The sequence below is a fragment of the Semicossyphus pulcher genome, unplaced genomic scaffold (genome assembly GCF_022749685.1).
Source record: "Semicossyphus pulcher isolate SPU_LCO1_2020_fin unplaced genomic scaffold, fSemPul1.0.p SCAF_2, whole genome shotgun sequence".
In the NCBI taxonomy this organism is placed as follows: Eukaryota; Metazoa; Chordata; class Actinopteri; order Labriformes; family Labridae; genus Semicossyphus; species Semicossyphus pulcher.
Window position 1 is genome coordinate 18845673 of NW_027211693.1, and position 126827 is coordinate 18972499.

Genomic DNA, 126827 nt, shown 5'->3' on the forward strand with positions numbered 1-126827 from the left:
ATGTTTTGTGAAGGGAGTGGGAGGTGTTATTAGTGTAGTGTGTCAAATATTCTTAATGATTAATATTACTCTTCTCAAGTGAAATCTTCTAAATTCTTGTTACTAGAATTAGTTAAAATGTGAACTATATCCAGCCCATCTACAGAATGGAGCTGTTTGCTATTATTGTTTTAGTGTTGTATGTATCGACTGTTGTGCTACATCTAACTGACAAAGAAGCACAATTTATGCACACTTAACTAGCAGCTACCTTTTAGTAAAATTATTCAAACATGCTGGTGAGCAGCCCCCATTAAGGGACACTGAGAATCATTGGTTGCATCAAATGTTGTCAGGGATGTTTTGTTTCCTAAAAGCCTTGTCTTTGCTGTCCCATCATGTCTTCCATAATAACAATATTCAACATGTCTAAATGATACTAAGGGTAGTAAAACTGCAGGGTAGCTGAACAGACAACAGGCCAAAATTAAAAACATGACATTGGCTAAATGACTGAGCTGAAAACAGCAGCTAATGTTAGCTTGATAGCAACATTTGTGGGCCCCTCTCTGCCTTGTTTATTCCACGACTGTCGGCTGTTTGGGTTGCTGTGAACTGCAAATGCAGAAACAAGACTTGTTGATTATGTAAAACAAACTGTACAACAAATACTTGCAACATTCAACATAGAGAAAACATGTACAAAAGAAAGGAAGACACGTTGACTGAACAATGATGAGAATTGAGTGTCACACACACACACTGTCTGAGTAGAGGGGGTGGGGGTTATTGAGGGTATCTTATCTAACACTTGAGCAGCTTTATGGCTTCTAATAGGCACCCTGTCAGATTGAATTGTAAATATGGAGCACCATTGTGCATCCAGAGGTGTGTACATCCTCTGCTTCATTTACCAGATGCTAAGTCATGACCAACCCGTTTATTACACCGCGCAATCCACAATTAAAATGGAGAGGCTGAAAAAGAAAAGCCATTTGCCTTAGCCCGAGCCGCACTTACACACCAGGCACAAATTTCACTGTTACTTGAAAACTTCCCAAGCATGAAGCACATTATCATTTGATTTCCATCCAGAGTTCTCAATTAAAATTATACAGAGGTTGCATTTCATTACCTGAGCTCGGGGCAATTTGCAGGCCATTAAGCTTCAACCTGTATCAGTGGAGATGTTTTCCAGGTGAACATCTGGGGGTGAGGAGGCAGAGCATGAAATGAAATGCCCCTGGCTCTCGGCTCTGCCTTTTGTCCAAAAAGGGCCAAGGGTATTAGAACGCCATGCATAGTAAAAAGCGTGTTTCTACGGGCGGTAACAAATTGGTCTGGGATCTGAATTGAAATAGAAAATCGACCACGAACGTTGGATACCAAGTCGGTTGTACAGCCACAAAAACGCCACAAAATAAGTATTTTGATATCAGCTACTGGATGGAGTTTCAGTGGTTGGATACAGGATTTAAACTGTTGGTTTTCATTATTACCTGAATTAATATTATTATTGTTATTATAGGTCTTGTACAGGAATGCATTCGGCTTTGAAATGCCCTGAACATGTCAGAAGTGTACATTTTCCTTTGCTGTCTAAATCCGGAGGAACTGTAAAATGCAAAGTGTTCCTTGATGAATTCCCCATAAGGGATGAAGAGTCCCTATAAAAGTGTAATTGATTTCTGTACCAAGCAATAATAAAGACCCGCCATGAAGAAACTACTCTTACGAGACCTTTAAAGAATCAGTCCTCATTACACCTCTGATCTAATGTTTTTCTCTAAATCTTGATTTAAAATAACAAACTGCGATTATGTTGTTTAATGGCATAATGTAATTTTGTTGATAATGTTAAAATAACTGTGGCTTACGACGGCTATTCTCTGGATTCCTCTAATTGAGATCTGATAAGTATTCCTTGTGCATATTAAGCTCAGTGTGAAATGAGACTGAAATATGTCCGCAGACTGCAGCGGAAGATAAAATATAATCTTATCAGATTTCCATTTCAAGTGATTTAAATGCCACAGTGACGTGGGCTGCATGAACTTCTGGGAACAAAATCTTATTCTTGTAACAGCTCAGCAATGTATCACAAAAGTCGTTAAGCTGATGTGGACGTTCAGCTTTATATTAAAGAAAAGGAATACACTAATTAAGTCGTACATTTCATTAGTGCTTCAACTGACAATCATTTATGGTTGATTACTTTTTCAATTGATCGATAGGTTGTTTAGTCTGAATCTAATCAGTGTTTCCCAAAGCGCAAGATGACGTCCTAAAATGCCTTGTTTTGTCCACAACCAAAGTTCTTCAGTTTCCTGTCATAAAGACACCAGACACCAGAAAATATTCACATTAAAGAAGCTGGAAAAATAAAATTGTTACTTTTTGGTTACTAACTCTAAATCAGTTAGTGATTAATTGAAGAGTTAACAAAAACTTGATTGATACATTTTACAGGTTGCTACATTTAAAGGTGGTGACACGTATCAACTTTTACATCAATGTCAACAGACAACGAGACTGTACACTTTTATATTGAAAAAGGTCAACCTCCTCTGATCAGTAAATGTCAGATCAGCAGTGACCTCTTGTGGTCAACATACACAATTACATCACAAATGCTCCAATCAGAGCCAAGATTTGGGGTCATGTGATCTCTCTGGCTTTAATTTTTAACAATGGCGGCCATCCAAGCGCGGACCGAGGAACTTAAATGATAAAACTCTAGCGATTGAATGTGTGGAGAACATCTGTCAGGTAAAAACAATTGAATATAAACTAAAAATAAATTTGAGATGCTTTATTGCGCAGATTTGTATTAGATCGTTTGAGCTAGCGTAAAGTGCGGTCGTACTTGGAGTTGCTATGGTAACGCCGTAGTTGTGCCTGGAAATAAGGAGTACAGAGAGCCTTGTTGCCCATAGACCTGTTGCCTTGTGTCTCATCATGTTGCTTGTTGCTGTTTACCTTGTCTGTTGATGTTGATAAGCGTATCACCACCTTTACCGTTTTCCCCAAGAAGCTGACTTTGAAACACTGTTGTATTGATGTGAAGAAGTGAGTAATCAGACTAATCAGAACTGCATGGTGAGGTTTGAAATTTACATTTCTGAAAGAGAAAATATGAATGGATTAGAAAAACTGAGTAATAATTTCATTGCATCTGATTAAGCATTTCTCATTACATTTGACAGCATGCTGTCTCATGCAGAATAACATTGACTGGCTTCCCTTACGTAAGAAGCAATATCTATGCAAAGAGCTGTTTTATCAAGAGGTACTGTGCTTGCTATAGAGTAGCACCCTTTAATCCTGTGTACTTAAAAGAAGGGAAAAGAATAAAAAGCCGGTCTAATATCTTTTATGAAAAAACTGAAATAAAAAATATGAAAACCCCGTAGCAAAAACCCACAGTTAGTGCAGGGCAGCTTTGGTGCATCTCTTTTCACACTGTTGTGAATAATAACATTTCTTTGTTGGGGATTATAGGTCCTTGCTACAGGGTGTTCCAAATAATTTTGCTTGTGACAGCCTGAAATGGCTTTCAGTTTGTCAAATAACTGCAGAGTCGCTGTCTAAGTCATGCAGTGAACATTCGAAGATCACTTTCCTCAACACTGCGAGGCGGCAGCATTAAGAGAGCCCAAACACAAACTAGCTTTTCATTTCTGTTATCATCCTCCAACAGTATGGGGATCTCACTGGAGATTTGTGTGGTACAAGTTGTATTCTCGATGATATGCAGTAATCAGGCCCTTTGAGTCTCCTTCTGTCTCTCTCCCTCTCGCTCCAGTCTGTCTCTCCCTCTTTCCCCTGCCCTCACTAAAGCTGGTGAGCACTCAAGTTTTGCAGTGTTTTAGCATTACATCATTCCACATGGCACACTATTAAGCTTTTGGGAACTGGGAAGACAGCCTGTGCCTTCTGATTTGTCATTGCATTGAGCTCCATTGTTGCACTGAACAGATGAATCACATGCTGACCAAACGGCACTAAGCTGGGGGAAATAATTTATGCACCGTGCTCTTTTTCTCTCTAATTCAGCCCATGGACAAGTGGTGACACTGCGGCTAGTTGTCAGATTTTGTCCCTTTTGTGTCAACATTGGGGACACATATTTATTCTGCAAGGGGCATGGCCTCCATCCACCTATCGCTCCATCTGCCCATATGATATTCCATCCAGGTAGGATGTCATGGTGACGCTAAGTTATGCAGTTGAATTTATTGTCTGCACTGCGGCAGATTACCATTGCTTAACATGCCACACAGGAGACTTAAAGAGGCAGCACCTTTCGCAGTGTTGCATCCTGCTGGCAACTATGTTGGAAAGCCTGAGGCATGCTGGGAAGCCTGGTCTTTATGCATGGATTCCTATGCTGTGAAGGACACAAGGCATACAGTACAGTGCAGGAGAAGAGAAGAGACAAAAAACCTCAGTTAACAGTTTTGTTTAATTTGTTGGGTTTTTTCTCCTTCCTTTATTTCTCTGTGGGTTTTTTTCATTATTGAAAGGCTGGATACAATGCTACAAAGATGTTTTGACAGAAGCTTATTTGCATTGAAAATCTGGAAAATGCTCACAGTTAAATATAGATTATAAAGAGCCAGCTCACATGCAGTACTTAGTAGAGGTTTTTTGTCTTGAGAACACAGTCTTTTGCTAAATTGTGATGAGCTTAGGGGCAGTAAGGGTGAACATTTTGTTATGTAATGATCAGGGTTACAAACCCACTGTTTACAAGGTCAATATCTTGTATTTAATTCACCCGAAGCTGCCTTTCCATATTGCTGTTAACATGATACAGTTTAGTATTCCTTCCAACTCCATTCTGTAACAAAATACAGATTCGGCCTAAATTATTTAGCACCTCTGCACGTCAGGCAGTGGAATCAGGCTTGAGCCACAGGATGAATTTGAAGGGAAAGTTTTTTACCAAGCTAAAGGCTATGTTACAAAAGACCCAGGCTACTCCGAGTACAAGAGATTTTCCGGCAAAAAAAAAAGTGTAGTAAGCTGGGAATTAATCTTTTCAAGTTATTATCTGCATGCGTATGCTATCAGATTCAGACACAGGGCTATAGGAGGATAAGAAAGGTTCAGTTTTTGTCCACCGTGGGCAATCCTCCTGGCAATATGGCTGCCGTGTGGGTTTTGCCTTTGTGATGCTGATTGCCTGGGGTTAAGCAAGAAACAAAATGTTCTAAAAATTGATTATATCAACCTTGGTGCATCTCTGTTCTGATCCTATCTGTAGGTAGTTATAGACTATTGCCTACAGCTGAAACAGTGTAGCAGAGGTATTTGGTTTTTAAGTATAGCTTCATTATACTTGCAAAAAATGTTACTTTTATTTTCTTGTTGCGTTTATATACTGCCATTTCCACCCTGTGTATGTGTACTGATTACAGTCATCAGTTTTAAAATGAATTTCCTTGTATCACTATAATCACAAAAAACACAACAGGCTTGTACCGAAGATGATATTAGGGGGGGAAAAAAAGATACAAAACATTTTATGACTAAAGAAGTATTTTACTGTTTAGTTTTCTGTCTCAATAAGAATGGCATAAGGTTATAGTATTATTCTCTTATCTTAGTATCTTTGTCTCTTTTTGTAAACAATCAATCAATTACAAGGCATTTCATTAAGGTTGCATTAATATTGACCAATTTGTTATGGTGTTCAGAACTCTTCTGTTGATATTAGGAGAGTAAAAATCTCACAATAGCGAAGACTCAATATAAGTATAATATCTTCTTTATCTGTTTTGGTAGTGGATCTATCTGTGTGCCTTAAAGCAGTCGTCCAAATTTCAGAGGGAATTCTACAGACAGAATAAACAAGTAGAAAGCAACATACAAAAAATGAGGCAAAAGCAATTGTCTCTTATTAGTCTTACAATAACACATTGGGGATAAAATGTGGTAAATACAAAAGATTTGTGTGTTAGATTTGTTTAGTTCTCCCTCGTTTTATCCATATATCCAACTGAAGAAAGCGCAAATTAAGAAACATGTTTACCAAATTGCCAACACACGCACAACATAAAGAGGTCTGCTGCATCCACAGAATGCACAAGGAAGTAAAGGAATGATGCATGCAGAATACGTTAACAAAACTACCATAGTCAAGATACCTGAAAATAGAAATTAGTTACTTACTTGAAACTTTGAATGTGTAAGCCAAGCTCTGTCAAAGCTGCCTTTAAACAACCGCAAAGGCTCCACACCCGAACATCACACCTTCTGTATAAAATCCTAGTAGAAATACAAAATGTTACATTATAGTTTAACAAGCTGCAAGCCAACTGTTAATAGGTACTTACTGAGCATCAACAGCCAGCTTAACAGCCCTCTAGAAATCACATTCTCCCAGTGAAGCTGCAGGGTTCAAACACCTTCCAAATATGAGCCAGGTGACTCCTAAATCTAGGTTTACCAGCAGCTAGAGTTACCAGGCCAGGCAGGTGGACACAACATGTAGCAATAATAAGAACAATTCTGGGGTCATCAAGAGTCACATTTCTCCTCTTTGGTTGAAGCAAGTTGCTTCCCCACAGCTCCATTATCTCTTTGTTTAATGTGTTTACAGTAAAGATAATTTACACTGCACCTAATCTAACATTTTCTAAACAAAAGTAAAATAAACACATTTCACAAATACAAAACCTAATATTCTTACACATCTGTCAACAGGCTACACAGGTAATTACATTTCTTGGCTTGACTTAGCCCTGTTGCCTGCAGCTTTCCTGATTGATAATCATGTGTTTTCTACAGGCTAGCTCACTGCCTCTCTATCAGCCATACCTTAACTTAGACACACTCAAAAATACAAAAAATACAGTTTATAGGTCACAATTTAAACTAAAACAACACTGAACAAACTTCTGGGGATAGTCCACACTAACTACACTATTGCCCGACTTCAATGACTCCAGTAGCCAATTATGCTAACTGTTAACACCGTAAATTGTTTATGCTAATCGCTAACGCTTGTCAAAGATGCTAATCGCTAACGCTAATGGCTAACGCTAATCACGTATGCGTCACGTAAACCACAAAAACCCCACCCAAGCATGGTAAATAAAATTCACAGCATTTTGTACAACCGTCGTGCATTAATTATGTTTACTGGGGTTGATATGACCATTAAATGTACTCTTACCTGCGCAAACACTGTTCACGTCACATCCAGGTGACCACTCAACCTGTATTTACCTCGATATGGCTCTTGACCGTTAATTGGGCCGTAAATATTCTAAGGCAAGGCGCACTAACCTGGCTAAAATAGAACGCCCCCTGTTGTTTTGCTTGTTTGTTTTTACCGTATGACCACATAAACCTATACCAATGAGTGTATAGACACATTACTTTTATACTATTTATAATACTATAAATATTATATTATATAATAAATATAATGAAAAATGTATAATACTTACAGTCAATACAGTCTATGGCCTATACACAGAGTCTAGGGTGAAATATAAAATACAATAAATAAAATAAATATATAATAAATATAAATTTAAATATAATAAAAATGTATAATCTATGGCCTATACACAGAGTCAAGGGGGCCACCAATTGTACACAAAATACGGTAAATCTATAAATATTTCAACACAGAAATTGAGACATAAATCCTAGGTATCTATAATAAGACAACATTGTTATCAGTTAAGGTGATCTGATTTTTATTTGTTGGACAATGCAATATTTGTGCATGCTTGTGTTTTGAATTAGGCTACATTTCTCTTACTTAGTTTCACTACGTTTCCGTAGTATTGTCATGCTCCCTCTTCAGACCTCCAGACCCAATGTGTGCAGAGCGATGGACATTTGGCTCTTCATCCGTTCCAAGGCTCTCCATTATGGCTCTGGTCTGGATGACAGATGTAGACAGCGGGGTTCACCCTCAGGCTGTAAAGCATGAGGCCTAACCTTCCTTCCAACAGAAGTAATGGTCCACACCTTTAATTGTCGTGGGCTGTTCATCTTCACTAACAATAGCAGTAAGCAGTGGCTCTGGGAAAGAAAGGCAGTCGTGTCTGACAAAAGAAGTGATTTAGTTCTGGAGGCAATCCGTAAGCGGGCTTTGCGGGGCCACTAGTAATGTGCTGAGAGAAAGATCATGTGGGGTAAGAGGTGTAACAGACACAATAGTGGCACACAATAATCGCTAGATGTTTTTTCCTTTTATTGCAAAGATTTATCTGGAAAAATGAGGCAGTAAAATATATATTGTGTGTGTCCTTCATGGAGCGAGAGCTTGTGTTATTGAAGTGGACATGATGTTCTCTGAATTATCGATGCTGTGAGCAAGTTGGACAAGAGCGACTTTTGTCATCATGGCTGTATCAGTCAGAAACAAACAACAGATCTCATTTAAAGAATTCGGCTGTTTGCGTAGGTGATGTTTTTCAGGTTTTGATGCCTCCTCATTATTCCATTTAATGTCAAAACATCATTTGATGCTTTCCAAAGTTTGTGTTGTGTGTCTTTGTTCTGCCCTGCCTTCACAAAGAGGCAAAGCTGCTGTGAAAAATTGCACCATTGATGGGTCACTAGTTTCCTGTCTGAATTTGACACGTAAAATAAGGAACAGACAAGTGTAGTTACCAAATTAAAGCATGTTGCCTGGGAAAGTTGAGGCCCATTAAAATGATAGATTGCATGGGTGTATGCAAAGGGAGGCTGTGCACCCGCAAAACAGTCTAATTGCATTCATTCCTGTAAGAAGTCCACAAATGTTGAATCTAGATTCTCGGGCGTATTGGCAGCAAGCTGCTCGACAGCAGACGACTAGCTTCAAACGAGTAGCGAGGGGGAGGGATGTAAAATCTTGACAAACAGTGAGAGCCAGTGTCCACATCATCTCTCGCCCCTGACAGGCTTCCCCCATGCATGAATTCAAAGCTGGTAAAAACCATGGCTGGATTCATTTTGATCTGACATCCATCATGTAGATCAGTGTTGTGGTCTCACTGTACTGTGTCCACGATAAGATGTGTTGGCAATCAGCCCATGACATCTGTTAAATCCGGTCAAGAGAAAACTTGGACCAAATTGCCATTTCTGTCACAATTTATTGTATGCTTTTGACTCTGAGCACAAAAGGAACAGTCACGCGAGTGCTAAAATTATCCTTGAATTTAATTATACTATATAAAAGGATATTTAAGCCACTGTATATGAGGCTAATCATATTCCTTCAGGTTGCAATCTGTAGTGCTGTTGCATCAGACTGTGTGATTCAGTAATGTGTTCTGATTTCTCTCTCTGTCTGTGTCGTTTCTTTACCCCAGAGAGGCTTTGCAAAGTGGAAAATTGGGAGGGACTGCAGATTTTTGTTCTGTTTTCATTCGTCGGAAGGACTCGGAAAAGCCTTGCAGCCAGTTGCCGGGGGGTAAATGGGTTCTGTGTACCAGTTTAAAACCATTAAGAAATAAACTACATGTTATGCTGCAATATTAATGATGGGAAGAGTTGCAGACGAGACGCATGTCTGAGAGGAAAACAGCCCTGCAAAAGAAATTCTGTACTTGCTTCATTGTGACAGTGTTTTAGTCGATAAGAGAGTCCAAACCTGCTCAGAGGAATACCAGTCTCAAAGCAGGGATGTACAGATAAACCTCTCGCTGTATTTTTCTGCACCAGCTTGTGCGGCTGAGGCATAGCGGCATGTGTGCGGAAGGCGTTAGGCAGATGGGATGTGTCTGATATCTCTCACTCAACGTAATGAGACGAGAATGCGCTTCACCAATCTTAGGGCCCGTCTGATGGCAAGAGACACAGTGCCCACTCATACGGGAGGGATCTTTCCCCTCTTCAAAGATAATGAGATGACAATGTATTCAACTATCATTAGATAGAGACAGGGGTTTGAGGGGGGGAGGGACGGGGGGAGAAACATTCTACAGCACTTGTCTGCTGCCTTTGATCAGACTGACTGTCATTCTTTGTATCAGCGCTGGACTCGAGAAAGCTCGGCCAACTACTTCATCACTGTCAGTGCCACTTAAAGGCCTGTAGTTTGTGCTGTAGTTCCTCAAGCAGGTGTTTTTCTTTAAGTTCACCTGAACAGAAACACACACACACATGCACACCTGTGTGTTTTGATGCTGTCCTGCTACCTGTGTGATATGTTAAACCTCTCTCAAGTCAGCCGCTTGACAAAAAATTGTTGCAGTGTAAAATCAATTCGCCGTCACCTGGGAAGAGAAGACACAACATTTTGCCTGACACGGCGCTCCATTGCTGGATGTCAACAGTGCCATGTTAACAGGCTTATTTAAGCAGGCTTGACGGGACAATCTTATTCTAAGTTGACAGTTTGTTGTGGCACTTGTGGAGGGATCCATCTTGTCTTTTGTCCCCGTGGTGAAGATGATCCCTCGCATGCTGTTTTTTTATTCTTTCTTATTCGCAGTCTTTCTTAGAACACTGTGTTTTGACAAATAAACCATCCAAATCCCTTCTTTCTGCCATTCTTCAGTGAGCATGAGGCCAACTGATCCGTTCTGAAGTTATGACGGTGTTTTGACAGCAAACAATTATGCAGCGTTTATTTATCTGGCAGAAGAAAATGTGTGAAATCTAAAATTCTGTGACTGTAACATGTTATTTTTGTAATGCAATGATTTGTTATTTGTGGAAAAAACTTTTATTCCCCCTAAATCTAAAAATATTTATCATATAAGAAAGCAACCTGGCACACAAACCGTATGTCTTCACAACCGACAATCAATATAGAACGATGTTTGCAACTCACGCTGTGCTGTTGCATCTCTCTCTCATCACTTTCCATCTCTGTTCACTGTCATGAAAAAAAAGGAATAAAAAATGAGGGAGAGCTGCTCCATCACTGCTAAAGAAAAAATATCAGAAAAAGGCAAGGAGCAGGGCTCAAAATAGAAGAATCTGTCTGCATTTGTCACACAATTACGAGAGATTGTTCAAAGTTTTGGGATGCCGAAATCCCTTTAAAACCTGACAAATCACCTCTCAAGTCAGAACTCGTCTCCCTCGTCTTCATGCTCCTCTTAAAAACTCAGCAAGATGCTCATTTGGAAGTAGGAGAAGCAGACGCCTTAACATCCAATTTCCCAACATTTCATCATCGTGTCTCAATAATTATGCAGGGTTATTAGCTCAAGTATTTGTCCTTGGCATTCTTAATGCCGGTTGACATTTATTATGAACAGTAATGGTATTGGAGATCTATGATTTGCAGTGGTAAGCATGGTTCGGTATTTTCTCTGCAGTGCAACAGCACCCTCTATTGATCACTTTAGGAATGATTACATCATCAGGAATAAAGCATACAGTGTGAACACTTACTCACCAAACCAAAATGCATTGATGCATATTTTCAAACTTAGTTTACGCACTTTTTTTAAGATAATCTTTTGGCCTTTTATTCCTTTATTAAAAGAGAGTACAGTGGATAGTGTCAGAGGCAGGGGAAGAGAGGGCAGGGATGGGAGTTGAGCCCTGGGCCGCCACATCAAGGACTACAGCCTCTGTGCATGGGCCGCACGATTAACCACTGAGCTAAACTGGCGCCCGTTTGCACACATTTTTAAAAACAGAACCTGAATGAGGATTAAACTCTTGTTTTGACCTCTGGCCTTATAAAGGATGGATCAAATGCACACTCTCAGTAATGGTGTTGTTGTTTTAACACTGAAAATCCTTATCCCATCTTATTTTTCCATCTCCTCCTTTGTAATGCTTCTGGGTTCAAAAAAAGGCAATCAGTAAGTGTGGGAACCATGAAAAGAAATCTTTGAAGATGTTTTTATGAATTTGGCTTAATGACCTGAAATGCCAATTTTGAGAGTAGGCCTGTTGTGTGGTGTGAATTTATATATTTAACAATAGAATAAACAGTTTTGTCATATATTGCGATAAAGCACATGTTGGGGCTTAATTAGAGGAGGGATAATCTTAATGAGTCACTAAAGGTGATTTAAGGAGGTAATATTTAGTCATAAGGTTAAGACCTGGGATTGACTTTAAAAAGGAACTGCTGATCCCGGCGTGTGTTTTATTTCAGGTGATTAAGGTCATGTTAAAGTCTAAAAGGGTTCATAACAGAATTAATAGGATTTGATCATAATAGGATTTCTATATAAGGGTTATCCAACTTTAGCTACAACAAGGCAGCTTGACTTAACCCATCAGTGCTGAACCACCTTACTATTTAATAATCAATTCATTTCCATGTTAAAGTTTTGGATGTTTTCCAGCTGCTCTGTTGAAATGTACTGTAATATCAGAATCAGACTTGGAAATCTGACAACTTTGAGGAGGTGTATTACATCATACTCTGATCATGTGATGCAGACTTTCTCTGTGTTTAGATCATTGTATTATAAACTGTAATTTCTAACATATAGAGGGAAGCTAGACTTTCTCTTACAGATGAGGTATTTCAGGACGGGCAGTCTGAGATAACACTCAGGCGGAGAATATAACAGACATGAACAGATAAGAGAGAAATGTTGCACATTTGCAACAATCATATCCAATGCAGGCACAAATTAAATGAAGCTATTTTCATCATTATGTTCTCAGGTTTCCACAGCTATAACATTATGCTTCTGAATTAGCTGGATGGAGTTTTATTTAGAGAAGTATTATGCGCATTGGAGCTTTCAATAATATTCTGAAGAGGTGAACTTAGGTGAAAGCCATTATCCTTTATTGATTTCCATTATAAGATCTGACAGCAGGAGATGCAGATAAACAGAAATAGAAAGTTAGAAAAGGAGGTTTATCTCTACATCAGCTGAGAAATGGATTTGCAAAAAAGGGCTACACCTTAAAATCGAAAAGATAAAGCTGTGCCAAAAAAGACTTAGAAGTTTCTGAGTTAAACTCTGCACGGACACATAAGCCTGTTATGTGTTTTGTATGCAAAAAACATAAAAAATTCCATCCAAACAAGCACAAGGAGGGTGGCGGGGAGGGACTTTGAAACTATTTGGAGGGTAAACAATGAGAAAAAACAAAGGCAAGCACGAGCAGTTGGTCCTCAGTCTGGTGATGAGAGAGCGATATCAGCAAACATGCTTGCTCGATTTAAAAAGCTGGTGCTGCAACAAGAATAAAGCCGAGGTTAATGCCGACATCAAAGTAGCTTCCAAGTCTGTTTAGTCAGAATCAGTTGAGTTTACTTAAAGCAGAACAACAGGAGAAATGAAAACCAGCCCGCCGAGGGGCCACATTCAGCTCCAAACAGGGATTTGAACATGCAGAGAAGACTGGAGTCGTTTTATTTATAGGTTTGCATGCTGTACAAAATCATGAGAAAAGCATAAAAAGTAACATTTGGCCCCAAAAACATGTCGTAATTACAGATACAAATTGTGATAAAGTTAGTTGTTTTTTAAATCTATGAGCAGAACCAGCTAGAAATCTAAAAATTCTAATTAAAGTCACATTATTGAGGAGAAACTCTCACATAGACTCGGGCGGCTGGTTTGGTGCACCTGGTGACACTTCTGGGTAAATCAATGGTTGTGTATAATAATGATAAGATCATCTACATGACCCCAAAGGCATCATCTCATTACAAATACAGAGCAGACAATGATTTTGATATGAAATCAAATCAGCTAGCATGCCCAGAAATAAAGACAGGACAATAATAATAATAATAATAATAATAATAATAAGTGTGGTCACCAGAGTGCACTGGTTTAGGCATGATGTCATCAACACAAATGTTCAGAAAGTTCACAAAAATCTGTACAGCAATGTGAAATATCAATATGATATATTTTCTGTAATTCACAATTTTGTAAACTTTTAATTGAACGCGTAACGAGACGTCTAAGACAAGCAATGACTTTGGTGTTCTGTAGCTACAGGCTCAATAAAAAAGAACTCAAAGAAACGCCCGAATATATTAGTCAGCAAAAGTTTCATTCCTGTTCTTCAAGCCGGCCTGGACACGCTCGCCCTCAGTGTTCACAGTGGTCTTCCTAAGAATCTGTTGAGACCACGCACTAAGGAAAGACACTGGTACATGGTTACATTTATGTTTATAACAATTCTTCATTTGAGAGGCTAAAAAGTGAAATATAAAGCCCAAAATAGACTGTATGTGATGGCAGCGATAAGAAAAGTCTCTGTAAAGATGTAAAATAACCTAAAGGCTTATTTTCTCCAAACTTCTACATTTAATGTCACAGACAGACACAGAACTTCTCATAAAACTAGTTGAACAAACCAGAACAACAGAGGCTCGGCTCTCTGCTACAGCTTAGCCAAGTCCATGGAAATTCTTGATCGGTTGAGAATGTGGAGAATGTGCAGTCCTCCCCCGTGGGCAGACATGTCCACTAATGATAGAAACAATGGTTTATGGGCAAGGCTCTGTCTGCGTTTCCCTCTGAAAAATCTGGAGAGCTGAGTTAAGGGAGGAAAAAAATGAAAACATAACTCTCGAAGGATGCGTCCTTGATCTGTTGTTTTGTTTAGTCCCCTCTTCTTCGCCGCTCTCTCATTTGTTTCCCGCGCTGTCGTGAGACAAAACGCTCAAGGCAATTTCACCACCACCACGCAGGCGCCTGCCCTGCCAATGTTGAGAGGGACCTCCTGCAGGAAGACGGAGGGGTTAACACGCAGCCTCTCATCTGAGGCTTGCTTCTAAAAATCCCACTTTACTTCATGCAGATAAGAGGGTGACAGAGGCAAAGTGGAAAAACATGTTGCAAAATAACATAAGAAAACTCTGAAATATTGATAGTATTCAGTGACTCCAGCAGATTTTTGCTCGTGAAAGGTGCTTACTAAAACCCTGATGGTACATTTAGCAAGTTCTGGCAAACACAAGCTACAGTTCTGTTTAAAGTTTTAACCTGTACAAATGTTAAGAGTTTCCTTAATATGAAATTGCATCTTGATATTGATAAAGAATAAGAATATAATTGTAAAGCTTTGTTGTGTAACTGTGATAAATGAGTTCTGTTTGATGCGATTACCTCAGTCCACTCGTTGTTTTGCGCATCATAGGACTCGACAGTGCTCAGGTAGGACTGGCCATCATATCCACCCACAGCATAAAGCCTGTCACCCAGCAGGCAAACCCCCACCGCATCCCGGGGAACACTGAGGGAGGACACGGTGGTCCACGTGTCCGTCTTTGGGTCATACCTGGAATTACAGGATTTGCTTAAAAACTGTTTTTGCATTATGTAAATATTCATTTAACCAATCAGCCTGGGTCTGAGGAGGTTTTCCATCCCCACCAACTGAGACTTCCTTTTGTGCGGCCTCTTCCACACAGATGTCAGAGTGGTCACTAGTGGTAAATACTTTCAGCCCAGACAGAGAAACAATTGAAACCTACAAGCTAAATGTCCTCAGTGGAACAGCCTTCAGTGAACTCATTTAACTGTTTAAAGCTCCTGTGAGGATCTTAAGGTTTGTGTTGATTTTGCCGCCCCCTGTGGACAGAGCCATACCTCTTATCTCTTTGATGATTTTGTCCTGTACATGCTTAAAGTGATTATCTCGAAGATTTTCATGTAAATAAATGTCTGTTAAGTCACTGTGTATCGCCGAATGAGGTAAGACAATGATGTGAGTGATTGAGCCTTTGGCCCACTGATAAAAGCCTTTGCATTTGCAGTATATAGTATTATTACAGACTGGGAGTCTGTGGCGAAATCTGTGAAAAATCACAAGCGGCGCCCAGTTAGGGACGCGTTTTCATTCACCCAGCAGTGGTTGGTCTGCCAGAGAGGGTAGGCGGAGCTAAGCGGCTGCTTTCGCGGTCTCTGCAAGTGTTTCAAGTAAACAGTAATCTACTATGGCTGAACAAACAAAGAAAAGATTGATGACTACAGATACAACTTCAAAAATAAGTGAAAATCCAAAGAAAAAGAAACAAATTGGACGCTCAGATGAAGGCAAACAGTCCAAAAAGGCAAATCAAGAGTTACAACCGTAACAAAGCGAGCCAACCGTGGATGTCTGGTTAAATTGGGACATATGTGCCCGCAATTCCTTTTTATTGCCACTAGGTGCCGCCAAATAGAACAAAACAGAGAACTTGGAGTTTATGTCGATTATGTCTTAAAGTGGTGGTTTTTAACAAAAAAGTCCTGCTTTCTTTAAAAGTCACTTTGTCTAACACCCCCCTGCCAGCAGTTTCAGGCATTAAAAATAACTATATAGAAATAATCAATGTTGTCGCTGATGGTCTAGTTTGCTTTAGTAGCTCATATAGAGGCATCAGAATTAATTTCTGTCTGTTTCATAACCAGTGACTTTAAAGGGTCACTCATGTCTTGCTGACACTAATAACAGACTTAGAAGCTGCCTCGTGCAGTTTGGTGTCACATTTCGGCAAAATAAGTGAAGACTACTTATAAGAGAATGTGATCTGCAAAAATAGGAATAAGTATGTATAGAAAGCATGGGTGCTTACACATCCAATAAAATAAATTATGCCTTTAAAGGTTAAAATGGGAACATTTGCATATTCCCAGGGTCCTATGTTTACTATCTCAATATTCTATCTAAATGGAAAGGGTTTTATGCTCTAAGCAATGTTGTGCTATGTAATACATGCGCCCAACCAATTGCAGTGCAGGGACATTGATATGTTCATGTTAGCAAAACATTGCATTCAAAATCTCCCTTTGTTCCTTTGTAATATGAGCTGAGCCCTGACCAGTGTCTGACTATAGGGATGGCCCTGTTAAAACACTCAGCTTTTAAAACTTCATCACTGCTACATTACCATAAAATTTTAATTGACAATAAAAAGCTTAAAATAAATTATTTAAAATGCTTTTCAGTGGGTAAAATGACTGTTTTAAAGATCACTGGACGGCTGTCACATTTACTAAACTTAGAAAACATGTAGAAATCAGAGAGCGCTGCAGGGACTGTGTGTTTACATTAACCATCTGTTAGCTGAGAAAGTTTGGGACAGTAAATGGATGTTCAAATAAAACACTATGAGGTGGAAAATAAAGAGTGGAGCAAAAAAAAGTTACATAAATAGTTATGTGATAAGGTTTTTCTTAGCAGTGACATTCAGCTGAAGGTGCTCATTTGTGAGTTACATCAGGTTCAGATTCAGGAGGATATTACGACCACCAGATGGAGCCAGATACTGTCAAATAGAAGCACATGTGGAAACTATGATCTCCTTCTTTGGGTATCACAGAGTGTAATACAGACATGTCTCAAAATGCAGGAACAGGGAGTGGATCGATCCCTTTTGTTCTTATGAGAAGTTAAAAGCCTCGTCTCCACCCTTGACTGAATTCCATCAGCTGCAAAACATAGCAGGTTACGCAACATCGTACTGTTTGTGTATTTTCTCCAGAGAAGGAGCTTTTACTGACCTCTCAACACAATCAGAGAGTCTGGAACAGTGGTTGGACGCGGGGGCGTCGTGTCCGCCTACAGCATACAGGAAGTTGTTGTACGTTGCCACACCCACTCCTCCTCTCCTCTTGGCCATGGGGGCGCACATGCTCCACTTGTTGGTATGCGGATCGAAGCACTCCATTGACCTCAGGCATGAGCTGCCGTCTCGACCCCCTACTGCAAACAATCTGAGCAATAAAACAAAATTGCTTCAGAGTCTTCATCGCACATGTCCCAACAGCACTACTGGATGTGGCAGGATGAGCTCACATCAGCTGTCTGGTGTTTGTAGGGATATTGACAGAGGAGTGATAATGTGACAGATTTGTTTAGAAGCCATAGCAGTGAGCAATGAATAGCACTTTTCAAAGGCCCTTTCCTTGAGAGCGTTCTCTCCCAGAAAGATCACATCAGTGTTTTAAGTGCTTGTAGCTCGCAGGCCCAACAGCAGGAAAGTAGAGGCGAGGGAAACAGTTTCCTTGTTGTCTATTTTTGACCTAGTTGCAGAAATAACTCAGCATCGACTCTGAATACTGTATGTAGCCGAGCAGCAGCTTTCCTTCCCTCCTTCGGCACACAAACAAATTCAAATAAGGCTAAGAGCTGGTCTGTTTTTAGCCTAATTTATTCTCTAATAGTGTTGTCGGGCTTTTAATACACACAAATACATAAAATGTTGCTTTTATGGACTCTAGATTACACTGTATAAATTATCACAGTAATCAGAGCAGCTTTGGCTGTGAGCTGAGTGCTGCACAGCCACACTGTAGTTTATCACACGCAGACCACGAAAGGTCCACTCTGCATTTATGGAGTAAAACTGCTCGAACACTGCTCTTCAGCTTTTCCTGGACCAGTGCACCGTGAGTTACATAACCAAGCCTGTGTTTTAACATGCTCTATTTCAAGTATTACATTACTGCTTACCGTTCCCAAAGCAAACACGCTGCCGTGTTAGTTATTTATTCCAGCACAGTCTGCAATTTAATGGCCGACATTAACACAATATCTAATGTCACTTTCTTTCCGCATGAAAACAGCACATATTTCGCAGGAATAAAAGCAGACAAAGTGTGAATAGTTACATCTCAAGTCTATAAACCAGATTATTATGTAATATATGGGCCATATATAACATGACCAGTACACCTTGAAAGTAGCTCACAGGATCATAGCAGACCCACTGCACCCCCTGTGGTCTGAATATGAATTTCTATCTTCAGGTCAGAGGTACAGACTCCTCAGGACTAAAAGAGGCATCACTTCCTTTGTTCCACGCAGCATTCAGCTGCCTCACAAGCCCTGAAGGTCACAGGTCACCACACGATGCTTTTATGAAGTATTTGATATTTTATATGTACATTATGTGCTGTCCTGTATATTTGTTGATGTCTTTTGTTCTGTATTCTTAATGCTCTTGGTGCAAAACAAATTACCCTATAGGGGCAATAAAGGTTTCATTCATTCAAACTTAAACTTAAGGCAGAGAGGCCCTTTCAAAATCCTGTCATGCACTAACACTGGCATCCCGCTTTGTACTGTGCTGGAACTTTATACAACAATATACTTTACCTCAAAGTGTAAGCATTAAAGAAAGTTTGGATGGTCTGTAGGTTTTACTAAAGCCACTTACTTTCCGTTGAGCGCTGTGACTCCCATGGTGCTCCTCGGTGTCGACATGCTGGCCACGTAGTTCCACTGTCTGGCCTGTGGGTCCCATCGTTCCACTGTGTTAAGATAGCTCCAGCCATCGTGACCTCCTACTGCATACATGGGGCCCTCCAGCACTGCGATACCTATAAGAATAGAAGCAAGAAGTTACCTTTAAAGACTAAGTGTTAGGGTAGCATCAGGTAACATCTTTTAGCCTCAACTATTGGTGTACCGTGAGATGCTTTCACAGAAACACCACAGCTGCAACCACAGTCTAATCAATACCTCCTTGCGGCTAATCAATCCAACATTACTTTCTGTTTCAAATTCTCACCTCATAAAGCTCAGAGTTATCACGAGGTTTGTGGATAATCAATAAAAGAACTGAAATGACATTTCCACATGAACTTTCTTAAACAGTTCTTGGATAGCGCTGAGGCGGAGGTACGCTTCTCATTTTAGAGCCCAGCAGAGCAGAGTGACTCACACAGCCAACAAAATCTCCAGAAAACAGGAAACCATAAAACTGTATTGTTGTTCCACATTCCCAACTCACAGAGGAAAGCGGTTTTTCTCCAGCTACATTGAAGAGGATGTTTAAGGACAATGGATTTTTACAATACCACCCTTAGTTCCGTTGGTGAGAGTTCAATTATTTTACGGGAAAATAAGGGCAAGCCTGCACTCAGAGCGACGGCTGACACAAACACTTTCAGACAGCAACAATTCTGCTAGTCAAACTCACTTTTATTACTGCCTGGTGGGTTTGGAATAAAAATACATACTTTTCTTGTCCTTGTTTTTACCCATAATGCACACAGCAGGAAATGACCAGGCGGGGATGTTTGTAGACACTAAGCTCAAATATATTCAGACTGAAAATATGCACGCCACAAGCAAAGCAGCAAGAGATATTTGCTCGGAGAAAGATGAAAGTCGACACAGGTAATCTGTACAGTGTGATCTCCCGGGCTCGCTGATACCTCCGACCACACCGGGTGAGGGAGCTGAATGCTTTGACAAGATCTCCCTGTTCTGTTACCCAGACTCGTTTCAACTGTGAATCAAAACGCTTCTGATATGAGATTTATTGGCCAGGGAGGGGTAAAGGAAGAGCAGGGCCAGAGCAGCCTGCCAGGCTTTGATACGGGAATGGGAAAATATCAAAGGTCTATCTCAAAAAAGAAATGTGTGAATTTTTCAGCACGCCAGCTGTGACCCTCCTGAGCACGCATCCCGCAATCTCTGCTGTTTCTTAACACCGGGTCTGACCGAGCTTAATCTTATACTTTGAAGTTGTTGAAAGAATTGTTTTTCTATTGTCTACATCCCCTGAATACATAGCTATAAAGTTAGGAGGAATTTAACTTAGTATACACAATAAACTATTATGCACACATCATCATATGTGGATCTTTTTCAATAGTAACAAATAGGGATGCACGATATTGGATTTTTTGCCGATATCCGATATGCCGATATTTTACAACTCATTTAGCCGATTACCGATACCAATATTTTTTCCCCGCACACCTAATTGCAGAGATCATCAACTCTCTTCTGTATTGGAATTAGTATACAGTATAATGGTGATACTCTTATCACATTTGTTACAACGGTCGGGGTGACGGGTCTTGAGATGGTTAATCAAGTTTGTAGTGTTGAAAGACTTTGCCTTGGCTCCTCCTCGCATCACCGAAGCTGAGCAGTCATTGCAAATAGCAGTTTCTATTTCGGACGCTTTGACAAACTTCCACACCACGGACATTTTGGCATCTAACTCTCTCATGCTGCAGGTAGACACACGTGACGTCATCACGCTGCGCCGCGCAGATCTTCTTCGCACCGGGGACATTGCGCCGAGGTCAGGCATTTAATCAAGTATGCAGCAGCCCATTATTTTAATTTTTGTTAATTATATTGGCGGATATCGGCATGTTGGCCGATATTGATAGTTCATTTTTAAGCCAATATCAGCCGATACCGATAACGTGCCGATAATATCGTGCATCCCTAGTAACAAATAATTTTCTTTATGACATACGGAGATGAAAAAAGCTGCAGATTATTAAATTAACTGGTAGTTATGTGCTTGTTTTAGATGATTCTCTTTGAGTTATATAAGAATATAATTAATAGCTTGTGTTTGGTAGTAGCACGGATTAAACAGGCAGTTTGAATCCATCATTTTAGGCTAGAGGAAATGTTTACCTGTATTTCAGTCAGACAACTCACACTGTGATACTTTTATTATACGTTTATTGCAGCAGCAGAACATAGCTCGTCATAGACCTCATCACTCCTCACACATTTGTTTTAAACACAGGAATGTAAGGAGTGATGAGATCATATCTAAAACTCCCCTAGTGGGAGCCTGCAGACGGATGCTGGGGTGGAGACCGGCAGTTTTTCAGCTTAAATAGACGCCAAATTAGGAGGAAGTAGGAGAATGACGCATGTCAAGTGTGTAATCAGTGCAGCTTGAATTGCCTGCGTGAACTAGCTAGCAGGCGTCTCCTTAGTTAACTGAGTTAACTGAGAAAGTAATAGGCAGACTAACAAAATGTGATAATAATTGTTAGTTGCAATTCTACATATTGGCTGTTCAAGAGTATGTTGTTTTAAACATTTTTATGAGTTTACACCTTAGACTGTTTATAAAGATGGACGACATGACAGCTCCCTAAAAGTGAAGCCAAAACATCTCTATCTCCCCCTGCTGACTGGCTGCAGTATAGGTCATAAAGCCCGCCTCCTCCATGTTAACAGATGGGACATGAGTCAAACTAAAAAATCAAAATACACGCCAGATACATGTTTCTCAAACATGGTTTCTGTCATTATAGTTAGTTCTTATCATGCTGATTTATGTCCAAGTGTTCATTTTTCTGAGGAGTTTAGTTTTCATTAGTTATTTGATGCTGTCAAAAGGATGATTGACAGCTCTGTTGACAAATACAGCTCCTGCAGCCGATCTGTTCCAGATTAGCAGAGTATAGGAGGAATGGTGAGAGGAGACGTAACTAAAACAATCACTACAGTCATTGAAGTTTCCATATCTCTGAACGTTAACCTCAGACCAACACGAAGGAGCTGTTCTGCTGTTAAATACACCAACGTGCGGGATCCTTGCTGTTTTTTGGGGGTAATTTATGTACGTGTTTGGGTTAGGGGAAGTGGCTACGGCGGCTCCACCCACGGATCTCTACGGCGCAGCTCTGGCTCCAAAATACATCATCCGCGCAAGAGAGGGGTTATTTTGGCTTCAGTTTTGTACAATGAGTTGCAGAGGGGGACGTGTCGTCCCTCTTTATATACAGTCATTGGTTTAAACTGTGAGTATATAATTTGAAATGGCAGCATGGTCATCATGTCATTAAGTGGACTTTATTGTTTTGTTTACACTATGTTTAGATTATCTAGCTGTGTATTCTTATAAATGAAATCAGTGGAGCTACATTTGCCAAACAAGACCTACTCACCAAGTCCGTGTCTGTGTGTAGACATGGGGGGCATGGTGGACCACACCTTATTGATTGGATTGTAACACTCCACCATGTTTGACGTCTTGAGTCCGTCCCTCCCTCCGACCACATACAGCTTGTTGTCTATGACCGCCACGCCAAACTGCAGCCGCCGTCCGTTCATGACTCCAACCTGGACCCACGTGTTAGTCCGCAGGTCGTACTTCTCTATAGTGGTGGAGCCTTAAATCACACACACAGCATGTATTATGGTTTCATATAAAGCGTTGCTGTGTGTTGATAACTACTGCACATGGGCCGTACCTTTGGTAGCATCCATCCCTCCCACAGCGTAAAGTGCACCCACAGTGGACTTTCTAGGTTTGGTTCTCGGGCTTTGAAACATGGGCCGTCTCTCAGGCAGAAGATGATACTTCATGGCCTCCATCAGCAGCTTTTGGCATTCCAGATCATCAGAGAACATCTTGTTGTTCTCCAGATCTGCAAGGAGCTACATTACAAGGAATCACATCACACAGCTACATCATAGGAAAGAACTGATTCAATTTGAAGAGTTTTAATCACATTAGAAGGGATGCAATAAAATGCTTGTGTATGTTTGATCATAATAATGTCATGTAGAATTCTATTGAGTGCTATAAAATAGAGGTTTACATGTGACAGACAGCAGAAAAAAGAGCAGCTTTAACAGATGAGCCACAGTGAAATAAACAACCGTGTATAAACACGATTGTCTTTAGATGTGGCAAACGCACTTCTTCAATCAAAATTACATCATATAGTTGATGTTTAATGCAGTAAGTCAACGATATTATAAAACCAGTAGTAGCCAGAGTCGTCATAATAAAAAAATACAATGATTCATTTCTGTTTGTTTGCCTCACAGCGAACATTATCTCCCCAGCCAATGAATTATATAACTTGTGTATTACATCAAGTTTTCAACATATTTGTCTTTGATAGAACATTTACTTTATTGTTGTCGGCTGTTTTTCCCTGCATCTATTCACCCTATAGGCAAGGCAGGTTTATTTATATAGCACAACACAAAGGCAACTCCATTCGACATCCAAGGGAAGATAAAAACATGCTTAAACAAATAGAATATTAGAATATTAAAATACAGTTGAAATACTGAGTATATAAAAGTATACTATAAGATAAGATCATTTTAAAATAAATTACTTCCAGTGGTAAAAGCAAATTAAAACTACAGTACAGTAAGAATAAAGTGCAGGTTGTAGAGTTCATTCAAAGGTACATGAAAACAGAAATGTTTTTAACCTTGATTTAAAAATGTCAACATCTTGAGCACATCGAATCTCTCGCTGCAGTTTGTTCCAGTTACAAGCAGCGTAGTGGCTAAATGCTGCTTCACCATGTTTAGTTTGGACTCTAGGCTGTACGAGCTTACCCGAGTCAGCAGATCTAAAGTTCCTGTTTGGTTCATACATTTTTAACATGTCAGAAATATAGTCTGGGCCTAAACCGTTCAGTGACTTAACAAGTAAAAACATATTTTTCGGCTGACCGCCGGGCTTAGCCCTACACATGGGTCTGTATGTGACTGACTGAGTGAGTGACGGTACTTTCACAGCTGTAGAGAGAGAAAGTTGCGACATCGCAATGGCGGATAATGGAGCATATTGAACCTCCACTGACGCAACTCTCTGCCCATACGGCTCTGGATACTTTGTTCGGGGTGTAAGTTGGGCTGCTCCTCCGCTGTCCTCACCTACGTCCGCAGCGCACACCTGCTTTCAAACACGTTGTCATCGGCCTCATAAGGACAGTCCTTGTAACACATAAAGTGCACATTGACCTAATGCGGTCAGCCACATACTAGGTTTTGACCTAGTCTTATTTAGTCCTGGTCAGAGTTCTCACAGCAGCGTTCTGAATAAGCTGCAGCTGTTTCATGGTCTTTTTACGAAGTCCGGTTAAAAGACCATTACAGTAATCGTCCCAACTGGAGATAAAGGCATGGACACGCCTCTTCCCTGTTTGGGACACAAACCTACTAATTCTGGCAATATTATTTAATTGATCAAATGCTGTTTTGGAGATTGCTTTGAATACAAAGGTGAGATCAGAGTCTATGAGCTTGCCAAGATTACAGATTTTTCTCTTTGTTGCTGAAATCTCTGTTTTGTCTCTATTTAACTGGAGGAAGTTTTGGTTCAACCAATATATCATGACATGAAAAAATGTCCATAATTATTTGGTGAAGTCATGTGGTAGGATGGGTAAATTTAAGAAGGGACACATTTTTTATACTTCAGATCTGCCAATAAAGCCTGAAGTTGTTCTACACAGAAATACAGCATATGTAAAACATGAGTTTATGTGCTTATAACAATAATAATTCAAACATTAGTAAGCTATTTCAATGATTGCAGTGCATCTAAAAACTCATGTATAGCTGTCATACTGTCAGTTTGATTCATCACTGAGGGGGAGAGTGTATTTACTGAAGCTACGAACATAAACTAAGTGATTATTGACGATGCAGTACTTCATTGCCTTTCAGTGGTCAGTTCAAAGATCGAGTGCGTGCCAGGTGGTTCTTTGGCAGTGAATGTATGGGACTTCAAGCTGAAGTACAGTACATAGTTCATTGATTGATGGACAGAAAATTAAGTGGCAGCACGTTTCAAAATAAAATGCTTAATGCTCCTTTTTTCCAGAAGCTCAACTTTGAGGGTTTGGTGCTTTCTTTTTTGTCTTATCTGAAAGTCCCCTAAATATATTTGTATTTTAGACTCTGGGAAATTATTATGGCCATTTTTCAACATACAGACAAAATAGCTGAAATCCTGAATAATTAAGAAGAAAATATTTATTAAAACGTTTGTTGTAAATCTGTCAAATTGCATCCTGGGCATCTCACAGAAGCGATGGTCTTACTCTGATGTAATGTCAGGTTAGTTCTTAGATAAAAGATGAAGGAAAAGCAGATTATGTGATCATAATCAATCACAATTTCCATCCTTTTATCTGCTTTCTCACCTGTGGAGGGAGCAGAGGCAGGCGGATGAAGGCGAGGAGCACCCCGAGGTCCTGTTGTCGATGCTGGACGTCGTACCGCACCCACATCATCAAAGCCTGGAAGATGGTTTCCTCGTCGGGGACGTTGATGTCATCGCTGGAGAGCAGCTTAACAATCTCCGCCGTGGGGAGGAGCAGGAACTCCTGGTTCTGAATGACCTCCAGGAAGTGTTCCTGGAACACAGAGGAGACGCGGAGGAGGCAGATAATCATCAGTCATTAGCCGAGGGGTTAGCGTGGTGCAGCACGGTGTGTTTTAGGTTTTTTTTTACCCATGGGGACTAAAAGTCACAAGAACAGAGAGGTGAAGACAAATGAACACAAGTAGCTAATGCCGATTTACCAGTTTCTATTAACAATATCTAACATAACATCTGCAGGGAAATACTTTCATTTCTTTCATCTTCTGTTTCGCTTTATAATAAAATGATCAACAGCAGGCTCCAAATCAATCTGGCGAATAATATGTCCAAAAAAAAAAAGCCTCTTCATAAGCTTATAAGACTTTGTGCTTCTACATGACACATTGAGCCTTCAAGAGCCTTGTAACCATCACACCAATGCAGTGTCCAGCTCGAAGTTTTGCTGAAGCTGCTCTCTATTGCCTTCCTAAAGATTGATCTCCCATTTACTGGCCAGAAGCCCAGGCTGTATTACAGCACTGCATGGCTACCCCTTCAAGGACATTGTCTCTGGGAAGTTCCATTAGAGATAATGGTATATAAAACACCGTCCCTCCTCTGCAGCATGATATATTCAACACATGAAAGACATGCTGTGCCAAACTTGGCCATAATTACGCCCTGTTTCCTTCTGGAACGAGGCTGCTGAGCCTTAATTATTAAGCTGCCAGAATAACTTTGACAAATCAAGCGCTCACTGCGCAACAATTACGAAAAACAAGCACGCTATTGATCATCAACTCGCAGCAAATTACAGCGTCTTGGTCCGATCTATTATGGGAGCAGGTTTTAAGAGCTTAACGCAGACAGTCTTAATGAAATGAGGGACATCTATTGATCTTCTGTGGTAACACTAAGAGAGAAACTCCATCCAGCACTTTGACATTGCTGGAGACCAATTATTTGTAATTACCAGTCCTGAACAGCTGACAACAAAATTGAAAGCTTGACCAAGTTTGTTTCATAACCGTTTGAAAGGATGTGTTTTCAGACGCTGGCAAACTCATTGGTGAGTAAATGGCTTGGAAAACAAGATCAGCGGGAGAGGATACTAATTGATTTAACTACTGCAAAAGAGTAATCGTGTAATAATGGTGTTTTCTGAGGAGGCAGACGCTGATGTTTAATTGGAGCGAGGCTGGGAGAATTACCTCCAAGAACTTTTTTATTATCATGTAATTTGCAGAGGCTGGCAGTGACAGACTGATAGATTTATTTATAAAGTCCAATTTCTGTGGTATTTATCGTGATCTGTAACTGAAATATTGTTAACTGTCAAAAAGAAATACAGCCATCCCAAACAATAAAACATTTTTATCTAGTGCAACATAAAACGGCCATCTCTTTCAGAGAGGAAAGGGATGTCAGGGGCGGATCTGCGCTGCCATTCTCAACCAGGAAAAACAAGCTTATCAAAACACAACTCGCTCCGCTCACAACCCAGAGGATGGACTTCCAGGAAGCCCGCAGCTCTCGCTGCTCATTACTGGAGTGATTGAACAGGAAGTTGGCCCTCTTGTGCAGTTTGATGATTAGATTAACCTCCTGGTCCTGGATGAGGCCTATGTAAACAGGCTGAGCAGATGTCCTTTAGGAGATAACACTCCCCCTCCCGCTGTCACTTCTGCACGGCCAGCGAGACGTTATCAGACAAATATGAGCATGAATCTTAATCCAATGCAAATATTCCTCGCAGATATATATAGAAGTCGCATTTCCACGTGTCGGGCAGTGCACTAATCAGTGTGCAACAACGTGGCACAGTTTTTCTTACTGACAGACGCATAACCAATTTAGATAAAGTGAAAGCATGAAACTATTCAATATCTATTCAAATGTGCAGGATGCTCTGCTGGAATTAGATGACGGAGGCAGCAGCCCATCCCGTTGCAGGTTATGACAGGTTATTTAAATTACCTACCCGGAGAGACAGAGCACGGTCACGTATATTTCAATGTGTTATGAAGAGTCTATCATGCTGCGACGTTATCGTATCGCATTTACCGACTGAATTCACAGAACAGAGGTTATAATCCGACGCGAGGAGCTGAAAATCAGAAACGCACTGAAAAAGAGCTCAGAGTAAATCCTGTGAGCACCTTAGATTATATGGAGCACAGTTAATTTGATTGGCTACAGTGTGGGCTGCCTTTAAGTGCTAATTACACTGCATTTTTAAATACTCTTGTCACTTAAGAAAGGTCTCATTACTGCAGCCGCCCCTGTGTGTTCATGCAATGAAGAGCGGCTTTGAGAGCACAATCCCTTATTACAAAATAAATAATTTAGCCCACCCAGCCATGTAAATGTGCGTGTGTTCTATTTGCCCTCCTACCATGGTGTAGTTATGAGCCACATTGAGCAGGTCCACGCAGCCCTGGGCGTCTGCAAAGGAGCGGATTCCCAGGCAGTTGGAGGGATGGAGCTGTTTCATCAGGAAGTTGCAGCAGACCTGGATGACTTGTGAAAGCTGGAGGAGACAAGCTGCCGCTAATAAACTCTCGATGGTCTCCTCTTTGAGCTCAAGGACGCCTGCAATGTCAGGACAAGGAAGATGTGTTTTTATGTCAAGAGGGGAGGAAGCTATTGTAGGGAACAGTAGTGGGAGAGGCATGACGGTATCTTAATAGCGCACACAGATAAATAAGCCACAGTGAAGAATTGTTGTTTTTCGGAGTGTTACATTAATTTTTGAATGAACTTCTTCAGCAAAACAAATCGTCATGACGTTATTTCACTGGCAATATTGTAGAAGTGGATATTCTTAAGAAGCAGCACTTATCAAAGAGGATTCGTCCCGTAAAATGAAGCAATATTAAACATGCCGAGCCCGACAGCGCGGTGATATACGGCCCTATCGATCCGTTTTAATCATGCTGGATTCCAGAAGTCTCATAACTACTTACAAGAGCTAGTGAATGTCTTTATGAGCACTCACCAGTGTAGGCAAATTGAACAAGAGATCTGAGGGCGTCCGGATCGACTCCCTCCATCTTGATCTCCTCCTGCTTTGCTTCTCTCACGTCGCTGGTGAACATAGCAGCGAAGTAGTCGGACACGGCACTCAGGACCAGTCTGCCATAAAGAGAATGCACAGTGTTAATGTCGTACAGAGGGGGATCTGTGTGCTGATTATTTTAAGTGGTTGGTGAATCAATAATGAGGTTGTGTTAAATGTCCCCAAAAGTTGCTTTCAGGCGTATATTCACACTATGTCGTTTCTGATTGTGTGCTTTTACCTGTACAAGCATTTGAGTAACTTACTGTTAACCCTAAATTATGTATCATTCTACCTTGTCAGCCGATGATAAATTATATATTATGTTGCTAATAGCTTCACTGGTCAGACTGCTAATTATGTTAGCTCACTTATCTTGCTCACATAACACACGGCCTGATTCATGACGGAAAGAAGAGATCGCAAGACAAGGAATACAGTCCGAACCTATATTTTTATACTGTCTTTTATAATCTTCTTTGTCATTTATTGTGTCTATAAATCATTCTTGCTGTACATGGTTGTGTCCTCTGAAAAGCCACATAGAAAGAGGCAGTCAGAGCGGGATCATTTCGCCCAACTAGGTCAGTCACTGATACATTTTTCTCTCTCTGAAGAGCTGGTTTCTGTTTCATGAGTGTGTCTGGATGAACCAGCAAAGTATTCTGTAAAACCAGACATAGAAGCAGATGCACTCGTGATTCCTCTGAGCAGCATGTCATGTGATCTGTTCGATTTCAGCCATTCAACCGAGGAGTGGATGCCCAAATATTGACACTTGCACGTATCAGATCGCTGTGTTCGTCCACGTCTCAAATGTAATGTGGAAATGAGGAAGGGTAGAAGTAACATGCAAACCAGTGAACATTAAGTTTACACACGTTTCCTGTCATATGTCACCTAAGAATCATATAATTTTCCTTTGCAATTCAAAGACACTTCAATAACCTCTCATATGGATTGAACTGTCTGATAATTTTGGGCATACAAGCTGTGGTCCAGACCAAAGCCTGAATGCGCACATCGAAAACTTAATGAAGTGAATCCAGATGAGCTTCTGCATCTCTTAACTAAAGCGGATGCAGGTGTAATTAATTAAAAATCAAAGCAGACAGAAGCACAAACCTGTGAGCGGGTATCTTGTGATCGCCTGCTATCAAGAGCACGTCACACAGCTGCTTGTGCTGCAGGTAGGTCTCCATCTTGCGGAAAGTCTGTTCTGCATGGTTTGTGGCCTGGAAAAACTCATCCGAGGAGTTGGTGTTCATTCTGGTGAAGGTGCTCAGAGCCAACCTGTGTGAAGACAAGCAGGGAGGGAGGATGAGAGGAGAGGTGTAATCGACCGAAGCAACAGAGCCTGTCTGGATGTACCTCTGGCATCTTTGAAATATGTGCCTTTTATTTACTCCTTTTGAATCAAATTGTGGCACTATTCCAATTATTGAACATTTGGGCATTGCACCTGCTCATGCTCTTCAGGAAATTGCTTGTAGTCTTTTGAAATTAAAGTGGACATATTTTAGCGATGCAATCAATTTTCTATTATTCTAATGTGTTTTTGAATGTTGAATGAATCATGTTGGTAAAGTTTGTTTCGTTTTAAAGTTGTATATTTAATTTAATTATTTTTCGGAGCCTCTCCTTCCTCCTGAAACGAACAAGCCGTTTGCCATTGAAAGGTCAGACCTTAGCCATGATTGGCTGACAGTATTTGGAGTGACCGTGTAGCCCCTCCCCGACGTGTGCGACCCCCCGTGGGGCCACACTGCACCGTCATTTCAGAGTTGTAGAAAACATGGCTGCTCTAGGATCGGTTATTCGGCCTTATATGTACGAGCCAGAATCTCCAGGAGGTATCGGAATGGTAAATTGACTTGACTACAAGCTAGTGTAAGAAGGCAGCCTGAGGTGAATGATGCTGAATGATGATTGGTTGATTTCAGCGAAAGCAAGGTTCTATGTTGAAACCTGCAGCTGTTCTGAACGGCCCAATTTCAGAGGCGACCTTTTTAAACGTTATTCTGGAAAAACACGGAGTTATGCAGTTTTCACTTTTACACTGTGAACAATAAACAACCAAACATGTAACACATGTAAAATATGAGAATATCCATTCAAAAGATACGCCCCCTTTAAGAATACTAAAGGGGTTTTGCATTAAGCTTTTTCCTTACTATCTAGTCTGGACATAGATATATGAAAGAAAAGTAACACCTGAAATAGGACTTTAGGACTTCACAGAACAGCTAAATTCAAAGGGAAATATTGGACACTTGAGGTGAAGTAAACAACGAAATATTCTGTGGAGACCAATTAATTCAACAAATTAATTAAATCTCTCACTGTTTGCTCTCCCTGTCCATTATCATAAGTATGAAATAAATAAATAAAAATCAAAAAGCTGTACGCAGCAAGATAAGCAACAATTATTGAGAACACAAAAGAGCTTATTTGGACACATGGCACTCCTGATCCCTCCGCTCCCCGCGGTGCGTATGCATCTTTCTTGCCACTCTAAGCTGAAATTAAAACTGTTATGGACTAAACTCCGTACATAAGTGGATAACTAAGCGCTCCAGTCCAACGGGACGAGCAAGCATCACAATCTATGCAACAGCTTTCCAGACAGAGTTTCCTTGTGTCTGTATGCGTGCATGCCTTTGTTTCTGTGTGCGTCTGCATATCTGCATGCGCACGTGTGTTTTCCAAAGACAGGGACTTAACAAGTGAACAAGCGTGTTCCTTGCAGCATTGTGTCTAGGCTGAGTCCCCGTCCCCACAGGCTGCTAGATTACATGCTGTTTTACAGGAATCCGAGTAATCCCTCAGACTCGAGGCAAATAATGCAGCCCAATCACTTTGTGTCCTTCACAGAGCAAGTCCACTCATTGACATTTAGGGCTGTTTGTTACGCTACATAAACAGACCCATGCTGCCGCTCACGGGGAATTGACTGTCATCTCATAGTCCTTCTCCTGCGTAAAGACTGATGGTGCTCAAAAATGTCAATGCTATTTAAAGCAACACTTTATATCCCCACTCATTACCACTCAAACCCTGATATGACGGTTGCATAAACTGGTAAAATCACAGATCTGTCAATAGCAATGAAAGGCAAACCCTGTGATGCTTGGCAGCAGTATGTACTGGCACGTACTAAGAACGCCAGCTCCTATTGATGTCCTGATTAACACACTATTATAAAGTTTTTAGCCGAGTGTGTGACTTTCTCCTCTTTGATTACACAAAGCAACAACACTTCCCCTCAGGGAATTGTTTATATTGCCCCCCGGACACCACAGTATCCTACAGCCTAATCTTTATTGGGAGACTTTATGCTAAATGCGAGAGTAATTTATTGCCCTGTCACGATAATTCCCCACTGACTCTGGAGTCTTGGAGAGGAACACCAAACAAGACTGAATAAGCAATGGGGCCGTAAAACTGAGATGCATTGCCTTTGTATTGGCTCCAAGGCATGCTGTAAGGATTTTTCATGCCTACCAATCTCTCCGACACTAATTGCTTTGGTATCACATTCTGGGGAGCAGTAAATTTCTCGGAGGTGTATATTTCGCTTTCAGTAGCAGTGGGTTGGATCATCAGAGGTATAGCCCAATTTTATTGAGGCACTAAAGCCCCAGAACACCTTACTCCAGAGAAAATGCTGAGGGGACATTGCTGCACGCCGCATATTACTAAGCAATTCAGAGAGTCACAGAGCCTAGCAGGGCGTATGGATTTCTTTTGTAGTCTACAAACTGTTTCATTGTGCCGACTTGCATTCTCAAAGCAGGTAAATTAGCCGATAAATAAGGAGAAACTAGAGTGCAATATTTGGCTTCTATTTTCAATCCCACACTATTTTACAGTACACATGATTCAGTGAGCACATATCACCTGAGAACTTGTCATTTGCTTTTCACACCTTCCAAATGGTGTCAGAGCACAAATGTGACTAATTGGATCCAAAAACAGACACTGCATGTTAAAAAATAATCTGCTATTCAGGTGAAGCAGATGCCGTGTGTCGTCTAAATGTTAGCTATAGACAGATATAAAGGGCTAATATAAAGAGCGGGGACGATTACAGATGAGTTATTTCACTATGTTTAATGTCTTCTCTCTGTGCTAACTCTGCTCTCCAAGATTAATGCTTGGACGATCCGAGATGTGCTTTCGTCAGCCCAGATTAGCCCGCAGCTGTAAAGGTCGTGACTCAGACGTGTTGCTCAGAATTTCAGTCTTATTCCAACTAGTGTCATCTCCATCCCTCCGAAAGAAGGGAAAGTCGTGCCTGCCTGGGCCAAATGGGAAACGTCTCTTTCAAAATGGATTATAACAGCCATTTGCCCCCCGAAGGCTGCTGCCGAGTAGCTCGGGCCGGATTGAGAATCCAGCGACTCCCACAAAGCCTCATGCAGCATATGCCAAGTCTATATGTTCCATGAGATCTTTATGCTTCTGTACTCTGACAGTCAGTGTACTGCCATTCAGCTTTGTGTGGAGAGAAATACACACGGTGACGGTAATAACTTGAACCCCGCAGTGAGGATGAGAAGATAACTCTCTGCAGAAATAGATTTTCCCTCCCTGCACCTTTCCTATCTCACAGAGGCTCCCAACACACATTCTTCTTCTGATGCCTTTGTTACTCCGGACATACCTGCTTAATATTGATAATGATGGGGGAAATGTAGCAGCATACAGTTACCACGTCTTTTGAAATCTGCTCTGAATGTGACCAGAGGGCCCTTTATGTTAGAGAGTGCAGTGGAAAATTACCACAGCTCTTAGTATAAATGAAATACTGCCTTCTTGTAGCTTTTCCCCTCAGCGTTCACCAAAACCGCACACGTAGTAAAGAAGAAGAAGAGTGGTGGAGAAGTCTGGTCAGCACAATGTCTGCACACTGAAAATGAACGCCTAAGGTGCGATACTGATTCCTGTTTTGAATATTAAGCAAGTAAATCAAGAGGATGTGGAGGGAAAATTAAAATAATCAATCAAAATGTTTAATAATGAGTTTCTGCATAACCAACTAACACATATAAATGACATGTGTTAGAAGCCACTGAGGAATAATGTGACAGAGGATGGATGTATTTCCAAATAACGACAGCATATGAAGACTGAGCCGGCCTTGAAAGGGTACAGCTACGGTAAATTTTATTGGTATGTTACATTTTTAATCCATATTGATATTTTTCAGTCGTGTTTGCGGATTCAACGCTGAGCTGTGCATTCTAATGCTGAGGAATTTGGTTTAAATTGTGTGTGCGTGTGTGTGTCAGTGTGTGTTGGGGGTTGGGGGCGTCCTTTAAGTGAAAAATGTGCAGATCTTAGCAGAAAGCTCCTCGCTGCTCTGCTGATGGCGGGTTAACTCGCACAGCGTATGAGACTGTCATCATTGTTGGGCTGTCCGTAATTTATTTTCATCTGCAGTTAGTGGGTAAACAAATTAATCCTTAATATTAGAGCTGCGGGTTCTGGTTTGTACATGGCTGGCTGTACAGCGGCTGTGGCTCGGTAGTACAGTCGGTTGTCTCTCATTCGGAAGGTTGGGGGTTTGATCCCCAAACGTATTTATTTAAGGACAATGCACAGCTTATTAGCTGTACCAGAGTTAGCTATAAGCTAATTTGCATCTGTAGTCCCCTGGTGGGAAACAGCCATCAGGTGAGAATGGGTATAGATATTTAGCACCTTTGCCATCAGTGTGTGAATGTGTGGGTGAATGTGACATGTAGTGTAAAAGAGCTTTGAGTGGTCGGAAGACGAGAAAAGCGCTATATAAGTACAGTCCATTTACATATGGATATATACAGATCTAGGTGTTTAGATCCTGTACATATTTGCAGCCTATCTACCTCGGCGGGCTTTAAACCTGAATCTTTTACATTTTACACTTTAGGTCTAAATTAATCGATGGAGCCCTTAAACTGAGTAAATTATTTCACCAAAAACTATCATTTTTATTACCACAGCTAGCAGTTTTGAATATTTTGGGTACACTTTCCTGCGGTGGGATATAATTCAGTTGAATTTTCTGTCTACACTATCACATTTTTTGCTGGACTCCAGTCCGATCTGTTCAAAATAAAATACTGCGGTGCTGGTTTAGCTCAGTTGGTGGAAGAGGCGCCTCTTGGTTTTGGTCCTCATCGCACTGATCACGGGTTCGACTGCCGATCATTTAGTACACGTCATCCCCCATTCTCTACTCCACATTTCCTGTCTCTCTTCAGCTGTCTGATCAAATAAAGGCAAAAAGCCCCCAAAAAATCATTTTTAAATACTAATAAAATACTGCATGCGACTGTCTGTTGAACTATCCTGTGGCCCATACTATTAGCACTCATATTTCTTTTAATTAGGTCAATTTACAGGAGAAGAAAGGCTGATGTGCATTTGGACAGAAATGAAGCACTGTGTCGGGCATACAGTACACTGCTGCTGTATCTCTTCTCACTGTTCAAAGCCTTCTGCTAAAGCATGAAGCACTCCTACTGAAGACTCCGGTTTGATCTTTAGCTTCCATCTGAGATGGCCTTGCTGCGCTCAGAATGCTGATTTTGAGAAGTTAAAAGATTCAGAATCCATTCTAAGGGAACAAAAATTCTTAGGATGAGGATTTCATGTGGAGATTACAACAGATATACTGTATATTGCAATTTACAGCATCTTAAGGACGCCTCCGCTGGATGTGTCACACACACTGAGACCCTATAAGCCCTGTGGTGTTATGAGACATCCGACAAACATTTGAATTACTGCCGTTGACAGGGGGAGAGGTGGTGGTATTTCTTCTCCAAGGCGGCGGAGAGGGAATTGAGATATCATTCAAACTAAACGCCAGCTGAGTCGAGCCTGTGTTAGTGTTTATGTGGGAGAGGTCAGGGTTTCCATTCCATTCAGGTTAACTTGTGTCATATATTCTCCGCCGACGATGGGGAGAGGTTATTTGGATGAGAGTCGTGAGGACAAACAAATATACAGTATGCTGATATGCCGGGGCATCAGGAGCAAGGTGGGGGAACAACAAGGTTTTATATGCTACATCCTCCACCACGCTTGATTTAACAACTCGGCAGTTTCGCTCCAGTCAGACAGGGAGGAAAGGTTAACTGAATCCAGGAGAAATCTAACAGAAGGAGCTTTATTGTGCTAGCATATCACGACAAATGTGAGTCACAGAGTTTTTGAGTGCTCAAGACACCCACACATATGTAGCTAACGTGATTAGCAACATTCAATACAGAGAAAAGGATCACTATCATCAATGTGGATGTTTCCAAGTCAATTCTTGTTGAATAAAATCTCATACCAACACTTTTACCATCATTTTTATTCCAAACAGGTGCAGCAGCAGTTCAGGATGAGCTGTTTTCACTGACTTTGTCTGTGCAGTTTGAAAACAATCTTAAACATTAAACACAAAAGTACAATAAGGAATGGAGGAAACTGATAGGATGTGTTTCTTGTAAACAACGTGTAAGCCAAACTTGTAACCGAGGGGCATGTCGCAAAACACATGACCGACACATATTTTTCAACTACAGACGAACAGCTAAAACTTTTGTATTTCTCACAGCCAGCAGAACTCATTTCTACATTCAGCCGGAGGGATTGTGACAAATTATGTGTCAAGGATTTATGATGTGAGACGTAATAGGGCCACCCAGCTGGTGGAGTAAATGGATGTGCATATCTCAGTGACATCCACACATCTGCTTAGCTGCTGATGTCACACAGTCCCTGGCCTAATTCACAGTGCAACTTCTTACATCTTCGAATGCACGCTTGTCCGAACATCATTCCCGAGCGAGGAGTCCTTCAGAGATATCGAGCGACTGCGTTTCCATTAAAGACAACCTTGATTGAAATGTAGCATCGTAAAACACGCGTGTATTTCCCTGATAACTGTTCACGTCAGACTTATTATTTCCTGCTACTTATGTCTGATTCCATTACTGCTTATCAAATCCATAAATGGATATCACTACAGCCAAGCACAGCTGGGCCAAGGATATATTTTATGATCCAACAGAGCAGAACTATTTTAATATTTCAGCATCATTGTCAGAATGTGACGGCTGTGCTGTATTTTACATGGCCAGCGTGAACTCAAGGTCCCCCCGAGAGCTGCAGAGTTACACATTTTCACTGTGAGGCACATCTTTTATGCATGCACTTTTCACACACGGGGAGCCCAAAACATGAACATCTGCCAATTATGCCAACACGGAGAGCAGAACGTCGAGCTGATTCCAAAACTGTATCTTAACTCAGAATAATTCATGCTCTGCTCCGGAAAGTCAACCGTCCACTTGCATTCATTTAATCCACATTGGCACATTTTTTTGTGCTGTAGATGGAGAATATGTATTTAGAATTATGTGTTCAATCACGGTGAGCTCTTTATAAAACAAAGGGACGGCTTCACTTTCATTGTTCATTTCATCAGCAGGTGCATGGAACAAAAGGTGCACGCAGGAATCAGAAAAGATTAAGGTCCAATCACCTTCGAATGTCACAGACAAGATAAAAGGAGAACCGGGCTTTTCATCGTTGATGTGAGGTGCTTTTAGTGTTCCACCAGACAGCGCACACACCCACACACACACACACACACACACACACACACACATCTCTATCCTGTTTACTTCCTGGAAGAAGACGTAGGATCACACGGAAGACAGGGGAAGAAAAACACAACCTAGAATAAAAGGGGGTGGGATTTATGGCTGGAAAAAAAGACATCAATGACCCTGGGATGCTGGTTTCAGTGTTTCTAACAAACATGTTTGTGGCAAATACATTAAATAATCAGTGCAGTTTACTAGCTATGATAGCCTCTGGCTTATAAAGTGTTGTAGTGGCAGTCTGGAGAATTTATATGAAAGCATCACTTCCTTTTTTTGTATGTCCGGTACTTGTAAGGTGATTTAATGGCTCTTTCCTGGTATCCACTTCAAACTCTACGGAAGAATGCATTAGTGTAATATGTAAAAACCAAATACTCTAAGTCGTGCTGCGCATGTAATCTAGACCACAACACAGACAAGGGAGAAAACCTTGGCTTTCTGTCCTTTGAATAATTAAAGGGATGCTTTATTGGTTTACGCTGCCCAGCGTGCTGTGGACAATGAGAGCGAGCTGTCCCCAGGTGAGCCATGGTGGCAGCTGCAGAGTCTGAGTAAATTAGAAAATAATAGCTGTGCAGATTATTTAATCTTGTCTCAATTAAAAAGGCCAACATACACGGTGAACGTGCAAATATTGAGTGAAGTTTAAAAGCTGCTCTTCATTCTGCATGTATTTAGTCTCAGAAATGTCAAAAACAGATTATGTGTGACTGCTCTGCGCTAAGTAAGCAGCATCATCTCTCCTGATCCCAACAAAACATTCAGACTTTTTAATCCTGGGGTGCTGCCTCAGGCATCTGACTCCCCCAATTAGATGCAGATTATGTTTTGTGGCAACACGTTCACTATGAAACATGGGGGAACCATGTGTTCCCAAAATAGCATCCAATAATCTGCTTTCAACTAACTGAGCCTATGATATGCAAAGTGCCTGCTGTGGTTCCACATTATACATCTGTGTCTTTAAGTATCCAACACCAAGATTCGTACCTCTCTCTGGCCTCCACCTCTGCAGGTTCCTCTGTGCTGCTCTTCACATCTTCCTGGCCAGTGTTGGTGTCCTCTTTCCTCGTGGTGCTGGGCGAGGAGCTGCTCTTTGAAGATTCCTCGTTGACCTGAAGACCCTGGATGGTATTCTGCTGATGGTGCCATGATTGATGACCCGCTCTGACATAGACAGGTGTGGGCCCTGGCGTAGGTGCTAGGATGCTGTGAACCGGGCTGCTGGTCTTGCGTAGTCCTCCAACGCCTCTTTCCCGAGAGTGACTCTTCAGCCGGCCCTGGACCGGCGTCCCTCTGTGGTCCAGGCCATCCTGCTGGATGTAGCCACCTACCCCGCCACCTCCACCACCTCCACTGCCAGCCGAACCTTGGGACGAATGGCTGAACCAGCGCCAGCGGAGCCTGAGGATCTGCTTCACGTCAAATTCCTTCTTCCCCGACACAGACATCCTCCTCTGGGTTTGGAGACGAAGGCAATGGAACGTGGAGTCCCCAAAAACATGGAGAGCAGAGAAGAGAAGAGCCCTGGTTTCAGTCCTCACTGACTACAATGTGCCTCTTCTCCTCCGTTATTGTCTCACTACTATCATGACCACCCCCTCCTCCTGCTATTACTCCTCCGTTGTTCTTTTAGTGGAGATGGAAAGCAGTCCTCTGCAGCTTTTGTTCCTGTGCCTGAGACTACTACCCTCCCTCCAACTCTCCCTCTCTGTCTTTCTCTCTCTCTTTCCCTCCTGCGCTGCTGCTGTTTCTGTTTGCTGCTGCTGCTGTGCCGCTGGAGCTGAGTTAATGCACATGCATGATCCACACTCTCTCCCCTCCGCCTCCCCCGTTTCGCTTTCTCTCTCTCTCTCTCTCTCTTCCCCTCTGCTTGTCTGTGCACACACACACACACTCTGAGAGATAGACATATATACCCTGAAAATCTCCCAAGCCCTACCCCAGTCCATGTTTGTGTATGTGTGATAACAGGGTTGCCTGCTCTTGCTGCGAGGGGGAGGTGGGGTATCAGGGAGCCATGAGGATGAGGTCACACCTTAACAAAGTAAATCACTTGCCTGCTCGAGGAGGGATAGAGGAAGACTACTAACTACACCAAGCTGTCAGGGCTCTTAGTTGGAGCTTCTTCATATATGTGGATACACGTGCATGCTAATCCATTAACAGAAAAGCAGGGACACATTAAAACCTCTCATAAATACCTCGCACACATCTCTTACACACACATCTGTGCAGTCTGCTATTCTCTCATCAAACAGAGTCCCATGGGGGAATGTCTCAGCGTATGTAGCCATGCAGAAAAAATATTCTCCTTCAGTCACCGTCTCGAAAGCCCCCTGCGATTACTAGTGAAAAACTACATACTGATGAACCTTCAAGGTCAGTAAGCTGCCTCTTCCCCCAGTCAGGGCTTCAGAAAACACGCTTTTGAATTTCAGAAATAGATCCTGCTTCTGCATAAGCTTAATGCTGCACCATTGCATGTAATTGAGATACCTCAACTTCACTCAAAACTTCAAAGGCAAAGGGACAGTAGAGCAATGTACAAGGTAGTTTGGGGACATTTGATCAATGCTGGCGGCCTCACCAGCATATGAAAACAGTCATATAGTTGCTCACTGTAGGAAGTGATTCTCAAAGGTTGGGCCATGTAGGCTTTCAAGCCACATAGGTGTCTGACCAGAGCTCAACATGCCTCATTTACAGCACAGAATGATGACTATTTTGCATTCATCTGCTGTATCTACAAAAAATTATAATAAAAATAAAAATGACCTGAATTTAATACAAGTGTGACTGAAAACTGCTCATATACAAAGGTTTCCACTAGTCTATTGTTCATACATGGCGGCCCACCCAGCCTCAGTTGACCCCCCGTGTGGCCTTCTGGGGTTTTCTGTAAAGATGTTTTGAAAACTACAGTTGCAGTGAAGCTGCTAGTTTGGTAACTCCACAAGGAAGTCCACAAGTCCACAAGGAAAATATGCTTGTTATGTACTATCGGAAAACAGCAGGTCTGAGACAGAGTTATTATAATAACTATAATAAAATATATAGATACGATATATAGATAACGAAAACTAAGACTAAAACTAAAACTAGCAGTGTAATGTTTTTGAACATTACAACACAAACTAAAACTAAATAGAATTGCAGGTAAAATCATCTTAGTTTTCGTTTTCCTCCTCGATTCACACTGTGGTTGCTTTACCACTTTGCCTTCAGATACACTGGCCTAATAACAAGGCCAAATTAAAATCATATTTGATGTCATGCATTCTTTCATCCTACCCTTTTCGGCTTCTTTAAATCAAGGTTTTCCTCTTAATGCCTGAAAAACTCAAACTAACACTAAAACTAATTAAAAACCAAAATAGTCAAGTTGTCGAAATAAAAATAAAACAACTCATGAATCTCAAAAACCAAAATGAAACACGAGGTAAAAATAAAAAAGAATGAAAATTTCAAAATTATAATACCTCTGGTCTGAGATGACTCCGACTGTTCTTTACCCTCATTCTCTGGCGTAGTGACGTCAGACACTTGACGCTTCCAACTTTCGCAAGCAACCTTTGCTAGCTAGCCAAACAGTCAGTAACACAGTTAAAGTAAAAGCCTAAACCCCAAAACAGTTGTTTAGACGTCCAACTACAGGCGGTACTGGCGGTGACGAATAGAGTGCTCACACCCGCGGCTCCACAGAACCAACAACAGCAGCCTTGTTTCGGCTCGACGAAGTGGATGCGCAGCCGGTGAGCACCTCGTCCTCTGTACACTCGAAACATCCGTCAACGGTTCCTCAGTGAGAGCGATAGCAGAGTGTCGACAACGTAAACGTTACACAGAAAAGGGCGTCATTAACGTTACTGTAGTTCATGTCGTCTGCTTCATAAGAATTGATTTGAAAAGAAACCACTTGTTTTAATCCATTTTGTTTTATTTAGACTCCAGTTATTTTTTGCTTGGGTGCAAAAACGATAATTTTTTTATTTAAATGTCTTTGGTGTTGTAATTTCCCCACAAAGGCTATCAGAATGACTTGTCAAAAATAATTTATTCATGTTTTTATATCGGGCAGAGACTTAAATATCATGTAGTTGGTTTGCTACAGAGGCCCTGAAGTCCCAAAAGGTAATATATTTTATCTTGTGCACACAAGTTATTATCTTGTGGGAACAAGTCATTATCTTGTGCGCACAAGATAATAACTTGTTTGTGTAGCAGTTGTGTAGGCCTACTCTCTCTTGTATTGTGTTATGAACCAGGCATAAACATCACTTTTGACTCCAACACTGTTTATTCTGATAAAGACAGTCAGAAATTAAGTCTCTCACAGCCACCTTTGTAGTAGTAAAAATGCTAAAACACAGAACGATATATTTAGCTAACTGTGGGTAAGTGGGCTACACCACGGAGATGAATGATGAAGCTACCATTTAGCTAGCAAAGCATAATAACGTGGTTAGCCTACTCAGCGACTCAGTGTCATTCACAGAAGCGTTTGATATTGAATTTGGAGTTTCTCTCAAACATACCATGTGGATGAATAGCACTTTAACCCAGAAAACAAACTTACTTTAATGTTTTAGCAGAGCTTATTACATACTGACACAAAATGGGGCCCATCCCTCATGTCTGCAGGGGCTCTAGCAGAGGGCACTCATGTTACACACAAAATGCCAGTCGCCATGTAACGCTAATAATAATAACACATACTACATTATAAACATTATTGACATAATTAAATTAGCAAATTACCGGCAAAATGGAGGCAAATAATGACAAATGATGGCAAGTGTAATCATTATCACTGCTAAATTTGCACAATATAATAACTTGTGCTCACAAGATAATTATCTACACATTAACTTGTTCCCACAAGATAATAACTTTAAAAATATTACCCTTTGGGACTTCAGGGGCTCCGTAGATTTCAATGATTTTTGATTTCAGTTGAACTTTTCCTTTAAGGAGACATGGAGACATCTTCTGTTCAAAACATTCCCATACTATTTTTTTTTAATACACACACACACACACACACACCAACCACCAATAGGCTGCGATACTGCTCTTATTCAGCTTGCTTGTCTGAAATAACTCAATCAATATTAATGTTCTGCTCATGAGCTCCCTATTAACATCATTTTTATTACTGACATCACAGAATTGCAGTGAACTAAACCTTTATGTTCTTGTTTCCAATATCCACTTCCATTAAAAGGTGAGAGGAGAAATGGCACTCAAACTGCAGGATTTAAATATATTGTTCAATCTCTCATCCGCCTCCACAGCCTCCCACTGCAGGTTTGGAAGAGTGGAACAGCTATTGTTTCCACTAGTATCTACCTAAACCATTACCACAGGCATTGATCTGACCCATAAAAGGTGTTTAAAACGTCTACCACGCACTGTTTTCTGATAACATAGTTAAGATCAAGGATAAAATGATTTTTTTTCCACTTACAAATGCTTGTGCCTTTTTTGTCAAAAGCATGGTGAGTGAGTTTCAGCTGGATAGTCTTTCTGGCTTAATTTAACAGATCAGTTAATTTGAAGTCTTTGTGCTTTTAACTCATGCCAAACAACACCACAGTAAAGAAAAAGATTATGATAACTACAGAGACAGTGATTTTCTACAGTAAGAAGAAGAAATATGTGTTTTAGATTGAAAGACTGCATAAGGGGTTAGGTTCATCCTTTGTTTACATCCAAGTGTGTATGCTAATGATACAATCAGAACGGATGAGCTTCAAACACACTGAATAATTGATCAGAGCATTCTCTGAGTATAAGAATATTTTACATAGTATTGTGTTATTTTTAAGCCCAAAAGGAGCAGTGCAGGCCAACTGGTCCCTACTGAGGATTCTGATAATTGAGAGAGTTTAGACGGATGCTGTGAGCTTGTGTATCCACCACAGCACCCATTTGCTGGGGTTTCCTTTGTCTAAAAAGGGAGCCATGTTGGTTTCCTGTTCCTAAGACCTTCACCTTTTGACATGTACAGTTTCACGACAGAGATGGTGATTATCTTTAATGTCATTGTTGAATGAATGATCTCCAATTAATTTCAAGCAACAAGACCTTTGGCTGTATGTACACATTTTTTATGATGGTGCACTATGTGATGCTATAACCAGCAACATTAAGAGCCATAATAAAACGACTACATTATGTTTACATGTGAATTGTGGTGTGACTCTGCTCACTCTGCTGGTCTACAAGCAGAAAGGACTTTACTACAGGCATGGCAATGTAAATGATAATTTTATTATGATAGTGTTGCCATTGTTTTTCCCTATGCTGAGTTTAATTCTATGACAGGTAGTGTCTTGGTTTTGTAGTTATCCCACACTAACTGTATACTAACATACTAGTTGTATACCTCAACTCATTAAAACAGAAAGCAATGTGACTTAACTATTGCCTCTCTTTTTGTTTTCGCAGAGAAATTCTCCTCATTTGTCATCATACGTTTTATTTGGCCCAAGAGGGATGCAATACAGCCCACACAATAAAGCTTTTTGAATCCAACATGATATGAAAGCAGCGTTAAATGAACTCCCAGTAAAGGTGTATATGTACTGTATTGTACATAAAACATAAGGGATGGGAATCACAGGGTCACTCACGATACGATATGTGGTCCCGATAACGATAATATCACAATACAGCAATTCTGCGATGATTTATATATTGCAAGACAATCATATAATGATACATAACGATATCTGATTAACTTAAGAATGCAAAACGCCCCAAAAAAGGTGAAGTGCAGAATTAATGTATTCACTGCAATTGGGTGTCAGTTTCACCGATTTTAATACAAATTGATATAAACATGATGCTGTGACTTAAATTGGCAGGGAGATCTGTTCAGAGCGCTTATTTTTTAAAAATTTAAATATCGATATTTGGCGGCAGCAATATGATAACTGCATCACACCAGTCGGGACGACGATATATTGCGATATCCATAGTTTGTCCCACCCTCATAAAACATTTTCATTATTTAAAAAGGAAATGTAGAGAAAGGAGTAGTCCCCCTAAAATGTATTTTAAAACATGCTTGTGAACATACAATTGTATCCTTATGTAAAGCATTATGTACGAGAACATGGCAACTGATTTAAAACTATTATTGTTGCACGGAATAAATGGGGGATTTTGAGGTCAGTATGCACACATCTTCAATGTCTAGGTATATCATAAAAATACAGGCCCATTAAAGTGAGATATGATCTAATGTATAGTAACAAGCCATCACACTGTGTAACCTCTTTTATTCTTGCAGGAGTCAAGGACACCATCTGGCTGCACTCGGCATGACACATGAGATGTCAGATGTCAGAGCGGTGAGGTAAACCACATTATCATCCAACATCTGCCTCCTCACTGAACATACCTACATGCCTAGATGGCTGTTATTGTAGTGGGCAGGACAGGTACACATTTTCTACTTGCATTAGCAACAAAACTGTAAGTTAAATGTCTTTAATGTCACTTGTAGTCATTTAAATGATATGCCATAAGAGAAGGTGATTATCTACTATATTAATGCCTTGCTGGAGTTGTATATGTGTGTATATTTTACATCATATTCACAGGATAATACTGTGGAGTACTCCGGATAAATGCAGGATATGAACATGAATGGGAACACCCTCCATCCCCATCTGCAACTGCAAGATCCTGGTAAATATCAACTAAATGCCTAAGGAAAGGCCTTGCATGGCAATTTTATGCTGTGTTTGGCAGTGACATTTCAAATATGATTGACCATTTTACATATTCATAACACAAACAAGCGCATGTAGCTCAGTAAATAATGACAAACACAACCACACGCACCTACACGTGCTTATATGTTCACCTTCGCTCAGTCTACATACTCATACACACTCATGCCCACACAGTATATCCAATATAAAAACTACCTTTAAATATAAGAATGTCTTACTCTTTGCTGTAAAATCCCCAACCTAATATGTCCTTTACCCCGGCACATGAGACATGAGATGCAGCGTTTCAGTGACCATGGAGGGAAAGAGGGACAAGTTGAGAAAATCACATTTAGCGTTAAATTTACTGCTGAACGAGCAGACAAGGTTATCTCATGAGTCAGTAGCACGCACTGTTTCAGGCACACCTGAATTTAAGCAATGACATAACTTAACCAGAATGCATCATAACAACTGGAACTGATCTGAGGAAGGCTACTTATCTCCTACTTGCAATACCCTCATCTGCAGTAATATAAATGTTCATTTAAAAAGAATGTTTTCTAACATCAGCAATCATTCTTCTTACCTGAGAAATTGATTTAATGTGTTACTCCTCAGTATTCAACCAGTACGATTATCTTCTATAACGGATGAGCATTGAAGACGACCTGCAAGTTATCCAATAACTTACACATCACGACTGTGCAGAACGGTTCCAACTTTTTCTTCTCCTACGTCCCTCTTGCAGTACAAAAATGTTCGCCTCTCTAGATAGGAAGGGGGCACTTTCCTCTTTGAAAGGAAACTGCTGATAAGTTCCTTCCTCTGCTCTACAACAATTGCATTCAACCAACTAGGAACACTGGGATCACATCCTGTGACTGAGGCAAAACACTGCTTTCATAAAGGCCTTACCCTACAAACATGCCTCTGTAACACTAGTGTTAATGTGACCAAGATCTTTAATAGCTCCTCGATATCCATTATTACTACAATTAGCCAATAATTGCGTGTTGCATACACTTTGTCAAATAAAGATTATTAAATAACAGAAAATCAAAGCTTTATGGTGCATTATTATGCAGATTTGTGTGGATCTATGAGTTTGATTAAACGTGCAGAATTAATTAAGCACTTATAAAAAGGTCAAACGTTTTGGAAAATGTTTATCCATGTTGAACAGTTGTGGTGTATTATCATTCAGCCACTAGGTGGCATATTTAACATGTTCTTTCAAGAAGGCTATACTGTATCATAGTCACGTGCAACTTTAATTGCAAGGGTCAGCCATGTCAAGGGGCTTTTAAATGTTTTATTTATTATTTGGCCAAACTGACCCTTAACCCTTTCAACAATCCACATTTGAGCCAAATATGAGCAAAGAGCTGAGAATTCATCCATGTTCAACGTTTGCAATAAGCAGAAAGTAAAACATGCATTGTGTTTTGCATTGTTGGCAGCGTTAGAATATTCTATGCCTGCGACACAGCTGAATGATAGTCTTTGATTGTTGAATCGCAATCACATAACTACCATTTATCTTTTCCAGACAACTGACCTTTTGCAGTTGTGTGAATAGTGATTGTCCACTCTATGTCACAAAGATGGATGAAACATGTTTTTCATCAAGTTTTTCAGAAATTTAGAAATTTGATTGAGTGAAGTTGATCCTCTCGCCTCTGTTCTACATTTAGTGTTACCTGAATCTTGTTTTTGCCATTGTCTTAATGTAGAAGGCAAAGATGCTGATTGCTTGGTAGCCTGATAATGATATTATACATGTAAAGGCAAGTAAATTATACACAATACTAAAAACAATTAGGCCATTTATGTTCATAATTTTATGTAGTTTGGTCTGTAAGAAGTAGACTGTTTCCTCTGCTTCCCCCGACTTGAATATCTGGCTCAACAAAGGTAAGGCTGTATAGTTCCCTTCAGAAGGGAATGATTTTTTTTCAATCTGTATGTGGTAACCCTATTTGGTTAAGTTTTAATAGCCAAATTAGAATCCTGTTTCTGCTTGGTATCAGCACAATCACTTTGCCAGGTCACATGCTGCCATCGCTTTAATTTTAGCACTTGTGTTTTGTTTTTTTTTTACCTTTACGACCTGTGATTTTAGTAATGCAGTAGAAATGCTACTACTTAACTACTAAACTAAAAACTACTAGCTGCTGCAAATTATCTGTGCTATTTTAAATCACTTTCGGCTCAGTATGAAAGGATTTATTTAGGGCAATACTTGAGTGGGTTTGTCTATATGTTCCAGTAATGTACAGTAATTTAATCCAAGCTTTTATAACTTATTTGATATTAAGAGACTCTCATTAAGTAAGTAGTATAATATAGTATAGTAGGGTTGAAGGTGTTACAAAGACAAATGAAAATATGTATAATACGTGGTATCACGTCTATTCTAAGATATTGAGGAGCCCCCTTTAATATTATATATATATAGATATATATATAGATATATGAAGTCAGTAAAACATATTACACTATCATATGACGTGATAAAGACACTCTTTAGTACTGCTTTAACCTTATACATTCGATAAATCTTTTTATTTATTTTATAAGCCAGAATGCACTCAAAATAATAGACCAAAAGAATCTACCCTATCTCCATCAAATCTCTATCAACATAATTTTGTTTACAACATATGACATCAAAAGGTGACTGTTTATTTGTTACATTTTTGCATAATCATAAGATGTGTGTACAAAGGCAGAGTGACAGAAAATTGAGGAAACCAAATACAATAATGATCATAAAACATGTAAGAATGAAAATGAAACAGGGTAAGGAAACAAAACATGTTGAAAAAAATAAGCAAAGGCATATTTTTGAACAATTGCACAGAAATTAAGGGTGAAAAACTGTTCATTAAAATGAACCGAAAAACTACTGACAGCACTTCAGAGCGTTGATAGTTTCAAAACAATGATTGTCTTTGCAATTTTGGTAGGCTGAACACATTACTCTTTAACATGTGTTATAAAAGGGCCAGCTCTATGTTAAAATATGATTCTGCACTGATTATATAATATCAAGGCTTAAAAATAAAATATTTTTGTACATTAAAAAACTGTTGTCTGTTTATGTATGTGTTAGGGTGTATAAACAACATTTTCCTTCAAAACAACTATTGTAACTATCTGTTCTGTGCAATAGACCCCTGAATACAAATATACCACACCCATTCATTTACAATATTCATCTAATAGATGAAATAGGACAAAATGACAAACCCTGTAATAAACTAGTGATGAAAAATTGGTGAGATGGCATTATTTGATAAATCTGGACTATGTACAAAAAACAATATTTATTATTACAATACAAAATTAATCTTATTTACAGTTTCGATGTATTTTAAACAATCTCATGCACTCAGGTCTAATTACTGAAAAATGAAATTACTCATAGATACCAACATTGAGATGACTGTGTATGTCCCCTTAGGTTTCTGTAAAGACTATAGTTTGAATCATTTGTTATGTTAGAAGAGAGTATTTGGGTGTACATGAGAGAGTTAAATTTGCCTCAAAATTATTTATTTTTTGGGTGAAACAGATAGTTCAAGTCTTGGGAACCTGAAACCACCTCTTGAACCACTGTCACTGCTTGAAGAAGAAGACAATCTTGATTTCTTAGAGGGTAGAGAAACACCTGCACTTCCCTCCACTCCTGCTTCACTGTCCTCACCAAGTGTCACTTCATATGAGCCCTTTGACTTTGAACCAAAACCTCCAAAGGTGCCAAACTTCAACTTGCCTTTCTTTCCCTTGACCTTGCTTTCTCCTAGGTCTACTGAAATGTCACCACTCTCAGCCTCTAGGTGAGCTGAGGGAGAGCTAGCTGCAAGTCCACCCTCATCACTCAGAGAAGAAGATCTGTGCCTTGATTTTTTAAATAGGTCCAGTGAGGCTGATTTGCCTTTAGTTGATGCACTGAGCCCAGTATCACCCTCCAATGCTAACTTCCCACCCATCAAGTCCCCAGTGTGTACACGAAGGTCTTTAGACCCCTTAGCTCCTTTTCCACTTGCACTTAAGTCTACCTCTGGTCCCCGAAGGTCACCTACACTACTGCCCTTTGCTTTTGATTTGCCAAAAAATTTTGGCATCTTAACCTTTACTTTGCCTTCACTGTGCCTAAGTTCAGGGCTGGAAACCTCAGTACTGACTTGGCTAACAGATGGACACTGTAGGTTTATGCCTCCTGCAAGTTCTGATTCAACATTGCCTCCACCTTGCTGTCCCTCCAACTGAGGCAGAGCGATCCCAAATTTTGGTACCTTCATTTTGGGAAATGTTACAGTACCTTCTGGGAAATGAAGGCCACCAGTTGCACTGCCCCCTGAAATACTGGAGTCAATCTCTGCACCACCTTTCACATTTAATTTTTGGCCTTTAAAACCTGCAGACATTGTAGCCTCTCTTTGTCTGTTCAGATCAACATCAATATCAGGAGCAGACAAGTTCACATTTGGAATGTTAGGAGTCTGTAATTTTATATCTGGGCCCTCCACACTAACTTTTGAACTGTCAATACCAGGACCATCAATGGCGGTGTTCAAGCGAACAGGTGGCAAGTCAGGAGATTTCAATCCCTCTGATAAAGATCCATCGGCTTTCAGTTTTGGTGATTTGATGTCGAACTCCACATCAGGAAAATGAAGCTTACCAAAACGAGGCTTCTTTCCCTTTGTTCCTTTGCCATAAATATGGGGTGTGTCTAGATCCAAGTCTGCTGCTGGTGGTCCTACATCAACATCAGGTTTCTTCACCTTTCCTTTCACTTTAGGAATTTTAAATTTACCCTTCTTCCCTTTAACATTTATATCAATACCAGGGGCATCTAGACTTGCTTCAGTGTCAGGGACACTAACTTTTCCTCCTGCACTGAAGTTTGGCCCCTCTACTTCAGGTGCTTTAATTCCAAACTTAGGACCTTTGAACTTGGGAAAAGAAACACCTGTTTTTATAGGATCAATAGACACACCTTCCGCACTGATGGTCGGAACTGCAATGTTAGCTTTTGGACCTTTGATGTCTCCCTCCAATTTTGGCGAAGATGCATCCAACGTTCCCTTGACTTTAGGCCCCTTAATTTTTATGTTCTTACTTTCAGGATGGCCAATGTCAATGCCTGGCATTTTTATTTTAGGCATTTCAAACCCGCCCTTAGGCCCTTCACCTTTGAGGTTGGGACCTTTCAGATTAAAATCTACATCTGGCATAGAGACTTTTGGACCAGAAATTGATGGTAGGCTGATTTTGGGTCCTTTCAGTTTGGCATCTGGTCCTTCAATATCAACCTCTGGTTGTTTAAATTTGACATCAGGTGCTTTTACATCTATGTTGGCTTTGGGAAGATTTATATCAACATCTGGACCTTCCAAATTTGGACCTTTAAAGCCAAATGATGGAAATTTCATTTTAGGCATTTCAAATCCACCTTCGGGACCTTTGATGTCAATATCTGGTGTTTTTATGTCTCCTTTTATCTTTGGCACTGACACATCCACATCACCTTTGAGTTTGGGACCTTTCAGATTGAAATCCAGATCTGGCATGGAGACTTTTGGTCCAGATATTGATGGCATGCTGAATTTGGGACCTTTGATTTTTCCACTTGGACTCTCAATGTCAAAGTCAGGTCCTTTAATATCCAGCTCTGGGGCGTTAACATCAATATCAGCTTTTGGCAGGCTGACATCAACTTCTGGCCCTTCAACATTTGGACCTTTAACCCCAAATGATGGCATTTTGAATTTAGGCATTTTAAATCCTCCTTTGTGGCCTTCAATGTCAACATCAGGTCCTTCAATATCCACCTTTGGAGCTTTTATGTCACCCTCGATGTTCGGGACTGACACATCAACATCTCCCTTCATTTTTGGCCCTTTGAGATTGATATCCCAATCTGGCATCTTTGGTCCTGATATTGATGGCAGTTTGAATTTAGGCATTTCAAATCCACCCTTAGGCCCTTCAATGTCAACCTCTGGACCTTTGATGTCAACTTTAGGTGTTTTTACATCAATGTCGGCTTTGGGAAGGTTGATATCAACATCTGGACCCTCCACTTTTGGACCTTTGAAGCCAAAAGATGGCATTTTGATTTTAGGCATGTCAAATCCTCCTTTGGGACCTTCAATATCAACTTGTGGGCCTTTGATGTCAATATCTGGTGTTTTTATGTCTCCTTTTATCTTTGGCACTGACACATCCACATCACCTTTGAGTTTGGGACCTTTCAGATTGAAATCCACATCTGGCATGGAGACTTTTGGTCCAGATATTGATGGCATGCTGAATTTGGGACCTTTGATTTTTCCACTTGGACTCTCAATGTCAAAGTCAGGTCCTTTAATATCCAGCTCTGGGGCGTTAACATCAATATCAGCTTTTGGCAGGCTGACATCAACTTCTGGCCCTTCAACATTTGGACCTGACATCCCAAATTTTGGCATTTTGAATTTAGGCATTTTAAATCCTCCTTTGTGGCCTTCGATGTCAACATCAGGTCCTTCAATATCCACCTTTGGAGCTTTCATGTCACCCTCGATGTTCGGGACTGACACATCAACATCTCCCTTTATTTTTGGCCCTTTGAGATTGATATCCCAATCTGGCATCTTTGGTCCTGATATTGATGGCAGTTTGAATTTAGGCATTTCAAATCCACCCTTATGCCCTTCAATGTCAACCTCTGGACCTTTGATGTCAACTTTAGGTGTTTTTACATCAATGTCGGCTTTGGGAAGGTTTATATCAACATCTGGCCCCTCCACTTTTGGACCTTTGAAGCCAAAAGATGGCATTTTGATTTTAGGCATGTCAAATCCTCCTTTGGGACCTTCAATATCAACTTGTGGACCTTTGATGTCAATATCTGGTGTTTTTATGTCTCCTTTTATCTTTGGCACTGACACATCCACATCACCTTTGAGTTTGGGACCTTTCAGATTGAAATCCACATCTGGCATGGAGACTTTTGGTCCAGATATTGATGGCATGCTAAATTTGGGACCTTTGATTTTTCCACTTGGACTCTCAATGTCAAAGTCAGGTCCTTTAATATCCAGCTCTGGGGCGTTAATATCAATATCAGCTTTTGGCAGGCTGACATCAACTTCTGGCCCTTCAACATTTGGACCTTTCCCCCCAAATGATGGCATTTTGAATTTAGGCATTTTAAATCCTCCTTTGTGGCCTTCGATGTCAAGATCAGGTCCTTCAATATCCACCTTTGGAGCTTTCATGTCCCCCTCGATGTTCGGGACTGACACATCAACATCTCCCTTTATTTTTGGCCCTTTGAGATTGATATCCCAATCTGGCATCTTTGGTCCTGATATTGATGGCAGTTTGAATTTAGGCATTTCAAATCCACCCTTAGGTCCTTCAATGTCAACCTCTGGACCTTTGATGTCAACTTTAGGTGTTTTTACATCAATGTCGGCTTTGGGAAGGTTTATATCAACATCTGGACCCTCCACTTTTGGACCTTTGAAGCCAAAAGATGGCATTTTGATTTTAGGCATGTCAAATCCTCCTTTGGGACCTTCAATATCAACCTGTGGTCCTTTGATGTCAATATCTGGTGTTTTTATGTCTCCTTTTATCTTTGGCACTGACACATCCACATCACCTTTGAGTTTGGGACCTTTCAGATTGAAATCCAGATCTGGCATGGAGATATTTGGTCCAGTTATTGATGGCATGCTGAATTTGGGTCCTTTGATTTTGCCGCTTGGACTCTCAATGTCAAAGTCAGGTCCTTTAATATCCAGCTTCGGGGCGTTGATATCAATATCAGCTTTTGGCAGGCTGACATCAACTTCTGGCCCTTCAATATTTGGACCTGACATCCCAAATGATGGCATTTTGAATTTAGGCATTTTAAATCCTCCTTTGTGGCCTTCGATGTCAACATCAGGTCCTTCAATATCCACCTTTGGAGCTTTTATGTCACCCTCGATCTTCGGGACTGACACATCAACATCTCCCTTTATTTTTGGCCCTTTGAGATTGATATCCCAATCTGGCATCTTTGGTCCTGATATTGATGGCAGTTTGAATTTAGGCATTTCAAATCCACCCTTATGCCCTTCAATGTCAACCTCTGGACCTTTGATGTCAACTTTAGGTGTTTTTACATCAATGTCGGCTTTGGGAAGGTTTATATCAACATCTGGCCCCTCCACTTTTGGACCTTTGAAGCCAAAAGATGGCATTTTGATTTTAGGCATGTCAAATCCTCCTTTGGGACCTTCAATATCAACTTGTGGACCTTTGATGTCAATATCTGGTGTTTTTATGTCTCCTTTTATCTTTGGCACTGACACATCCACATCACCTTTGAGTTTGGGACCTTTCAGATTGAAATCCACATCTGGCATGGAGACTTTTGGTCCAGTTATTGATGGCATGCTGAATTTGGGTCCTTTGATTTTGCCACTTGGACTCTCAATGTCAAAGTCAGGTCCTTTTATATCCAGCTTCGGGGCGTTGATATCAATATCAGCTTTTGGCAGGCTGACATCAACTTCTGGCCCTTCAACATTTGGACCTTTCCCCCCAAATTTTGGCATTTTGAATTTAGGCATTTTAAATCCTCCTTTGTGGCCTTCGATGTCAACATCAGGTCCTTCAATATCCACCTTTGGAGCTTTCATGTCACCCTCGATGTTCGGGACTGACACATCAACATCTCCCTTTATTTTTGGCCCTTTGAGATTGATATCCCAATCTGGCATCTTTGGTCCTGATATTGATGGCAGTTTGAATTTAGGCATTTCAAATCCACCCTTAGGTCCTTCAATGTCAACCTCTGGACCTTTGATGTCAACTTTAGGTGTTTTTACATCAATGTCGGCTTTGGGAAGGTTTATATCAACATCTGGACCCTCCACTTTTGGACCTTTGAAGCCAAAAGATGGCATTTTGATTTTAGGCATGTCAAATCCTCCTTTGGGACCTTCAATATCAACTTGTGGACCTTTGATGTCAATATCTGGTGTTTTTATGTCTCCTTTTATCTTTGGCACTGACACATCCACATCACCTTTGAGTTTGGGACCTTTCAGATTGAAATCCACATCTGGCATGGAGATATTTGGTCCAGATATTTTTGGCATGCTGAATTTGGGTCCTTTGATTTTGCCACTTGGACTCTCAATGTCAAAGTCAGGTCCTTTAATATCCAGCTTCGGGGCGTTGATATCAATATCAGCTTTTGGCAGGCTGACATCAACTTCTGGCCCTTCAACATTTGGACCTTTCCCCCCAAATTTTGGCATTTTGAATTTAGGCATTTTAAATCTTCCTTTGTGGCCTTCAATGTCAACATCAGGTCCTTCAATATCCACCTTTGGAGCTTTCATGTCACCCTCGATGTTCGGGACTGACACATCAACATCTCCCTTTATTTTTGGCCCTTTGAGATTGATATCCCAATCTGGCATCTTTGGTCCTGATATTGATGGCAGTTTAATTTTAGGCATTTCAAATCCACCCTTAGGCCCTTCAATGTCAACCTCTGGACCTTTGATGTCAACTTTAGGTGTTTTTACATCAATGCCTGCTTTGGGAAGGTTTATATCAACATCTGGACCCTCCACTTTTGGACCTCTGAAGCCAAAAGATGGCATTTTGATTTTAGGCATGTCAAATCCTCCTTTGGGACCTTCAATATCAACTTGTGGACCTTTGAAGTCAATATCTGGTGTTTTTATGTCTCCTTCAATCCTTGGAACTGACACATCCACATCACCTTTGAGTTTGGGACCTTTCAGATTGAAATCCACATCTGGCATGGATATTTTTGGTCCAGATATTTTTGGCATGCTGAATTTGGGTCCTTTGATTTTGCCACTTGGACTCTCAATGTCAAAGTCAGGTCCTTTAATATCCAAGTCTGGGCCTTCAATGTCAATATCACCTTTCGGGAGGTCCACATCAACTTCTGGCCCTTCAACATTTGGACCTGACATCCCAAATTTTGGCATTTTGAATTTAGGCATTTTAAATCCTCCCTTGTGGCCTTCGATGTCAACATCAGGTCCTTCAATATCCACCTTTGGAGCTTTTATGTCACCCTCGATGTTCGGGACTGACACATCAACATCTCCCTTTATTTTTGGCCCTTTGAGATTTAAATCCCAATCTGGCATCTTTGGTCCTGATATTGATGGCAGTTTAATTTTAGGCATTTCAAATCCACCTTTAGTCCCTTCAATGTCAACCTCTGGACCTTTGATGTCAACTTTAGGTGTTTTTACATCAATGCTTGCTTTGGGAAGGTTTATATCAACATCTGGACCCTCCACTTTTGGACCTTTGAAGCCAAAAGATGGCATTTTGATTTTAGGCATGTCAAATCCTCCTTTGGGACCTTCAATATCAACTTGTGGACCTTTGATGTCAATATCTGGTGTTTTTATGTCTCCTTCAATCCTTGGAACTGACACATCAACATCACCTTTGAGTTTGGGACCTTTCAGATTGAAATCCACATCTGGCATGGAGATATTTGGTCCAGATATTTTTGGCATGCTGAATTTGGGTCCTTTGATTTTGCCACTTGGACTCTCAATGTCAAAGTCAGGTCCTTTAATATCCAGCTCTGGGGCTTTAATATCAATATCAGCTTTTGGCAGGCTGACATCAACTTCTGGCCCTTCAATATTTGGACCTGACATCCCAAATGATGGCATTTTGAATTTAGGCATTTTAAATCCTCCTTTGTGGCCTTCGATGTCAACATCAGGTCCTTCAATATCCACCTTTGGAGCTTTTATGTCACCCTCGATCTTCGGGACTGACACATCAACATCTCCCTTTATTTTTGGCCCTTTGAGATTGATATCCCAATCTGGCATCTTTGGTCCTGATATTGATGGCAGTTTGAATTTAGGCATTTCAAATCCACCCTTATGCCCTTCAATGTCAACCTCTGGACCTTTGATGTCAACTTTAGGTGTTTTTACATCAATGTCGGCTTTGGGAAGGTTTATATCAACATCTGGCCCCTCCACTTTTGGACCTTTGAAGCCAAAAGATGGCATTTTGATTTTAGGCATGTCAAATCCTCCTTTGGGACCTTCAATATCAACCTGTGGTCCTTTGATGTCAATATCTGGTGTTTTTATGTCTCCTTCAATCCTTGGAACTGACACATCCACATCACCTTTGAGTTTGGGACCTTTCAGATTGAAATCCACATCTGGCATGGATATTTTTGGTCCAGATATTTTTGGCATGCTGAATTTGGGTCCTTTGATTTTTCCACTTGGACTCTCAATGTCAAAGTCAGGTCCTTTAATATCCAAGTCTGGGGCTTCAATGTCAATATCACCTTTCGGGAAGTCCACATCAACTTCTGGCCCTTCAACATTTGGACCTGACATCCCAAATTTTGGCATTTTGAATTTAGGCATTTTAAATCCTCCTTTGTGGCCTTCGATGTCAACATCAGGTCCTTCAATATCCACCTTTGGAGCTTTTATGTCACCCTCGATGTTCGGGACTGACACATCAACATCTCCCTTCATTTTTGGCCCTTTGAGATTGATATCCCAATCTGGCATCTTTGGTCCTGATATTGATGGCAGTTTGAATTTAGGCATTTCAAATCCACCCTTATGCCCTTCAATGTCAACCTCTGGACCTTTGATGTCAACTTTAGGTGTTTTTACATCAATGTCGGCTTTGGGAAGGTTGATATCAACATCTGGACCCTCCACTTTTGGACCTTTGAAGCCAAAAGATGGCATTTTGATTTTAGGCATGTCAAATCCTCCTTTGGGACCTTCAATATCAACCTGTGGACCTTTGATGTCAATATCTGGTGTTTTTATGTCTCCTTTTATCTTTGGCACTGACACATCCACATCACCTTTGAGTTTGGGACCTTTCAGATTGAAATCCACATCTGGCATGGAGATATTTGGTCCAGATATTTTTGGCATGCTGAATTTGGGTCCTTTGATTTTGCCACTTGGACTCTCAATGTCAAAGCCAGGTCCTTTAATATCCAAGTCTGGGCCTTCAATGTCAATATCAGCTTTCGGGAGGTCCACATCAACTTCTGGCCCTTCAACATTTGGACCTGACATCCCAAATTTTGGCATTTTGAATTTAGGCATTTTAAATCCTCCTTTGTGGCCTTCGATGTCAACATCAGGTCCTTCAATATCCACCTTTGGAGCTTTTATGTCACCCTCGATGTTCGGGACTGACACATCAACATCTCCCTTTATTTTTGGCCCTTTGAGATTTAAATCCCAATCTGGCATCTTTGGTCCTGATATTGATGGCAGTTTAATTTTAGGCATTTCAAATCCACCCTTATGCCCTTCAATGTCAACCTCTGGACCTTTGATGTCAACTTTAGGTGTTTTTACATCAATGCCTGCTTTGGGAAGGTTTATATCAACATCTGGACCCTCCACTTTTGGACCTTTGAAGCCAAAAGATGGCATTTTGATTTTAGGCATGTCAAATCCTCCTTTGGGACCTTCAATATCAACTTGTGGACCTTTGAAGTCAATATCTGGTGTTTTTATGTCTCCTTTTATCTTTGGCACTGACACATCCACATCACCTTTGAGTTTGGGACCTTTCAGATTGAAATCCACATCTGGCATGGAGATATTTGGTCCAGATATTTTTGGCATGCTGAATTTGGGTCCTTTGATTTTGCCACTTGGACTCTCAATGTCAAAGTCAGGTCCTTTAATATCCAAGTCTGGGGCTTCAATGTCAATATCACCTTTCGGGAGGTCCACATCAACTTCTGGCCCTTCAACATTTGGACCTGACATCCCAAATTTTGGCATTTTGAATTTAGGCATTTTAAATCCTCCTTTGTGGCCTTCGATGTCAACATCAGGTCCTTCAATATCCACCTTTGGAGCTTTTATTTCACCCTCGATCTTCGGGACTGACACATCAACATCTCCCTTTATTTTTGGCCCTTTGAGATTGATATCCCAATCTGGCATCTTTGGTCCTGATATTGATGGCAGTTTAATTTTAGGCATTTCAAATCCACCTTTAGGCCCTTCAATGTCAACCTCTGGACCTTTGATGTCAACTTTAGGTGTTTTTACATCAATGTCGGCTTTGGGAAGGTTTATATCAACATCTGGACCCTCCACTTTTGGACCTTTGAAGCCAAAAGATGGCATTTTGATTTTAGGCATGTCAAATCCTCCTTTGGAACCTTCAATATCAATCTGTGGACCTTTGAAGTCAATATCTGGTGTTTTTATGTCTCCTTTTATCTTTGGCACTGACACATCCACATCACCTTTGAGTTTGGGACCTTTCAGATTGAAATCCACATCTGGCATGGAGATATTTGGTCCAGATATTTTTGGCATGCTGAATTTGGGTCCTTTGATTTTGCCACTTGGACTCTCAATGTCAAAGTCAGGTCCTTTAATGCCAATCTCCGGAGCGTTAATATCAATATCAACTTTCGGGAGGTCCACATCAACTTCTGGCCCTTCAACATTTGGACCTGTAACCCCAAATTTTGGCATTTTAAATTTAGGCATTTTTAATCCTCCTTTGTGGCCTTCGATGTCAACATCAGGTCCTTCAATATCCACCTTTGGAGCTTTTATGTCACCCTCGATCTTCGGGACTGACACATCAACATCTCCCTTTATTTTTGGTCCTTTGAGATTGATATCCCAATCTGGCATCTTCGGTCCTGATATTGATGGCAGTTTGAATTTAGGCATTTCAAATCCACCCTTAGGCCCTTCAATGTCAACCTCTGGACCTTTGATGTCAACTTTAGGTGTTTTAACATCAATGTCTGCTTTGGGAAGGTTGATATCAACATCTGGACCCTCCACTTTTGGACCTTTGATGCCAAAAGATGGCATTTTGATTGATGGCATTTGAAATCCACCTTTTTGACCTTCAATATCAACCTCTGGACATTCGATTTCAACTTCAGGTGTTTCTATGCCTCCTTCAATCCTTGGAACTGACACATCAACATCACCTTTGAGTTTGGGACCTTTCAGATTAAAATCCACATCTGGCATGGAGATTTTCGGTCCAGAAAATGATGGTATATTGAATTTGGGTCCTTTGATTTTGCCACTTGGACTGTGAATGTCCACATCTGGTCCTTGGATATCCAAGTCAGGAGCTTTTGTCTCAATATCAGTTTTCGGGAGGTTGACATCAACTTCAGGCATTTCAACCTTTGGTCCTTTGAATCCAAATTTTGGCATCTTAAATTTGGATCCTTTGCTTTTCGGACCAGTCATTTCCAGGTTAAGGTCAAGATCTTTAGAGGTACCAGTCTTGCCTTTGATGCTTACATCTCCTTTTTCTAATTTTAAATCGGTTTCTGGGGCTTTTACCTTTTGACCCTTAAATCCAAACTTTGGCATTTTGAATTTTGTTTTCTTTGTGCCAATCTCTGGGACTTCTATGTTGACATCTGGTCCCTGAAGTTCAGCTTTTGGCAATTGAACATCCCCTTTCAGATCACCCTTCAATTTTTGCCCCTTCAAATTGATGTCAACATCTGGCAGAGATATCTTCGGTCCAGACACTTTTGGTAACTTAACCTTTGGCCCACTAAGCTGTCCTTTTGGAGATTCCAAGTCAACATTAGGGCCTTTGATGTTACCTTCAGGTGTTTTTATGTCTCCTTTAATCTTTGGCACTGACACATTCACATCACCTTTGAGTTTAGGACCTTTCATATTGAAATCCACATCTGGCATGGACAGATTCGGTCCAGAAAGTTTTGGCATGCTGAATTTGGGTCCTTTGAGTTTGGGATCTGGTCCTTCAATGTCAATCTCTGGTCCTTTAATGTCAACATCAGGTGATGTAATGTCAATGTTTGCTTTCGGAAGGTTTATGTCAACATCTGGACCCTCCACTTTTGAACCTTTCAGATTGAAATCCACATTTGGCATGGAGATTTTCGGTAAAGAAATTGATGGCATGTTGAATTTGGGTCCTTTGATTTTTCCACTTGGACTCTCAATGTCAACTTCAGGTCCTTTAATATCCAGCTCTGGGGCTTTAATATCAATATCAGCTTTTGGCAGGTTGATATCAACTTCTGGCCCTTCAACATTTGGACCTGACATCCCAAATGATGGCATCTTAATTTTAGGCATTTTAAATCCTCCTTTGTGGCCTTCGATGTCAACATCAGGTCCTTCAATATCCACCTTTGGAGCTTTTATTTCACCCTCGATCTTCGGGACTGACACATCAACATCTCCCTTTATTTTTGGCCCTTTGAGATTGATATCCCAATCTGGCATCTTTGGTCCTGATATTGATGGCATTTTAATTTTAGGCATTTCAAATCCACCTTTAGGCCCTTCAATGTCAACCTCTGGACCTTTGATGTCAACTTTAGGTGTTTTTACATCAATGCCTGCTTTGGGAAGGTTTATATCAACATCTGGACCCTCCACTTTTGGACCTTTGATGCCAAAAGATGGCATTTTGATTTTAGGCATGTCAAATCCTCCTTTGGAACCTTTAATATCAACCTGTGGACCTTTGAAGTCAATATCGGGAGGTTTTATGTCTCCTTTTATCTTTGGCACTGACACATCCACATCACCTTTGAGTGTGGGACCTTTCAGATTGAAATCCACATCTGGCATGGAGACTTTTGGTCCAGTTATTGATGGCATGCTGAATTTGGGTCCTTTGATTTTGCCACTTGGACTCTCAATGTCAAAGTCACGTCCTTTAATATCCAGCTCTGGGGCTTTAATATCAATATCAGCTTTTGGCAGGCTGACATCAACTTCTGGCCCTTCAACATTTGGACCTTTAACCCCAAATGATGGCATTTTGATTTTAGGCATTTTAAATCCTCCTTTGTGGCCTTCGATGTCAACATCAGGTCCTTCAATATCCACCTTTGGAGCTTTTATGTCACCCTCGATGTTCGGGACTGACACATCAACATCTCCCTTTATTTTTGGCCCTTTGAGATTGATATCCCAATCTGGCATCTTTGGTCCTGATATTGATGGCAGTTTAAATTTAGGCATTTCAAATCCACCTTTAGGCCCTTCAATGTCAACCTCTGGACCTTTGATGTCAACTTTAGGTGTTTTTACATCAATGTCGGCTTTGGGAAGGTTGATATCAACATCTGGACCCTCCACTTTTGGACCTTTGAAGCCAAAAGATGGCATTTTGATTTTAGGCATGTCAAATCCTCCTTTGGGACCTTCAATATCAATTTGTGGACCTTTGAAGTCAATATCTGGTGTTTTTATGTCTCCTTTTATCTTTGGCACTGACACATCCACATCACCTTTGAGTGTGGGACCTTTCAGATTGAAATCCACATCTGGCATGGATATTTTTGGTCCAGATATTTTTGGCATGCTGAATTTGGGTCCTTTGATTTTGCCACTTGGACTCTCAATGTCAAAGTCACGTCCTTTAATATCCAGCTCTGGGGCTTTAATATCAATATCAGCTTTTGGCAGGCTGACATCAACTTCTGGCCCTTCAACATTTGGACCTTTAACCCCAAATGATGGCATTTTGATTTTAGGCATTTTAAATCCTCCTTTGTGGCCTTCGATGTCAACATCAGGTCCTTCAATATCCACCTTTGGAGCTTTCATGTCACCCTCGATGTTCGGGACCGACACATCAACATCTCCCTTTATTTTTGGCCCTTTGAGATTGATATCCCAATCTGGCATCTTTGGTCCTGATATTGATGGCAGTTTAATTTTAGGCATTTCAAATCCACCTTTAGGCCCTTCAATGTCAACCTCTGGACCTTTGATGTCAACTTTAGGTGTTTTTACATCAATGTCGGCTTTGGGAAGGTTTATATCAACATCTGGCCCCTCCACTTTTGGACCTTTGAAGCCAAAAGATGGCATTTTGATTTTAGGCATGTCAAATCCTCCTTTGGGACCTTCAATATCAACTTGTGGACCTTTGAAGTCAATATCTGGTGTTTTTATGTCTCCTTTTATCTTTGGCACTGACACATCCACATCACCTTTGAGTTTGGGACCTTTCAGATTGAAATCCAGATCTGGCATGGAGATATTTGGTCCAGATATTGATGGCATGCTGAATTTGGGACCTTTGATTTTTCCACTTGGACTCTCAATGTCAAAGTCAGGTCCTTTAATATCCAGCTCTGGGGCGTTAACATCAATATCAGCTTTTGGCAGGCTGACATCAACTTCTGGCCCTTCAACATTTGGACCTGACATCCCAAATTTTGGCATTTTGAATTTAGGCATTTTAAATCCTCCTTTGTGGCCTTCGATGTCAACATCAGGTCCTTCAATATCCACCTTTGGAGCTTTTATTTCACCCTCGATCTTCGGGACTGACACATCAACATCTCCCTTTATTTTTGGCCCTTTGAGATTTAAATCCCAATCTGGCATCTTTGGTCCTGATATTGATGGCAGTTTAATTTTAGGCATTTCAAATCCACCCTTAGGCCCTTCAATGTCAACCTCTGGACCTTTGATGTCAACTTTAGGTGTTTTTACATCAATGCCTGCTTTGGGAAGGTTGATATCAACATCTGGCCCCTCCACTTTTGGACCTTTGAAGCCAAAAGATGGCATTTTGATTTTAGGCATGTCAAATCCTCCTTTGGGACCTTCAATATCAACCTGTGGACCTTTGAAGTCAATATCTGGTGTTTTTATGTCTCCTTTTATCTTTGGCACTGACACATCCACATCACCTTTGAGTTTGGGACCTTTCAGATTGAAATCCACATCTGGCATGGAGATATTTGGTCCAGATATTTTTGGCATGCTGAATTTGGGTCCTTTGATTTTGCCACTTGGACTCTCAATGTCAAAGTCACGTCCTTTAATATCCAGCTCTGGGGCTTTAATATCAATATCAGCTTTTGGCAGGCTGACATCAACTTCTGGCCCTTCAACATTTGGACCTTTAACCCCAAATGATGGCATTTTGATTTTAGGCATTTTAAATCCTCCTTTGTGGCCTTCGATGTCAACATCAGGTCCTTCAATATCCACCTTTGGAGCTTTTATGTCACCCTCGATCTTCGGGACTGACACATCAACATCTCCCTTTATTTTTGGCCCTTTGAGATTGATATCCCAATCTGGCATCTTTGGTCCTGATATTGATGGCAGTTTGAATTTAGGCATTTCAAATCCACCCTTAGGCCCTTCAATGTCAACCTCTGGACCTTTGATGTCAACTTTAGGTGTTTTTACATCAATGTCGGCTTTGGGAAGGTTTATATCAACATCTGGACCCTCCACTTTTGGACCTTTGATGCCAAAAGATGGCATTTTGATTGATGGCATTTGAAATCCTCCTTTGGGACCTTCAATATCAACCTGTGGACCTTTGAAGTCAATATCTGGTGTTTTTATGTCTCCTTTTATCTTTGGCACTGACACATCCACATCACCTTTGAGTGTGGGACCTTTCAGATTGAAATCCACATCTGGCATGGAGACTTTTGGTCCAGAAATGTTTGGCATGCTGATTTTGGGTCCTTTGATTTTGCCACTTGGACTCTCAATGTCAAAGTCAGGTCCTTTTATGCCAACCTGCGGGGCGTTAATATCAATATCAGCTTTTGGCAGGCTGACATCAACTTCTGGCCCTTCAACATCTGGTGCTTTCCCCCCAAATTTTGGCATTTTGAATTTAGGCATTTTAAATCCTCCTTTGTGGCCTTCGATGTCAACATCAGGTCCTTTAATATCCACCTTTGGAGCTTTTATGTCACCCTCGATCTTGGGACCTTTCATATTGAAATCCACATCTGGCCTGGAGAGATTCGGTCCAGAAAGTTTTGGCATGCTGAATTTGGGTCCTTTGAGATTGGCATCTGGTACTTTAATGTCAACTTCAGGTGCTGTAATGTCAATGTTTCCTTCGGGAAGGTTTATATCAACATCTGGACCCTCCACTTTTGGACCTTTGATGCCAAAAGATGGCATTTTGATTGATGGCATTTGAAATCCTCCTTTGGGACCTTCAATATCAACCTGTGGACCTTTGAAGTCAATATCTGGTGTTTTTATGTCTCCTTTTATCTTTGGCACTGACACATCCACATCACCTTTGAGTGTGGGACCTTTCAGATTGAAATCCACATCTGGCACGGAGACTTTTGGTCCAGATATTTTTGGCATGCTGATTTTGGGTCCTTTGATTTTGCCACTTGGACTCTCAATGTCAAAGTCAGGTCCTTTTATACCAACCTCCGGGGCGTTAATATCAATATCAGCTTTTGGCAGGCTGACATCAACTTCTGGCCCTTCAACATCTGGTGCTTTCCCCCCAAATTTTGGCATTTTGAATTTAGGCATTTTAAATCCTTTGTGGCCTTCGATGTCAACATCAGGTCCTTCAATATCCACCTTTGGAGCTTTTATGTCACCCTCGATCTTGGGACCTTTCATATTGAAATCCACATCTGGCCCTTTGAGATTCGGTCCAGAAAGTTTTGGCATGCTGAATTTGGGTCCTTTGAGATTGGCATCTGGTACTTTAATGTCAACTTCAGGTGCTGTAATGTCAATGTTTCCTTCGGGAAGGTTTATATCAACATCTGGACCCTCCACTTTTGGACCTTTGATGCCAAAAGATGGCATTTTGATTGATGGCATTTGAAATCCTCCTTTGGGACCTTCAATATCAACCTGTGGACCTTTGAAGTCAATATCTGGTGTTTTTATGTCTCCTTTTATCTTTGGCACTGACACATCCACATCACCTTTGAGTGTGGGACCTTTCAGATTGAAATCCACATCTGGCATGGAGACTTTTGGTCCAGAAATGTTTGGCATGCTGAATTTGGGTCCTTTGATTTTGCCACTTGGACTCTCAATGTCAAAGTCAGGTCCTTTTATACCAACCTCCGGGGCGTTAATATCAATATCAGCTTTTGGCAGGCTGACATCAACTTCTGGCCCTTCAACATCTGGTGCTTTCCCCCCAAATTTTGGCATTTTGAATTTAGGCATTTTAAATCCTTTGTGGCCTTCGATGTCAACATCAGGTCCTTCAATATCCACCTTTGGAGCTTTTATGTCACCCTCGATCTTGGGACCTTTCATATTGAAATCCACATCTGGCCTGGAGAGATTCGGTCCAGAAAGTTTTGGCATGCTGAATTTGGGTCCTTTGAGATTGGCATCTGGTACTTTAATGTCAACTTCAGGTGCTGTAATGTCAATGTTTCCTTCGGGAAGGTTTATATCAACATCTGGACCCTCCACTTTTGGACCTTTGATGCCAAAAGATGGCATTTTGATTGATGGCATTTGAAATCCTCCTTTGGGACCTTCAATATCAACCTGTGGACCTTTGAAGTCAATATCTGGTGTTTTTATGTCTCCTTTTATCTTTGGCACTGACACATCCACATCACCTTTGAGTGTGGGACCTTTCAGATTGAAATCCACATCTGGCCTGGAGACTTTTGGTCCAGAAATGTTTGGCATGCTGAATTTGGGTCCTTTGAGATTGGCATCTGGTCCTTTAATGTCAATCTCTGGTACTTTAATGTCAACTTCAGGTGCTGTAATGTCAATGTTTCCTTCGGGAAGGTTTATATCAACATCTGGACCATCCACTTTTGGACTTTTGAAGCCAAAACTTGGCATTTTAATTTTAGGCATATCAAATCTTCCTTTGTGACCTTCGATGTCAACATCAGGTCCTTCAATATCCACCTTTGGAGCTTGTATGTCACCCTCGATCTTCGGAACTGACACATCAACATCTCCCTTTATTTTTGGCCCTTTGAGATTGATATCCAAATCTGGCATCTTTGGTCCTGATATTGATGGCAGTTTAATTTTAGGCATTCCAAATCCTCCTTTGGGACCTTCAATATCAACCTCTGGACCTTTGATGTCAACTTTAGGTGTTTTTATGTCTCCCTTTATCTTTGGAACTGGCAAATCCACATCACCTTTGAGTTTGGGACCTTTCAGCTTTAAATCTGTATCTGGCATGGAGAGTTTTGGTCCAGAAATTGATGGCATGCTGAATTTGGGTCCTTTGAGATTGGTTTCTGGTCCTTCGATGTTAACCTCTGGTCCTTTAATGCCAACATCAGGTGCTTTCACATCAATCTTTGCTTTGGGAAGGTTTATATCAACATCTGGACCCTCCACTTTTGGACCTTTGATGCCAAAAGATGGGATTTTGATTTTAGGCATGTCAAATCCTCCTTTGGGACCTTCAATATCAACTTGTGGACCTCTGATGTCAATCCCTGGTTTTGTGACCTCTCCTTCAATCTTCGGAAATGACACGTCCACATCAGCTTTTAATTTGGGACCTTTCAGATTTACATTCACATCTGGCTTGGAGATTTTCCCTCCAGAAGTCTTTGGAGCTTCCATGTCGCTCTCGATGCTCGGAACTGACACATCAACATTTACTTTTGGCCCTTTTAGACTTGTATCCAAAACATCCACATCTCCTTCAACTCTCCAACCTTTTAGTTTAATGTCACTATCTGTTATCTTTGATACTTTTATATGACTTTCATGTCCTTTGTATTTTGCACCAGGGCCTTCGATATTAATCACTGGGCCTTTGTTGTCATGTTCGGTTCTTTTTAAATAACTTTCATTTTTAGGAAGGTTGACATCCACTTCTGCACCCTTGAGTTTCGGACAACTGGATGCTATTTTAAGTTCTGGACTTTCAACACCACCATTTGTTCCTTTAATATCAACTTGTTGACCTTTGACGTCAATTTCAGGTGCTGTACTTTTTGGTGCTTTGGTTTGAATGCTTGAGTTGAGTTTAACTTCAACACTAGTTCCCCCTGTCTTCATTCCTTTTATTCCAGTCACAGGTAAATTAACTGTTGACTTTTCTGTGCCACTCAGGGGGCCCTTTGTTTCATTGCCTGAGACTTTAGTGTCTATCCCAGATACTTTTATTTCTTGCTTTGTGCTTGGCAGGTTAACATTAACCTCACCTCTTAACTTTGAACCAGTAAGGTTGCCATGGACACCTGCAACTGAAATCTTGCCTGGGACTGAGGAATATCCTGAGGTAACATTTCCTAATGTTATTGCTGTTCCTCCTATCCTTCCATCAGTATCGATTCCTCTTGAACCTCCACCAAGTCTGACATTCTGAATATCAGTACTATCTGATGCCTGCGGGTGACTGAGGGTAATTTCAGACACCTTGACATTTGTCCTCTCACCTAAACTTTTGTCAACAGTTCCCCCTGGTGTTGTCTCTGAAGATGAAGTCATAATCTGCACGTTTTTTCCTGGCAAAGACAGAGTAATTGACTTTCCATTCTCATCATCTGAGAAAACATCTGCACTTCCCCTCCCCCTTATATCAACCTGCCTACTACCAGTGTTTGTGCTGTCACCTAGTGTAGTGCTTGTTCCTGACACCTGAATGCTTCCATCTCCTTTTTCTCCATTCCCTCTTGAGATCTCAAAGCCCCCCTGGCCTTTACCCCCTATGACTCCAAAGTTAGGCCCTTTAAATCTTAGTCCTGTACCTCTTTCTGTATCTACCTCTCTTGTAAATGTTGTGGTCTGAACTCCCCCACTGCCGTAGTGTGTCTCCATGGAGCTAACTGATGGCCCAGAGACATCACTTGACTCAAAAACTCCCCCTTCTGCTTCCACTTTACCTGAAGGACTGCCATGTGAGATTCTGATACGAGGAGAGCCCTCACCAGATTCGAGCCTTTGCCCCTTAAACTCTGAGCTTGAAAGTTCAAGTTGCTCACTTATGCCACTTGGCATATCCACAGTGTAGGTAGTAATGCGACGGGTGACGGTGGTGATTGTGCTGCCATCGCTGCTTGTGCTGCTGTGACGCTCTGTGCGAACATCTACTCCCTCTGCAAGATCCTCAGACTTCAGCCTTGGTTTAATCTTTTTTGTGTATATTCTCTTATAGTCCTCATCATCTCCACCCTGTAGATAGAGAAAACAAGAAGGCATACAACATAAAAACACAACCCTGTATTTTGTTCAAAAGCTTACTCACAAACAAATCAGTGATTATAAAATTAAAGAAAATATGACTTACAAGGATGATGTCTGGACTGGAACCTCCAAAGCGTGTCTTCCCTTCCCACGTCAGCGTACCCATTGGTGAACGACATGGTGTGCTCAAGGGTGAGGGGCAAGGTGATTTGTTTTGTAGTTTCAGTCCAACCTTGTGGCGATTTAAAGTCTTCAGTAGCTCAGCTGTTTCTTCTGAGCTCATGTTATCGAAGTAGACAGTGGCGCCCACAATCTGGTCACCTATAAATAAAGGGGACAGCAGTCTTTTATACTCAAATAACCAACCTTTTCTAACTTCATACTTAATGATTTGAGAAATGTATTTGTTACCTTCATATACTTTTCCAGAACGTGCTGCCGGTGACTCTCCTTTCACCTCCTTAACAAAGATCTCTCCATCACTTGTTTGTTCAATGGTCAAGCCAGTTTTGTCTGGGCCCTCCCAATCTGGAAAGAGCACCTCCCTGGTTTCCTCCTCTTCAGCCATCTGTCAAACAAATCATGGGTTAAGAGAAATAAACACACTGAGCTGGAAAGCTATATACTCAGTATATGCATTTCCATGGATTGCTATACAGGATGAAATATATAAAATACAAGGGATGCATTGTGACTTTGTAACATACCTTTTGTTTTTGCTTTCCTCTGTTTAAGCTCTAGTGTGATGGAAGCTCAATCTTGGTTTTCCTGCTAAGAGAAGAGATAATAAGATTTAAGACAAAATCATGACAAACAATACATCAATTTATGTTAGCAAGATACTTTCCATTTCAAACTAATTGTACTTATTTCCCCCTTAAGAAAATGTCTAAATTTGTCTGAATTAAACATTTCACAACCTCACTCTAAATAAGTCAGGTTTGTAGGTCTCTGTCGTGAACACTAGATGGTGTGAAAACCCTTTCAGAAAAAACAGTCCCAACCCCTCACCCCCCACACAACCATCAGCTCCCTCCCTCCTGCCTGCTATGTGTTTTGGAAATTTGATTGGAGACAAACCACACCCTGCCCTGAGGAAAGCAGCCCAAACCTGCAACTACACCCCTGCTCCAATGTCAATAGAGAAAACAATGATCGTTAAAGCTTAGCTGCAATGCTTTATTAAAACACACGTAGAGGTGCGGATAAGCATATTAACACCTACACCATTATTTTTTAGCACAAACCCTCTTTCTTTAATGCACATACCCATCAGAAAACAATTGACCAATAATACAATTACTTCATTTGCTCATGTACATAAGCACAATGCACGTCAGGTTGTGTATTATGTCGTTTAGTGGCAGCTACATATCAGTTTTAATCAAGATGGATCATATATTTGCTGTTGTATTCAACTGCATCACAAATTTGTAATTCAGTAAGTAAATGTTTATATTGATTTTGCTGGCCATAATGGAGATCAAAGAATGAATTACTAAACAAGGATGCAATAATTCACTGTATTTATGTCAGCTCCTGTTAAGACAGTTTACAGCTTGGCTTTTCTATATCTGTGCACTGTAGTAAACACATTTTCAGCAATTACAGACATTTGTAAGACGTTATGCCATTCTCAAACCTGCCTCTTCAAACAGGCTGATCTGTCCTACCCATAGGACCACTATCCACAACCCACAATTACACGAAAGAGTCATGTGTCTCTAGCTAGCCAGCAATTGTTCGCACGTTTTTACAAGACAATAATTTGGCATTCACTCACTGTTGTCCAAAGGGACATTTTTCCCTCACATGTTCATCAGGAGAATCTTGGGTTTTAGTGTCTTAATCAAAGATTCTTTGCATGAACATGTAAACTTACGGACCAAAACCCCAAACTTGACATTTAAAGACTATCCCTTCTATCACCCCAACTATTGCCACGCAGCAACTGGTCCGATCAAAACAACAACTACATTTTCAGAGGGTGCAGTGACAACAGATAATCTAATAATAAGTAGAGCTGTGTAAGAAAAGCTGCCTGCTATCCAAAACAACGCAGATCTTTGTTTCCTTCAAAAAGCTATTGTCAATCAGAGTGCTGTAATTGCATCCAATGCTTGAGCATTTGATTTCAGTTTTGTCCGCATTTGATAGCACTGAAACTTTTTGCTGAATTATCTGCAACATGAGACACTTACAAAGCTCTATTATCACAGTAATGCTGAAAGGGAATCATTCTGCTGTTGCCTGGTGCAGCTTAACACATCAAAGTGATCAGCCCTTTAGTAGATTTAGGCAAATTGTCCTTTTGCCTGGCATCAGCAAATAAAAATGCCAAAAGACTACACACTGCATGGCACAAAAGACACAGGAAATGAGTCACAGTGCTGACTGGCTGCCTGTGTTTGTGTGGGATGGACTTGACAACCAGAAACCAAATTAGAAAGGGACAGTTGAAGATTTTTCTTGTAATATCCTTTTTGCTTCAAACTCATTCAAAGCACTGCAAGACACAACTTCGGGGTGATTGGCGGGGATGTCACAAACATCATGTGATTCATAAACACCACTAACAAACAGATTTTGAACTGAGAAGAAATTACTAAAACATTACGAACAAACACAAGGAGAAAACATCTCCTTCTTCAATATCTGCTTCACTTTTTAAGTCGTTAATCTGTTCAGACGTCTCCCCCTCCTCCCCCTCCTCCTCCTCCTCCTCCTCTACAGCTGTAGATGTTTCTGGAAGCAGTCCCATCTCTGAAATTACTAAAAAAAAACCTAAATAACAAGCTGCCCAGGACTTTATACATGGAGAAAGAAACACTTGTTTAAAGGGGTCTGTAACAAGTATTACTCAGTCAACTGCCACCTACCCTACACAATGTTGCCAAACTAATAATAAATACTATTCCAAACAAATAAGACGGTTGGAAGACAACAGCAGTGATGTTTTTGCTCGCTGCATGGGACACCAACAATAATGGATGCATGTAGAGTACAGGTGTGTGTTAGGGCTTGCGATCTGTTTTATCTCCTGTTAACACTGTATTCCTGCCATTAACAAAGCAGATTTTTGATTAGTATTATCAAGCAGGAAGGCCAAGAGATTTGCAAACTAGTCTCTCCAGTTTGCTGGTCCCTGCCCAAGGGCACAACACATGCATTGCACCAATTAACACAAGTCAATAATAGACTGGTCTAGCGTTATTGGGAATACTGGAAAATGCATGCAATGCTTTGAGGTCATATTAAACCCCCTCTCCAAAATAGCTTTCCTGCAGACTCTTAGGACTGAATAACAAGGACCAGGGCTCTGAGAGTGATAATACCAAAGATAGCAAAGTGTTAATGCAAAGATGACGCCAACCACCAGCAGGCATCTACAACCTAATCTCACCTCTCTCTCTATTTCTTGTCCTTCTCCCTCTCTCAGTCTCATTGTGTATTTCAATGTGACTTGACTGAGGCTAGTAAAGTGAATCTACCTGCAAAATTATCTGGATCAAACACAGTTGAGAAGTGTGAGAGAGGAAAGGATAAACAGGATAGCTTTCAGTGCCACAGGCACAATTTTACGCATTTAACTCATGATCAAATTTCACTCAGGTCAACCAACATAACCAGTGATAGTATCTTAAGAGTTCAGAGTATTTGGACCAAACCAATATAAATTGTTTTCCCCATGGGTCACAATGCGGCTCATTTTACACATCCACCTCCTCTTCTGATTCAGTCTGTGGAAACAGACAGAAATAGCTAACAAACTGTTCACATGATCGTGGTTTCCTCACTTGCAGGGCTTGCATAGAAATATGCAGCATTGGTGGGGGCAGGGGGGGGATGAAGCATTTTAACTCTCAAACAAGGCACTTATTATTGTTGGCTGGATGAGGCCTTTAGAAAAAAAAAGACAGGCTCACAGAGGGAAGCGAGGGCAGCATCCATGTGTTTACAAAATTCCCCAAGAGCAAGGGAGAGAAAACACTTTTCTTTTTCATTTCTCGATCCCTCACACAAAGGGATAACCTAAGGACATACTGACTCTCATCCTGTTCTCTTATCCATGTGTTATCATACATAACTGCCTTTCAAATTTAAACTTCTTTCCCACCGCCCACATGTTACCCTTGCTCTGATGCTCTCTGTGATCAAGAGGGAACTACTGTGTTTGAGCAGTCCTTCTCACAGCCTTGACATATCTCTGGCAGCATGCTGCAGGAAGGAGCTGAGGCTCGCAGCAGTATAGGACGGAAGGAAGGAGGGTATAGAGATGGAGGGTTTGAGGAAACGATAAAAAAAAATTAAAGATAGCAAATGAAAAAGTTTAGCAGAACGGTTATGAAACTGTTTCAAGTTAACGGTAAGAGGGGAAAGAAAAAAGCCAAGTGGAAATACGAGGCTAGCGCTGAAGACTTTCCTCAACAGCTTACAAATTGATGCTGTGCAAAGGGCATCAGAAAAATGTAAAGACTTTGTATACTCTTTATAAAACTCAGGCTCAAGCATAAGAATCCCCCTCTTTACACGCTTAGCAATAGCATAACCTTTTATAGAAATAATTGAGGCGGGTAACTTATCAAAGATCATATGGTTAGAAAATATTTGTGTTGTGAACAGATGCTTAATAAGTAAGTCTCTGTTCTTGAGATCATAAGACATGCAGGCAGTCTGACTCAAAGCGCAACATGACAATAAAGCAGTCCTCTATTCTTTCCCGTTCCCTGACATACCTGAGGGTGATGTGACATATTCTTTCATTTAATGAGTGACATCATCCAAAGTACTGTATATCGAAAGAGCAGAAGAGTTTTCTACAAAAGGGAACCATGGATGCAGAGGGAGACCGTTAAGCTTGTTTATCTTTCATGTTTTATTATGGCCTGGTATGTGCTAAGCAAGGGGAGGCGTGGGGACAGCCAGCCAGACAAAAGCTTCTGTTAACTAGAGTGCGACCACAGAGCATTTCTAGATACGCCTCTCTTATGGTCTGTCATCTGCCTGCATACGGTTCGGGTTTAGCATTGCTGCTTTTTCTAGCTTTCCCTCCGCTCCTGAGGAATAAATCGTCCACAGCTGCCGACTACAAACAGTTAAAACAGCGTGAGCTTGGCAGGCTTTTTTCAGAGGGTTGTTTCATAAGAAGGGGAAAGGGGTTCGAGCGGAACAGGTGGCGTCTAGGGGGAGGAAAGAGGGGTGCAAAGAGGACGCACCAGGAGCAGAAGCAGCCAAGTGTCAGGTTTCCACAAGGCAGGCCTGTTCACAGCTGAATGGTGGTGGCGTGACCTCCAGGTTCAAAGGAGGCTTTGCAACAAACATTCCGATAGAGGTTTGGCATCCAGCCGCATAATAGAAGGCTGTTCGAAGGTGACACTGACTAGATGGTCTTGGTGTGGTGTGATGGGTTATAAGAAATCTAGTTTTGAGTCGTGCATGTCTTTAAGTATTTCTAAGAAAGCTTACCTCGGATTGCTCAAGCAAGGCCAAGGGCTTCAGTCTGATGCTGTGCTTCTTTTATTCTTGGCTTCTGTTGACGAAGCAAGATTAGGATTTAGCTAATGTGACAAAGAAAGACTTGAATATAACATTAAATATCTTTTGGCTCCTGTTAAGAAGTTCCAACAAATATCATGGGCAGTACTAAAGAAACCCTGAATTCATCATGCTGCTCTCTTGTGCAGTTACACATTTCAGCATCAGGTAAGGCAGAAACGCATCCTTGTATACAAGTCACGGTTGCATTAAGAGGTGTGTCCCTACATGATGCACAAAGCCATATACTATAACGTGGTTACAGTCAAGCACATTCTCATTGGACCTTCTATGGCCGATTGTAGCCTTCAGAGTCTTTAATAATTAACCACCAAATAGTAGCAGTATTGACCCTGCAGGTAATTATGCAAAAGACTCCTTTTAAGTCAATAAATCCAAGTACTTGTTTGGTGTGGCCTTCACTTGTGGAGATGGGAAGATAAGACGAACACACTATCTAACACACTATCTCCGCAACTGTGTCCAGTTCAGTTTGACGAAACAAGAAAATTAGTTCAAGGGGAATTTAAAAGTATACATACACTAAAATATGCTTTTGAACCCCTCTGCTGTAGTTTAATTTATCTGGTGAGGACTGTGAGACGAGACTGCACTGCAAAGTATCGTATAAAACCAAAGCAGTATAACAGACGCAAATAAAGCAACAGATCACTGATGCAACTGTATACATTATTTGTGTGTTTCTGCATTCCAAGTCAATCTTACTTTTACCCGTTGTGACTAGCCCAAAATCTTACAGGACTTACTAGGATTATTGCTTCAACCCACCGGCATATTGTGAAACAAAGCCTTCCCTTTGTCAGCCCCAGTACAAACAGAACCAGACTTGATGTGTGTACAGACAGGCATCTGCCGGTGGGAACATGTCCCTCTGAAAATTCTTCCGAGACAGCCTCTCCAACCCTGTCATTAACCTCCCCCTCCACAGTCAGCCTTGTTCATTACCTCGTTGAAAATTATGCCCAATAGCTGTGTTTGTGAGGCTCTAAACAGTCGGGGAGAAAGTTAGTTCTCTGGTGAAAAGCTTTGGAAACTCTTTTTTTTTTGCTTTGGAATTCAATGTTGCTGATTGTCTTTTTAGAAGTAGGTTGTATACTGAAATAGATGTGGCATAGCTGAGATAAATGCCGGCCAATAAGGGGTCGTCCTTATGTTTGTGTAGAGAGACTTACGCCACAGCAGCTGTGTACACTATCTAGCCCGTACTCTTGTTACAGAGACGTATTAATCAGACTGCCATGTCGGAAGTTATTCAGGTGAGGGGCTGACTGAAGGACAAACGTATATTCTTCAATGGATCTAAAGGTATTGTGAGATGAGGAGGATTAGTCTTGATCACTGCAGTCTAAAATTTAATTGGAAAAGTGGTGAAAAAGAGCTTATGACTTGTTTTTGGAAGAATTAATGTGATGTAACATCCAGTGGTCTCATGCCCTTAGAATTCTTTACAGTGGCCTTATCTGAGCTCACAAACTAAAAAGATAAGACTCAGGTTGCTTCACCTTTGCAATGCCTTGGTAAGAGCGCACTCATAAACACCAGCGTGTGCATGCACGTCAGGGTCAAGTGTGGTCATCAACAGTGCGGAAAGAAAATACAAACACATGCCGTGTTGAGGAGTAGAAATACCACGGCACAGTCCACGAGGCGGATCGCGTCGCGTTGCCTCTGCGCTCGGCTCGCGGAGGGAGCAGCTCAGTGCACGGCCCCACCCAGGCCTCTAGTCTCACACATTCCTTGATAGAGCCGTCAGGCCAGCTGGAAGGGAGCCCAGCCTCTCCCCACAGTGACTAACTCCAAAGAAATGTCCTCTTTCTTTCTGACTCTGGCTCCAATCTGTGCTGCCCACCCTGCACCCTACCCTGAGTACCCCCCCCCAAACCTCCAGGTTCTGCTCAGATAAACAAGAACACCACGTTCAGTCAAATATGCACGTTTCACAACACCATGTAAACTCTCTCAAATGAAAGCTGAGAAGCAACACAGGATCTCATTTCGCCTTCATTGTCAACATCATTTTTGTTGGCTCCACCTATTTTCCAGGTAGATCCAACACACATAAATCTACTTCTCACTGCTATCACTTTCCTCATCACCTCAGGTGTGTCATCTGCCTCAAGGGAACATACCAAGACTGTTAAATATTTCACTGTCTATCTTTAAGTGGGTCGCAGCACACTGTAAAGTGATCAAAGTAGTTCTAGTCAATCAACCAGGCAAATCCAATCAATTTGGTGAACAGAAAACAGAGAGCAGTGTGTCAATGATTAAAGCTCACTCCTAAGTGAATCAGGCGCAGCAGTGCTGGTGAGCGATAAGATTTGATTATGAACAAATAAAAAGGCCTCAGTGAGGAGAGGGAAAGAGAAGGGAGGCACAGTGACCAAATCAGTCATGTTGCCAAAACAGAATGGACTCCCTGTTCCTTTATCGCCATTGTAGCAAGTACAACAAATACAGAAGGAGACATAGCAGGCCCCAGCGTAGGTTCACTCTCCCCTCAAAAACGCAGATAGGACATGCATGTGTGACGCATATAAAAGGAATGCGCGTCATAATAAATGGTTCTTTTCTGCACTCCATAGTCCACATAGCCGTAAACCACACCACAAGTTCTGCATAAGACCAGAGCCTGCCCACTGACGCCAACTTAGCCTGTTGCTGATTAAACCATTGTGACTTTGGCAGGAGTTTTGCACAAAATGGAAAAATGAAGAAAACTCACAAGATCGCAAACAACAAGAGCAGCGGTTGCTTTAGAGCACGCATCAAGAATGACTTTACTTTCATGTAAATCACATAAAACCTCATGTTCATGTAAGTAAACTAAAGGTTCCATTGTTGTAAAAGGCTGTAAGCACCAGATCACGGCTCCTATCATTACTCATTGTTCTCTACTACACCCCGAGACAGCCGAGAAGGGAGGATCTCACTTTGAATTTCCTCTCTCGAGGTTTCTTCAATTTTTTCCTCATGTGCTCATGTCTTCTCATGAACTAAGAAACTGCTCTGAGACTCTGTAATATCGGGCCATACAAAAGAAAACATTACATTTTTGCAAAAATGAAACAAAACATTTTGTCTGGAGCTGAAGTTGTGAAATGAGAAGTGATTCTGGGGTGGTGCCTACACAACGTTTCAGTGCCAAGAACGTTAAGCAACGGTTAAAAAAAAAAAAAATGGCTCATGAGATGCAGAATAACTTATTGAGGATGCAAATATTAAAACTGGCATAACTAGTTAGCACACAGAGAAAGGGGAGAGGCTAGTTTACACAGATAGATGTCACACGCTCTTAACAGACATTCATAGCAAACTTATCTGGGTCACGCTATTGAACCGCCTAATTTGAACTCAGTTTAATTTCACAATTTAGTCTGGGTTTGTTTCAGTCTTCCGCAGCTGCTGTTGTAACAAGCCCGAATGCAAGTCCAATCATGAAGCGGGAGACACGAAGGTTATGATGAGGTCTAGATGGCACCATAGCAGCAGATTGTATACACAGACATAACATGTGTTAGGCGTGGAACTCGAAGCATAAGCACAGCGTAAGAGAGAGCATTGGATTGTGAAGAGTGCCATCCTCGTCTATCTCGTGCCAGATAAAGCAAATCTAAACAAAGCTGAATGTATTTCTAAATTTACATTCCAAGCTCTGACATTTTGGCTGCCTCATTCCAAATAGTGTTTGTGTAACAGGTGCTGCGCGTCATTCGGTGCGCGGGGGCAACATAATAACATTTCTGGGGCGGTTGGTAGAATGTAAATGGGAGGGCAGGTAGACTGACTTGTGCAGCAACATTTGTGTAAGACGGTTTTTTTTTTCATGATTTAGTGTCGCAGATGTTTGGCAGAGCACTGGCGAAAGTGATTTGCTTATCAGAAAAACAGTTCACACCCTTTTAAAGTCCCATGCTTGCAAAAGTCCCACCAGACTTTAAGCTGCAATAAACAAATCTGGATCGCATGCATGTGCATGGGTGTGACCTACAGGGGTATTATGTGCGCTTGTGATGACTGTATCATCATACTTCTTAAATCACTATTTCTCAAGGCGAGTAATGCTGATGATAGGTGCTTCCCAGTGCACACTGAGGACAGGCTGAAACATTCCAAAGCGGCGCTGGATGGATGAGAAGGGAGTGGCTGCATAGAAAGACTTTCTAAAATGGCACTCTACAGTTAGATGTTTATTTGCAGCTGGAGGAACATTAAACTTCCCTCACTGAAACTGCTGTTGTTTTATGTAAGCAATCTGTAGGTGAACATCAGGATGACTGAGAGCCCAACCTTGCCTCGAAGTGTGAAAATAAATAAGCTACAGTTTGATTACAATCACCCGTCCTTCCTTCAGCTAACTTAATACGTCCACCTCCCTATTTTCGCCTCCCCACGCGGTCCCTCCTTCCAACCACCCACTCAACAAACCCATGAGGAAATGGCAGAGGAAGTGTGCTCGAGACCAGTTTCTTTCCGTTTCACAGTGGCACGGCTGACTAACACCGCTCCTCGCGTCTGTCCTGTCAGTCACCGGGGCGAGAATATATAGTGCTTCTGTGATAAATATCTTAACACGGTTTAGCTAACAGGCACAAGGCACGTCCTTTTCTCCAGGCTAGCAAGAAGTGCTGTTTGTCATACTGCCGGCAAGCGCAGCAAAATTAGTGACAGTTTGTGCACGTCGGCTGTCATGACTGAGCGAGATTTGATCAATGAGGCTTCTTCAAAAAATGTACAGTGTGGTTTCTGGAATACCATACGTCTCACTCTGCCGAAGGTTACAGCATAATGTAGCCTCTGTTCTGCTGCATTGGTTGACAGTGCAGGAATTTAAGCAAACAGAATCCGCCCCAGGCCAAGATGAGGGCATATTAACCGACAAACCTCTAAGCTACTGACAGTCAGGAACCAGTTGTGAAAGTTTCAGCGCTTGAAATATATGATCCATATTTATTATGTTTGTATAGGTTTATACCTGTGCTTAGCAAAACTTCACACGTGCGGTCACATTTAACACAGTCTTCGGGGCATATATTTCCTGAGTAAAACATGAATATTTCAAATGCTAAGAATGTTTAACAAGTAATATCTCAAATAATGACTTCCCACCCAAACACCTTTTAGCCTTGTGTTACCATTTGAAGAAGTGTGCGTCACAATCAATCACCTTGACAAGAGCAATTTGAAAAATGCCATGTCATTTACAGCTGTGGGGCGCTCGCCACGAGGTAAGTGCGACTTGTGTTAAAGACCGTGCAGAGGAAGCGAAAAGCAGCTCTCGCTTACACTGCACTGAAATGATTTTTGGGTGTGGCAGGAGGGAGCTGCTGAGGACAAGCAACGACACACACATACAGGAAAAATTGACTTTCAACCGAGATTCAACAAAGGATAATACCTGGTCTGCTTCTTCCTCACCTTTAACAAAAACACATCGAACGCAGACAGGATTATGTGATGATACACACACCTGGACAGATGCAGCTTATGCTTTAAATGCGTTCGTAAGTCAGGCAGACTAATGTCTCAACTTTTCGGGCACATTAAATTTGTTTCTCTCTTTCTCCAAATGTGCGAAGCCTAAGCTCCCCCCTCTAAGCCCCAAACCTGGTTTCAATTAGCTTGTCTTTCCAAACCACTACATTCCATTACTCCCCTCCTCGCCCCCGCCCCGCCCATCCCCCCTCACTCCCTGACTTTCTTTCCCCGTCTTCCTCCCTGCTTCACCCCCTCCCTCTCTCCTCCCCTGCACACTCTGGCCCTGAGCCCAGGTTAAGACACCCAAGGTAAAAGAAAGTCAGAGAAATCACCTACATCCAAGAATTCAAGATTAAATTATATACATGCCGAGGTGATAGTTCAACTTTGTCTAACGCAGCACAGGCTCAGAAGAAGGTACATCTTTTTAAAACCCGTCCATATCATATCAGGGACCTTCAGACAAGTTCAACGCATTCCACAACAGCAAACTGCATTATAAAGATTTTCATAACCCAAGATGACTCATAATTAAACATCAAACTTCGGAACAGTGGAAAAGTTCTCATCAGTACTTTTTATATTGCTCAAACCCCTTTAAAACAGCATAAAGCGCTTTTCTATGTGTTTGTAATGACCCACAGTGACGGCCGTCTGCAGCATGTATGGGTTTTTTTCCTTTTTTCTTTTTGGCTGTAAAGGGTGTGCCTCTGTGAGGAGACAGCGAAGCAAGAAGGGAGGGAGAAAAAAAAGGAGGGGGTGGAGGGAGGTGAAGGAGAGGAATCCACACCCTAGCTGGCTGCTGCGGCCTCTCAATGGGGAAGTAAAGCTACTTTAACTTTTTTTAAAAGTCTCAGCAAAGGGCGTTAGAGATAAGAGTAACACCTGAACGATAACATCAAAGCAAACAACATGACCCTTTAATCTCTCCACTGCTTTCTCTATTCAACTTTTAATGCAGTGTGTAGGATATTCCAGCTCTAAACAAAAGTCTGCTATCCCAAAGACTGGGGATTACGTGTATGCAAAAGACATCCACGTTGCACAACAGTCCAATCACTACACAAACAGAGTGATTTTGGGTGTAACCTCTTAAGTCTAAAATCATAATTTGATACACTTTCTTTCTAGCACTCATCCGCACGTTGGATAAGAAAAACTTTTGCTGCACTTGGAGGAAAAGTGAAGTGCGCAACTCTCTCTGCATTCATGTGGTAGCTGCGGGTACACACCCACTTCTCATGTCCTGTGCTATTTTAAATCAGCATTTAAAACTTAGGATGGTCACAAAAAATCACTTCACCACTTAAAAACACTAAAGTCATAATACATGTTTTCTCTTCATGAAAAGAACTCCTGTATCTAAACTTTTCCTCAGGAAAAAACCGTAGGATGCCACAGGAGATAACCACATGTAATAAAGTAGGACAAAGTGACTGTAATCTTCCCACTGATACACACGCTCGCCATAAAGCTCAATGGAATATCACAGCAATGTTGTACAGATAACTTTTTTAAAAGTTAGCAGCTTATACTAAGGCAGACTCATTGAAGTTCATTTGCTTTGTTTCAGCACCATTAAGTTTGAAGCCAACATTTTTCACTCAGAAAAAAAAGTTTACAAAAAGCATTTAATTCAGTTACAGAAAAGAATAAAAGTGCATATCTACCTGTGCGCAGTCGGAGCGCTCAAGAAGCCTCACACCAGCTTGAGCATCCTTGAAAACGTGTCCTCTCCCCTTCTCCCCAGCCCAAGAAAGAGCACTTCTTCCAGTCACAACCTCGCAGTGTGTCAGGATTCTGTCACTCTTTTCCTATTTCTTGATCAACGAAATTTCCAGGGCGTTTTCTGCCCCCTCTCTCCCTCCCTCCCTCCTCTTCTGAAAGTTGATTTAAACTTCTTTTTTTCTGTGTGGCTGCTCCTCTGGGCTGAGCAGAGTGCTTGAACAGGGAGCTGGGTAGGGCTCCTGGTTTGCAGAGGGAGGGGAATGCCGGGGAGGGGACCGGTGCGAGGGAGTGGCTCTCTGCAGCCTTGGGACCACCCACTGCTTCACAGAGGGCTCCGATGAAATGCAACAGGAAAAGTAACTTAGAAGAAGTAAAAAGAGATGTCAATTCACAATATTCTATCTACATTTAATGTCTAAATGTGGCTACATTTATCACCAAGCTGTTTGCTCTTTTGACGCATGCTTTCATCAAAAGTTGTTATAATGTCGAAGTGAGCAACAAAGAAATAAACTTTACAAAGTTTTCCTTTTTTTTCCTTGTTTCCCGTTTTAGCACAAGACTGAAGTACAGAGATTAACACACCACTAAATGAGTATCACATGATGGAATGACATAAACATGTCATTACAGCATTCACAATACTGTACACAAACTGACACAAAGTTATCATTAACAAAATGACTCAGGAGTGAGTCCCTCACTTACATACAAAAGGCAAAGTGTGTGAGCTCAGATTGTCAAATGTTTTGTTATAACAATGCCCACCATGAACCGGGTCTCACTGCAGCAGCCCTGTTTTACGCAGTTATTCCACTACAGCGCCTTAATGAAGCGCCGCCATGATGCCGCCTTTATCCTCTTACATAATCAAACAATGCTGTCATATTGCTGTGGGATTTTACTCAGTGTTGTGGAAGCAACAGGCGCGACATGTAAACAAACAGTGCAAGCTTCACATATGGACACGTGCCAGTTTAAATGTCAAAATCACACACTGATTACGCTTTCTCACCAAAATTAATGCGTTGACGTGGGTTTTTCAGACCCGAGAAGACCTGCTTATAGATGCCGATTGTCTCTTTTCCCATTGCCAGTGAAGTATCCTGCTTTCGGCCTTTTTTCTGCTGTGTCACCATCTGACGTCACAAACGCACTGGAAACAGGGTTAGAGAACAGTGAAGATGTTACAGTGGTTAGGTCTTTATTGTATCTATTTCTCATTGAGTCTATTTATCAAACTCGGTGGCGACAAATATGGAACGATGTTCGAGTGGTGCTTGGACGGAGATGTGCGGAATTTGTAGCGGAGATTAGCGTGACGACTCAGGTTTTGTGTTCCCATCAATGCCGATCGGAGCGATAATTACCCGGGTCTACCACAGAGTCATTTGACCGGGTCTGAATGCCGATTGCCTTTCCCACTAAGCAAAAACCCACCAGTGGGAAAAGGGCTTGAGACAGCAATATGACAGCACTGTTTGGTTCAGTGTTAAAGTATGAAGGCAGCATAATGGCGGAGCTTGTTGGGGCACTGTTGCAGAACCTCTGTGTGAAATAGTCTTCCGTGTTTTACGTTCAACTATTCTAAGTCAATTTGGGATTTTAAAAGTATTTAAGGTTTTCAGCGCATGATTCACATAGTTGATCATTTTTCTTTTTTTTATTTAAGTTATAAACAATAGGAAGCTATTGTAACAGTAGCTAATCTCATTGTCAGTCAGTAAAACCCTCTTCCCTTGAGGATTTGTAACAGCCACATGCAACAGTGTCACATGAAAGATTTTTAACGGAACTCTTATGTTGTAGCTATATTCCTCCTACAGTCTGTTGTTATAACAAGAAATTTAAGAATACATTAGAGAGCCATGATGTACTAAATGATGTTCCAGTTTTCCTCCTGCTCTGCACATTTCCGCTGGCACAGAGGCACAGGCTTTGTCTCTACAAGCTCTGATGCAGGGCCAGCCAAAGTAAACAGGGCCCTGCCTAACTCATCTCCAATATTGTATTGTGCTGTGCTGTATTGGAGAATATTATTTAGTTTACGCTTTTATCTCAATACATTACACATACACATAAGAGTTATTAGCTGAATGTGTCTGTGTGTCTGTTTTAGTGTTTTGGAGAAATAAAAGAAGAAAAAGTATGAGCTGTTGTGACAGAGACATATTGGGGCGGTGCCTCAGACAAATCCAGCCAGGATTACTGATAACATTACCAGCTAATCCATTATAACACGAGTTGTGACTCCAAAAAAGTTTTAGGATAGTGATTCCCAGCCTTCCCAACCATTCATCCAGGTCTTTAGCCGTGTATTTCAACCACTTATCCATTATTGTTAGCTGGCTATTTCAACTGTTAGTCAACCATAACTTCAAGCTATACAGCCATTACTGTTTGCTCTGTTATCGAAACATTTAATTAACTTAAGCCATCTGTTTCAAATGTTAATCCATTACCTATGGCTATTTAGCGTTTCACCATCACTCTTGGCTAGCTATTTCAACTGGTTATCCATTGTTATTTTTAGCTACTTTTAACATCATTTAATATCATCCATGTCTTTTAGCTGTCCCTTTTAACATTTTATCCATTACTTTTAGCTAGCTATTTCAACTGTTTTATATCTCTCACTTCTTACCATTTTAACCTTTTAGCCATTACTTTTAGCTAGCTATTTCAACTGTTTTTTTTATCGCTCACTTCTTAACATTTCAACATTTTAGCCATTACTTTTAGCTAGCTATTTCAACTGTTTTACATCTCTCACTTCTTACCATTTTAACCTTTTAGCCATTACTGTTAGCTAGCTATTTCAACTGTTTTTTTTATCGCTCACTTCTTAACATTTCAACATTTTAGCCATTACTTTTAGCTAGCTATTTCAACTGTTTTATATCTCTCACTCCTTACCATTTTAACCTTTTAGCCATTACTGTTAGCTAGCTATTTCAAAGTGTTATCCATTACTTTTAGCTAGCTATTTCAACTGTTTTATATCTCTCACTTCTTACCATTTTAACCTTTTAGCCATTACTTTTAGCTAGCTATTTCAACTGTTTTTTTTATCGCTCACTTCTTAACATTTCAACATTTTAGCCATTACTTTTAGCTAGCTATTTCAACTGTTTTATATCTCTCACTTCTTACCATTTTAACCTTTTAGCCATTACTTTTAGCTAGCTATTTCAACTGTTTTTTTTATCGCTCACTTCTTAACATTTCAACATTTTAGCCATTACTTTTAGCTAGCTATTTCAACTGTTTTACATCTCTCACTTCTTACCATTTTAACCTTTTAGCCATTACTGTTAGCTAGCTATTTCAACTGTTTTTTTTATCGCTCACTTCTTAACATTTCAACATTTTAGCCATTACTTTTAGCTAGCTATTTCAACTGTTTTATATCTCTCACTCCTTACCATTTTAACCTTTTAGCCATTACTGTTAGCTAGCTATTTCAAAGTGTTATCCATTACTTTTAGCTAGCTATTTCCACTGTTTTATAACTCTCACTTCTTACCATTTTAACCTTTTAGCCATTACTTTTAGCTAGCTATTTCAACTGTTTTACATCTCTCACTTCTTACCATTTTAACCTTTTAGCCATTACTTTTAGCTAGCTATTTCAACTGTTTTATATCTCTCACTCCTTACCATTTTAACCTTTTAGCCATTACTGTTAGCTAGCTATTTCAAAGTGTTATCCATTACTGTTAGCTAGCTATTTTAACTGTTTGTCTCTCACTTCTAACCAGTCCAATCATTTATCCTTAAGCTTTTACCTGTATGTATATCAAACATTACTTCTTTATATTTTAACAATTTTTTCATTACTTTTAAGTAGCCATTTCAATTGTTTATCCATTACTACTATGGAACTGTGTATCTATTACTTTAAGCTATCCATTTAAACCATAAATCCATTATCCTGACTATTTAGACCTAGCTAAGCTCGCTTGCTAGCTACTTTTCACACACTCAATCCCAACTGGCTGTACATTTTAAGTGGAGATGAGTAAGCGGTTGGCAAACTCTAAGTTATGAAGATATGCTAAAGGAAATCATAGTTTGCTAATTAGACAATTTGCTCTACAGAATGACAGAATTCTATATGTGGTTAAGCTGACTAGTTTCGTAGATTTTTTAGGAAAATCTAAAAGCTAAGATAGCTTGCGAAACATAGCCTAGAGCACTCACCGATTGCTTGCACACACCTTTGATGTTGGTTGAGAGGCGGGTGACCATAACAAACTGTGTATCACCACTGCCACCGTCTTCTCCTCAGGAAAAAGCCAACAACAGTCCTGCCTCCTCTACATGGGCTGCCACAACTATATCAGTGTATGACAGTGAAACAAGCTAACAAGCCAGGAATGGTGAGTGCAAACCAGGTTAGATGCCACTAACATGTTAAGTGATTGAGGTATATAACAGAAAGCTAGCTAACTCTAGCTAAGCCCCCATGCCCCTTATCACCCATGATTTTAAGCCTTAAATTAATTGAAAAAAGGTAAATTATATAAAAATTAAACCCCAGTACAGCTGTCATGAGTGGGATAATTAGCTATATAGACTAAACTATTATTTGCAGCAGGCATTAAAAATGTTCATCCCAGTTTTTGACACTGTTTTGACTTTTTTTTTTAAGCACCGGAGGGTTGACGCTTGATTGCAACACATGATATTTCGGTGTAACAGCTAACTCAACAAGGGGACAATTTATTTAATTAACGCCATAATTTCAGCTGAGACTTTTTCCTTAATTAGTTGGGCTACTTTATAATCTTTTGTTAAATCCCCTGACAACAGCAGAAAAAAATCCTGCTTATATGATATATATGTGACAGCATGTCATGTGGTATAACGATGTACCTTTACATTATTTATGTGTGTTCTTCTCCACCTCTCCCAACAATGTTTGGAGTCCTTGAAACACCCCTTATATCCTCATCAATATGTCACACCCGTGCTCAGTGAGGTGAAATAGCAAACATGCAGGGAGTAGTGCAAACACAGAGGAGGTTACTGCGTGGCTTTGAAGGGATCGAACAGGGAGTGGCACACACACACACTGGAACATGCGCAGACACATACTTTAATGTACCACATTACACCGCTGTGAGTCAAGACAGCTCTGATTTTGTGTTCTCTAAAAAACAGGGTGCAGCCCTCCGACAAAAAGAAGAAGACTCTTTGTTCGTGTGTGTGCACGTGTGTGTGTATACGTCCGTAATTGTGCTCGTGCTGAGATAAAAGTGAGCGAGTAACACCAACCATGTGCAAGATAAGCAGAGACCATAAAGAGCGCTGCATGACGCGCGGTATTGCTTATTCTTTCCACAGCCGCGGTGTTTTGAATAAACAATGTTAAAGGACAGAGAAAATGTTTCGAAACTTAAACAGAACTGCAGGGCCAAGAAAGTTTGAAAGACATATTTTGTGAGTGCGTAGGTGGACAACATTTATTACATCATTGTACTGCTTGCAGAGATAATTTATAAGGTCCACATGTCGTCTTAAATGCTGCTTTTTGACTAAATGAAATAGATAGAATCATTTAAAAGGGATCACTATCCTCATCTAATGTCCTACTACCTACCTGTTTGCTCAGCTCCTTGCAGGTTTGACTTTTTGCCACTGAGGTGTGGCCCTTGTTGCTTTTGAAGTACAGTTTCTGCTTAGAGCAATTGCTGCTTCCAGACAGACAACTCCTATGATGTGTGCGCACGTAAACAGCAGGATGCCTGTTCGAACTGTGAGCTCTTCAACAACCTTTATGCAGGTTTTGAATGTTTATGGTCACATAACAACCCCACAGTAAACACTCTCGCTGCTAGCTTTCACTTTACTACTCAGAAGGACCATGTTTGTGCACTTTTACTATTACCCAAGAGCTCTTTCTTGCACTGAGGGGTCAACTGAGGTAAAAGTCTGTGTTATTCTTTGATTTAACTGTATTTAATCCAAAAACATCTGCCGCAGGTGTTTGAAGATAATGCTGATAGACACACGTAAGGTGTTTGAGATGTATAGGTTGAGGTATAGCAATAAAACAGAACATTATGGAGATGTCTCGACTGTTTTGCATATCCAGTGCATGTTTTTCACAAGCTGAATCCCCTATGACTGTCACGGTTATGTGGCAGGTCACTTTAGTTGAATACTAGGATATGTGGGAATGGGTGTGTTTCCTGGTCCTAGGTGTGTCAGCCAGTGTGAACCAGCGCAAATAGCTTGGCTCAGACGAGCGATGACTCACAGCCCATGACTACAATGAAAACAGGGCAGCTCAGACTGTACAGCAGAGGAAAATCAGAGGATTAGACGGGGATGGACGCTTGAATGTGTGTGTGTGTGCGTGTGTGTGTGTGAGCGTGTGGGTATGATTAATGCGCACCGCAGGATAGGGGAAGTCACATGGCATCGGCTTGAGCAAAACTGTTACTTGTGATATGATTAAATAAAAGAGACACCACTCGAGGATCTAATGGTTATTTAAAATCAGATTTCCTTAAGCAACTACTTGGCTCGGCCCGTGATGTGTAAAAGAGCCAGATGGGAGGGAGTTGCACATTTGATTGCGAAACATGGGATTAATCAGACACAAAGGATTATCCGAACACTGTCAAAAGAGTTTTATACCAAGGATTTCCATAGTTTTGAAAACCGCTCATAAAGGTTAGGCTTTAGAGAAAAGAGAGAAAATTATTGTATTATATTTGCAAAATGTCACAATTATCCAGTCAAATTCTTTCCTACATCCAGACAATGCGAGCAGTGTTCTTGGCTAACGGCCTGTTTCTGTGAGTCATCAAAATAATTTTTGAAAACAAGAGATACAATAGAAGAGATTTATTCCAAAACAGATTCAAGAATGTAACTCGAGCTTAATTACTCCCTTTTTTTCTGTTGCGTATCTTTTCTTTTTTTGAACGTTGAATACATGACATTTATTTAGGAGTAGTATTGAGTTTAATAGGTTATAAGGCGTAACCAATGACCTAAGTGATTCTGTAATTATATGTGTCAGTTTCTAATTGTGGGTATCTGTGTGACTTATTTATTACCTCTCAACTGTAATAACAGCAATGTAAAGACAGTAACTTTTTATATGCAGTAAGTTACAGTGTTGCACTGATCTTGTTTGCTGCATTCATGGTTGTTTACATTTGTCAAAACACTTTACTCAAGTCTTTCAGCAGTCCAGTCTGCATCTGGAGACATCATTGTTTTAAACATTAAGACACTAACACAAACCGTACTGTGTGCAAGTAGAAGAGATCTTTGTATACCAGCTTTATTAGGCTTTTATACACAATGCAACATTGTCAATATTGTGACAAGTGTCTCGGCAGCCGACGCTGAAGACCCAGTCAGATAAACATTGTCAAAGAGGCATTGTCAATTTCGAAGAATGTCAAAGGAAATGTACTACAGATCACGCTTGTGTTCTTCATGAATGAATGAAAGCACTATTGTGGAAGATGAGTCAAAAACACTCAAATCTAATAGGGACACATCATGTGTTCCGACGAGAGTTTCCACTTGATCAGTAAAAACAAACGCAGCCTTCTAACGTCTTTGAATTGTCTTTGTTCACTTACTGGTTATTTCATTGTCCTTTTTACACAGGTAAGATCTGATTCTCCTCGTAAAAAAAAACATTAAAACGCTATATGGACTTGCAGTACAAGGGTTCAGACTCATCAAATGTACATACACTTGTACATAGCATTAGTATTTATTCTATCTAGTATCACAAGCAGAATTTTATGGAAATCAAATGAAGCGCAACAACAAAAGGAAAGAGAACAGGCATACAATTATTGTTTCGAAGAAAATATTCTGAACTTCCTTACAGCATGTTTTCAGTAGTTTAATCTCCTTAGAATGTCTTTAGAAATGCAGCCTCTTGACGGATATAATCAGTGGTGCTACTTCTACTTCATACTTCTCCTACATTTCAGGAAGAAATACTGCAGCTTTTACTCTACACTAAAATCATTTAGCAGATATTACATAATAAATAAATAGTTTTTTTTCTACTGCTACATTTGTTTGACTTCTGTAGTTATAACTAACTTTTGTATTAGCTTCCATTACCTTCCTGTGCAGTTAAAACTATGTATCTCCAAATTTGCTGATTTTGAATACATTTTTTTCTGAGGATTCATTTAAAGGGCAGTAAAATAAAAACATGCCTGTTAGACCAGAAGTAACTTTAATGCAAAGCATTCTAAATACTGATATGGACTTTTATTTTTAATACTTACAGTAAACTGATGGTATACACTCACCGGCCACTTCATTAGGTACACTTAAAAAAATCTATTGTAATCCAATACACCAGCTCAGCCATAAGATTTGCTTTAATGTTGCCTGTAATGTTCAGGCTTTTGTCTAAGCTGTCATAGAGGTGTTGATTCAATTATATTTCAGTGTCAGGGTCATAATTAATGGTGGGGCTGTACTGAGCTGCATTATATTCAGAGGTGTTCCTAATACTCTGGCCCCCTCATGTATGTAAATAGGGGAGGACAAAAAATTAAAGACACATCTCAATATAATGTCGTTCAGAACAACAGCACCTTTAACTTCGGCCTCAGTAATAACCATCATTGACTTTACACACTTCAGACAACAAAACAAAAGTCAACAAAAACTAAACCTCATGAAAGCAGAATCCATGGCAGCGCTGTTGTATTGAACTGTATTCGATTTTTCAGGTGTACCTAATGAAGCAGCCGGTGAGTGTATATACTTTTAGTTAAGTAAGGTTTAAAATGCAGGAACTTTTAATTGGAGTATTTCCACAGTGTGGTATTGATACGTTTACTAAAGTAAAGAGGGTCTGAAGACTTCTTGCACCACTGTCGGTAATAATAATCTGATAATGATGTTAGATATAACAAAGTAGAAATCCTCTGCTTTTGACTTACTTTCATTTAAGTTTCTGTCACAATTTCCAAACGTATTTGAACTCGATTAAAAAACTTTTGTTTTAAGGATCGTCACTTTTTAAAATCCTTCCAATCACCAGTGAAGCCTTTAATATAACTGCAAATTTCCTGACTTGTTAAACTGCTGTGAAAGTGAAGGTAACGCTGTATGTGAGGCTCCTTTTTAAGATCCAATTTAACTGAACTTAATTCAATTAGCGCTGATAATTGGATTTTCTTCATCTTCGAGGCAAATGAGTAAGACTTTGGAACAAAACCAGAGAGATAATGTTCCTGCTCCCCTTGTCGCAGTGAAAACTTTACCCTTAACTTAATTAGCACATTAATCATTCGTTATATTGAATGCATTGTATTACCATACATGTGATTTAGTGTTATCATTGACCCGGAGCCCTGTGACTCAGCAGGCCGCTTGCTGGGGCTCCTCAAAACAAAGTGGCCTCAGAGTAACCGCTGAGTGTAACCATAGTGAGATTACACCCACAAAGAACACACAGGCAGCTAATGACAGTGCGAGCTACTCAAGATACACTATCTTGCAACACTCAGTTCACCTCGCCTGATATTTGCCATCTCCATAGTAACTCATCATTTGTAATCTTTACGGAATTCCCCCCTCAGCGCGCGTGCTCCGTCACGCGCACACACACACAGGCGCTGATGATTCAGAGAGACGAGCTGTTCCTTTGGTACAGAGAAGAATTTAAGGAGCAAAAGGGGAATGAGAGACAGATTGAACTGTGGTTTCCACTGCGAGTTGTGAGTCACGAACACGAGGGAGGGACTATTCTGGGATGGCTGCTATAGTAACATAATAAGCAAGGGGGCAGGTACTTGCAGGCATGTTTCCATAGCAATGCCGTGTGTGTGTACGGATAAATAATCCATGCCACAAAGCAGTTTGTAACACAATAAGGGACACAAAGTTTGTTATTGTTTTCTAGTAAAGATGACCCCCCCTCCCCCTCTTCTTCCTTCCTTCCCGTTTCAATGCTATCTTTTTATGACTGCACTATAGACTCATCTAAACCCACTGAGGCTGGGAACACCTTTCACAGGTTCTGTCTTGCCAATGTCGTCACAATGTGCAGTCAGAGTAATTTCTGGCGGCTTGCTTTAGGTGTGTAACGTATACCCTATTGTTTCAACATATCAGCCCCTGGAAAAGTGGTGCAACAGAGTGACTGATACTGTGTTTGCATCTGATTACTCCTCTTTATGATCTATCTCTTCACATCGCCTGACAATCACTCACTGTTTCCTGTCTTTAATTATTGATCTGAGCGAGCGATAAGGGGTTTTGCAAGAGTTTCTCCTCCCCGTGGCTCACCACCTCCCATCTGTTGTGCTTCAGATACCTTCCCGAGCTGCACATTCCTGTCATAGCTGTTAATGTTCCGACACTCCAAAGCTTTTCTTTGGGTTTGAGATGTAAATCGTAAAAACCACCAGCAAGTCAATACATGTAATGGCAGTCTGTCCATTCACAAGCAGGGTTAAGTAACACTTTTTCTATTCAGGGAAGCTCATCCAGGTAGAAACTGCTGGAAGAAGAAGTCTATTAAAAGTGTTTAAAGGGGCAGAAACAATGTCTTTAGCGAGCTGATTTGAGTTATTATACCTGCAAAGTGCCGGTTTACAGTTAGGAAGGATTTCAGGTGTGTTCATGAGAACGTAATGAGTAACAATTTTGAGGATTAAAGGTTCAGCACACACCCAAAACCACACAGCGGTTCAAAGCTATTATGAGAAATTTCTAAATGTAATATCTCCAAAGCACAATGATAAGTGCTCAAACTAGTATGTCGAAATAAGGGAATTAACTAGTATAAAAATACTTTCATTGACTACATTTTTTACAGAAGTTTGCTTCTTCCACAACAGTGATCGATATTTGTACAGTTGGTAGTCATGGTAGTGCGTATTGTAGTTGTGCTTCAGTTTGACAACATCACTCCTCTCGCCCCACCTCCAGATTCTGGTAACATGAGCCACAAGCAACTCTGGGGTTTCATGTCCATAAGCGCAGGGGCTGTCTGTTTTCCCTCCGCTGTACCTCTCCTCTCTTTGCTTGTGTCACGCACTTTCCTCTGCACTCTCACACACTGGCAAACTCCGTCGCAGGGCAACACAAACTTACCAAGAAATAAGTAATTCATCGTCACTTCTCTAAACAACGACTGTCCCGCTCGAACATACGCATGCTATTTGCAGGCATTGTTATGTGGCCGCGCCTGCTGGTCACTATATCATATCATCGTGTCTCTCCCTGCCTTCTCCAGCTATTTCCCCTCAGCAGCCTCACCTTTGACCTCACTCATTCCATTCCAGTACTAAATCACCATGCAGCGTCTTGCTAGCCTACGGCAGAGAATTCTGCAGCTCACGCCCCTTTTAGTGCACAAATGAGATGAAACTCTCCCCGCTGCATAACCCAGGTCGCTGAAGGTCACTTGTTAAATCAGAACAGATCCAACACAAATATGCAGATATGCATTTGTGTTGCCATTTCCATAGCTCCTCTGTTTTACATGTGTTAGTCCTTACTTGAGTCCTCACTTGACTCCTATGAGCCCTCGCTTGTTTTTGCTGGTATTCCAGTTTATAGCGTTTGCATGTCCCTGGCTGTCGCTCAAAGAGGGAACGATTAAGGTGAAGTAGCCCTCGAGTGCTGAGTAAGGATCCATTTTCCTTTTACTCAATTTAAGTGTGTGATACTGGAATTACAAGCCAAGCTCCAGACTATAGTCGAAGGAAAACTCCATAAAACCTTGTGTGCGGGTGGGACTGTATATGTGTGGTGTCTGAGTGTTGTTTCTGTCCGCCTAGAGACGCCCCCACGACCGGCTGACAAGACTTACGCACTGTTGTATCAGCCATTAAACCCAGGAACTGAAGCAGAGCCGTAAACATGTCCGAAGCTCAAGAAAATTTCTATTTAAGGACTTTGTGGCTGCAGCAACAACCTTAAAAAAAATCTGCACATTCTGCTGTCTAATTATAACCGTCTTCCTGGTCGGTCTGTCATTCTAGTCACCAAAATGCTAAACCCATAGAAGGGGGATTTCTCTGACGAGAGCATCTGCAATGTGTTGAGGTTCTGTGTTGGATTTCAGCCTCGTACTCCCCAGTGTTAGCCGTTCACCTCGGCCTTCCAAGCCCCCCCACCGACCGAGAGACCGCCCCACTCTTTTCCAGATGTGTGTGTCCTGCACCACCAGATGCATACCGTGCCTAAAGCTCCTACAGGGGGCCCGACAGCCACACAGAGACACTGTGTGGTGAAACAATACAGGCTCTCTCTGAGTCCCTCCCTTAAAAGTAGTCTTCACTGCTACAACTGCTTTTAAGAACACCCCCCCCCCCCCCCCCCCCCCCCTCCATCCCTCCCTTCCTCCCTCCTTTCGTAAGCGGACAATGAAAAAAATGTCCAGAGAGCAAGGACGGGGAAAGAGGAAGGGAAAGGAAGTAGAGTGTGTGGCCAAGAAATAAAGAGCAAGCGGGGAGCGAGGCTGGCAGGGCTGGAAGAGCAAATGTTGCTGTTGGCACAAGATTGCGTATTGTTCTTGTGGATCGCTTTTTAACTCTGAAGTTACTAAACACAAAGGACATCAAGGATAGTATAGGAACTTGATATAGCAGCCACTGCATAAGGAGGTTGCCTCAAGAGCCTTAAGGCTGTGTATGTGTGTGCGTGAGTTCCTTGAAACTTAAATTTCATATTTGACTGCAGGATGAAAAAGCTTTTGTAACACCACTCCCTCAGCAATCGAAGGGTTAGCCATCAGCCGTGTTGTAATTGCTGCGATGCTGTGGGTGAAGTTATTTGCTCAAGTTACAGCCCTCTTCCACCACGATCCACAGGATGGGTGAGTCATGTGTTCAAGGACTTCGCTGTTGTGGGAACATTTCCATTTTCTGATTTCCATGAGACCACAGAGCAAAACTAAAATGGCCTCCCCGCTTCAACACTATGGTGAAAGATGGTTGCGCCAAAAATGATCTGTAATCATGCTTAGTAAGAAGGAAAAAATGACACATCTGACTCACTGCTGGAGGAGACCTCTTCCTCCTGCATCTCTCGTGTGTGTGTGAGTGTGTCAGAGAGAAAAAGAGATCCACCCAAGAGCTTTTTTAACTTTAGAATCTAACTTATCCAGTGAGCTGATTGAGCCAAGTGCATCACCAACCCTCTGTCATACCTTAGCTGAACTCATAATATGGGCAGGTCCAGGTGTCCTATTTTACCTGCGGCTACTGTACGTAGAACAAACAATGAGACAAAGAAATCGGTTATAGCAGAAGTGAAAGGATAAGCCAGACTGCAGGTGTGGAAACAGTCAACAACGAATGATGAAAAGTGTTGCACAAACTTTCATACGGTCGGGTGTGTCCGATTAAAGTCTTTCTCGTCACGGTTTAACGATCATTCTGAAGAAAAACGTTTTCCTCAACCTTTAAGAGAAACGTTTGTAGCTTCAATTCAGTCTGTTTAAAGAATGACTCATCCTATATAAAGGAAGTGGCAATGTTAATGTTCTATTCCTCTTAATAGACATCATTTCTTCTTTAGTCATACCAACTTGCAGAAGTAGCCACTGAAAGATGCCATTTCTGCATTTGAGTAGGGTGCGGTCGACTTTAATATCTGCCTTTCATTTCAATTATTTATAATATCGCCGCATTGTGTCCTTAAATAACGTTGTCGTCTGGAGACTGTGTAGCTTGTTTTCATTTTAGTGCCGTCTTATGTATTTATTTAAATCAATAAGTTACTGGATTTTAAATTAAAGTTGTAACGTGTGTGAAGAAGTTGAACTTTCCATGTCTTACTTTCTGTAACTTTGATGGGAGAAGTTTTGTCACCACTGGCCTTAGCTGACATCTTAAGGGCATCTGAGTTCTTTATAAAGATTTCTTTCAGGCTTCCTCCCCTTGGGGAAGCACAAGCGACATCAAAACAAAAAACCCATAGTTAAAAGCAGACGACATTCTCATCTTAGTCTGAGCAAACCGCAGAGCTCAGCCCAGTCATTTTCTTGCCCTGTTGGATATGCTCCACTCACAGAGCATGATCTCTGATGACAGGTCTTTGGCTGCCCTCTGCAGGGATGAGGGAACACTGCAGCATCAGCTGAAGCTACGCACATCAGTTCAGAGGCGAAAGAGTTTAACAGCTGCTTCTCCGGGGGCTCATTTACGTGCTCTGAATTAAAGTGTGTCCCAGTGAGGATGCATGCTAAATTGAAAGGGGGCATATTTTAGCTATGCAATCAATTTTTTATTATTCTAATGTGTTTTTGAATCACGTTGGAAAAATTTGTTTCGTTTTAAAAATTGTATGCATAATTTCAATTATTTTTCAGAGCCTCTCCTTCCTCCTGAAACCAACAAGCTGTTTTGCCATTCAACGGTCAGACCTTAGCACAGTTAGCTGACAGTATTTGGAGTGACCGCATGGCCCCTCCCCCACGTGTGCGATCCCATGTGTGGGAGCAGCCGCACTGTCACTCCAAAGTTGTAGAAAACATGGCTGCTCTAGGATCGGTTATTCGGCCTTATATGTACGGGCCAGAATCGAGCAGGAGGTGTCGGAATGGTAAGCTGAAATCTTGACGACTTGATTACAAGTTAGTGCGAGAAGGCAGCCTGAGGTGAATGACGGTGAAAGACGATTCGTCAATTTCAGCGAAAGCAACATTCTACATAGAAACATGCAGCTGTTCTGAACGGCCCATTTCAGAGCTTTTAAAAAATGTTATTGTGGAAAAACAGAATGATGACCACCCAAACATGTGAGACCCTTACAAAATGAGAATATCCATTCAAAAGATATGGCCCCTTTAAGAATACAGTCACAGCTTCATCGGTAAAAGGCTCTGTACCACATACTTTGTTTCAGAAAGGTTTTAGTATGTAAAAAAAAAAACCAGGATGTCAGACTAGATCATGACTCATTGTGCAGTATGCAAGGCCGCTGATCTACAGCCTGTAGAGCAATGACAGACGGCTGGCTTGGGGACTGTGACTGATATATGAGCAAACGGTTCAAAGCTCGAGGCACAATGCTGTGACAGAAGTTCACCCAAGTTGAATGCATTCTGCATGCAACTAAGAGTTTAAGGGCAGCCTTGCTTATGCTTTAGTTATTAGAAAAAGAAAATGTTACATTAACTTAACAAGGCTAAAAGACAGTTTCAGTGGCCCCTTGCGGCTGAATATTTTAACTGTGACACATTTTCAACCACACCCAGCATCAACATAGGGTGTGGTCACGGTGTGCACTGCTGTACCATAGAACAAGGATGTCAAAAGGGTGTCTAATAAAGATTTTACAGTGAATCAAGGGTTTCACTTCAACTTTTAAGAGGTGGTCAAAGTGCCGTTACAAGACTCTTTTTATTGGTTATGGCTCGCACCAAATGAGATGTTTTCCCTGCTAACGTTTCCTTTGTCTTTCTGGGTGGCACCGATGAAACTGTGTTGGCAGATGAGTTACTACCAACAAAAACTTGAGAAACATTGGACCACAGACATCAAAATCCCATAGATGGCATTGTGGAAAATGCTTTATTTCGCAGGTCAAACAACAAAAAACCAGTTTGGGACCACAGACAAAATTCACTCTTGTCTTCAAACACTGTAATTCCGAGTCATTGTTGCATTAAAGTAAGCACGTGGTGGCTGAAAGTCCATAAGTTTAAGTGCTGGAAAGCAGAAGCGCAGAGTGCTTGCGCTCGCACCGTCCCAGAGTCCTCTCACTTGAAGATCTTGCCCTGGTTGAAAGATTTACCTACATGCTTGAAGTCTCCCTCCCAGGCAAAGTACTCTTTCACCATGGTCTTGCACTCGTCGCTCTTTGAATCCAGCTTGCGCCAGTCATATGACTCGTAGTCAATTTGCCAGTCTGGAGACAGCTGGAAGGGGAATGAAAACAAAGTGTTAATTGATATTAAGGGTTACCTTAAATGGGTTAACTTAAGATTTGATCAAGTATCGCCACAACTGATAATCGGATGATTATCTGGTAGAGAAGACTTGGACCATCACTTGTATTAAAAGATCGCAACAATCAGCTTTAACACTCTAAGAAATTTACTTCTGACCAGTAAGACTGTCTTTAGAGACAAACATTGTCGCACACAATGCTGTCCATTCAGAGTTTGTGCCCATAGCATGAACCAGCCTTTTACTCACTAATTCAGAGACGACTGGGATGAACATGGTCTCAAGTTTCTCTGCCCCCGTCAGATTAAGACTGCGTGCCATGATTGGACACTGCCTTGCCCAAAGACAGGGGACCATCCACTCAACTAAACATGTTTTCGTTTAACTTTTCCCCAAACAAACACTTGGTCTGAGGACAACACTAAGCTGCAGTCTTGTCATTTCATTGCATCTATTCATAAATAACTGCAGTAAACGCTTGAGGCTGGTAGTGTCAAATTGGGACAGTGTGGAAAGTGAGTCGTCCTTTTTGAATACTTACAGGGAAAGCCAGCTCCTGGCCTCTGAAGATCCAGATGCCAGAGATGCTGCTGTCGTTGTTGGTGCCAAACAAGATGACACTGGCGAAGGCATTCTTTCTGAGTTTGTCCAGGCGCTGGAACATACCTGTGTAAAAAGTTAGAGGGGTTGAGACATGCCGTGTATTTTATCAATAACAAAGCCAAAATAAACAATGGAATATCCACTGAACCTTTTAAAAAAGACTTAAACCTTTGAACTCAAGTTCTCAGCAACTTGGTGCCTGTTTTTGCTGATTAGGTCAAAATTAAAAGCACCTGTAGAGCAGTGCTCCATCGTTTCAAGCAACCTTTCAATACTTTAAACCAAGAGTCTTCAATGTGCCCATAGCATGAACCAGCCTTTTACTCACTGATTCAGAGATGACTGGGATGAACATGGTCTCAAGTTTCTCTGCCCCTGTCAGATTAAGACTTGGTGCCATGATTGGACACTGCCTTGCCCAAAGACAGGGGACGGTCTGCTGATTTTTTTAAAAGGGGAAGACTCCTGATTAAATAATCATTTGAAAAGCAGCTGCTATTGTTATTTTTACCCAAAAACAAGCACTGGCTTTAGCAGCGACCATGCCTTCTATAGTTGCCGTTTTAATGTATTCTTTGAACATAATCCTAAAATCTGCTACATTGAAACATATCTCAAACCTATGGAAAGCAAAACATGTCTTTACACTAGGCCTACAGGTGATGTCTACTTATTCTCCAAGCCTAACTTTAAATCCATTTAGCAAAGTCATTTACATACATGCAGCCTTTAATAAAGGGGTTATATCCATCATGTTTACAAAAAAAATATGCACTATTAAAAAGCAGAAAAAGCTGACTACTTTTAAGGCCAAAAAAAGTTTTCCTTAAATCCTAATCAGTGTCACATGAGGGGGGAAACTAATATGCATCTTCACAAGTCATTTACATTATATCAAGGCAGTGGGTGAAGCAGGAGCTGCCAAGTCTCACCTGTGATAAGGTTGCAGCTCTTGAAGGTAAGGGTGAGCTCCTCTGGGTATTTGTACTGGCTGTACCAGACTGAATACCCCTCGTGGTCAAAGTGCTCCCAGAAGTGGGGAATGGCTACCGTCAGGGTGTCCTCGTTGGAATACTTCCTCTTAAACTCGTCAAAGACAAATGCGCTAAAAGAAAAAAAAGGGAGACACATGATTGTGCTGGCAGTGCATGAAGCGTGGACAGTGAAAGTAAGTGTAGAAAGTAGGTCAGGGTCATTAAAGGCATGACCTGACGCACTCATGCTTGGATTACCTCCAGTTTTTTTAGTAACTGGCACACCACTCGTTTTGTTATTTACAAATTAAGGATTGGATAGTTGCTGCCTTTCTGCGACCATAAAATTAAAGACTAAATTATAGGCGTTAGATGGGTTATGCAACTTTCTGAACAATTTTTCCAAACCCCAAGATCACCTCCAGATCTTGATTCGGTCTGCTTTGTGCCCATAGCATGAACCAGCCTTTTACTCACTGATTCAGAGACGACTGGGATGAACATGGTCTCAAGTTTCTCTGCCCCTGTCAGATTAAGACTGCGTGCCATGATCGGACACTGCCTTGCCCAAAGACAGGGGACCACCTGTTTTCCACCAAGGGGGGGGTGGGGGTGTTACAGATTGGTGTACAGGCCTTTGGTATTTTTTTTGGCTCTCCATAGCATGTGATTGTCCACTGCTTGTTCTATAAATTTTAGCTAATGTGAAGAAATCATAAATAAAAATGCAGATCAAAATTAAGCGTAGAGATCTTTCTACCTCTTTGGCAGGTGTGCGAAGGGGTCCTTAGTTTTGGGCTCTGCAGCCAAAGCAGCATCGCAGTCGTCCATGTCCTCTTCAGGGGCAGGCTTCTTCTCCTCCTTTTTCTTTTCTTTCTTCTCCTGGGGCTTGGCTGCCTCCTTTCCTCCCTTCTCTTTCTTTGCAGGGGCCTCTTTCTTGGGCTGCATCTCGGAGAACTTCTTGGCTGCAGAAACAGAACAAAACAATTAAAAACATGTTTTCTGTTAAATGTTCCATTATTCGACTTTGGGTTTGCACCCTCCGGGACAACTGTCTGGCTAGAACTTTGGAGACTTCTTGTGAAATATTACGAGCAATTGTATCTTTAAAGGGCAATTCTTTGTCCCTCTAAGTAACTCAGTATTTCATTTAAATCCTTGTAACACATAAATAAGACAATATCTTTGTCTGCCCAGCATTTGTCAAACAGCATCCATTCCTTTTAGAGTAATCAGTAAGTTGGGTGCCCACCAAAGCAATTTTACTGACGCCAGTGTTTTAATTCTTTGCAAATGGAGCACTGTGTATTTACTCTATGAAATCTGCACATTTAGCCATTTTTTTGCTTAAAACCCTGTGCTCATCTCACCCTTTAGCACGCTGTCCAATTACAGTGGAGGAGGGGGGGCGGGACAAAAACTACAGAGACATAACGTAATTTCCTACATGTGCAAGCACTGAACTCCTCGTCCACAAAACTTATGAACCCACAGAACAGTGGGTTAATCCTCTCTCCCTACCTGCTACCTTATTAGCCTTTGCTTTACCCTGTATAAGGGCAAGAGAAAGTTCTTTTAAATGAGCAGATTGCATTATAACAGACACAGACAAAGCATCTAAGCTGTTACAACGCTCCAGCTCCAAAGTGCTCAAGTACTCCACACTGGGTGTTAACTAATGAGCACATTGAACTTTCCACTGGGAAAAGTAAAATAAACTTGTTTACAAACAGCCTGAAGGCACAACCATTTATCTTCCTGACATGTAACCTTGATTTAGCACAAATTTAACGTCACAACTTTCAAATGGAATACAGCCTTTCCAAATTATGTTGGATTAACAGTGTAGAGCACGAGTAACACTATTTAACAACTAATCCTTTAGACAATTTGTCTACAGAATTCTGTGACAGAGGTTTTAGTTTAATTAAGCCGATATTCGAACATCTAATATTTAAGCAAGTTTAAGATCTTGAACTACAGTCTGTCGTCTGTGCCCATAGCATGAACCAGCCTTTTACTCACTGATTCAGAGACGACTGGGATGAACATGGTCTCAAGTTTCTCTGCCCCCGTCAGATTAAGACTGCGTGCCATGATTGGACACTGCCTTGCCCAAAGACAGGGGACTGTCAAGATCTGTCTTCTAACCCCAGGATGATTATAACAATCAAACATTTTGTCTTTCAGGAAACTTTTTACAAATGCTCAGCATTTCATTGTGATGATACAAACAAGTGTCCAAATCAGTTAGAGGCATTAAACACATTAAATGACATGTGATCATTCTGCAGCCAGCTGTGTGCTTAATGTTTGTGCTCTTGTAACTCACCGTCAAACTGAGCCATCTTTTCACACAGCTTGACCTCGCCAAGCACAGTCTTGAACTGCGGCTGGTTGACACAGGTGAGGAACCAGCGAGTCACGTTGGCGTATGGCTGGCGGAAAGAAGGCTCAAGGACCTAAAAGGAACAGACACTTCAGTTGTGGCCTTCTTCGAGTGTGGCTGTTGCAACCTGCTGTGTGTCTTTCAAACCTGTTTGTAGAGCCAGAGCATGGAGCAGGCCACGGTGATGTCAGCAAGGCTGATCCTCTCCCCCACCAGGAAGGTACGGGTGTTCAGGTGTTGGTTCAGCACTGTTAGGGCTCTCTTCACGTCTTCCTTGGCCTGCTCTGTGGCCTGGAAAGACCCAGACAGAAGAATGACTGTGCAGAATTACACAACATGAGACCTACATAGTCATGAGCCAAGTCTACCGGGTGGTGCAGGCTGGCACACTAAAACTGGCACAGACCTTCCACCAAATAAGTCTTTACTTTGACAAGTAAATATTGAGCTACATACCTGCTTGTTGAACTGCATGATTCCCAGAGTTGGGAAGACCCACGCGCTGGCTGGAGGGATGATCTCTGAGTCAGCGAAGCTCACCCACTGCAGAATCTGGGCTGCGGCCTGGGGAGTGGCACCACGCAGGGCATCATTGCTCACTGTAGTTCAATGGTGGAAAGAGGCCAATAAGAAATCTCTACAGTCTCAATTTCAGGCTCAAAAAGTAGTGTTAACCATTTCAGTACTAATGTCTCCTTTATAACCATGCATAGAAAGATTGGTACAAGTGGAGCCTAGTTAGAAAGTCTGACAGAAAGCTGCGTAATGGTCATTTGAACAGTCAATCTGTCTATCAGGTAAATCCAAGACTTGTGGTGCACAGGTTTGCACTACAGACATACCTAAATGAAAAGGAACAATGCTTTCTAAACACTGGCAAACCAAAATTCTGTTAAGGGGAAGAACTACTATATTATTTAGTGATCTGCAGATTTATCTGTTTAATAATTGCTTGCTGGTTCCAGTGAGTCACTGAAAAATTCTGTAGCAAACACCACATACTCATGGAGAAAAGCAGAGGCTCTTTTTCTTTAGGAACACCACAAATTGATTGTGCATAAGATATGCAAGGTAACACATTTTTTACTTACAATAGTGAGCAATGGCATTACTCTCAAACAGACAGAACCCGTCATCTCCCTGGTAGGCAGGCACCTACAAACAGAATAATACAGGTTTTTAATCAAGAGAGTCAAGCAGCTGTACGGTGAGATGTTACACAATAGTGAAATGTGCGAACCAGTTCAAGCTTGTCTACTTAAGTACACCTAATAATTGGTTAAGATACTTAAAGACCCCCTTAGCCCAGTATAACTGGAATAATCCAATGCAAACAACTTTCACTGACCTTGCCCAGAGGGAAGTTGTTGATAAAGGCAGGGGTACGGTTTGTCTGCCCGAAGGTGAAGGCAGGGGAGCTGCTGGCCACTTTGATGCGAGCACCACTGTACTGGGCTGCAATCTGAGCCTTGAAGGCCCGCCAGTTCTCTGGGTACGTGAACAGAGTCTGGAAAGAGGGGAGACAAAGCAATAATCATTAAACAGTCAAAAAATGCTTAATTTTAACATGGAAGTGTCACATTCTTCTTCGCAGGCTAGCTGAAAGCCATACAGATTGCAATTGTAAAAAGGTAAAATAAAGGATGCAACTTCAAAGTTATGTTTAACAAAAGTAATTAACACTATGAAATATCCAGAAGAACAACATTTTGTCACGTAAAGCTGGACATTCAGTTTCAGGTACGTAAACTTGGTCCTAGTGTTCTTAAACAGGTAATGCTGTTGTCCAAATCAGGATGCTCCAACATTAAAAATCATTATACAGGAATGGGAGCAAACAGGAACAGAGTTCAGATTCGACTGCTATCTACCAAGGAAAATTGTACCTTGCTGATCAACTAAAACCAACAAAATCATATTCACGTGGCTTTTGACTTGCCTCAGATGCTAGCTAATGTTAGCTAGCACTACCGGCAGTATAGCAACACTTATTTAGCAGCATTAAGTTATTCAACTCGGTTAAACACAGGTTATCAGTAGGAATATAAAAACTGGACAAAAGCATCTACGTAAAGCTAAAACATGAATTAACACAACATTACGTTCCCACAGCTTAAAAATAGCTAATGTAACGTGGCACCAGCCTGGGCCAGGAGAGCAGCGTCATTCAGTGTGAATGCAACGTCATGAAAGCAAAAGCTAACCTCAATTACACGCGAAACTGAATGAAATTACCCGCAAATAAAGACATTATCGGCTACCTAACACTTCGATTGTGTTGTTTGTGAATAAATATCTTAAGTTATAGTGCAGATGGGTCTGATTTCGAGCGGATAGTACCAGTAAAGTAAAAGGAAAGCTCCTTCCATAGCCATCTCTCCATCTTACTCACCCCTGCCGCCATCTTCAGGACGAGAGAAAGAAAGAACGAGGGCGCGCACCACTGACGTATTTACGGTCACACGTCGTGCGCCCCCTATAAATGTCCGCGTTCACGTGTCGCATCCTGTTTTGTGCCGACATTGTGCAGCTGTTCTACAGTTGAACAGACTTTAAAGTTACAAAAATAAACAAGTTACAGTAGCGAATATGCATCATGTCTCTTGGCACATCAATGCTCTGTCAAGATATCAACACATTGTGTGCCATTAAAAAGAGATGTACAGATAAGAAAAGATAAAATATTTTATTATAGTCCACCTACAAAAAAGGAAAACAATGTATTGTTGGAATGGAAATCATAAGTTGTACATGAAAGAAACTGCAAAATCATCACATGGACTACTTCTGCATTGTATACCATCTTGCTGTCAATTTACCAAGCATTCTCCGAATAACATCATTTTCTTTTAATTTTATGCCAGCTCCAGTAAAAACCTAAAAATGTTGGCTGTACAGAATAATAACAAAATGATGTAGCTATTGGGCTTCTTCCTTGCCTTTCACACTACCTTGCCAATCAGTGTAGAAAAATATTATATTCTGACAAAGAATTAACTCAAACAGTAAATAAAATGCTCCATGTGAATTGTGCTCCATTTGTGGCGAATCAGCTCACAAGACCTGCAAACAAAGTACAGAAAACAGGTTTTACAATCACCACAAAACAGAAAATAGGACATTTTTATAATTTAGGTCATACACAGTACAATTAAATAGTTAAATTGAAGCCACAATAATCAAATTAATGCAGTAAATTGTGTCACACTATAAACCAGTTTTTCCTTGGTTTGCAGAAAACTAAATAGATCTTTAAAGGGTATTTTATCAATTTAAGCCCGTTTAATGAACACATTGTGATGACAATGTTCTGTGCAGTACTCACCCAGATAATCGTCCATGAGAGATCCAATAGCAAACTGAAAAATAAGAGCAAAGCTACTTTTAACTTACTGTGATGTTGGGATGAAATATACGATTATTACAAAAAATGTAAATACGTACAATGTCATTCTTGTCCACTCTTGTTCCCACGATCTTTAACCGGATCTCATCATCTTGCTGGATTACAATGTCCTTTAAAAGAAGGGAAGAAAACATCCTCAGTTGCAGGACTCAGCAACAGAACAGCAGTAAGCAGCAATTCAACAACTGTACCAAGCAGTTTGGCTATTAAACTTTGTGTTCCTTTCTAACATTTCCAACATTAAAAATATCTTAACACCAGTATAACTACAATTATGTGAATTTGACATGTGCTCAGTTAGTCGACAAAGCAAGGGGTTTATGACATGACATTTATTTTATCAAACTACAACTGGTAATAAAAAAAACAAAAATAATATTCTTACCTCATCAACTGTCTTATAACAAGGTGGATTAGAATTGGGGTCAAACTCCATTTCTGAAGGGATGGACTGCAAAAACAAAGTTTGTAATGAGATTAAAATAACCTAAAATCAATAAGCAAATCAAAGCAACCTTATTCAGTGAACAACTAAAGATGTTAATCACACTCACATGGCGAGAGATGAAGCAAGACATGGGACCAATTTCTGTGAACAATCCAACCTGCAAGAAACAGGCAAAGATATTCTTTAGATGAGGCACAAAAGAAATGCTCTTTAATCAGTTATGAATCACTTTACATTTAACATGTCAAAAAACTACAGTCAAAAATTCCTCACTGGAAACACTAACATGGTAATAAAGTAAGAAGATACACACTTTTTAGTCGAACATTTAGTAAAACTTAGGCTTGAGCCCATATAGAATACATGTATGTATTTTCTTGTACAATTACCTTGGCCATGTTATCCTTAGAAATAACATACTTTATGACAAAGCATTTTTTTTTTTTCATGACTACTTGTAACACAAGTTTACCTGAGCATGGTCGTTCAAATAACCAGTTATTGTCACATTTACAAATAAATGTACATGTTTTTTTTTTACATAAGGAAATGTCAGCAAGCAATTCATTGTAAGATGATATAGTATGATCCAAAGGGCTGTATGATGGGGTGGTGGTGGTGGTGGTAACCTTTGTAAACAGGGGCATAATGTGTCCTGTGCTGTGTTGTCCCTCACCTTGTTAACCTGGGTGACCACAGCGTCCACCACCTCTCCTTTAAATGGGCGGAACACAATGGCCTTGTACTTGACAGGATAGAGGACAAACCCTCTCCCTGGCTGGATTACACCTGCCCCGATGTTGTCAATGGTGGTGACTGCAATAACAAAGCCATATCTAAAGGAGAGACATAAATAAATGAATAACGTTTATGTCGAGCTTACCCATGCAGTAATATGAATGCAAAATAACATGTTTATAAAGATGACAGTAAGGGCAAAACATGTCTGGTCTCTTGTGGGTTGTTTATTTTTGTATTACCAAGACAAAACTCAATAGCTTTAGTCCAAATGATTCAAAATGACTAAAATTATAGAGTGTATTCAAATCATAAAACAAAGGTTGATAAATAGCAAAGACAACTGTTGGACAAATCATATTAGAGTATATGTTAATCATGTGTACATAATCGTCTATCCCCAATATAAGGATAAGGAAGCTCTCTTCAAAGTTTGTACAAACACATCTGCATCGGGGAAAGGTTAACAGCAGCTCAGTCAGAACTTCTACCAAATTTACGTCATTGAAATGGCAGGTTACTTTAAAGGCAAAGTACAGCCTCTGTGCTGTTTAACCAGGAAGCCCAGAAATCAACAAAGTTCTTTCAAGTAACTGTTGAGTCTTGCAGACACTTACTTGCCAGTGCAGGTTCCCTCCACCTCTGTGAAAAGTTTCTGCTTCACGGTGTTGAGCAGGTTAGGACCAAAATACCTTGGATGTAGTAAGATTTCATGCTCCAAAGAAATCTGTAAACATAATAATATGTCAATAATTAGACAACTGTTGTAAGTGTATTTTAAGGTATATTCATTTAATGTTAAGTTGATCCTGTTCGTGCTGCCTCATTGAATCTGATTAAAGACCATAAAATAACAAGTGGCATTTATTCATTAATATAAAACAACAAAGCTAAACAACGCGTTCATTGGGATTCGTTGTGTTCATGTACATTAGCTATGCTAACCAATATGCACTCATGCTAGGCACACATTGGTAAACAAAACATCCACACGCTGCTACAAGCAGCCTCATACACGGAAATGAATAAACATACTTACATGGTAAAACATTTTGTTGTACTGTTTAATCCGTTCTCTGATAATGTTCTTGTTTTTATAAATGATCAAAAAGTCATTCCCGTAGTGAACGAGATGAAAACCTGCCGCTCGTTCACAACTGAGACAAACTATATCCGGTGCACGGGGTTTCCGTAGTACATTGATGCCCTGAGTTCTGTCTCTCAGGAAGTGCGCTTTGTTTAGTTCTTCGTTAAATTTGGGCGACACGAAACCTGTAATAACCCCAACTATATGCCTGACCATCAAACCATTTACCTATGGGACTTGTTGGCTATAAAGTACATAAAATCATAGCATAAAATACAGGTATAAAAGCCCTAGCTCAACCATGAAAACCCTGTTTACCCAACAAAAAGCATGACCCCTAGCGGTGAGGAGGATCAGTACATGGTGAAAATTAAGGCGGGGACAGACAGCAGGCGCGACTCAATACTGCGCTGTGATTGGGTGGTGTTCGTAGACAGTTGACATCTGACATATCAACGAAGCAAACACAACATTTATAACAACACGACAAGAGATAGGTGGTAACGCTGTCTTGATTATTACGATTCGTGATATCCAAATTAGATTCTAGAAATATCTATCACATGTATGGCTGATATTTAGTAAGAATTGCAGGTGATTGAAAGTTGGAGCACTAAGTCGCTTCCCTCCCAAGTATTTGCAAGACTTCCTCAGCTGACTGGCATGGCGAGTAACCTCGCCTCGAAGTTATTTCGTCCTCCTGTGTTCACGCAGCTTGTAAGTTGTTGAATTTCATACTTGATTACTTTATCTTAACTAAAGTCCCTCTTGATTATGACCGATCTGACTGTCCCGTCCTCCGTCCAGGCGTCTCTCCGGTCGGGCTGCGTGTCTCGCGGGAAGGCGGCGGCCGGGATCAGACATTTCTCCAGTGATCCTCCACCGGATAAAATCAGCCGTTATCCAATTCCTTACAAGAAAGACCTTCCTTTTGATATAGTGGAGCTTATGGAAGAAGTTGAGTCAAAAGTGAGGAAATCTTGAAGTTACTCTCTTGCACATTTCACTGAAGTCTCATTTTACTACCTGCTTAACATTATGTTTCCCTACAGGGAGGTTTCCTACCTAATGTCTTCAAAGTCCTCTCTCACAGACCGGCAGAGTTCAGAGCCTTCTTCGCTTACTACAATGAACTCATGAACAAGGAGACAGGTGTGTGTGTGTGTGTGTGTGTGTGTTCCATATTGTAGTGGCAGTAAGTGTGTGGGAGCAGGTGCCAGAAATGATCAGGCTGAATGGTCCCTGAAACCATATAACCATCTAATTCCTGGCATGCTCAGGCTCCATCTGTATACTGTTATGTATAGGTGGCTACCTTTGTAGGTTGACTATTATTTACAGGGCTGTGCCTGCCAGTGTGTTGCATTGTAGTGGCAGCTGGGGCTTGGAAACCCCCTTTCGGAGTGCAGGTGCTATATAAGGATGCAGGTGCAATATTTAATCTATTTTAGTTGATGGTCAAACATTGGCAGATAGTGTGGCCGAAACTGTGGTAAATAAGGTCTGGTAGAAACAGGTTAATGTAGGTAGGGGGAAAAATAGACAAGTGAAATAAATGGAATGCCACGTTAATATCGTCTAAGGCATTTGTTGGCACAATATACTGCTTTGTTGGTAGCACTGTTTGCAGATAGGTTGTGATGTCATTCCCATAGTGAGAGGAAGGAAGGAGAGAGAGGTTGAAATTGACCCTGACCACTGGCTTCAAATGTGGACAGAGCACCTTATTATCATGTCTTAGCTTCTCAAAAAATGAAAGATCACATACCGTGAAAGAAAAGACTTTAAGAGGACATTAAAAACAGAAGCTAGCTTGGTCGGTGGCCTCCTGCACTTCAGCTAACTAATGATTGACTTCACAAAACCTAACCTTGTTAACTGTGCCGCCTGTGTGTGGTTATTGATTAAGAACAATCCGGCTTTTTGTTACGTTTGACGCCATTTAGGCCATTCCACCTTTTATTATTTACACTTACAATACAGATTGACCCTGAATAAGAAAACCACACAACATAAGCATAGAATTTAATACTTAGCATCCCATTGTCTCCTTGTAACTTATAAGTTATTATTTTATTTTTGTTGTGAAAATGTGTTATTTCCTTTTGTCCTGATTTAACACTAATTTAAAATCTCACGTGTTGTAGGCAGATTAACCAAGGCAGACCGGGAGCTGATTGTAGTGGCTACCAGTATCCACAACAAGTGTCTTTACTGTGTGGTATCCCACAGCGCACTGCACCGTATCTACTCCAAGAAACCCACTCTTTCTGATCAGGTATCGTCTTTAGATAATTAAACATTAATTAATTCTAATACATTTTACAGTCATTCTAACCATCTTCCTCCCCACGTTCACCCAGGTCGTTGTTAACTATGAGAATGCAGAGCTGTCGCCTCGGGAGCGCGCCATGCTGGACTTTGCGATGGCCGTGTGCCGCTCAGACACCATCACAGATCAGCATTTCCAATCTTTGGAGGAAGTGGGCTTTGACCGCGAGGATGCCTGGGACATCGCCGCCATCGCTGCTTTCTTTGCCATGTCCAACCGTCTCGCCCACCTCACCGACATGAGGCCAAATTCAGAGTTTTATAACATGGGCCGGGTACCACGGGACAAGAGCAAGGACAGCGGTAAAAGTGAAAAGTGAAAAAGGAGTAATTGTTCTCCTCTCTTGATGTGAACAATCAGATTTTTTGTAATGTATGGTGAAATAAGTTGCAGTAACGTATCTACAGGTAAGTAATTACATGAACACTGGAATTAATAAGTGTTCTGAGATCAATTAAGATCACATACAGGAGATGACAGGAATTGAACATGGCACCTTAAAGACTTGGATTTTAAAGAACGCTTCAGGGGAATTTAAATTCCTTTTCTATGCAGTCCTGTGTGTTTATTTAGATGATGAAGAAGCATGAGAGAGACTTAGTTTGTGAGATGTGTACCTTTTATATGCCTTGTTTGAGCAGCCATACCGTTGTGTTTCTAGTCATTATTTCTGCTTTTTTACCTTAAAAGTTTGAATTTCAGGGGGCTATTTTTTTTTATTTGACACTTGCCAAATGGTGGGGCACAGTTAATCATTTTCTGCTACTTTTCCTTTATTGAAATAATTCAATAGTTGTCCTTTAAATAGGGTTAGTCTGGGTATTGACAACAATAAAACATGATCACCTGATACCTAGAAACTCAACTTACCTTCGGTGTTCCTTTTGTGCCAGTTGAAAGTGCCTTGTGTTATGTTGCTTTATGCATTGTTTCTTTCTGCAACAGTGTAAAAAAGATACTTGCATTGTAAGCAGCAATGGCCTGTAGTGTTCTAAAGTTTAAAATGAAAAGTGTTCCTTTAAGCCTTCCCTTTATCTTCTCAATAAACTATTTTTTTTCTTGAAGAGAAGTGAGATTTGACTCTTTAACAAAAAAAGGAAGACATTCATTTTTGGACATTCCCTTTGGAAAAATGATTTTTTTTTTCTCCAAGGGGAAATTAGTAGAACCTTGATTTATAATAAATTACATGTACCAAAGTTGGCTGCTGGCCCGGTCACCACCAGATGGCGCCACATCTGTACACATTGGCATGACTTGAATTTATACTTACAAACTAAAGGAACATTACAACAGATCTTTTACCCCAAAGGAGCTGCACATCTGAGAGACATTAGCCAACACAACATGGTGATTTTTCAATGAACTCTTATAATGACATTTATAAAACCTTAAAAATATTGTAGTACGCTGCCTCCACGGTCTCTGATTCCACAAACATCATTCAGATTATACGGGGGGACTGCTTTTTTTCACTGTAGATATTTTGAATCACTGTTCCTGATCTAAATTCTGTGCGCTTCCCAACATTTTAGTTTTTCTAGCAGCCTACTTTAAATACTGACATCCCTTTGCTGTCTTTATATCTTAAGTTGATACAAGTCAAACATGACTGCAGGCGTCACCAGAAGATTTACTTTGGTATGCATGTGTGAGTGACGTTAGAGCCACAAACAAACTGGGTTGCAATGTGAGCACCATTCCGAGTTGTCTTTTCCCTGTGCATTCGAGAGCAACCTTGCGCACTTGAATATTAAGGAGACACTGACACTTGAGAAAAACTGTTATTGTGAACAGAGCTCTGAATGACGGGTTTTGGAATCCTCTGACGGAGCGTTAAGAGACATTGTTGAACCGTGTGAAAATGAATCCATTGACGTTTGTAAAGGTCACTTCCTCCCAGGCTCGTCCTGTCCTGTCCTGTCCTCGTGGCCCTGATTAAGTGTCATGTGTCCCTGGAACTGCTCATGTACTATTACAGCTCCTCATTAAGCACCAACCTTCCTGACCCCCATGTCTCCTATTAGGAGACAACAGGCTCCAGACAAGGCTAATTCATGGTCTCTGCTGCCTTGTTGTCCTTCATTTACAGTCGTCTCAACTCATTAGGCGAAGAGTAGAATAAAAAGCGACAATCTTTGAAATGTTCTTTTTGTGGTGATAGATCATGAAACATGAAAACAAGGTTAACAGCTTTCAGGTGGAGGCTCTCGATCGTTTCTTTTACTAGCATATTGGTACATTGATGGAAAAATCAATACGATTTTATTCCTGTTGCAATCTGGAAGGGGAGTCTGGGGAGGCTTGGCGCTGTGTCTTTATTCTCCTGAGACAGATAAAACAGGTCACAATACACACACATGTCACATGAGGCATGATAGAGAGCAGGAGAGGAGGTGAGATGAGAGGTGGAGGTTGTGGGTCAAGAGACAACAAGATTGGTGAAGTAGATATTAATTATCAGGCATAACATCCATGTAAATAGGTTTAACTATACATTTAAGAGCAGTAGTTTTAACGTTTAATGTAGAAAATTATGGTTATTTTTCCAAATGTGCGCCTGCGGTTACAAGGTTCATGCCTGCTACATGAAAGAAGACATTTTCCCCTAATGTCACAAGTGTTCTTGGAAGGGACTCTAACATACCTTTGTGCCTGTACAGTGTCTAGACTTGCAACAATCAGGTCAGCCCACAAAGCCAGAGGAGAGATAAGAACGGGGATTTTGTGGAAGAAGGTTATCATCTTTCATGCTTTCACTGGTTATTCAGACAATGTTGTCCTCTTACATCTAATACAACTTTGGCTCTCCATTTTCTTTTTCGTGGTGGCGATAAAACTCCTTTAACCATGCCTGTGAAAAAGGTCTATAGGTTGCTTTTTCGACTGTCACATAAAATTCAAAGCCAATGCAAAACCTCACGCCAGATCCTCAAACTGCATTTCACTTTTGAGCTAATGAGGCGGGACAGCACTGATGCAGTGTAGCAAAGATAAAGTACCAGGAATAAAGATATGAATCAACAACTCTCAAGGTTTAAATTCGAGCTCTATCTGCAGATCTCAAGCAGAGAGAATAGATTATATAAATCTTTTCCTATATTAGAAACAGTGGCTGTTGCGTGACAGTTAAACCTTTTCTTGAAAAAACAAAATGGTTATATTCCTCTGAAGATTTATTTCAGAGATTGTTGGATATATCTTAGATATTACATTGTTAAATTTTGTCTTTTTTCAATCCTTAAGACATCTTAAGACATTTGATGATGTGTGTGCTTTTTCAGCCCAGTCTGTTGTTGGTCAGACCCCATTTTGCCACCAAAACAGCCCTGACCCGTCAAGGCATTGACTCCACTACTCTGAAGGTGTGCTGAGGTATTGTCAGGTGTTCAAAATTTCAGAAAAGGACTACCACGATTCAGTACAATAAACACATCTATTTATTGAAATTGCTGAGAAAATTAATGCTTGTACAAGGACCTTTTCTGTTTGGCTCACTGCAGTCTGCAAGCAGTTAGCTGCACTCAGCTGCCCAAAACAAGATAACCTTTCCTAATACATTTGTGCTTTATATACTCTATGTGTGCTGCATGTGATGCAAATTAGCCTTGGCAGCTAAGCTTCAATCATTGGTTAAAACTGATGGAGGGAAGCGACGGTTTAGACTGCCGCTCCCTTGTCCTTGGCGGAGGGACAAGTCCATGCCCACCACCACCCAATCAGCGGGGTCAACACCCTGTAATAAAGATCCTCCCTGCTCTCACCTACTCTGCCTCCCACTCTTGGGGTGCTGCAGGGATGCGGCCTTATCTGTAACTTTCTGGGAGATACAGGAACTCCTTATATGGAGTTTGTTTTTCACTTCGCAGCCTTGAACTTATCTTACCTTTATGAATATTTGTACTCTTTAGTAGGATCCATCTGAGTAACCTGGCTTAAACTCTCTTATGTATTAATCCATCGTAACACGGGACTAATGATTCCGACCATCTCATTATTCAACAGGTCACTTCATTCTGTAGGTTTTGTGGGCATAATTACAGATGTGTTAACACAGCGCTCAAGGGGGTACATTTTTGAAATTTTTCCGACCTAACAGTATATGGCACCAAGACGTTAGCAGCAGATCCTTAAAGTCCTGTAAGTTGCGAGGTGGGGCCTCCATGGATCGGTCTTGTTTGTCCAGCACATCCCACAGATGCTCGATTGGATTGAGATCTGGGAAATGTGGAGGACAAGTCAACACACCCTGAACTCGTTGACATTCCTGAACCATTCTTGCAGTGTGGCAGGGCGCATTATCCTGCTGAAAGAGGCCACTGACATTGGGGAACATCGTTTCCATGAAGGGGTGTACTTGGTTTGCAACAATGTTTAAGCTAGGTGGTACATGTCAAAGTAACATCCACATGAATGGCAGGACCAAAGGTTTTCCAGCAGAACATTACCCAAAGCATCACACTGCCTCCACCGGCTTGCCTTCTTCCCATGGTGCATCCTGGTGCTATGTCTTCCCCAGGTAAGCGACATGATGTAAAAACGTGATTCATCAGTCAAGGCCACCTTCTTCCATCACTCCGTGGTCCTGTTCTGGTGCTGACATGCCCATTGTAGGCGTTTTAGGGTTACATATAGTCAAACACGGGTGATATGATGTCTTGTTATTTTACCTGTATCTCGAGTACAGTTTCAAATGTTAATAAACTGAAAATAAAAAGATAGAGGGGCTTCCTTCACCCAATGTTAACAGGCATTTTAATCACCACTGTAGCCTCAGTACACCTGAAAGTAGTATAGCCACCTATCTGCAGTTATTGAATGCACATAAACCCTTTTCATTCAAATCATCATTTGAGCTGAAGCTCACAACCAACCACAGGATTTGTTGAAAATGTGTTCTGGGAAATGAATCACTGACTTCAGTACACATGCATGAAAAAAGCACATTACACTTGAATACAAAATAACAGAAAATAATTAAATGTAGTGACTGTAACAAAACTGATTATATCACAAATTCTATTTACGGATGGCTTTTCCTTCGACTGAGATGCTCTATTTAAACAGAAGGATGCTTTCGTACTTCATGACTCATTGAAGAGAATTCAGAGTGTCATAAGGGCTTAATTCTAACCAAACAAGCACATATGGGACATTAGCAAAAGGACAGACACAAGGCTGAGACCCTTATCTTCCCTGTGAAGACTGTGCATGCATGGGTGCAAATTTGTGTATTTCCGTACTGATGCGTTTATTATCACTTATGCTCTCCAGCAAAGTGTGTGAGTCTGTGTTCTGTTAGAATTTGCAGCTGAGGTTATTTGTACCCTTTATCCGAAGGGGGGGGTCACTTTGACAGCAGGCTAAACAAGTAAGCCCGGACATCCCTCTCCCCCTGCACAGATTTTGAGCTCCTCCTGGGGGATCCCGACGTGTTCCCAGGCCAGATGGGACATATAATCCCTCCAGCAAGCTCTTGGTCTATCCTGGGCTTTCCTCGCAGTTGAACATGCCTGGAAAACCTCCAAAGGGACGAGTCCAGGAGGCATTCTAATCAGATGCCCAAACCACCTCAACTGGCTCCTTCCGACGCCAAGGAGTAGCAGCTCTCATCTGAGCTCCCTCCAGATCTCTGAGCTCCTCACAAGGCTGAGCCCAGCTACCCTGTGAAATAAACTTTTTTCAGCCCGAAGCTTATGATCCCCAGGCTCTCGGAACATAGGAACCCAAAAGTTACGGCGATTACGGATGGTGGAGCATTACCAGCTAGATATAGCTGGGCTCACATCCATGCACAGCGCTGGTTCTTGAACCAAACTCCTGGAGAGGGGCTGGACTCTCTCCTTTTCCTGAGGCTGAGGTGAAAGGCAGTCGGCAGGTGTGAGGATACTCAAAAGCCCCTAGCTATGTGCCACTGAGTTGGAGTTCTCTCCAAGAAATGAAAGGGTCACTTCTTTACGACTGTAAGTTGCATATGAAGGCCCTGACTGTTGTTTGCCTATCCACCAAATAGGAGCTCAGAGTACGCCGCCTTCTTGGATTCTCTGGGCAGAGTCCTGAAAAGGGTTCTGCCTAGGGACTGAATAGTTCTCCTGGGGATCTTCCATGGATTGGCCATAATGAACCCATGGCCAAAGATTGGATGCAAAAACCTGGTGTGGAGGAGTTCTGGGAGGCTATGTTGAAGGACTTTTGGTTGGCCTCAAGGAAGTTCTGGTAAACTGACGACTTAGAAGGGAAAAACAGGGCTTGGCTCAGGCTGGCTTCAGTACTGGACAAGCACTGCTCACCTGGACTGGGATATTGTTGATTGGTGGAGAGAACACTTTGAGGAACTCCTCTGAACCCAACCAGCACTTCCTCTGATGAGGAGCCGGAGTTTCCAAGATCCAGGGGAAAGCCTTACCCATATGTTTGGCAGAGGTCACTAAGGTAGTCAAGAAGCTGCTCAGTGGCAAGCTGCCAGGTGTAGATGAGATTCTCCCTGAGATGCTGAAGCTCAGGACACTATTTGGCCGTCTTCGCTGACATGCCTCTTCAATGTCGTGTGGAGATCTAGGACAGTGCCTGTGAAATGGTAGACCGGGGGGTGGCTCCCATTTTAAAAAAAGGGGTGACCAGAGGATGTGCTCCAACTAAAGGGGTATCACACTACTCAGCCTCTGAAGGAAAGTTTATTTCAGGGTATTTGGAAAGGAGGCTCTGACCAATCAGGAGATACAGGAAGAACAATGCTGATTCCGTCCTGACCAGTGGACCCTCTCTTTACCCTTGTAGGGATACTGGGTGGGTCATAGGATATTGCTAAATCATTTTTGAAAAAAGTTACAATTTCAATTATAAATGTCAGATGTCAGTGTTTGAACTTCTCTCTGTAGCTGAACTTTGTTACACTGATACATCAGAATACAATCTCCTCATGACAAAGCAACCTATTTCTCTATAGCTGATATGTAGCTCTCTTATAGTTTCTTTACAGCACTTGAGAGTTTCATCTTACTTGGTGAAGGAAATCTGGGCCTCCTGAAACTTTTTCAATCACGGTATCCACATGGTTTAATTCACTTATTACAAGTCTCTTTTTAGCTAATGCTAATATCAACATGCTAAAATGTTCACAATGACTCAGAAGACATAACATTTACCATGTTTACCATCTTATTTTAGCCCGTTAACGCTAACATGAGCTGACTGAAACTGAAGAAAGGACAACCAAGGTGGATGGGAATATATCCTATATAATATATAGCAGTAGAGGTGTGTGGTTGTAATCTGAGGTATTAGACAAATTATCTGATGAATCTAAACCTGCTGCTGCTAAAATATTAATGAATCAACAGCGTCCTTAGAATTAAACGTGCACTACTGGTATCTGTACCAATGTCATGGTAATCCATTCAATAGTGTGTTAGATTATGTCTAAGAAAGCCCAGAATGCCAATCTATTTAATTTATATCCATAAATACATTTATTGGTTCAGCTGGAAGACTGACAGAACATAGAGACAACAGAAAAGTGGATTTTGCACATCCTATGTGATCAGGGTGCAAATAGACTTGCCATAACAGCTGTCACATATTCATCATGATGATAAAAAGTAACACTGACACTTTTCGGTTGCAGCCCTCACAGGAACTCCAAATAGCAGCCAATGAGAATAGGAAAAAGTTTCATGCTTGACATCTGACAGATGAGGTAAACTCAGGACTAGAATTTAAATTGCTGCCACAGATATCCGGCTGAAGCTGAACAAATATTGGTCCGCACCTGTTGGGTCTAAAAGCTCAGTGACAAATCTTCTGCTTCCATTCATCCTCACAACACTGAGGAAAATACTGATACACTGCATCTCCACATGGCTGAAGCTCTTCCATGACCCCTTAATCAACCAGTTTGAGAAGTGTTTCAGATTAGTTCCAGACTGATAATCCAAATGCACACTCACTCAGATTACTTTATGCCTGTGGATTATGGCTCATTCATCATCTCATATTCGCTGCTGCAAGAGAGAGATTCATGCTTGTACTGTTTTAGTTTGTTTGTGGATCCTTGCTTGTTTTCCAGTTGCGATATTTATACATGTGCATGTTTGCTCTCCGGATTTAGGCCTGTCTTTGGGAAGGTTAATCACATTCCCTGCTGTTCCTGTCATTTTTATAGAACATTTTATTTCACAATAAAAGAGCGGTTCCTTTCCTTTAAATGCAGACATAAAAAGTGTGACCTGCAGTGTGTCCCCAGAGCTCCTGAGCACACACTGGAACTAATAGCTTCAATATTAGATGGAAGATTGTTTAATCGCTTTGATGTGATTGGCTGTGGCATCTTTCCCAGCTTAAAGTTCAAAGGCTTCCTTCAGCTGTTTTCATAGTGTTTAGGTTTTTGGTTATGCTTGAATCTTGGTTGTAACACTCTTGACTGTTTCAGAAGTCTGCTTTCTCTGTGGTTGTCCTTGAAACTTGGCAGGATCATCACTTGGCAGGCTCCATTGTACGTATTTGAAAATGATGCACTCATTAGTTTTTGTGTGCCATGAATATGAATATCATTTGACTCATTTAACTGCATGCCATATCTCTTCAGGGGGATTTACACTTCTCACATATAAAACCCATGTTTTGTTTCCAGCCTGCAGACGGAGCCAAGTAGACAGTTATGCAGACCTCTGGCCCACAGAGAGGAAAGAGTGCTCTGCTCCGTCAGGAAAACAATGACGAAAGTGAGAGGAGACAAGACTGATGGATGATAGGACTCGCTGTCCAGCCAACCCCGCTGCTGCTCTCTAATTTGGTGATGCGTCACATTAGCATTCAGGCTGTCCCTTTTTCCCACCCACTGAAATGAATCACAGCTTATTACAGTAATGAAAGTGTCACGACAGAATTGATTAAAAAATGCCTTAATGAAACACTGAAACGGAACAGCGCACAGCACAGACAGAAAAATATAAAACAACAAATGAGTTTCAGAAGAGAAAAGAGAAAAATAGCCCATCAAACGGACAGAAAAAGACATAGACGACAGTGGAAAACAAGACCCGAACTTAACAGAAGAGACAGTACTTAGAGAGCACAGCTAGCTTATATGCTGGCAACTTGCTAGCATGCTAGCAGCCCTCTGAGGCTGTAGCTGTGTCTCAATTCGGGGGATGCATCCTTTGTAGGACGCGGCTCATGGAGGATGAGTCCTTCATAGCCGGGGATTTCCTGATTGTGTCACGAGGTGTTCCCAACCTTACCCTTGTGTCCCCAAATGCAGCTCCTGTTGGCTAGAAACAGGTAGCTAGTGGGCTAACTAGCTATCATAACTAACGTTGTGTAACTTAACCTATTATTTTAAAGATAATTTGTTTCAATGCTTCTTTAATTATCTTTAATATTTGTATTGTTAGCTATTTGATTGAGTTGAAGCCAAACACTTTAACATTTAAAGGTGTATTCCTCGGCCGTTTAAGAGTCCGCTATCTCATATGAATTGGCGCACAATGAATCTCGGGATACGTTGGGCCGCGAAAGGATGCACCCGATAAATCCTTCGTTGCCTGGGAAAAGGAGGACACATTTGTGCGCCATTTCTGAAGGAGCCTTTGAAATTGGAACCTCAATCGGACTTCAAAAAGTCCTTTGAAATGCTTCCCCTGAAGTGGGACACAGCTTGTATTTGGAGAAAACAGTCCTTTGACTAACGTAAGCATGCTACTATACTCAAAATGAAAATGCCAACTTGATGATGCGTAGGTAATATATTTACCATGTCCAGCAGAGTGTTACAATGCTAACATTTGCTAATCAAATCTAATCACAAAGTATGGAAAAGCTAATGGCAATGTAATTCATTTTTTTAGAAAGTTGTTATAAGGTATTGCACAAGCTTATTTATTCACTTAGAAATTAGGGGATCACCGAAGCAATTACAATTCATCCAGAGGGAGACATGACAACTAGTCCGCCAAATTAAAAGACAAAGTCATTTGTAAGTGAAGTAAGTAAAAACTCACAAAGGAGCTTTTTGTGATCTGATGCTTCTGTCCGCAGGGCCACATCATCAATAAAACCGCTTTTATGATCTGTGAAGGTCTTGATACCTGACTACCTGATCTGCTGCTGTCCAATGAGTCATAATTCCAAAGGCCTCTAAGTGTTTTGGATGTGAATGTCCGCTGCAAGTTTAATTGTGAATCCCTTAAATACATTCCAAACCACAAATGCCAACCTCACTGTTGAACAAGATTAAAAGTCGAGATCACCAAATTCAGAAAGCTTCATCCTCTGGGGACCATGACTGCACATTTCTTGACGATCAATCCATTAGTTGTGGACCAATGGACCAACCAACCAAGAGGCAATGTTGAGAGGTGAATAGTGTTTGAAGGTGAGAGACCAGACAGGTGGCAGGCCAACTTGGAGGGTAAGGCGGGAAAACATGATCATCTGGTGTGGCAGCAGTGTCCAGCAGGGTTATTTCCCAACTCAAACCCAGAGGAGGTTGTGGGAGTGTTGGATTGATTAAAACTGGAGTGTTAATATGCAGAGGGAGCAAGAGAGGAGATACAGGCTGATGTTTTTCTGTTAGTTACATTTGGCTGGACAATTCCTCCCATCTACAACCCACCTTAGCTTCATGTTTTTTGCTGGGCCTGCAGTTTGGCAGACAAAGGTCGGTTCCATATTGGATGGTAATAAGAGCTAATAAGTGCTGAGCTTCAACCCATAACTATTTTATGGATTTCATTACTTACCTGCCCTTTCCTTACTTTGCCCTTCTGCTCCTTTGACCTGTATATGATTTGGAATTCAAAATAATCTACCTGCAGTATATCGCCTGCTTCAGCTGCAATATTAACCATGTAGAAATGGAAGAAAAGTGTCTCTGTTTTGGTTCATAACTTTTTGATTCCCTGTGAGGCATACATCAGCTGCACGCTGAGCTCAGCAGTCTGACCGTTTGACACTCCCTGAACATGCAATCTGGTGTCGCTCAGACCCCCGGCCGTGCACAGTGTGTGTGAACGCGTTTATGTTGATGGTGTGCAAGCATGTTTGTGTGTGTGTGTCTTGCAATTTTGTGCATGTGTGTATGTGAGGAATCAACACACCCTGTCTTGCACTTTGCCTCGTTACCACTTAGGCTCTGTGTCATCAAATCCACACATCAGAGCTTCCTGCAGCTCGGCCTGATATGAAACAACAACAACAACAAACACAACAACAACACTTGTTCACATGTTGTCATCTCAGAAGCCTCTCGACTGTGGATGTCTGGCTGAATATTTCAAGCCGCTGAAGATTAGCGGTGGAGTCTGGCAGCAGGGCTGTTCTGTCCTCACGGGGGGTTTGCTCTGTATACCACGCAGTGTTGATGAGATTGGGGTACATGCATCTGTTCCAATGGTTTGTTTTCCCCAAGACTATTATCTAATTTTCATAATGCGAGACATAATATGAGACATGCAAAACATAATGAAGAGTGTGAAGAAGGGTGAAAAGTTCCCAGAATGAGATAAAGACTCTATCTGCATCTGTGTAGACCATTTTCCTCCAGAATTTCACTTTATTTTGCTGCATCATTTTACCATCGGGGCCTTAATCTGCCAAAGAATACTTTACATCTACATAGTATTGTTTATTCTTTAGATCATGTATACCACCAATAAGCAATAAGGAAGTGTTAAACAGCTTAAATGTGACATAATATGATCACAGCAAGATAAAAAGTGTTGTATGTGTGATGGCAGTTTCATTTTGTGTGCATCTGAGTGTGCATAATGTGTTTTAGTCGTGTGTTCCCTGTGCCTCCAACCTCTCACCACTGCTGTGCTCCGCTCCCTGATGAAATTCACACATATGTCCCAGAGGAAAATAAGAGTGAACAGATTTCTAATTAAACTGTGTGTAATGTGATGAGTGACTGATGTGTATACCCCCAATTGCTGAATAATTTCAAGGTTCAAACGGATTTAGAACATCTGGCTTCTCCCTCATGACAAACACTATTGTGTTCAGGCTTGCGACAGTCATACTAAATCAATGCTATGCATGTTTTTACATCTGAAACACAACTTCTTTCGCCATTGCAACTGTTTGATGAATCAGATCAGCTCTAAAAAATGACCAGAGTCGTAATGTAGATTAATTTTGAATTAATTAAACAACTCAAGTTAAGTGTGTACTAATCTGAATTACAGATTCTGCAGGCAGGGACGTGGATTTCTGGGACGGCAAGTGTTCCAGTTTCAGTTTGTACTACGGTTGTAGGCCGAGAAATATTGACCAATCACGTATCAGCAGGTTGCGGCGTATGCAGGAAAAACAGTCCGTGAGGAGAGCAAAAGCAGGCGGAACGTAATCAACTGTAATGACATCACAGCTCCCATCAGCGTCATCAGACAACAATTTACCTTCTTATTAATCTCTGTAAACAGACGTCTGCATGCTGACAGCTAACAATCTGCTCTAGATCTAAAATTCAACTTGGGACAAATTCGTCTGATGCTGCGTCACGAAAGCCGCTCAGCGTTTAGATTTCCCGACTTCCTTGAATGCATCAGATAGATCCGACCTCCGTTCAACAAACGAGCATTTTAAAAGTAGTGTCCTCTTGAGGACAGACCTGACAAAGCTTCTATTTTACTCTTTACTTATCTGCATCGATTCATGATGTTGAAACTTCACTTAATTTAAGTTAATTAAAGTAAATCACTTTTTCGGGTTCATACCGCTGAAGTGAGCCAGAGTGCAGCCTCTGTGTAACTTAATATGTACAGTGAACCTGAAACTCACCAGAAACAGATGAACGGACGCTCCTCTGGGGGATGTAATGAACAAAGAAATGACGGCATTTCTTTTGCTGACATATAGAGGAGCAAAATTCACTTTGCTTTTGCTCCGAACACACTGTTGCTTCTAATTGGACTGTAAAGAATGCAACGCATGGAAAAGGAAGCCTTGACTGGAAGTTGTTTATCGCTAACTGCTGGCTAAACTAAACACGCCCGACAGCTGTACCCGGAGGCTATATCGTCGTCAGACAACAGCCGATGGGTTCAGAGATTGAGGATGAGCATGTACTAATTTTTTCCTTTTCTGTAGACATTGCAGTGATTGCTTGCTGTATTCATCATGTGAATAAACAGCGAGGTGAAGGCCCACAGTGCAGTCCTGCTCCAGAGACTCCTCTGTCATATTGTGCCAAACAAATAGGCGAGAAACAGATGCATCAGCAGCTGAGCACGCACACATGCCCTCTACACACATAATATATATTTTTTCACCCATGCAATCTTTAGGATCTCATCCATACATTTTTCACTCTGGATGCTGCCTCCCTGCTACATCGCTTACTTGGTGTTTCTGTGGCTGTTTACTTTCTCGCTTCTTTCTGCTGCTTTAAATGTGTAATCTGTAATCTAAGTGTGTCAATGCTTGTTCTGATTTACAGCAGATTATTTCAGGCTTTAAGAACAACTAACATTGTGTAACCCTTAGGCGTGTAAAGAGTCACAAAAACAAAATCGCATGGCACAGAGATTGTCTTTATCTTGTGTCCCATCTTTGGAATAAATCCAGACATATTTTAATCTTTATATATGGTGAGGCTTTGCTTTGCAGAGTTATTCACAGTGATTCTATGTCGACAGAGAAAGATTGGAGCAGCACTGTATCAGGATTTCTGCCGTTACTCTACAAAACATTATTGCACCACTAGCCAACAAGAGACACTTTGCATGACTGTGTGAATACGGACACAGCCTCTAAATTGGTTTGCTTTGGTGAGGTTGTGCACTGTTTCTTAGCTGCAGTGAATTAGATTCAGTGCAAGTAAAAAGTTTAATTCACACGCTGTCACACACACACATGCACACGCACAATCTAAAACCTCAAGGGCGTAGCCAAGGTAAGCAGAAAGTAAACAGGGCATGCAGAAACACTGAGAGAGATGGATTAACCTTTAACACTGGATATAAAGAAGCGGATGGTTTTTCAGTGAAATGCCTCGAGAGCTACCTACACACACACACACACGCACACACACGCAAATATATGGACATATGGACAGCGAGAGATCACTCTCTGTCACGAACTTGCTACCCTTAACCTATAATCTAGTCTTTAGCTGGGATTCTCTGTTTATCCTCGGTTATGTAATATTCTTTATGTGTTGATGGCTGCTACCAGTTAGTCTCTGTCTTTCCACTTAAACAGACCTTTTCAAGTGTACACAATTTATCTGTCTATGTTTTTAACCAGTTTTCATTTTGAATTAATGTCATAAAATCAGCTTTCACCTGAACTTCTCATCCTCTCCTGCTTCGAAGTTATTCAGATATAATGAAACATTACACCCCCTCCATAACCACAGAACTTGGCCAGACATAGCAGTGCGTTAAATCAAATGGCACCCCAGTGTAATGCTGCAATTGTATTTAACAAAACACTGCATAACTTGTACTGCTGCTCATCTGTTTCATGTGCGATCAGTCCAAATCACAGCTGAGTTAACTACCAATCAATATCTTGACGTATAGTTTGTTATATGAATTAGTTTGCTGCGTAGCCCTTTGCCCATGAGCGGCACGTCATCCATCTGCGTCTGTCATGGTTTGTTTCACTCATTTTAATCACCACGCCCCTTTAATAAGCGATTAACATTGATCATATCGTTACAATGGCACCGGCAGTGGGTGGGATACGTCAGGCAGCGAGTGAACATTTTGTCATGTGTTGAAAGCAGGACAAATATGCAAGTATAAAGATGTGAGCGACTTTGACGAGGGCCAAATTGTGATGGCTACACTAAAAATGATTCAGGGATGATTTCTCTTCAAGGTGTCCACTCGGCCTTCAAATTCCTCAGACATCGATCCAATCTGTGGGATGTGCTGGACAAACAAGTCCGATCCATGGAGGCCCCGCCTCGCAACTTACAGGACTTAGAGGATCTGCTGCTAACGTCTTGGTGCCGGATACCTCAGCACACCTTCAGAGGTTTAGAGGAGTCCATGTCTCGACGGGTCAGGGCTCTTTCGGCGGCAAAAGGGGACCTACACAATATTAGGCAGGTGTATGTTAAACAAACACACACATACAAAATGAGGAGCATTGGCTGTGCTGAGCATTACTGTGATTGTCCGGCGGGTATCATTTAGTCTTAGCTGGTTTACGTAAATGTGTATTAACTACTTTAATTAATAAATTTATTACTTTAATTTTATAAAACGAAAAAAAAAGATAATGGAGTTTAATTTCTATTTGCAGTTCAGCCACTTAAAAGAAAAGATCCTTGTGACTCCTTATTACCTTTAATTAAGGTTTTGTTTTGTCCCCACAGTCTGCAGGCATACTAAACTGAAACATTATTTCCCTTAAAGGAATTAAAGCACCAGCCATTCTGCCTGCGATGTGCGCTCTGCTGTCTTCACGATTGGAGCTCATCCACAAAACATCAAACAACTGGAAGTTGAGAGGAAGCTTTGTTGGCCACACAAAAAAGACATCAGAGCTTATTTCCTCGACCACAGAAGAGAAACATGCCCCACATTCCTCCTCTCGCATGTTATGTTTGTGTGCGGCAAATTTCAGCTTCGATTTTATCTCCCATTAATATGACTTCCCCTCCATATGTGAGACCAAAGAGAATTTCTACTGTAGTATCTGTCCTGTCCTGACCGCATCCTGTAACTGTTTGACCCGTCTTTGCTCAGGCAAATGGATCCTGCTTGATTTTATGACTTCTCTCCTTCCTTTCAAGGTTAGCACATCCCGTCCCATTAAACATGACGACACAGTGAATACATCACAATGATAAAAGCTGGAGATTAAGAGCCCTGTGTGACACAAACACCCGACACTTTAATGTCTCATTAGTCTTCCAAATTATCAGTGACGCTGATGTTGTTTGTGGATGCGCTCATCTTTAAATTCGACATTCAATCTCTGCACTTGTCGGCTTTTGTCAGGAGATGATTCGTGTGCAGACATCTGTTAAATAGGGATTATGTTATTATTAATCAGTCCAACTCTCTTTGTATTTTCCTAATTAATTAATTCTGCACCTTTTGGCAACTTCTTCTGAGACTGCACCAATCAAATCCCCTCCCTCCACATTAAAGCCCCACAGATCCATCCAGAGCCTGATGTACAGAGAATAAATAAACTTTTATTAACATAGAGAGCAAAAATACTCACACTGAATAACAGAGAAACGAGTACAGAGACCAGTGATGTAACTAGAAGAGGTGGCTGGGAGGTGGAGGTGGAACTAAGTCTAAAAAACACAGACGAAACTTACTGACAGTGTTTTAAATCTACAGTATGATCTCCAGTGATACAGTGGTAGACGGGGGTGTGAAGTTTCCTGTTGGCAGTCCAGCCTCTGGTTACTGCCAGGGTTCAAAGGTCAAAGCCCTCTTCATCTTCAGTGACCATTTATGTACAGTGAAATCCAACAAGAACAAACGCCTGCTCATCTTTTCAAGCTACATTTATAAAGGTAATTTAAAAGCAGATAGACTTTCACTTGATCTGCTTCCTTCAGTAAACTCTGATGACTTGTAAGAGACGTCTGCGCATTTCTTGTTACTGGTAAACACCAGTAAATACCAGTCAACACAGTGTTTTTTGGATACAACATAATGTTTCCCAAAATATTCTTGTTACATTACAGATTATTTTAAATAAAAAAAAAACAGGCAAAACAAAATGATCCTAATTGAGCAATTCTACTATCATATAAAGAAAATACCTCTACACTTGTGTCAATTTATGTTCAATGCTCTGTGAAAGGAAGTGAAAGAGAAAACATCAAAATTCAGAGTGAAACGTCTCATTTAAACCAACAATGACGAGTTCTTGTCTGGTAGTGAAACTCTCTCAAGCCTGCAGTGACTACTGAGTCAGTAGTACGTTAATCTCTATTTACAGATACACAGAAATGTAGAATCTGTAGGCAGGGACGTGGATTTTAGGGATGGCAAGTGTTTCTGCTTCTGTTTGTAGTATGCTTCCGTAGTCCGAGTAATATTGACCAATCACGTATCAGCAGGCTGCGGCGTATACAGGAAAAATAGTCCTTGAGGAGAGCAAAAGCAGGTGGAACATAATGCGCCGTAATGACATCCCGGCTCCCATCAGCGTTATCTGACAACGATTTAGCTTCTTATTAATTTCTATAAACAGACATCTGCATGTGTGTTCAGCTAAAAATCCGTTCTAGATCAAATATTCAACTTGAGATAAATTCCCCTTGACTCTGTGTCAGCGTTTAGATTTCCCGACTTCCTTGAATGCATCATCAGATGATCGATCTGACATCCATTCAACGAATGAGCATCTTAAAAGTAGTTTTATTATGGACAGACCTTACGGAGCTTGTACTTTTACTCTTTACTAATCTGCATCATGATGTTGAAATTTCGGCGAAGTTAAGACCCGTTAATTAAAGTAAAATACAAGAAAAACAGCCTCTGTGTAACTTAGTATTAACAGTAAAACTGAGACTCACCAGTAAGAGATGAACGAGCGCTCCTCCAGGGGATTTAATGAAATGATGGCATTTAATTTGCTGACATATCTGGAGGGTCACTTTTCATCTGAACACACGGTTGCTTCTCAGGTTTCTAACTGGACCGTAAACAATGCAGCACGTGAAAAAGGAAGTCTAACTGCTGGCTAAACCGGACACGCCCGACATGTTCCTCGTTGTCCCCAGAGGCTACATCATCATCAGACTACAGCTGATGGGTTCTGAGATTGGTAGAACATTAACCAATTGAAAGGAAGCAGGAGATTGTCCTTTTAGAGAACGCTACAAATGTACACAGAGGGCAGAACCAGCAAAGAGATAAAGAAGAGAGAATTGAATGAGTAACAAAAAAGGTCAAATGGGAAGCAATAAGAGCACAGCATACACCAAGTCTGAATTTGCCCTCTTCCTTTTAGACTTATGTAATATATATAATGTAACAATCATGTTGGCCTTGCTACCCAGCTTTATCTACCTGCTTATTTAAACAAAGACATAATATTACTTCGCAGTGAGTTAAA

At 41.0% G+C, this 126827-nt stretch overlaps 5 protein-coding genes across 14 annotated transcripts; 1 reads left to right on the forward strand and 4 right to left on the reverse strand.

Annotated features, from left to right (window-relative positions):
* Positions 1-12709: 12709 nt before the first annotated feature.
* Positions 12710-45819, reverse strand: LOC138597911 (kelch-like protein 4). 2 transcript variants are annotated; one of them, XM_069669468.1, is made up of 11 exons: positions 45728-45819; positions 29889-30056; positions 28704-28840; positions 28101-28297; positions 25545-25757; positions 22839-23025; positions 22533-22757; positions 19031-19193; positions 17373-17585; positions 14994-15165; positions 12710-14607 (listed from the first exon to the last, which is right to left on the reverse strand). In XM_069669468.1, exons 2-11 carry the CDS (start codon positions 30029-30031, stop codon positions 14548-14550), a joined length of 1710 nt encoding a protein of 569 aa, XP_069525569.1. In that variant the 5' UTR covers positions 30032-30056; positions 45728-45819; the 3' UTR covers positions 12710-14547. The 2 variants fall into 2 exon arrangements, with proteins under 2 accessions (XP_069525569.1, XP_069525568.1); XM_069669467.1 differs by lacking the exon at positions 45728-45819 and adding an exon at positions 38402-39191.
* A 1858-nt stretch (positions 45820-47677) lies between these two features.
* Positions 47678-81090, reverse strand: ahnak (AHNAK nucleoprotein). Of its 9 annotated transcripts, none has more exons than XM_069669399.1 (6): positions 80837-81090; positions 68840-68903; positions 68544-68700; positions 68236-68453; positions 66128-68120; positions 47678-65581 (listed from the first exon to the last, which is right to left on the reverse strand). In XM_069669399.1, exons 3-6 carry the CDS (start codon positions 68698-68700, stop codon positions 48699-48701), a joined length of 19251 nt encoding a protein of 6416 aa, XP_069525500.1. In that variant the 5' UTR covers positions 68840-68903; positions 80837-81090; the 3' UTR covers positions 47678-48698. The 9 variants fall into 9 exon arrangements, with proteins under 9 accessions (XP_069525500.1, XP_069525501.1, XP_069525502.1 ...); XM_069669400.1 differs by having other exon boundaries at positions 47678-63895; positions 64553-68120; XM_069669401.1 differs by having other exon boundaries at positions 47678-62914; positions 63623-68120.
* A 15312-nt stretch (positions 81091-96402) lies between these two features.
* Positions 96403-103204, reverse strand: eef1g (eukaryotic translation elongation factor 1 gamma). The gene is made up of 10 exons (XM_069669592.1): positions 103167-103204; positions 102123-102281; positions 101866-101929; positions 101231-101373; positions 100922-101065; positions 100718-100847; positions 99146-99350; positions 98344-98516; positions 97350-97474; positions 96403-96777 (listed from the first exon to the last, which is right to left on the reverse strand). Exons 1-10 carry the CDS (start codon positions 103176-103178, stop codon positions 96619-96621), a joined length of 1314 nt encoding a protein of 437 aa, XP_069525693.1. The 5' UTR covers positions 103179-103204; the 3' UTR covers positions 96403-96618.
* Positions 103205-103444: 240 nt separating this feature from the next.
* polr2g (RNA polymerase II subunit G) lies at positions 103445-106520 on the reverse strand. The gene is made up of 8 exons (XM_069669593.1): positions 106406-106520; positions 105984-106093; positions 105305-105464; positions 104735-104785; positions 104566-104631; positions 104219-104290; positions 104100-104133; positions 103445-103837 (listed from the first exon to the last, which is right to left on the reverse strand). The coding sequence occupies exons 1-8, from the start codon at positions 106415-106417 to the stop codon at positions 103824-103826; spliced, it is 519 nt and encodes a 172-aa protein (XP_069525694.1). The 5' UTR covers positions 106418-106520; the 3' UTR covers positions 103445-103823.
* A 433-nt stretch (positions 106521-106953) lies between these two features.
* Positions 106954-109843, forward strand: LOC138598632 (uncharacterized). Its single transcript, XM_069670455.1, has 5 exons — positions 106954-107170; positions 107261-107422; positions 107506-107605; positions 108601-108731; positions 108817-109843. The coding sequence occupies exons 1-5, from the start codon at positions 107117-107119 to the stop codon at positions 109102-109104; spliced, it is 735 nt and encodes a 244-aa protein (XP_069526556.1). The 5' UTR covers positions 106954-107116; the 3' UTR covers positions 109105-109843.
* Positions 109844-126827: the final 16984 nt, after the last annotated feature.

What these genes read in the sequence shown, in the direction of transcription:
- LOC138597911 (XM_069669467.1), bottom strand. Translation starts at nt 38,862, where the DNA reads ATGTCTGTGTCGGGGAAGAAGGAATTTGACGTGAAGCAGATCCTCAGG. An exon ending in GAGGTGGAGGCCAGAGAGAG is followed by an intron (nt 30,057 to 38,401) that starts GTACGAATCTTG and finishes GTCTTCACACAG; the next exon opens with GTTGGCTCTGAGCACCTTCA. An exon ending in AAAACAACGAGTGGACTGAG is followed by an intron (nt 14,608 to 14,993) that starts GTAATCGCATCA and finishes GTCTTCCTGCAG; the next exon opens with GAGGTCCCTCTCAACATTGG.
- ahnak (XM_069669398.1), bottom strand. Translation starts at nt 68,700, where the DNA reads ATGGCTGAAGAGGAGGAAACCAGGGAGGTGCTCTTTCCAGATTGGGAG. An exon ending in TTCTGGAAAAGTATATGAAG is followed by an intron (nt 68,454 to 68,543) that starts GTAACAAATACA and finishes CTTTATTTATAG; the next exon opens with GTGACCAGATTGTGGGCGCC. An exon ending in CCAGTCCAGACATCATCCTT is followed by an intron (nt 68,121 to 68,235) that starts GTAAGTCATATT and finishes CTCTATCTACAG; the next exon opens with GGTGGAGATGATGAGGACTA.
- eef1g (XM_069669592.1), bottom strand. An exon ending in TGCTCTGGCTCTACAAACAG is followed by an intron (nt 100,848 to 100,921) that starts GTTTGAAAGACA and finishes TGTTCCTTTTAG; the next exon opens with GTCCTTGAGCCTTCTTTCCG. An exon ending in AAAGATGGCTCAGTTTGACG is followed by an intron (nt 99,351 to 100,717) that starts GTGAGTTACAAG and finishes CTGTTTCTGCAG; the next exon opens with CCAAGAAGTTCTCCGAGATG.
- polr2g (XM_069669593.1), bottom strand. An exon ending in GAGGGAACCTGCACTGGCAA is followed by an intron (nt 105,465 to 105,983) that starts GTAAGTGTCTGC and finishes TCTCTCCTTTAG; the next exon opens with ATATGGCTTTGTTATTGCAG. An exon ending in CTTGCTTCATCTCTCGCCAT is followed by an intron (nt 104,632 to 104,734) that starts GTGAGTGTGATT and finishes TTGTTTTTGCAG; the next exon opens with TCCATCCCTTCAGAAATGGA.
- LOC138598632 (XM_069670455.1), top strand. Translation starts at nt 107,117, where the DNA reads ATGGCGAGTAACCTCGCCTCGAAGTTATTTCGTCCTCCTGTGTTCACG. An exon ending in TGGAAGAAGTTGAGTCAAAA is followed by an intron (nt 107,423 to 107,505) that starts GTGAGGAAATCT and finishes GTTTCCCTACAG; the next exon opens with GGAGGTTTCCTACCTAATGT. An exon ending in ACTCATGAACAAGGAGACAG is followed by an intron (nt 107,606 to 108,600) that starts GTGTGTGTGTGT and finishes CACGTGTTGTAG; the next exon opens with GCAGATTAACCAAGGCAGAC.